This window comes from Miniopterus schreibersii (genome assembly GCF_964146895.1).
Source record: "Miniopterus schreibersii genome assembly, chromosome: X".
In the NCBI taxonomy this organism is placed as follows: domain Eukaryota; kingdom Metazoa; phylum Chordata; class Mammalia; order Chiroptera; family Miniopteridae; genus Miniopterus; species Miniopterus schreibersii.
Genome location: NC_138104.1, coordinates 10,400,618 through 10,526,422, shown reverse-complemented (window position 1 = coordinate 10,526,422; position 125,805 = coordinate 10,400,618). Strand labels below are relative to the sequence as shown.

The window sequence follows — 125,805 nt, the reverse complement described above, 5'->3', positions numbered from 1 at the left end:
ATCTGCTGCCGCGCTCCCAGCGGCCTCTAGCCCAAGGCGCCTCTTCCCGGGAAGCAGTGAGGTCACACTGAGCCCGATTCGCTGACTCATGAGAATTCCCCACCCCCTCCCCCGCACACACCATGAAACTGCCCCTCAATCCCTTTTTTCCTGTCCCTGCCTGCCCCCCTCCCCGCCCCCTTCCTCCTGTCCCCGCGGGGCTGCTCCCAGCTCCCGGGGAACCGCCTATTTCCAGCTCTGAGCGAAACTCCCACTAAGGTATCCTTTTGCAACTATCCATCTCCCACAGGGAACACCTGCTGGCCTAGGGCGTGGGGGTTTCCTTCCCTCCTCTGGGCTTCGGAACTGACTGAGAAGGTCACTTGGAAGGTGAGCTCTCTTCTTCGGAATGTACTGTTCCCATGAACAAGGCAGCATACAGGACTTGTGTCACCCTGGGGACAAGTAGAGAGTGCCCTGAGCCTTGAGCTGTCCTGGAACCTTGCATTAAATCAAACTGGTCACCAGATAGGTCACTGTGGCCCTTCCTCCTAGGATTTGGTACTGGCTGGGTGCAGGTTGAGGTGGGGGTGACTTTGAAGCCAAGGATTCTCTCTTTTCACACACCCCCTATCCTATTGTGTCCCTAGTTTAAGGACTTCCACTGGAGTGGAAGACCAGAATCCCACACTGGTTGCTTGGGATATTAGTCTCAACAAGGTGGCTAAATGCCTCAGGCCAGGGCCAGGGAAGGCTTCAAGCTGAAGGATCTCTACTGGTCTCTGAAACACCAGACGCTCCCTTTTCCCTCCAGAGGGTGGTGATCCTTGAGCAACTTTTCCCACCCAGCAAATCCTGGTATTGGATGAAGTGTCCTTTTGTCTCCACCGTAAGAGCCAAGAGCCTGATGCTGCCGAAGCTTGCAAGCTTCCTGGCTCACTTGTCACTGCACTTCCAGGCAGGGCTCTGTCAAGGCCATGGCCAGTGTCGAAGTGGCTATGGGCTAAGAGCAAAGGGAGTGAACAGGCTGATCTTGGGGCTTTTATGGCATGAGGGGGGAGGGGTTCTGAGCTCCTCTTTTGGCATGAAGTTGAGAGCTGCCCTGGGTTATGGTGGCTGTCCAGCCAGCAGCTCTGCAGGGTGTGTTTGTCAGGGATTGGAGCCATTAAATGGTTGGGTAGGATTATGCCTGAGAATAATCCCACCATCAAGCCTTCCTGGGGAAATTCCGGGCTTGAAGCCAACTTTTTTAGGGGCTAAAGGATGTCACCTTTCAGGGAGCCAGTTCTGAGGCTGCCATACTCTCCTTGGAGGACAAATAAGGCAGCGGTGTGGCTTCTAGGGGTCCTAGGTCTACATGTAACTTGCTAAAGAAGCATCATAAGCTACGAACAAACACACACGAAACTGAACCTGTAGATCTAGTTGAGCCAAAGGGACAGCAGAGATCTTTGCCAGGGGCTTTGGGTCCCATTAGCATCTGCTCTCGGCCTTAGAGATCAAAGGCAGCTGAGTCCATGGGAAGACGAAGAAAGTCCTATGCAAGCACCCAAGAGATTTGCCATATACAGGAGGTTAGAGCTGAGTGTGGAGAGATGATCTAGTATGTTCCCCTCATTTTACAGATGAGGCTGCTGGGATTTAGGAAAGTGGCTGCCCTGTTTCTCCAGCAGTGAATGGTAGAGCCGAGACTCAGATCCAGATTTCCTCTTTGGGGAAAAAACACATGGGCAGGGAGCACTTACTGGAACCTGAAGAAAAAACACAGGAAGAAAGTAAACAGGGAGGGGGACCGACAGAGATTCCGAGAGGGGGCGGAGAAAATGAAGGCACTGGGGAAAAGTGAAGAGAAAGAGGCAGAATCTCTGAATGTCACCTCCATCCTCTGTATTAAGCACATTACACATTCATGTAAGCATAGCGAACATGTCCATGTTCTGTTCCTAGGGATGAAAGAGAAGACACCAACGTTAGAATGGAGGGAGAACCATAATGGGATCGGTGAAAGAAAAGCCTAGACGCCCTGGCCGGGTGGCTCAGTGGGTTAGAGCGTAGTCCCGTGCACCAAAAGGTTGTGGGTTCCCGCCTAGGGCACATACCTAGGTTGAAGTCTTGATCCCCGGTCAGGGGTGTACAAGAGGCAACCAATTGATGTTTCTTTTCTCACATCGGTGTTTCTCTCTCCCTCCCTCTCTCAAATCAATGAAAAGATATCCTTGGGTAAGGATTTAAAAAAAGAAGAAAAGCCTAGACTAGGTAGAAGCAGAACTATAAAGCAATCTGGAGTAAAGAAGTACCAATCTGAACTCACACACCACACTCCCAGCACTTACATTGCACTGATAGTTCTTCTTGACCTGTCTGTGTCCACTACTAGGTTAAGTTACAAAGCCACTGAGAGCAGGGACTACATTACACATCTTCTTATCTCCAGTGACTCTTGTACCATGGCACTCAGCAGCTGTGCAGTAAATGTTTGCTAGCTGACCAACAAATACCCTTATTAGTGTATGTATGTATTCATGAATTCAAAACCCACATTAGATGCTCCTCCAGAGGCATCTCTGTGTTGTGCTGCAAATGACAAGACATCATAGGTGGGAACCTGCCTGGGAAGCCAGCACCTCTGTTCCAGACATGACTCGGGCTTTCCCCAACTAAGACATGGACCTTGGAGGCTCTACTGGGATGAGGCAAGATCTTCAGGAAGGTACAAAACTAGCCAAAATTCACAGGGGTCTCTGCCTGGTAGTGGGCCTATGGAAGATATTTTGGCTCTTTGTCCCCAAAGCTGTCAACACCTACTAGCCAGAGACCACCAGGACACTCATGGTTGAACAAGTTGGGTTCATGCTCACTGAAGTGAGGGGGAACTCTGGGGTGTCTCAGGAAGAGGGTGCTAGAAAGGACTTGATAGGATTTGGGCTGGCCTGGATGATTTGGGGAGGGTTTAAAGAAGCTGAGCTTTGCTCTGGATTGGATGCTGTCAGGAAGCAGGGAAATTCAATGATTGGGCATTTTATTAAATAAATCATACCCACTAGGAGGGCATACTAGAGCGAAGCCAATGCTGTAGGTGGTAAGGAAGCAGCAGTCACTCAGATTAGCCAGGAAAGGGGAGTGTTTTTGATCATCTCTGTGGTTTGGGCAATGTTAATGTTTTTGTCTGTGTTTACACAGGATTATGGAGTAGTCTTGTTTTTGTCTAGGTCCACCATGGTCAGAGCAGCCTGTACCATGCTAATGCCACAAATCTGTTTATGTTCAACAGAACACACAGGCCTAGTGGTGAGCGCCAGGCCAGTTTGTAGCAACACCAAGGCCTAGCTGACAGTCCCAGGTCAGCTTCTGGATGTCAGGGGCTGCGTTTCTTTTCCAAAATGTTCTTTTTGAGATGATCCCTGTTTTCCTACCATGGCTTGGCAGTTCAGTATCTAAATATTTAGACCTTCCCTGTACTCTGACCTAGTCACACCCATCTGTAGAACCAGCCAGGCAGGGGAACGTCATCACTGGCTGGGCTGTGTGTCTCTGTGTGTGTTTTTTTGTACATGTGTCTGTGCCCGCCAGAAGTTCCCTGATAAGATGGGAAAGAGGCCAGGGGCAGTCCTGCTTCACCTCTGGCCCCAGCAGGACTTCCCCTCTGCTCAGAGAGCAGGGCCCTGGGATTGAGTCCCAACGATCTCTAGGGCAACGGGTGCACAGCTTTAGGTGGAGTCAGGGAAGGACAGAGGGGCTATTGCCACAGCCAAACTTTAGAGGAGCGGGAAAGGGAAGGGGTAGCGGTGGGAGGGAGGGGAGGGTTCCTTTGTATAAATGGGTCTCTAGAGGAGCTGATTTTCCTTCAAGGAAGCAGCCTGCAGTAGGTCACTGTGAACTCCCCACCCCTATCCTTTTCTGCTTTAAGTCTCTTGTCTCCAAAACAGGCCCTGTTAATGGAAGCAACAACAACAAAGTCACATATGTGGACCTCATGCTCCACTAAGAGGCATACTCTGACCTCTTTCCAGTCATACTTCCTTCCCTTGGGTCTATCTCTCCAGCTAAAGTGTGAGGACATCTCCTGCTGTGCCTCACAGGTGGCCGGGCAAAGGCTAGTACCATCATGAAGAGGTGCTGATGTGCCACCTGATAGCATTTGTAAAACGGCAAAGAAAAGCGAGGTTGAAATCAAGTGGGTGGGTTCCAAATGCTCGATATTTTGGCAGAGCCCCAACTCTTCTTTGCAGGGTGTGACTAGCTCTGTTCTGCACTGTGCTGTGGCCCAGCTAATTACAGGCCAGCTATCGAGGGCCAAACCTCAACTGGCACTGCTCATCTGTACAGTCAGAAATCGTTCCCTGTGATACTTGGGTTAAGTGGCAAGCCATAGCAGTGGGTGAAGTGATGGGGGTCTGATAACTTGGATTACAAGAACAGAGGCTACAAGGCAGAGACTCATTTTTATTTTTTACTGATTTTTAGAGAGAGAGGAAGAGAGAGGGAAAGGGGAACATCGATGTGAGAGTGAAACATCTATCTGCTGCTGGGGATCGAGCCACAACCCAGGTATGTGCCCTGACCAGGAATGGAACCAGTAACCTTTTGGTCCATGGGACAACACCCAACCAACTGAGCCACACCGGCCAGGGCAGAGGTTCATTTTTACAGTAAGTCCTGTTATCTAGCATCATCCAACCAAGCAACCAAGCACTTGCTCAGCATTTTGCCAGTGTTTTTTTTTTTTTTTTGGGGGGGGGGGAGCACATTGTCCCTGTCCTGAGAAAAAAGTCTCTGCTCTGAGATAGCTTACAATCAATTTAGGCAGTGAACACTAATAATGCAGAAAACGACTTAAAGGACAATCAAGTTCAGCCCTAGCCGGTTTTGCTCAGTGGTTAGAGTGCTGGCCCATGGCCTGAAGGGCCTCAGGTTCGATTCCAGCCAAGGGCACATGCCTTGGTTGCAGGCTCAACCCTGGTTGGGGTGCATGTGGGAGGCAACCAATCGATGTATCTCTCTCACATCAATGTTTCTCTCTCTTTCCCCCTTCCACTGTCTCTGAAAAAGCAATGGAAAAAATATCCTCAGGTGAGGATTAAAAAAAACAACTATCAAGTTCAAAGACAATAAGTGCAATTGGAGTTTGGAGATGAAGTCATTCACGGACACTAGTTCAACTAGTAGCATGACACCAAAGTAGGATTTGATTTCGTTTGGGCCTTGAACGATGAGCAGGACTTGGATAGGTAAAAGGGAATAGGGATGGTGTTCCAGATGTGAAGAGCATGAACAAAAGTTTAAAGGTGGCAATAAGCCAGATGTTTGTGTGTGCATGCACACGTGTGTATGAAGTCATGGGAAAGGAGACTGGGCAGGGCAAAGTGGGCTGAAATCAGGAGCACTAGGGAAGACTCTGGACTTTTCGTGCTTGGTGACGGGGAGTCACTGCATGTTCTTCAGCAAGGGGGGTGGGGCTGGGTTGGGAGGGGGGCATGGATTGACTAATGCTTTAGGAAGTGATGTAGCAGCAGTGGTCGACTAAGGATGGATGCTCTGGTTGATCTCCATTTTTGGTGTGTCCACAGTGCTTTGTGTGTCTTTCTATGGACACATCTCACTATACTATACTTCTGCATTCATGTTTGCCTTCCTTACTGCCATCAAGAGTTCCTCAAATGGTCATATTTTGTCTTCCTCTTCTGACATCCACCTATCTCATACATTCACCTCACTCAATGAACACTGATTAGATGGACAATCACTTCATTTTCTTTTAATCCTTACCCAAGGATAATTTTTTCCACTGCTTTTTAGATAAGAGTGGGAGAGAGAGACACATCGATTGGTTGCCTCCTTCTCGAACCTGCAACTGAGGTACGTGCCCTTGACTGTAATCGAGCCCTTCAGTCCATGGGCCAGCTGATGCTCTAACCACTGAGCAAAACCGGCCAGGGCTAGATAATTTCATTTTAATGAACTGAATTACAATGACATTCCATATAAGGAACACGACTGTCAAAGAATTAAACTAAATTACACATAATGCTAAAACAAGATAAATCACAATTTGATCTTTTTATGAAATGATTTGTGAAACACTTCAGGATCTTAGAGTGTCTTACCACCATCTTTGTAAGCAACAATTATTACTGTATAATGAGTCCTATCTCACAGGGTACTAGATGAGTTTTCTACCTCTAGGATTTGGATGTCATGTGTCAGATTATATTTCACCAAGCCTGTATGTATGTATGTATGTGTACATATATATATATGTGGTAAAAAGTGTTCTAGTGCAGCTCATTTGTAAAGTGAACATTGGTCCATTCTAGTGTTCAAAGCGGATTTCATGGTACCTGCAACTCCCCTTAAACAAACCCAATATTTAAAAAAAATCCGGACTGGTCATAATTTTCTCTTTACAAAAAGATTCACAACTGGACTCTTGAAAGTAGTAAAAATTTCCTCTTAATTGAAATAAGATTTGATTTTTTTAAAGTAAATTGAAATGCAAAACATGAGTTGACTTACGAAACTCTGACTTCTATTCCCAGGATATTGTCTATACAGTGAGGAATGCCTATAAGCCTATTTAGATAAAAGGGGTTAGGAGAGGGCAGATTTCTAGTTTGGGGGACAGTGGGTGGAGGAGTCAAGAGATCATGATCCCTCAAGGAGTTAGTCTCCAGGTTTAGCCATGAAGTACCAGGTCTGTGCTTGTAGTAAATGTCCTTTCTGCCTCTCCCCTCGTTCCCCCACAGGACCAATTCAGTTCTGGGATGGGGAATGGGGGTGGTACATACAGGTGGTATTCTGGGTAAAGCAGTCTATTCCACGTTTATGTGTTCACTCCTTCAATAATGATTTACTAAGTACCTACTGTGAGCCAGACCCTGTGCTAAGATCTGGAGATAGAACCAAGATCAAGATAGTAAAGCCATGAATTTGTCTTCCAGGAAGCCACAGACCAGCAGGGAGACATAAGCAAGGAACAGGCTTGGAAGGGTCAGGAAAGTCTTCATAGAGACCAGGACCTCCCCTGGAGGGGAAAGGGGTCAAAAGCTGTGGGCAGAGGCCACAGCAGGTGCACACAGAGAGGTCTGGAGGGGCAAGACAGAAGTTTGGGGGAACTCAAAGGAGTTTAGAGTGTGGAGGAGGGAATACAAGGCTGAGAAAAATCATGCACTTCGTAGTAGCTCCGATATGCATAGCTTTCCTCCCTCACCTACCCGCTACATTTCAAAGAAAGCAGAATGTAATTTAGAAGAATCAGGTTTTATTTAGTGGTGCGAACATTAAGAACTTGCCTATATCATTGAAATATTCACAAAGGACATGATCATTCACGCTCATACACACAGAGGAAGTCTGCTGAATAAAAAATGTTCCTTTAGCCATCCAAACTGCTTGCTGTCAGGGACAGCAAAGTGCTTGCCTATTCCACTGGGGGGTTTCAGTCTTCATGAATGTTGAAAAGTTTAGCTACTTCATTTAGATCTTCATGTTGCTCACCGTCCTTAATGATCTGAGGGAGAGAGGAACAGTGGGTCACTAACACCCCATGTGCACTCTAGCCGGGCTGCACAATGGGGCAGCCTGGGCCAGTCCCCAATCACAGTGGGAGGGAGTTGTGGGAATAGTTTTCTACCAACCCCAAATGAGCATGTGCCAACGCCCGGCCCACCCAGCCAGATCCTGAGAGAAAAAGAAATATGCCTGCACCAAGGCTGTATCTTTGTTCTGCTCAAGTAAAATTTGAGCTGGGTGCCTAGTCAAATTGTACCTGACCAGGGCCCCTGATGAAGTCACAGGAGCGTTTCTGGCCCGCACTTCCCATCTTCCTAAGAGCTCTGACAGGCACTTACCTTCCTTGCTATGGGCATTCGGTTGAAGATGTTCCACAGCACTATCCCCACCACCACTTTGTCTCTGAGGTAGAAGATGACACCTTTCCCATAGTCCTCCCCTTCAGTGGGGGCCTGGGGAACCGCAGAGTTGCTGGGAAGAGCAGGGATTTCTGAGGCCTCTGATTCTGTCTCACTCTCTGATCGGATACCAGTGCCTGTGGCCAACCCCCCAAAACAAACAAGTCAAAGCAAAACAAAGTCAGTTATTATGAGCTTGGAAAATTCTAGAAGGAAAGTATCTTTTGACCTGCTTCAAGCTGCTCTATATGACTTGTTTTCCTCTGCCCTCTCAGTAAACACTGGCCTTCTTCAGCCTCTCCACTGATAAAGGCAATGAAAGCTCTTCCTTGAACTGCATCAGCCTAACCCAAAACTGCCCTCCCTTACTATCTCACTTTACATTTATGCTATGGATATTTCCTGGTATCTGGATTTCTTCAAATTGCAAAAGACTTGCTCTTGTCCTGTGAGAAACATTCTAGAGTTGCATGGTCCAGTACAGTAGCAGCTAGCCACACACAGCTTTTTTAATTAAAATTAAGTTTGAGAATATCTTTAATTATATAAGATGTAAAATTCAGTCCCTCATTTGCACTAGCCACATTTCAAGTGCTAAATAGGCACACGTGGCTAGTAGCTAGTGTATTGGACAGAGACAGAACAATACTATCAGAGCAGAAAGGTCTATTGAATAGCGCTGCTAGAGAGACTCTAGCCAAAGTAGGAGAAGGTATTTCCATATGGAAAAACCACAGCTGAGGTGTTTCCTACTGGCAGGGGTGGGGCAGGTGAAGGGCAGGGGGTGGCATAGGGAGGATAACCAGGTTCCAAATAATACTGCCCAGTGGACAGAGTAGGGATCTAGAGTTGTTAAGTCCCAGGTCCCTCTCCTGGATCCACTTCGCAAGAGGTAAGAATTAAGGAGTGGGTGTATGTGATCAACTTGTATTACACAGAAAAAGAACTACATGTCCATATAATGTCTTGTTTTCCCCTTCTTAAAGGGCAACTTGTCCTTGAAACACCTCTGACAAGAGGACACGCAGGTTAAATAACTTCAGCCAAGGTCATGGAAGGGAGAGAGAATAGGCCTAGGAGTTAATGAAAGATGTGTGGGGGAGAGAAATTCATTCTGAGAGGTGCCTCCCATCTAAAGAAAACCTGGCATTAAGATCTGATAAATGGAATTAAAGGCAGCTCAAGAATTACTCAGCCCAGTTCTTCACTGCCCAGGGCTCATGGAGGATAGCAGGCCCTAAACAACAACAACAACAAACAAACAAAAATGAAACAAAAAGCATCGAACAAGTTGAGGTTTCCTTTATCACGCAGGTCTTCCTATTCCCTAGAGACAAACTAAACAAGAGTAGTTGAGCTAGCCATTGTCCAGAGTCTAGATGGAGACCCACAATACCTATGCCCATGCTTTCATCAGGATACCTGACTTTGCCAGCTCTCAGACCACTAGAGTGAGGACTTTGGGTTTGGTTTACTTTAAAGCACACGTGAAGAGAGACTCTCACTGACAGGCCCCCCTGGCCAATACAGAAACACCTTGTTCAGGAGAATTTGGACCACCGTTTCTCAATACTCTTCCAAGAGAAGTGGTTGGCCTTCCTTACCTGACTGCTCTGTGGCAGATTTTGGGTTATCTTGCGCAGATGCTTTCGCAAAAACCCCAACTGTGGGCAAACTACTGTCCACAAGACCAATAGCTTCATAGCCAACATCAGGGCCCAAATCACTCCTAAGGAAGGAGAGAGAAGAGATTGTTCTGTCATTAGACTGTGAAGAATGACACAATAGGATATTTTCTCTAAGACACCACACTTTTATGCCAACCAAAGAACTTGGTATGTGAGACAACAACAGAAATGCTAAATTGATCTGTCTCCTGCTAGGGCACTTGGGAACAATTGTGAGAAGGCATGATTCTCCCAAGCAACTTTTATTTTCCTTAAGAAGCCATTATCCATATCACATATCCATACAATATCCTACACTTTCTTCAATTTAGTCATACTTTTATCCCATAGCACATTTGGGGAATGATGGGTTCCCCACATTTACTATTCACTACCTTCTTTCAACTCATCCTAAAACTGCCTTTTATAAGCTTTAAAGAGTGATCCATATTTATAGAAGTCAGAATCTGAGATATTTTATAGTTTTATTAAGTGACAGTATTTGCTCTTAGCCCTTGTTTTTCAAGGCCAGAATGCTTTCTATAAAGAGGCACCTTCACCCACTTGGTCATTTTATTTTAACTGTTCTTGGGAAGTTTCGTTTCCCTATCATCATGCTGTTCTTAATATGCCAGGAACTTCACAGAATATTTGCAGCACAGACACACCATGGTTTTGTGACCATCTAGGCTACTCGAGCTGTTTAGTTTCTGGTACTCTCCATTTTGTTTCTTCTTGGCCACAGAAGCCCACTGGAATGGTGTCTTCAGGGAATAGGCTACAATGACTTCTCGATTTCTATCCCTGGGACCTAGATAATAACTGCACAGCTATGGACTTTTTCCTAACTGCATTATCTTTTATGTATTGACCCTGAAATCCACCTGTTATGTTTTTGCTGCCCACTCATAAACCTGTGTGATCATCCTAAAATGTATTCTCATCACCTGAGAATTCCTCTGCCTAGAGGTTTCTGAAACCTTGAAGTTTCTTATGTACCCCACTTTCAGATCAACAAGATGAGAGTGCACCAAACAGACCCTGCCCCAGTACTCAGGAATGTCCATTGGTAACTTTCTGCTATCCAGACAACTGTCTATATATGACTGACTTTGAACTCTTGATCTTAAGGGTTACAATGAGTCAGCTGCCTTTTTTGTCAGCATGTTAGGCTCATTAGGATTAGCAGCAAAGAACAAATGAAAATATACTGCTGTCTATATCTAAAGGGTACACTTTTGTACCGCCTACTATAGTTTGAACTCTGAGCTACTTTAACAGAAGTGCTGATGCCCTCTCCATGCATTCACCTAGTCTGTTATGCCAAATGGGAACCCTTTACCAGAAGGCTGCTCCGGGGTAGAATGTGTAGACATGAGATGGAATTCCCCCCACCGGCCCCACAGAAAGCTAACCGACCCACAAGGAAACCAAACCATAACTCTGGTTCCATTAATTCTGTGTTCTAACTGGTTGAGTCCTCAAGGCGCAAAACTATTACCAGAACATTGACTGATGCCAGTATGGCTTAGCAGCTCCAGTCATATTTTCTCCAGCCAATCTTCCGCTCACAACAGCATGATCATGGTGCTCTACCCGCCTCCTACCCAACTTTATATCATAGAAGCACGCAGCATCTCCTGCCTTTGGAGACAAATACATTACATGAGCACATGATGGAAAAAAAGCAAGTTAAAGACAGAACATAAACTTTTTGGGCTCAACAATGCTTATGATGTCAACTAATTACTGTTTTCCATCTATAAGTCAGAATCATATATACAACATCAAAAATAGCTGCGATTCCATTTTAAAAAAACTATTCTATGCTTCCACAAAGCTAACCTGAATCTTCTATGCTCTAGCTCATACCTATTTCTTCTCATTCTGCCCTTAACAGAGACAGAATATTTACTAACCACGATCTGCAGAATATTCTTTCCTATGTGTGGAAACTAGTTTTTAGGTGTGGCTGCCTCTTACCTAGAAATCTTTTTGAAGATAGTATATTTTTTGGTTATTAAGTATTCATTCATTTATACATTCAACAAATATTTGTGGAGTATTAATCTGTGCAAAGCATTATACTGCCTGGGTTGCTGAGACAAACCTGGCACAGACCTTGCCCACAAGGAGTGTATAACTTAGCTGAGGAAGGTGCAGCACTGCTCCTCCTTACAGTGTAATGCAAACAAGAAACGTGCCAGGCGAGAGGCAGGAATTAAGTGAGCTCAGTGTTTCAGTGAGAGAGCTCTCCCTCAGCCGGAGGTAAACGAGGCCAGCTCCATAAACAGGGTGGTATGTGAGCTCTCTAACCCTTTGCTCACCTTTGTGGCTATTCAGATTCCTCCAAAGACTTCCCTAAAAATCCAACACGTGATCAATAGTGCAATAAACTATGAAATCCACTTAATGGAAGATTACAGTCACTAAACTGTTTACAAAATCTGAAGCAAAGTGGAAAACACACTATAATGTTGTGAAAAAGAATACAAATGTTCATACACAGTATGCTCACCATGACTGTCTACAACAAAGGGAAAAAAACCCCTATGTACAAGGAAATGAAGGGAAGGAAACACACACACACACACACACACACACACACACACACACACACACACGCACGTGTGCGCGCACAAAAGAAAACCAGTGGTTGCTGCGGTGACTTCCCCCTTTCTCCTTGTCTATCTTCCATACTAAACATGTTTTTCTTTTATAACAAGTTAAAAAGAAACCAGTACACTTTATCTTAAAAAAAAAAAAAGCAAAAAAGCTTTAAGGGAAAACACTCTTCAAAGTTCCTACGTCCTTGGCTGTGGCATCCATAATCAAACACAATACACTTGTAATGATCTAACAATGGGGAAATTACCTCATGGTTGCTACATACTATAGTCTTGTTTGTGCCACAACAGATTTTTAAAAACAGCTAAAAATAGCTCTCAAGGAAAATGAAAACGGAGTAATTTTCCTTTCGAGAGAATGTCGTAAAATTGTCCCATCCTCCATCCCCTGGGCTCATGCTCAGGCCAGGGGGGCAGCAGATCGGTCCGAAGGCCCTGCGCGTGTCCGCCCGCCAGGGTGCTGCCGGCGGCGCTGCCAGCAGCAGCTCTGGAAACGCTCCAGTTCTGCAGGCACGCACGCCGTTCATTCCCTTCGCCGCTGGTTTGCAGACGAGACCAACCCTGATCTTGTAAAGCAGGCAGCAACTAAGTATCTGTTCTCTACCCTGGGCCTCCAAACACTCAGACCCTACTGTGGTAAGCTACTAATAAGCTTCAGCACCCCACCGTGCAGACGTGCTCCTAGGCTGGGGACAAGGAACTGAGCCTGGCCTTGCCGTAGCATACTTACCACCCAGATGTTAGAGCGTGCCTGGAGCTCTGCATTTACCCGGAAGCCACCAAAATCTGAGTCTATCTCTAGTCCGCCAGTCTTGGCCAACTCAACATTGGGTTCCAGGCCCACAGCTGCCACTATGTGGTCAGTTTCTACCTGAGGAAAGAAATAAATAATTCGGTCAATAACCACAGTTTCCATGTATGCCTATGGACATAGCAACTGCACGTGATGCCGTGAAGAATTGGAGCTTTACCAAAAAAAAAAAATCATTAGTAACCGCTGGTAAACAGATTTTTCTGTTTCATAACCCCCCACACACACATACCCCATATCACCTGAAGAGAAATCTGCCACCCTAGTCAGGTCCCAAAAATCTGTGATAAAATAGGAAAGGGCAACGGGAAAGTGGGTCACAGGTGACTACTCTGGCTCTCATCACTCTTATTTTAATGCAGGGACAGTTCATTCAGAAAATCTTGACAGGTTAGTGGTGGCTGCCAAGAAAACTAATCTAATGGTATCAAATGAAGGAGTAAGAATGGGGGGAGGGGAGGGGAGGGCTGGAAGGTCTTCTGGCAGCCTGTCTCCCAGTCCTTACCTTCCGGCCGTCTTTCAGCTTGATGAGTAACCGGCCACCGCTGACTCCAACTGATTGCACAATAGCATTGGGCAGCACCTTCACCCCCTCTGTGAAGGCAAACAAGACCTGAGGCTGAGCCTGTGGCTGACTAGAGGCACCATGTCTTAAACCAGTAATCATCGGCATGCAGGAAGCCCTGGAGAGCCGCAGGAATCTAGCCCGCAGTTCATTTCCAGCACTACCGGCAACTTGGTGCATCAGATTTAGAACATACATGGCCGTGGCTGACAGGAGAATGGGGGAAACTTTTCGTCTGCCGGGTGATATGGCTTATGCCAAGGGGGTTCCCAAAGCAGCGAACACTGCATCAGGCCTAACTCAAAGGAAAGAGTGGCAGGCAGCACACGCAAAGAGTCTCTATACCTCGCCTGACTTTTTCCATGGTCCAGTTGCTGAGGTATTCGGGAAGGACCTTCCCCATGTTTCCTTTCTCAGGGAAGAGTTGAATCACTTCGGTGCCCAAGGCTTGAGCTGGAAAGAAGAAAAAGAATAGGTCTAGCTGGAGGCAAAAGCCAGTCCTAAGACAGGAAGAGAAGTAAAGCAGCAGCAGGCAGGCAGCCATTCAGCACGGAAAGGACAATGTTCTGACTCAGGCTAGAGCTCCCATTTGTGGGGCACTGGGGCACGAGGGCATTCACAAAGCAAATACAACAGGTGCCAGAACTGTTGTCGCTGGATTTGACTACATACTCTGAACTCAGTGCCCTTGCACCCAGGCCTCACCTCAGGCTCACAGGCTCACACGTGTGCCTCAGGACCTCTGAATAGCAAGCGTCCTCCTGAGAAGATGCTCTGACTTCGCAGCTTAAGAAAAATGGTTGCCATGAAATATCCAAACCAGAACTCACAGATACATCATGCTGGGAACCATCATGTGTCTGAAGGAAGTTTCTGACTATTATAGGGAGCAGCAATTCAAAGATACATATACTTCTGTAGTTTGTACTGCTCTTACCATCTTAATAACTCACTTTGCTTAACTGATTTCTAAGGAATCTTGGCCTGGAGGCTAGAGGAGAGGAAAGAAAGCATAGCTGCTCCGTTGCTCAGATGGCAGCTTTGTGGTCACTAAAGGATCTCTCATCAGAATTAGTCTCAGGACTAGCTTTTCATCACATAAACCTTAGTCAAATGCTTTCTACTGATCCTGGCAAATGCATCTCTGGAATTTGTGAAAGGCCACAAAAGCATGCGATATCAGACCAGAGAAAGAAAATCGAGGTCCCTCCCCAATACTCACCTTTTCTGCCAAGAGCACAGGCCAGTTCACTACCAAGGAAGCCCCCACCGATGATTGTAATCGATTTGACTTCCCGGGAAATCTTCTCTAAGGTTCTAAAGTCGCCAATCTGCAGGATCACACCAGTTTAGTTCACTGATTTCCCAAAGGGGCATACGATGATAATACCAGGAAATATTTCCTGCTAAATCTTTGACAACAGTAATTTGCACAGAAAATCTCCTTGTATAAAGCGGCTCAATTATAGCCCATGTGTTATTTTTTAGCATTAAAGTAGTCTTTTTATTGTAATACCTTTAACATCAAAGAATTACACAGCTTATGGGGGGCACTGGCTTCTCATGTAAGTAAAGCCTGGAACATTACTTCCAGAGAATAGGTTTTGTAGCTGAAGTTCCTGAGTCTGAAATCTAACTTAGCCATTTATTGCCCAAGTCATCTCACCAAGCCACTTACCCTTTTATGCTTGTTACATCTACTATAAAATGAAAATAACTACAACAGCTGATTTTGTAAGGAGAATAGATGATATATACATAAAACACTTCTTAACACAAAACTGTGTCCATAGAAAATGCTTGATAGATGATACTTCTATTATTGAATTATTGGTTCTTTATCTGAATGATCAGAAAAGGGAACCCCAAAGAGGATAGGTGACATTCTCCAGGTCACACAGCTTGTTAGTGTTCTTTAACTATATACATCACATTTTAGGACAGCCCATGTTACTGATATATATTTCTTTCTACTGTCACACTCCTAGCAAAAGTGGTTCTCAACTAGGGGGCAGTTTTGCTCCTTCACCCCAGGAGACATTTGACAATGTCCAGAGACATTTATGGCTGTCACAACTGGTGGTGGGGAGGTGCTGCTTGCAGCTAGAGGGTAGAGTCCAGGGACATCGCTAAACATGCTACAATGCACAGGACAGCCCCTCACAGCAATTATCCAGCCCGAAGTGTCAGTAGTGCAGAGGATGACGAACCTTGTTCTGTCAAGAACTTAAAGGATAGTACAAATCTGTTCAAACTGTCAGCAGTTTTCATAAGCAAAGTACAGTGATAACAAGCAATCCCCCTTCCTTCTTTACTTAGGTACTCTTTTCTCTCCAAAGTCTCCGTAATAGTACTTGCAATGAAAAATGCCAAGAGGCTATAAGGAGTTCCAATGACTCAAATGCTTCAGGAAAAACCAACCAAGGGAGGACAAGCAATAAAAACACGAAATGTATTTTTCTCCCAGGAGCTTAAAACCCTTGAGTGAGGTGTTTGAGGTGCAGAGAGAGGAAGTGACTTGCTGAAGGTGGAACAACCAGTCTGTAGAAGAGTCATAAAATAGAACTAGACTCTCCCAATTCCTGGGTGGGTACTTGGGGACCACAAGATGATGCCACCTCTTGAAAATCAACAAAATGAAAGTGCTAAAGCAGACAATTACCTTTCTGAAAAGTGTTGTTCTACTCTTCACCTCTGCTCCAGCCCTATCAATGGCCGACAGAGTCCTTGGAGTGCCTCCTGGAAATAAAGAGGAAAACCCTTTAGCGAAACAAGCAGGAGCTAGCCCAAACCATCCTCCCCCCCCACACACACAGGGGTGGTGTGTGGTGTGTGTGCTCCCGCTGGTGTCACAGCAGCGGCAAGGGGATAGAGGCTTTGTTTTCCTGGAACCCTGCTCACAGCCGGCTTTTATTAATTTCTTTTGGAGAGTGTCTCTTCTAAGGGCCCGCCCTGCTCACAGATGGTCACAAGGCCTCATTTTTTGTTTCCCTCTCTCTTCCACTAGTTTCTCACCAGATAGCACAGCTACCCTTGTTTAAGCAACTGCTTTGGTCTCCTCTCTTGATTTCTGATTAGAATGGGCAATGAAGCCACAAGGCTCTATCACTTTCAGGGCACAGGGCAGAGTGCAGGTGCTAAGCAGGGAGAGAAAACAAGGCAATTCTCTTTAATACCCATCCATGCCTTTTTAGGAAGGAACAGCAAGGGTAACCTAGAAGGGCTGTTGATGGGACACCAACAGCTGGCTGGGCTTTGTACCAAGATAAAGACACCCACTTCAGAGAGTCTGGGTTTTGGTTTTCTTAAGATTAAGTCACACCTTCTATACTAAAACTTGAATGGGCTAAGTATCAGGGAAGAAAGTCATCTCCAGAAATACCTGTTGCAATCAAGCACTTTTCATAGGTTATTTGAGAGCCATCATTAAGTTTCACCATGTTGCCTCTCACATCCAGATGTACTACCTGGTACAGTCACATAGACACACAAAAAGATATAAAGATAAGTTAGCTTTAAAACATTTGTATTGAGATAGAATTCACTCAACAGAAAATTTACCATTTTAAAGTGTACCATTCAGGGGTTTTCAGTATATTCACAAGGTTGTGCAGCCATCACCACTATAATTCTCGATCATTTCCATCGCCCCAAAAAGGAGCCCTGTACCTATTGGCGATCAGCCCAATGGGAAGAATTAGTTCTTGACCTAAGTGGATCAATCCTCAAGAAACTATTTCTGGTTAAGCACTGGCACCACAGTTTCTGGTACTCAGTTTCTTCAGGTGGCCCTTGTTCCCTAAGCAGCCAACATTAGAGCAAGTCTCTCCAGTCCCAAAGTTCCCGCTCAGTTTGTGGAAATGAAGAACAGGGACAGCTTTTTCTGTTTGGCACTTTGGAACCCTGACTTGCCTGTTAGCAACTCTCCTACACTGTTACCATTTTTATAGGATGCCCTGTCCAACTTCTAGCCCTCACTAAAACTTAGCTGCTTCCCAAGACTGCTCATTTCCCCCCGCACTCCTCCCCGTCGCAAGGCCAGGAGAGGGTGTTGGCTGCTGCTGCTTACAGATCCCTGTACCCTCCTCCCCCTCGGAGGAACAACTACCTATATCCCTACAAATCAGTTATCCAGACCCCTCCTAGCGACTCCTCCTCGTTCACTGAAGACCTGTGACCCTGGCTTATACTTTTCCTCTGAGTCACATCCAGAAACTTCTCTCTTAACCTCTCACCTGGATTATTGCAATGGTCTTCAAAATGGTCTCTCTCTAGTCTTTTCCCCCTGAAATCCACCCTAATCACAGCCAATGGAGTGATTACTTAAAATTCAATCCAACTGTATTATATCCTTGTCTAAAACTCCCCAGCTCTCCAGTGCCGATGGGATAAAGCACAATTTCTTTTACAGACAGAGTTCTCTGGGATCAGGACCTTGCAAGACTTCTCAGTTCATCTCCCGCCCACTCTTAATTTGTACTTTCTGCTCTGTCAGGACCTAGCTGCTTATGTTTCCCTGCATCAAACAGCTTTTTCATTCCCTTGTGCCTTTCCTTATGCTGTTCCTTTTTATTTGAATGCTCTTCACTTCACTCTAATCTTGTGAGTGCCTCTTCATTCCACAAGATTTTCCATTTTATAAGACTTCCTCCTCCAGGAAGCCTTCCCTGAAGCCATCACTATGCTGGGCACGCTTCCCAGTAATACCCACAATATATTGTGCATACCTTTCTTTCTTTTTTTATTCCTCACCCAAGGATATGTTCCTACTGATTGACTGAGATTGAGAGATAGAGAGATAGAGAGATAGAGAGATAGAGAGATAGATAGATAGATAGATAGAGAGAGAGAGAGAGAGAGAGAAACATAGCCCCATATTCTCCCTGACTGGGGATTGAACTCACAACCTAGGTATGTACCCTGACCAGGAATTGATCCCACAACCTTTTGGTGTACGGGACAATGCTCCAACTGAGCCAGCAGGCCAGAGATACTGTGCATATCTTTCTTATTTCACACCTATTTGTTATGATTATCTGTGCATATTTCTAATACTGTTAGCCCCTAATGGGCAATGGCAGCCTGGGTATTATTTACACATAGGGGACACTTAATATATAATGTCTCATTACCAGCTTATCCACAAACATACACCCATCTTCTCTGCCGAATGTCCCTTTATAGAAGCGGGCCTGTCCCTACCACAGGTCAATGCCTCCACTTGTGCTCTGGATCTCATCTACTCTGGGCTTTACTCCTGATAACCATTCCCTTTCTATTTGAGCACTGCTATTAGCTTACAAATACACTCTGGTACCTCCCATTAACAAGAGTGAAACGTAACACAGCAAAACCCTCCCTACACCCCACAGATACCCTCTAATAACTGCTCCCATCACTCAGGTGCTTACCTTTGCAAAGTGTGACAGCACTCTCCATGCTGACGTTATGCCTGAATTATTTTACTATCCTAAATACACATTTGTCATTTTCTCATCATCAATAATTCCAAAGAGATGTCAGTGTGGAGAAATAGGAAGAAGAAGGAAGAACGGAGGAGCAAATCAGGAGAGGGAACAGCTTCAGGGTCATGGTCCCCAATGATGTGAACTCCCTGGGAAAGGTCAGTGGGCATGCTACTCTAGGTTCTGAGGTGCTTTCCCCAAGAAGACACACTAAACACTGTAGACTGGCTATATTAATCCTAACATGACTCAACCCTTCTTTGATAAACCACAATGGCAGGACAGGCGTAAATGGTACTGGGAATACAAATCACCATGCTCACTGCCCACACGGGCACATATGGGAAGCCTGACAAAGGACGCGGCCATTAGCTCACCTTCTTCCCAGTGAGGACAGCAACACCACCATTCTCAATGTGAGGCAGGTCCTGAGCAGAGACATAGAAAGAAGGGGGCTGGAAATATATGCTGTACAGAGAAGAGGGAGAAAATGTTATAAGCACCTGGAACTGCTATCAACTTCCCCCATAAATTTAGTAAAATTGTCTCCATCATGAAAAACTTTAGGAACATTTTCCCAAGGAAGTCTTCAAGGCCACTAAATCTTGGTCATGACTTACATATACAGAGGTATTTCAGGTCAGAGGTTCTCAAGTGGGGCCAATTATGTCCCTCCCCTGGGGCATTTGGTAATGTCTGGCGACATTTTTGGCTATTAACAGCTTGAGGGGAGGAATGCTACTAGTATCTAGTGGGTAGAGGCCAGGGATGCTGCTGAACACCTGACACTCCACACACCACTCCCACAACAAAGACTTATTCAGCCCCAAGTGTCAATAGTACCGAGGCTGAGAAACACTGCTCTGGACTTGGGTTCATTTCAAAATTAGAACAAGAGGAGTACTCCAGGAACTGGTAGTCACACATTCACCCAAAAGTTCTCCAGAATGGCACTGGTTGATGAACAACTAGGTCCAACTCCTGATATGACTTTGCCTCAAACATTAGACGATAACTATGAGATATTAATTAAGGGGGGCTAAGAGAATTGGAAGTATGCATTCTGGAGAAAGGATGATAGTGGGGGTGAGGGAGGAGGGCAGATTTATAAAATTTAGTCCAATATCAAAGGGATCACTAATGAGAAAAAAATTGGGACCCAAAATGTACATGGTACTTGAACCAAGAGAATTCAAGCCGTCCTTTAAAAGGAAAAGGCTTAGACCTGCATTTCTAAGTCTCTCCTGTAAACATTTTAATAAAGAGGTTCTTCTTTATAATGTGCCTCCTCTACCGCTGCAATGTGGAATGCGTGCTAGGGTGTCAAAGAAAGTGCCATAGAACAGTGTCTTTTCTTTCGCATTTATGGGGCATGCCTAGGCAAGTGTAAGGAAGTAACAACACAGGCCAAGCTGACCATTGGAAAAGTTGAACGTAAAAGTCCTAGAAATAGGAGCATCACTACTTAAGAGGCCAACATTACACCTTCAATTGTTGGTAGCTCTGGTAACAGAACACAGGACTCCTGCCACTGCAACCTGTTGTCCCTAAGCTATTCCAGGTGAGTACCAAAGCGGACTCCAGTGTGCAGCCATGCCACCCATCCTATGCACTGCACGCGGTTTATACAAAATCCCGACCTACTCTGTTTTTAGTTGAAGTTGCCAGTCAGGCCCATTTTACATAAGTGAACACACCTTCTCTCTTTTCCATTCCACTGTCTGAATCGCAGTGTCTTTGTGACATTTGGGTCATCTGAAAACCACAGTTCTTTTGAAAGAGGAGGTCTCATGTATGGCAGCTCAGGATCTTCAGATACAATCAGTACCTTTAGACACAAAATAATGATACTTATCAGAACCAAGTTCTTTAGAGGCAGATGTCAGAGTGTTCACATTGGCTAAGTGCTTGCACGTTGTACTCTCTGTGACAAGCAAGACAGTCTGTGCCTTACCCTGGCCCCAGGATCCCGAGCCCGGATGGATCTGGCTGCAGCAAAGGCAGCAGTGCCTCCGCCAATGAGCAGGAATGGAACATGAGTTGGTACCCTGACTTGAGCACCTGGTTCTCCTTCTTGAACTGTAAGCAACAGACCAGACAGGGTGAATTTTCTTAAAGTCTCAGATGATTCTCTTACCACTTAAAAAAAAAAAAAAATCACCTTGCGCTTGTCTCAATCCTTTACATAAAGCTAGCAAAACACTGGATCTACGTTTATCTTAACAAATTTCTCAGCATCCTGTTGGGACAGGAAAAGCAATTGCTCCATTTCGTAAGTGGAAAATACCCAAAAAAGAAGTGAATGATTTGGCCAATGTCACTCACTCTTTAAGTCTGTCAGAACTAGAACCTATCTTAAATGTTTAGCTATTTCTAAAATCTATTAGAAAGTATATACTAGAAGGCCTCTGCCCTTTGCATTAATTTCCTATTGACCAACAGGAAAATATCAAGTTCAGTTTCACCTTTTGTTAGCAATAAAGGGGGAAATCTCAGCAGGTCAATTGGGGATTATTATACAATGTGAAGAATGAGGAGGTGTAATTTACAAAAGCAATGTAGGGCTGGGGGGCTTATTAAAGGATTAAAACATTTCTCCCTGAAAACTCAAGCCAGTCGTGTGTGATATAAGTGCCAGCTGGGGCTATATCCTTTAGAGAAACAACTCAAAACTCCCAAAACTCAAAAGAGTAACAAAACAGAACCAAAAGAATATCCTCATTAAAAAAAGGCCTTCGTCTCTTTTCCAATAATTTTCCTCTCTAAGCTTGGCTTTAAAAAGAAAAAAAGTGTTTTTTTGGTTTGAGAGAGGGGGAGGGAGAGGGAAAGAGAGACAGTAACATCAATGATGAAAGACAATCATCGATCAGCTGCCTCCTGCATGCCCCCTACTGAGGATCAAGCCCGCAACCCGGGCATGGGCCCTGACCAGGAATTGAACCGTGACCTTCTGGTTCCTGGGTCAGCACTCAACCACTTAGCCACACCGGCCAGGCTCTTTCTGATATAAAGCTTGCCTTTTAAGAGTCTAATACAAAGAAAAACAACCAATCATGGTCATCACTAATTTTACTCTCAAGCATAAATTCCAGTCAAATATGTCAACAAATTGGTACTAGGTGTGGGGTAATACCAAAGTTTCTGGACGCTTGCAATCTCTCAGCATCATCATGTCTACAAGATAACTGCAGAGCATAGTACTAATACTGTTTAAAACTTTCCTTTCATATATTGAGCCTCGAATCATACTTACCAGATGATGTGGCCCTCTTCTGTTTCTCTTCTGGTGTCAGCCCTAATCCTGAAATTCTTTCATTGTATCTTTTTTGGTCATCTTTTATAAACTTGTAGGCCTGTAGATACAAACACGGAGAAAATTTATTTCATAACAGAGCTAGCTCATACCATCAGTATTATCATTACCTTCCAATTAAATGAGAAGCTTTTGTCTACATGAGGTAAGTTCTTCTATGTGAAAATCACTAAGGCAAAATTATTTTCTTAAGAAATAAAAAATATTGAGTGTCTACAAACTTGGTGTGGAAAGAATACAGGTTAAGCAGATGAAATGTTTCAAGTTCCAAATCTCCTTAGGGTCTATGTGAAGAATTTTCCTCATACTGTATTTAATTCTGAAGGTACAGATAAAGAAATAAGGAAAACATTTTATACTAGAAGAATACAGTGTTAGGAAGGACTGAATTTTATAAAAGGGATTTTGGACACTGCTGGATACTCGCTGTGAAACCAATCTGCATGGTCCACGGTAGGAAGCCAGGACATACGTTTCTCTGGCAGGTATCCTGAGTTTTGTTCCTGAAACATGACCTATATCCTAGTCTGACAGAGTAATCTTCCCTTTAGTGGTCTATCCTTTCATAACACTCAGATATTCATTAAGGGTCAAACACCTTGCTTAAATACTGATGGTATTTCAAATATATTATTTTCTCTATCCTTTCAAATTGAAGAAGGGTACTTTAGCATTATGACTAGCTGCTTTTTACAATACAGCATCAGAATTTATTGGAAAAAAATTTTTTTAAAGCAGTAGGCAAGGATGACTTGTTTTTAATTACAATACTTCGTGCTCTTTTTTTTACCCCACAGGGTCAACAAGACAGGAATTTAAGTGGACCTATGTCAATTGGAATCCCAGGTTATTAATTAATTGAAAGTACAGAATATCAGAGGAAGTATAATAAAACATGCTTTAAGAATATTTCTAAGAGCCCCATTACAGAGCAGCCTATTAGGCAAAGCTCTGCAATAAACAACCTGACCCCTGAGACCTCAACTTAATGTTTACCAGCCTGGAAACTTTCAATATATGATATGTATGGATTAAAAAATTAAGTACTGTATGTTAAAAGACAGTTGCTCTTCCTTGACTCTACCACTAAATTCATCAAATAGATTGAATTCAGTTAAAATTAAGAAAGTTTTTTTTAGTCTTGGCATCAGATACTATATATATGACTCCAGTATTTACCCATACTCTGTATATGTGTGTGTTCTCTTAAAAGAGGGACTTTTACCTAAAAAGATGGCTTAAGCTAGTCAACATGAGTGAACAGAGAAATAAAATGGGGCCATGTTCACATTGAGAGGGATACCCACAAAGAGGGTAGGCCTCTCATACCCCCCTAATGCCACACATGAGAAGGACAGGTTAAGAAGTATCTTGAGGTTTAGTGGGGAAAGGACAAGAATGAGGTTTACCATATATTTATAATCACATATACATTTATATATTTAGTTTTAAGTAAATGTTCTTTTTTTAAATGTGTTTTTTAAATCAATTTCAGAGAGAGGAAGGGATAGGGGGAGAGAGAGAAACATCTACCAGCTGCTTCCTGCATGCATCCCAACGGGACCAAACCCACAATCTGGGCATGTGCCCTGACCAGGAAATGAATTGGCGACCTTTTGGTGGATGGGACGACACTCAACCAACTGAGCCACACTGGCTGGGCCGGGCTTTAAGTAAATGTTCTGATATAAAAACAAGTTCACAGACATACTAAATAAAAATTAACCTTTCCCCCAAGTGTTGCTGAATTCTCAGTTTGAACAGATTTCTAATCAGTGATATGATACATGTAAGGTTAAGAAAAACTACAAATTTATGAAAAATATTAAATATTCTGAAGGCCACTTGGCTCTGCTCACTGACAAACAACAGGACTGAGGTTAGAGGATGTGCCTGTGGTCCTAGAGAATGTCACTAGCAAGAGAAGGAGGGACGCTCACATACACACCAATCAGGAGTTCCTGTTTGCTATCTAAGTTGGAGTGTTGTTCAAATCTGTGTTTTTCAAACTGAGATTGCAGCCCATTAATGGGCTATAAAATCAACTTAGTAGGTTATGACCAGCATGAAAAAAAAAAAACAACAAACAGAAGAGAACAGAAACTACTGGAGTATATTACTGCTAGTAAGTATTATTTTGAAATTTTCAGTTTTACATATTTATAGTTATATAACTATTGCAAGATAAAATTTATTTCTTGTTGTGGACTGTGGTAAAAAATTTAAAAAGCCATTGGTTTAAATTATAGACCCCTGGCAAACATTTCAGAAAAATCGTCCTCTTTCTTAGTGCTGCTCCCTTATTTTGGGAGGGTGGAATGGGGCGGGAAGGTAAAGAGCTCCCAAATCAGGAATTACTAAAGTACAGTAGTATTTTCACTTAAATTAGGAACATGTCATCATATGAGAGACAAAAGTTATGAACACTGTTGTGGACTGAATGCTTGTCTCCTTCTCGAATTCATGTGTTGAAGCCCTAAATCCCCATGTGATGGTATTTGGAGATGAGACTTTTGGGAAGTGATAAAGGTTAAAGGAGGTCATAAGGGTGGGGCCCTACTCCCACAGGGCTGGTGAAAGGGAAGAGAGTGCTCACATTCTCTCTTCCCCATGTGATGACACAGAAGGTGGCCCTCTGCAAGCCAGGAGAGCACTCTGGTCAGAACCTGACCTTGCTGGCATGCTGATCTTGGACATTCAGCATCCAGATTGTGAGAGAATAGGTTTCTGTTGTTTAAGCTACCTAGTCTGTAGTATTTTGTTATGGCAGCCAGCACCAACTAATACAAACACTGAACAACTTATAGCCATATCTCATCAAATCTTAACTCTGATTTTAAGTTAACAATTCTCTTTAAACTAATACCAATTTCAAAGAAAAAAATCTAAGCCACCTCAGACCACATTTTAAATTATTTAAAACCTAATATAAAACTCTATGAAATGGATAACTGCTGTAGGTAGACAAAAGCTTATCATTTAACCAGAAACCATTATAATATGGTAGCTTTATTATTACCAGTGTTGGATAAACACAGAGGGCAATGAGGCATTTAACTGAATGGCTTGAGAGGCACTAGTGCTTTGTAGATATTTCTAAGACAAGAGAAAGCAACAGTGACTGGCCCGGTCTTGTGGCCTGGGATCAAGAGATTTGCCTGGCCAGCTCTGTGGAGGCCATCCAACTCTGGTACAGCAACATAAACCAGAGGTTTAATAAGCTTAAATTTTATAAACATATCAAATGCAAACACTTTAAATCTATTTTTGGATGAATGGGATGGAACGGATGGGAAAAAGTTGAGAGGACTGTGGAATGGGAAAGTTCCAGACTCAGAGGGTGGTATCTGAATTATAAATGAGAGGCATTTAAGAAAGCAATCTACAGAAATAGGTTAGTTTGTACCACTTCAGCCACTAGTTTGACCAAATTAGAGATTATAAAAGGGACACTGCCAAATGAATTTACTTTGAAATAGAAGTTGAGGGTGAGTGGGGAGGATTTCTATGGCTTTTTGTACCTCCTCAGAAGCATTCAATAAAATGCCTTTTATCAATAAAAGTAGGTTGATTGTTTCCCAAAAAACACATCATTTTACCTAAAGTGATTCAACATGGATGGTGTTCAAGTTATCTTTACTTGCTGAGTCAATGTTTACTCTTTGAGACTGTCTTGGTGAGGTATGCAGCACTAAAGCACAATATAATTTAGCATCATAAAAAATAATTATGAAATTGACAAAAACGGTAAAGAAAGGGTTGATGATGAGTATTTATAATACTCATTAAATGTATGGCTTTAGATATATCTGGTAGGACTTCAACACTTTGAAGAATGAGATTTGGGGGCTCCCTAGTGACTGACAATGTCCCTTTAATAAATACCTAGAAAGCACATGCTGTGAATACTTCATCGTATTCTAATGGATAAAGTTTTCATTAGTGCCATGGTCTCACCCACCATTCCCCCAAATATATTTTAGTGTAAGCATCTTACATAATAAACTCCTGCCCCAGTGACTGTTGCTCCTACAATTAAGAAGTATACTAGTTTGCTGTCATCTTTCCCAGAAGCACCTGAAGACGCTAGTGATCTAGAAGGGGATCTTAGGTGATGACACTGCACAACTGTAGGTAAAGACAAGGCCAAGAAAGAAACAAAAGGAAATAGAGAAAGAACTAAGTATTAATGAAGAAACACTCAACACACAGGCAGGGTGGCATTTTTGGTTACCCTGTGCTAAAAAAGAAACAAATGCTGCTCCGGGATTGGAGGAGAATGCGCATTTCCTCGAAGTCTGCTACCTGACCGAGCTCACCTCCTTCTTACTCTAACCTGACTCACAACTGGCAAGAGCTGTCTCTCTTCTCATGCATTTGGAAGTCAGGTCGGGAATGACGGGCTAGATAACGTCAAATACTTGAGCTAGATAACGTCAAATACTTTTCACGGCTCTTTTTTTAACCTAGCGATCAAGCAGCAAGATAAGTTCACTGTCTCACCAGCCTAGAAAGAAGTATAACTGTAATGGCGTCCAACCATTTGCTCTCAGTAAGTAAAACAAACAGCTTTCTTCAATCAAGGGTGTTACTAGGTGTTATCTAAGTTGGTTCCCTCAACCTTAGATGATCCAACTAGACTGATCTGCTTAGTCACAGTAAACCCTGCCAAGTTAAAAAAAAAAAAAATGTACACCATAATTCCTCTGTGACCAACTAAGCTGATCAGAGTTCATTTAAGGAGATATAATTGTGCCATAGCTACGCAGCAGTTACAACCGTATTTCTCACCTCACACGAACTCCATTCTAAGATTGGAGATACTAGGACTACTCCTATAATTTAGTCTTTGGTGAAATTCAGGAACAGTTTTCCTAGTAGAAACAATATTTGAATTGAAGACTGTTGTTTTTCTTTTTAATGCCTATCCCAAGCTGAGGAAAAATAAAATAGTTGACAAATGGGTCAAAATCAAATATTGTGCTAAGGAGCTGCAATGAATTTTGTCATTCACAGGCTAGTGTGTCACATCCAAGAGAAAAGGTACGCTTTTTTGGGTACTTGGTCAAACCTAAGAAAACACAGTGGCTTTCAAGTAAAGAATAAAAAGACAAGTGAAAAGAGCAAAGATAATCCACATGAGATTAAATTTCAGTCATTCCCAAATTGGCCCTCATAGGATGTTGGACAGCAGGCATGTTAAAGGAGGCTTACTGGAATTTTTTTTCAGAAGGAGAAAGGGCAATTAGCTGCAAAAGTTTTAAAGCAGAGTACTATTGAGTCTATTAATGGGAACTGTTTGGCAGCTTCTTTACACAAGCTGCTTTTCTACTTACATATACACCAGCACCTATTGTTGATAAGCCCATAAAAAGGACTAATACAGAATTATCGATTTTGCCCCCTGATGCACCAGAGCTAGCCATTTGTCTTGTCATCTGGAGTTCTAGAGGAACATGCCATCGCTGGAACAAGTTGCCTAAGGAAAACAATTTATTAAGACACACACACATATAAAAATAAAATAGTTAATACATGTTTATGACTAAACGTCAATTGCACTGTACAAGTGAGGACTTACTGCCCACTGGCTGCGTGACGTTGACTGGTAAATGACCAGGAAACCCCATCAAAATTGTATACATAATATGACAGATATCAGAATGTACACTTTCAACATGGTTAGAGTTTTTAAGAATGCTACCTGGGGAGGAAATTTACAGCTTCCAAAAAAGATAATGAAAAACCTATGGGGAGTTCATCAAATACTTCCCTCTTTACTTCTTCAACGATAAATGAAGTAAACATGGAGAGATGACTGAATAGATATAAGAAGTTAACTACAGGCTATCTGGGACATTATAACAACCACTTAAGGAGAAATCTACACAGCTGGCTCAAACCAAGCACAAAATAAAAGCCTAGCACACAATCTAACCAAGACACAGTTCAGTCTTACGTGAAAGGTAATATGTCTTGGAAGCCAGAAATGTGAAAGCTCAGAAGAAAATCAGAAAAAAAATTAAGTGAATTTCTCTCCCTCAAAGAACTGAAGAATCTGGGACTATGAGGTATTTTTTAGAATGACAAAATTTAAAATATTCACCAAATACTTGGTTCTTAGTCCTCCAAAATATGAAGTTTATGTTGATGTAAAATTCTGTGTAGCTATGCAATGACCTGGTGATGGTAACAACTCTCACACACGGAAATGTAAGTCTCATACATTTCTTCCTCCAGGAGGATGGTGGCATTTTCAAATGAAGGAGGTCTCAGAACCTTCTATGCTTATGATATTCCTTGTGTTAACGTGACCTAGCACAGGGGTTCACACACTTTCTCTGTAAAGGGCCAGACAGACAATACTTTCAGCTTTGTGGGTCATATGGTCTCTGCTGCAACTGCTCAATTCTGCCATGTTGAGCAAAAGCAGCCAGACAACATATAAATGGATGGGTGTGACTGTGTTCCAAGAAAAGTTAAGTTATGGACACTAAAATGTGAATTTTAAATCATTTTCACGTGTGCCCAAATAGTTTAAATTTTTCTTCAGCCATTTAAAAAAACGTAAAAACCATCTTAGGTCAAGGGGTTGTACAAAAGCATTCGTGTTTGGCCTGTGGGCTGTAGTTTGCCATCCTGATCTAGAAGAGTGATTCTGAAACTTGCATCAGAATCCTGTGGAGGGTTTGTTAAAACACAGACGGATAGACCCACCCTCTGAGTTCCTGCGTCAGGAGATCTGGGATGGGGCTCAGGAATTTGCACTTCTCACAAGTTCCCAGGTAATGATGCAGGTCTGCACTTTAAGAGCACTGGGCTAGAGGCAGGTAGATACGTTCCTGGTTTGATCAGGCTTTAAAAGCAAACAGAATGGGTACTGGTAGCAGCATTCCAGATGTCCTTGTAGAGATCAGAAATAGGGAGCTTTCCCCCTTGCTTTCACAATGTCAGGGCACAGGGGAAGTAAAAACACATCCAGTGTAGGTCTGCAGTCTCTTACCTGAAATTCTTGAGAACATGTGCACTCCAGAACTTAGAACTGTTTGGTCTTAAGTATGTAGTGCATATAGCATATAGTAAGTAACAGCCATTCACACCACAGTCACACACATTCATGCTTCTACGACCAATCACACTGAGTGGGATAAACAAAAGGTTCCAAGTAGACTCTCATACCAGGTTTTACTGGCAAATGAGTTACAAAAACTTCATTTTTAGTCTATTTTGATTTCTGAATTATAGATAAGAGACTATGGACCTTTACTCTTAGGACTAAAAACATATTTTTCTTTACTGTTTTTATTTCTTACCTGCTTTAGTCTCCTTCATCGCCACATGAAATAAAATAGTTTATATTCGGAAATAACAATCATGTGTGAGGGTAGAGAAGCTTATCTCAGTCTGGGTAAGTTTTTGATTTTCAGAAGGCCATAAAAAGGATGAAACATGAGAAGTAGAAACTGACAACTCCCGGAGCTTAGCCAATGAAACTGGAGAGAAAGTTTCACGTGGTTAAGTTTAATTCAATGAATTAAAGTTTAGTTCAATTTCAATGAGTTTTGTCCTTCACCCCACCCCAAGTGTGTTTACTGAAAATGTATTTTTTTATGTTCCATTCATTCCTCTAGAAGATCCTAAATTCAGAAATTATAACTTTATTTTAATATAATAGTAATGTGTTTATTCTGTTTTTGTCTGTTTTTCACAAACTGATAAAACTAAGAGTGTAGATTTGGGAAAGTTCAGCAGTTTTTGCCTCAATATGCCCCCAAAAAGGACATTTAAAAGTAAACTAATTTTTTTAAAACTAAATTGGTTAATATTTAAACTACTGCTTGAAAAGAAATGTAATACAACACTATTATCATTAACAAACCAACTTTTTACATACCTACAATGTGACTTTACTTTTGTAAAAGGTAGTAAGTATTGTATGGATGTTGGTATTTCCCACCAATTTTCTTTTACCCACAAAATTACTCCTACACTTCTCCCCACCCCCGGAGCTTCAAAATTTTACATCATGATTGAAACATGCCTTTTCACTTGTCTTACTGATGTGGGAAAGCCAACTTACTCCTTGATTTCTCATTATTGCATCAGTCTACTTGTTTTAGATTTTCTTCAGTCAGACAACAAATACAGAGGTAGCACTTTGTTCCTCACACGTATGATTCAATTCTTTTTTTACTTGACAGATTTATATATTATAATGTGTTTGCCAGTGTAATGATAGATAATACCTCTATCATGTCACATTATATTTCTTTTTAGTGGTTGGAATAATTAAGATCTACTCTCTTAGCTAGTCTGATAATAATAATATGATACTGTCATCTACATTCACTATATTGGGCAAAGATTCAATTCTTGAATAAATGTTACACAGAGCAACAGTTCCTAACAGACAGTAGGTGTTTGCTCAATAAATACTTGCTGAATTAATGAAGGAAGGAACTAGAAATTCTTCCCAATTCTAGTGATAAGGAATAAACATTTTGAAGAATTCTTTGCAAAAAAGTTTTAGCCAGATCCCATTTATTTCAGGTTGCTTAACAGTAAATCAGTAACCTCAAATACCACTGGCTAGCATTAGAATAGTACCTAAATCATCACTGAGTTCATTTCTGTAGGTTTCATAATCTCCTATTTTTCCATATTCCTGGAAGACCTTTTCCAGAAAAATAGTCACACAACTGAGGCACCTAGGAATCCCAAATAGAAAGGTCTATATGCTCTTGGGTCTTATCTTTGAATGTCAAACTGATTTCTCTGACATGGATAAAACACAGGACAGGACAAGTCTAGATGATCTGTTCATTGTAGCTAGGCACCTCTTTATAAGGAATCCAACGACTATTTACCTTTATCAGCCTCTTTTTTTAAAGCATCAACACTTGTTGGAATTTTAGAAGAATCAGAATGGTAATAACTAGAGTGTGAACCACTTTGAAGAAAGGCACCGGAGGAAAAATGATTCAGATGACCAAAAAAAAAAAAAAAAAAGGAAAAAAAGAAAGAATTTTAACTGTTCTGCAAAGTTAAGTCCTTTACAGTACTAGGGTTCAATCACTGAGAATTTACCACATGCCAGAGACTGTACAAAATGCTGAGGACACAAAAATAAATAGGACACAATCCCTGTCCTCAGGCAGTACATAGTTTAGGAGGGGAGAAGAGCTGCCACTATTCTGAATATCAGAAAATGGGCTCAATCGGTTGCCTCCCATATGCGCCCCCACCAGGGATCAAACCCGCAACCTGGGTATGTGCACTGACCAGGAATGGAACTGGTGACCCTTTGGTACATAGGACTATGCTCAACCAACTGAGCAAGGCCGGTCACGGCCCAATTTTAAGGAGGTGAGAGGGATTCTGAGTAAAAGAAAATGTTCAAACATTTGACCCTCCGGTCAGGGATCGGGGATCAGTTTGATCACATGGGCAGCACAATGTTTGTTGACCAAATAAAATACTACAGAACAGAAAATATCTATTACCTAACCTATCTGCTCCTCAGTGCTGAATGCAGACATAAAGTGGTGACTATTAATTATCTTCAATCATTTCTGGAAAGAGGCAGAACACCCAAATAAAGTGAATCAATAGTACCAATTATGGTTTTAAGGAAAAATGCAACATAAAATGGAAATGAACCTGACAATGGTGACAGATGTGGATGAGATCGTTTTAAGGTAGGTAGGTTTAAAGTTTGCTAACATCCTGGCAAAGAATTGAGGGGGATAAAGGCAAAAAGGAGGACGAAAACGGCAGATGTGACTACGTGAAAAAGACATCAGATTAAAAGCAATTTATAATCATGCCACAAAACAGGGTAAATTCGTAAAATGACAGAGCATTTCTTTTTGAAATTGTAACCTCAGCCCCACTCATTTCTAAAGGCATATGATGTTATATTCTGGTGCTTGGCCAAAAGAAAAAGAGTAAGTGTATACAAAGAGATGGATGGATATGTCAAGAAGTCAGAATATATTCTACAGCAGACTACCTTCATACAAAGTTATGCAATGGGAAAAAAAACCATTTTGAGTCTGTAATTTTTCAGTACTAGTTCTAATATCACCAACCACCTTCATTTAAATGTCTAATAAATCAACATAACTTTGGAAATCCATATTTAATTGCTGAGAACTTTTGGTCAGACGTCAGAATGCTGGTAAGAGTTTGAGTTTTAAGCAAAATAAGTACACAAAGTTTGAAAGTCCAGTGTTGATGAAAATCTTCAGCTTACTGAAATTCCTGTGTAAATTTCTGTGCAACTTGCATAGAGCACCCTCATTTCATTGCACAAACCCATGCACACAGATGACATCATAGACAGGCTATTAATTTGAAGCCAAGGCAGAGCTTTTTAAGTTCCAAGAGCAGTATGTCTTAGGACATTCCTCAGATACACACCCATCAGGAAACATTTTCTTGAGGCATAGCAACTGGAAAAACTTTTCAAATGCACATTTCCAAAGAACAATATAAGGGACGTATTTTCCACTTTTTATTTTTAAATCACCCAGAAGGTGGTTCCATGTTGGAAAGGTCTCAAGGATAATTTCTGACATTACAAATGTGAATGTTCTCCGATGGTCATTCAAAGATTATTGACTTAAACAAATAAACCCGCACCTCCTACCGGTGGGTAATTCCTTACCCCCATGAAATTGTGCTGCTTGAAAATGAGCAGGCACAAGCCATGCTCAGATAAATTCAGAGACATCTGATGCACAATGGGCTAAAGAGCAGTGTGGAGCTGAGGCAAGGGGATTAGGGGCACAGACACCGGTAAATTATCCTTTCCTACACCTATTAATTAAGTACATGACCTTGGGAAAGAAAATTTCACCTCTCCGTTTCTCGGTTTATTATCTATAAAATGAGTGGGTTGAACTTGACCACAGAATCCCTTCTAGCTGTAAAATCTGATGAAACAACTTCATGGACGGCAAATACAATGCGTTCTGCAAACTCTTTCTTTGAAGTATTAATAAAGACCACGAAGAATTACACTAACCGGACACGTCAAATTAATTCTGGGTCAACTCTCCTGGTGTCTGGCGCTCAACTCACTCACTCCTTACTTGCAATGCACTGCTTCTGTTTCACAGGGCACTCAAATCTCCGGATCTCATCTGGGATTGGGAAGGTGGAGCAGGTAACACCCTCATTTACAGAAGGAACTAAGGCTTGGGGCTTCACTGTTCTGTTTAAAGTCTCACAATCCGTAAATGACAAAGTCTACTTGACCTCACTGCTCTAAAAAAGCTGACGAGGGGTGGCCGGGAGGTGGCATTGGACAATAGATATCCAACTATTCTGTTATCCCTGAACAGCAAACCCTCCCAGGAACAGGCCTCAAGCCAACTACTGGATTCAATTCCCTTGAAGGTCAGGTCGGCACAGCTTGCAGAACTCCTGGTTTGGATCCCGCGACTGTGAGCCCATTAAGTTTCTGCCAGGGGTTGGGGTGGGAGGCGGGGGGAGCTGCGAGGCACCCGGCGCCTGAGCAGCCCAGGCCCGCGGTTTAGCTAGGTGGGGGTGGCCCGGGATGGGTCAGTCACCTGGAAGCCGGTTCCTCTGCCGCGGGCCTCGGACGCATACTGTCCGCACCAAGGGCGCCAGCTTCTGCTTCAGAGCACCCGCTGCCAGGCTTCCACACCGGAACATCTCGGCCACCGCTACTCCGCGCCTCCTCCTTCCTTTCTTCTCACGCACCGCCGGGTCAAACGCCGTGGGCCCCGGCCCACTCCCCGTCTCCGCTCCCGGCACACGCACTCCACGCAGGCTCCTCCTCCGGGCTCCGAGTGGGCATTGGCCGGTTCACCAGCCCGGCAAGAGCGGGCTGGGGGGGGGGGGGGGGGGGTGCGACGCGAGGCCTACTGCGCAGGCGCAGCACTCGGCGCCGCATTGTGATTGGCTCACACGTGAGATGATTTGCGCACGCGCCTAGGTGCCCACGCGCTTGCCAAGTCCCGGCTGCCCGACTCGCTTGGACGTTTGGCGGGTTGGTGGTGGTGCGGTCAGCAGAGCGGGATCAGAAGGGTGTCCGGGGTGGGACCCGTGGGGCCGCTTTGCCTGGCTGTCGTGCCTGGTGCTGCCGCCGTGTTGATAGAGGGAAGTGGTAACAGCACGTCACAAAGCGTGGCCCCAGCACTGAGTTTTCTTCTTTTGTTTTAGACCACGAGCCACTAGTTCGGAAACCTTCCGGACTCTCTGGCCTGACTCCACTTCCAGTCCTACCGTAGGTCCGAGCTGGGGCTCCCGGCTTCCCAGTTTCAGAGTGATCTTTTACAAATTGCTGGCACTTTCCCACCCAACCCCCGTTTCCGGGGCAGGTATTCATTCCGCTCACTCTCCCCCCGTATCGCTTTTGTTTTGTGCAATTCTGATTCCTAGATACCGTATCGGGAGCTGCGGATAGCCTCCTGCTGTTAATCTTTGGTGCTTGAGAGCAGGATGCTGGCAAAAAGCGTTGGTGCTTCACAGGCACTCCGGGAGAGATTTCCTAAACGGGACTTTTAGAGTTGGGGGAGGGGGAGAGTCCGGTGTGAGGCCTGAGTATAAATAGGTGTTTTGACCCTACCAAATGTAAGCTGAATTGGAAATACAATTTTGGCTGTATGCAAAACATACCATATGCCTTTTTCAGAGTTTGGGGTTACATATTCATTCAACAAGTACTTATTGAGCACTTGCCACTTGGCCTATACTATGCAGGGGGCTCTAGCGGTTTATGAAAAGTATAGGAAGTGGTCACTGTCTAGTTGGGGAGATGACATAAACTGGTCATTTAAAAAAATTAAAATGTGGTGTAGTGCCCGAGCAAGAGAAGAGAGTATGTGATGGGATAGCTAAGGAAGGACTTCATGCAAGAAGTGTTACTTGAGCCTGTCTTGAAGGGTGAGTAGTAAAATTCAAATAGTGGAAGAGGAGGAATGATATTTCAGGTGGTGAATACATTGGGACCAAAGGTAATATTTTTAGTGGCTGCACATTGTTAACTCTGGATGCAGTCTGCCCCAGGGTAAATCCTGGCTCTGCCACTTGGGCATGTCACTTAACTATGCCTCACTTTCCTCATCTTCCAATCTCACAGGGTTGATATGAAGAGTAAATGAGCTAATATTTCTAACGTATCTTAGAGAAAGCACCATGCTATTTAAACGAAAAGGCTTGGAGGTATAATAGAAACAAAACCCAGCACATTTTCAGGAGACAATGGCAGAGAGTACATACTAGGAAGTAAATAAGGACAGGTTAATAAGGTGGGGCCAGATTTGAACAAGCCAAAGAGTTTGTCCCTGATCTTTTTGTTGTTTTTTTTAATCACCGGAGGATATTTTTTCTGTTGCTTTTTGGAGAGAGAGAGTGGAAGGGAGAGAAAGAGAGTTAAAAACATCGATGTGTAAGAGACACACATGGATATCGAGCCTGCAAGCCAGGCACGTGCCCTTGGGGGGAATTGAACCCGGGACCCTTCAGTCATGGGGCCGACGCTCTAACCACTGAGCAAAACCAGCTAGGGCTTGTCCCTGATCTTGTAGGTGATGACATTATCATTGTCTTTTTAGTAAAATAGGGATAGAGGGTGAAATTACAAAGGCATTGTTTTAGGAAGTTTGACTCAGGAAACAGTCTTTACTGGGTAAAAACGATCCAGTTCCCTTACTCATTAAGAATAATGTTCAGGAGGGGCAGGGGTGGGGACATCGAGAAGAGATCAACCAAAGAATGTATATGCATATATGCATAGCTTGTTGACACAGACAATAAAGTGGTGAAGGCCTTGGGGGCCTGGGCAGGGTGGAAGGAGGCAAAGGTGGGGAAAATGGGTGGCATCTGTAATAGAGTCAACAATAAAAATAAAGTTAAATTTAAAAAAATAGAATAATGGGTGTTCAGAAGTACAGGAATGAGTGACTTTTTAAAATAGATTTTTTTATTGATTTTTAGGGGCAGGAAGGGAGAGGGGAGAGAGAAAGAAACATCAATGCAAGAGGAAACATCTATCAATATCCATAGGCTGCCTCCCCTCCACACCCCACCGGGGATGAGCCAGCAGCCCAGGCACGTGTCCTGACCCAGAATCAAACTGGCAACCCCTCTGTACACGGGATGACGCCCAACCAACCCAGCCACACCAGCCAGGGCTGCTTTGGGGGATAAATATTGAAAATATAAACTACAGTGAGGTAAAAATTATTTCTATATTTTTTAATATTTTAAAGGCCTTACAGATATTGATATTTATTTCTAAAAGCCTGTAGTAAATATGGATTGACTAAATAAAAAGATAATCATATCTGTTTGTGAAAGAGGCTTTGGAAAATACTGTCAAAATCGTGATGATAAGGTACCTATGGAAACAACCAGGTATCTTTGAAAGACAATTATTTAATGATGCGCAATTAACAAAGAAAAGGCATAGTAGAGCACTTTTTTGTTATTTTGTTTATCCTCACCTGAGGATATTTTTTCCATTGATGTTTTTAGAGAGAGTGGAATGGAGGGAGGGAAGGGAAGGAAGGGGGGGAGAGAGAGAAAGAGAAACCAGGATGTGAGAGAGACTCATTGATTGGTTGCCTCCTGCATGTGTCCTGACTGGGCCCGAAGCAAACCTGCAACCCAGGTGCATGCCCTTGACTAGAAATCAAACCTGAGACCCTTTGGTGCTCTAGAGCTGACTCTAAACACTGAGCCACACTGGCCAGGGCAATTGTAGAGCACTTTTAATTTGTGCAATGAGGTAGCTTTCTTGTCCTTTTAATTTAAAATTATATTTCATCACTTTTTTTTGCAAAAGTAACATACACACATCAAACTAACTCCAGAAATATAATTGGAAATTCACCAATATCACCCCACAGAGGTAACAAACACTTTTTATTAGAGTTTCTACCTTACAAATATAATGTGAACTCTCAGACTCAGTTACAAGTTTTTGCTGGAAGCATACATCTAAATAATCTTATTATGTGGATTTAATTTTTTATATCTCTCAGGAAGTTAGCATTACTTCTGGCTATGAATTGGCAAAGCTTCTTTCCACTCTACCTATTGGATATGCCTAATTAATAGTTACCTCTCCCCATAATAATCATTAGATTTAGTTTCAAATACAGAGAAGAATAATGCAGAAAACTATTACCGAGACATCAGCCAATCAAAAAACAAAACAAAACAAAATGATGATTGCTATTCACACTACAAAATGGGAATTGGTATTCATAATGATGACCTTGGTTTCACCAACTAAGATTAAATCCTCGAGATGGTTTTAATATTGAATAGCATAATCTAGGGGTTTAGAAATGGGTGACCCACACATATGCTAAGAGTTAGTTATAAATATATCTGCTAACTCAGCTACAAAGCTTATTAACTAGAAGGCCCCGTCTTCCCAGACATTTTCTGTAACCTGGATTTGGCCAAGCAATTGCATTTCGACTTGCTCACAGACCTATCACTGATGCACTCAATTGTTTTTCTCATATTGGGTGGATTCAGTCACGTTTGTCTCATCTGCAACTCAGCTTTACATACAAATAAGATGGCAACTCACGTGTGTTGCTGGAATCCCTGACCTTGATGACATTAGCAAATAGCTCACCTCGGTGCCACTGGCATATGTCAATATTACTCCCGTGAACTATGTGGGAGGATGGATAGAGTCTTAACAGCAAATGCGAAAGGGGTGCACTTTATGTAAATTGTACCTCAGTGAAGTTATTTCAGACAAATTCTGAACCTGAAATCCCTTTCAGGAGAGGGAATACTGGTCTTGACCAAGATGTGTGATGCGTAGTAAGCTTTGGGAAGCTGCCCCCTAATACCGTAAGAAAGTTCTGTTCATTTATCATCTTCCAAGCATAATCTAGGCTTCCGGCAAATTAGACCCAACCACTTTCTTCTACATTCAATTGCAGAGGGGTGAACCCGCCTAGGGGTTTCAATCTCTCCTGAAACTCCACCATTTGGGAAGGACTTTTGATCACATAGAGGCGCTCGGGAATGCGGGACACGGTGAGGCTTATGCCTAGTCCCAGGATCCCTCCACCTGGGCCAGGAATGGTTAGCCCCGGAAACAAAGTCCCCTTTTGCTGGAGCAGCCACCGCTAGGTCCCCCCTTCCCCTACCCGCTCTTGGCCCTCTCCCACGGCGGGCCTTCCCCATTGGCCGGCCAAACACAACCGACTGCGGCAGCCAATGGGAGCCGCTCTCCTGAACATTCAGGGGATGGGTGCTCGTGGTGTGATGAGGGGAGGTTGGCGCCTGGCACGCGCCCCCCTACATCTGGCAGGCCCGTGACAGCAACAGTAACTCCCCCTTCACGCGCGCACCGGCGGCCCCCGGCTGCCTCCTCTCAGCTGCGCGGGCCTCCACTGCCCGTGGCGCGTCCTGTGTCTCGGCAGCGCCCTCCCAGGCTCCTCTTCGCGGCTCCCGAGTGCACCTGCTTCCCCAATAAGACAGAGCATCCCTCTAGCCCGAGGCTCGGGAGGGGGCGGCGGAGGCGCGGCTCTGCTCGCCGAGCCCCGGAGGTGAAAGAGGTGTCTCCGCCCCGCAGGCCACCCCCCCGCCCCGCCCAGTGGAGTAATGTCGCTCCGAGGCCAAAGAGCTCCGGAGGTGCCTTAGGGTGCAGCTCTTTGTCTTCCCTAGCTGCGCTCCTGGCCCGCTGACCCCCGCACGCTCCAAGAAAGGGGGGCGCGGGGAGCATGAGACCTATAAAATAAATGGGGGCAAGGAGAAAGGAAGACCGTCCCGCTGGTGTGTGCCGCTCTCCCCTCCCCCTTTCCTCCGCAGGCTTCCTCCCCGCGGAGTGTCCCTGGGGATCGGGCAGGGGAGGGTCTCTGGCCCAGGCGCAGCCGCGCTCGGGGCGCGCGGTGGGGTCGCAGCCCAAGAGTCCGGGCCTAGGGCACAGGCAGGAGGAGAAGGAGGGAGAAGGCTCGTGGCTGCTCCCTCTTCCATCTCTCCCTTCCCTGCCTGGCTTTTGTGTTGGTGCCTCGGAGCCGCCGCGAGGAGGGTGAGCTGGAGGGGAGGGGGGGGCGCTGGGGTGAGAGGCACCCCCTGCGCGCGCGCACACGGTGCGGGCGCACGCACACACGCGCGCGGACACACATTCACGGACACGCACACACACACACACACACTCACACACACGCACAAAGCTTGCTCGCCTCGAGCGCACTAACGGGCCGTTTTCTTTGTGTGGAGCCCTCGAGGGGGGTTGGGGCCCCGGTCTGGTCCCGTCCTGGGGAGATGGCACAGCCCATCCTGGGCCATGGGAGCCTGCAACCCGCTTCGCCCGCTGGCCTGGCGTCCCTGGAGCTTGACTCGTCGCTGGACCAGTACGTGCAGATTCGCATCTTCAAGATCATCGTGATTGGGGACTCCAACGTGGGCAAGACCTGCTTGACCTTCCGCTTCTGCGGCGGGACCTTCCCGGACAAGACTGAGGCCACCATCGGCGTGGACTTCAGGGAGAAGACGGTGGAAATCGAGGGCGAGAAGATCAAGGTGATCCGGATGGGCTCTGGGAGGGGTCCTCGCCCGAGGCATGGCTCTAGCGGTTGTGAAGCCTCAGGTGCATGGCTGTGTCCCTGCTTGCTGAGCCCAAGACACTTGGCACCTCCTCACCCCCTTTTGCGTCTCTCAGCGCCCTGCTCCAACCTCACCCTTTGTAGGGCAGGCGGGAGTGGGTGCACTCATGCCCTCTGCCCCTGCCTGCCAGCTCCCACCAGGACAGCATGTGTAATCCCATCCTTGACCCTGAGTCAGGAGCAGGGCACCTGTGGGCAGAGGGTGGTAGGAGGGAACCTGCCCTGGTCTGTGGGATGGATCCCAAAGCACTTTACATATCTTGAGGTCTCCTCTACCTCTTGGGTTCCAATAGGCTGCAAAACCCCACTTTGGTTAAGGCATGAGGGGGGAGGAAAGGATGGAAGTCCATAGAAAATTACAGTTGATGGTTAACGGTGGGGCTGAAATGGAATAGAGGTGGAGTGGGGGGTTCTGGCACAAAGTCATGACCCCTTTTAAAGAAACTGAGACAGGGTCACCCGCCAGCCCTTCACAATAGACAAAACTTGTTCTTTTGGAACAGCCCTTCTCAAATGACAGCTTCTTTATTCGCCGTTGCTCATTCTGTTGGTATTGTCTTCAGCAGGCCTTTGTAAAGATGCCAAGCAACTTACCAGGGCCAAGGGAAGTGCCCGGGTCCTCCCTTCTCGTTAGTTTATGAAGTGGGCTAAGTACAGACATTCTTGTCTGACCGTTTGTACTCACGTTTGGTTCAGAAAAGGTGGAAACTCGGTAGGACAACAATATCTCAATGTCAGAGGCTAGAGGGAGAGAGGACATGGCAAGGGCAGCTTCGTGTGTCAGGGGAGCATAGAGGGGCAGGGTTATGGGTAGGAAAGTCACCTCAAAGGACACTGTGCACTGAAGACCAACTCCACTAGACCCACAGCTGGCCTTTCCTGGAGCTTATGGTCGGACCCCGTCAGGTAAAGGTAAATCTTCCTCCTGCTGGTCCTAGAGCCCAAATGACCACACAAGGCCCATCTTCAGAGTGATGTGGGGAGAAGGGCTTAGTAACTGGGGGAAATGATGAAAAACACTGTAAACTCTGCAAGACTCTTAACTCCTTGGTTATTAAAATGAAAGTGGTTTAAAATGGCTTCAGAAACCGGGCCAAGACGCTAGATGTGTCAGGAAGATGGGCAGCTCAGGGCTGGTAAGGAAGAGCTCTCAAAAACAACTGAGCCGGGGGTCAGAAAGATGGGGCACTGTTTTGCAATAGTGACCTTTTTCACCTCTTGCATTTTGGGGGGAATTGCTACATTTCCTTTTTAAAGCCAAAGTAGGTATCTGTCTTTCTCCATTCCCAGGGCTTCATGTTGACGGTTGTGTGGTTAGGACTTGCTCTAGGGTGTCTAGCTTCTTTAATGTAAAGTTGTAAGATCCTGGAATTTCTAAAGCATGCCTTAATAATCCAAAGTAGGAAAATGCTTATAGATGTGCTCTTAAACCCTCAAGACCCTTAAAATATAATGCTACTGCCTGTTTAAAATCAAGTGTCACATTGAGCCAAACAGCTCTCTGGATTTAAGAGAGGGGAAATTAGTCTGCCTGCAATTTACATGGGGGAAAAAGGAAGTGTTTGGGAGCCTGGGGGAGAAGGGAGGAGGAAACTAGAAAGTGGAAAGTGGGAGGTGCAAACGACTGGAAGAGGGTCGCCACCCAGTGCCCTTGGGGAAATTTTTTAAAGATTCCTTCCCTTACAACAGCCCAGTACTTAGCCAAGCTGGATTTTACAGCCTCTGCCAAAGATTCTGGACTTTTTCCCAGGGGGCAGAGCCTGTGACAGTGTGACTCACTAGAAACAGAGCTGAGCAGGACACCACGTGAGAAGTGTTCAATACGGGCTTTTTAGGGGAAGATGATACTTCAAGAGGGCAAAATCTTGTGACACTTATGACATGAAGGAGCTCTCTGAGGGCAGATTCTGAAGGATCTCAGGGTGGGGTATGGGAATGGCGAGATGGCAACCCTGCCTCTTGTAAAGCTGCTGCAACCTCAGGGCCAAAGCCGGCAGGCGAAGCCCAGCATGTCCGTGGGAAGATGGCAGATCATGGCAGCGAGCACACGATCTCCATAGATTTGGCCCCACACTCTGGCTGGCCCGGAGTTTCTCAAGGAACAAGTATCAAAACCACACCAGGAGGTGACTGCCAAAGGCTTCTCCCTTTGGGGGAGAGAGAAAAGTCTGTGGGCCTGGCTGAGGTGGCCCTAGACCACAGCCAGCAATAGAAAGCTGTCAGGCTATCAAATGACAACTCTCACAGGAGAGTGGGAAAGAGGGCTCAGTGAGCCCTTCTCTCAGTCCAAGAGTAGGGTGTGGCCTCTACTGGGCTGTCTCCCTGTACCCCAGGGCAGCATATATGTCAACCCCTGTAGGGGGATGACTGATTCAGTACATTTGAGACTACCCTCTTAATGACCAGGGCCATCCCTAGGGCTTTGAAACCCAATTTGGTGTCCCCAGTCAATGTGTCTTCACTTCCTCCCCATCACATTTATTTATTTATTTATTTATTTATTTATTTATTTATCTATCTATTTATTTATTTAAAATATATCTCTATTGATTTCAGAGAGAGGAAGGGAGAAAGGAAGGGAAGCATCAATGATGAGAGAGAGTCACTGACTGGCTGCCTCCTGCATGCCCCCCACTGGGGATCAAGCCCTGCAACCTGGGCATGTGCCCTGACCAGGAATCCAACTGCGATCTCCTGGTTCATAGGTTATGCTCAACCGCTGAACCATGCCGGCCGGGCCCCATCATAACATTTATAATCCAGTGTTCCCTAGTTAACATGAGCATCAAAAAAACCTCCAGTGAGTAGATGATGATGATGATGATGATGATGATAATAAACTCCTGCTTTTTGAATAAACAAAGAGCCCATACTGGACACTGTACATACACTGCCTCATTTGATCTTCACTGCAACCCGATGAAATTAGGACTATTATCATCATTCCCATATATAGATAAGGAGATCAAAGTTAGAGAGACTAAATAACTCACCCAAAGGTATATGGATCTGAGCTTCAGTCTTTGACCCTTGAGCCTAACTAAGCACTTCCCCATTTCATTATCTTGCTTTCCCTGTGACAGGGTCAGTATTTCAACCTAGATTCAGAGCCCATGCTCTCTACCGCTGCACTCTACTCTAGGGGGCAATATCTGGCCCAGGGGGAGTGTGCACAGGGGGAGGTGGTGTACCAGGCAGCCAGCCTGGCGGTCACTTCTAGGCCAGGGGTCCAGGGTTGTAGCACTAAGTCCCAGGGTCCTTCAAGTTGTCTCCTTCAGCTGCACCCCAGATGCTGAGCTGAGTACCTGGGTTTTACTTTTTGTACCTTGACTGTCTCACCTTAGCTGTGAGAATCAGAAAATATTCAGAGATGGAAGGGACCTTAGAGAATCTCTAATCCAACATCCAAATTTTACAGATAGGAAACTGAGGCTCAGAGAGGGAAAGTGACATGCCTAAGATCACAGAGGACCAGGCCTACAACTCAGGTCTCCTAATTTCCCTTTCGGTGCTCTTTCCATATAAATGCCTGCTCTGGGCTTGTCCCATGGTCCATGCAACTCATGTAGGTACCTGTGACAGGGACACAGAGACACATCATATGGAAATGCTGACAGTCCTTTCTGACATCAGGCTTGGTGGAGGCATGCCCCAAACCCCAAAGAAAGGGTGGAGCTTCCCGTGATGATCATTATGGGTCTGTCTCCTATAGGTCCAGCTAAATCATACTGAGCCTGTCTCAGACTAAAAGCCTGGAAAATGCCAATTAGGAGTGTGTGAGGGCTGGGATGAAGGAGGTATTAGAGGGGAGACTCAGAACTACTTTTGGAGCCATTCTTTGTAAATTCTCATGGAAGCACCCCCTCCTGCCTAGTTTGGTTCCCCCTCAAGCACTAGCCCTCCTGACCAGGCAAACTACAGGTCAGCCGTGGCTATGGGGCAGGAACCAACCAGGACTGTGGATATCTCTTCCTCTGCTGATCACTTGGAAAAACTCCTTTCTGTGTTACATTACCGAGTGGACAAAGGCTGAGCTAAGTGTTCCTTCAGAAGCTGCCTGCAGTCAGAATGACATCATGTCTTCCTTAGGCCTCCTGAGCTTCCATCTTCTGCCAGTTAGCTTAATGGTTAATTACCTATCTGTGTGTCTCCCTGTCTGCCTTGCTTCCTCGCTTGCTGTGCGTTAGTTTCTCTTTGTCTCTGTCCCCTTTTGCCAATCTCTGGGTCAGCCTTGCGTGTGGATCTTAGACGCAGATGGGACAGTCCAGCTAGTTAAAAAAAAGATTGGTTTAAAACTTTTCCCGTCATCCACTCGGGCACCCTCCAAAGGTTACAGATGTATTTTTCTCCCCTTTTCCACTTCTACTCTCCCCCGCTGGCCTCCAACAAAGGACATTCATGCCTCATCTATAGAAAGAGGCCAGATATGTTCCCTAAGGAAAAGAAATAGCCATGTCAGCTCTGAGCATGTGCAGGGAGTGGGGGACTGGCTGAAGCTTGCTCAGGCAGCGGCAGCCCCAAGAAAATAGTTAAAAAGGCTAGATTTATCTTTGCTAGCTCCCCACCCTGTGCCTTCCTGTTACTTTGGGCCTGCCCCCAGCCACCCGAGGCAGGTTGCTGGCATTCCTGTCCCCTCCCCCTCCCCAATGACTGCCTTTGCCTTGGCTCTATCTCCTGGTCTAGAAGCCAAGCTTCCTGCACTTTCCAGGATGACAACCAGCCTGTCCAAGGAGCAGTGCTACCAGGGCAGGGCTGATGGGCCTTCCGAGACAGTGGCAACAACAGACATTCGCAGAGCACTTTATGTTTTGCAAAAGCTCTTTCTCGTGTGTTCTTTCATCTGCCTAGTCATTCGAATAGCTACTAAGCGAAGGAGCTAGAAGCCAGGCCTCCCCATGCCAAAGCTGCTACTGTGTTTCAGCAGTGCTTGCTCAGTTACTTGTCGGGCCAGACGGATGGGGGAGGTTTCGGGTCAGGGAGGAAGGGAGAGTGTATGAGGCACTGCGCCAGGTACTTACAAGGAATGCTAATCCTCACGGCATCGCGACAAGATTGCTGCGGTCATCCTGTTTCCAGGGGAGGACGCTGAAGGTAGAGTAGGCTACTTGCCTGGGATGCCCAGCTAGTAGTCCGTGATTAGGCTGAGCTTTGCACGCAAGTTGGTTTGACTCCATTACTCCCCACTGGCCCTTAGAGAAAAGAGGATCTGAGGAGCATGTACATGGCTAAGGGGCAGGTGTCAGCCCCAGGCCACCACGTGGATGCAGTGCCCCCAGGAAATGAAGGACGGATGAGAGGAGTGCCAGCTGCAAAAGGGGAAGGAGGTGCTTTCACTGCCGGGCCTGGGCCAGGTGCTATAAGTGTGCTGGGAAGAAGAGAGATGTCCCACCTCCAAACAAAAATGAGGTGGCTGTGAGTCCAGGGAGCCTGACTGCTGTGCTCTCCCTTTGCGATGGTTCTTCCGATTTTCTGCTGTGAGCAGCCTGCTTCTTGGCTCACTTCTCACCACAGAGGCCCGAAGAATTTGGAATGGGGTTTCTAATGAGCTAGAATGGAAGCAGTGCCTCCAGTTTAAATTCCGAGCCTCCAAAGAAAAGCTTCAAGGCTCCCCGCGTCATTGGAGGCAAAGTCGGTCCCCAGCAGAGAGGGCCCTCCCTGCAGTTCCGGCAGCTTGGGTGGTACACACAATTTTGAAGCCAAAAAAAAAAAAAAAAAAGCCAAACGGCCAACCTACTCAGCCCCAAACACCTCACACACTCCCACCCGCGTTCCTGCTAGTGGCAGGTATTTTTAGAGTCCTGGGCTCATGGTGTTAAAGCATCTGCCACATGCCTGAGGGCTGGTAGGGATTCAGCCTTACTCAGAGGCAAGAGTTAGGGCTATGGGGGGGCGGGGAGTTGGGGATCAGGATATTCTTGTGCTGTATCTTCTCTCTTCCCACTGACCTCCATTCCTCTCCTGGCCTGCTTTCTCCTGCTTCCTGCTCGGAGCACCAGAGTGGTGGAAGAAATGAAAATCTCTCCTGGCTCTGCTTGCCAAAGCCAATCAGGCTTCGAGGACTTAAGTTTTTGTGCATTACCAAAGTTGAATATTCCCTCTGAAATCGCCCTGGCAGATATCTAGGATGCCAGGCTACTTGTAGTTTCTGTAGCTCAGGCCAATACTGCTCTTTGATAATGATGACAATATTGATGACAACTGTAATGACGAGTGATCTGATGCACAAAAAGACGGTTGCAGTTTAGCTGGAGAGATGCCAAAGGCATCTAGAAAACAAACTAGAGAACAAACAAATATATTCTAAATGGTGTGGTATGAACTCAAAGTGCAGTAGAAACACCTAAGAAAAGAGAATTGAAGAGACGTTAGGGAAGGTTTTAGGAAGATGGTGGAGGCCTGAGCCAAGCCTTGAAGAATGGGTGAGATCTGAGTAGGGTCCTGAGGGGGAAACCGATTCTGTAGGGCACGGGTGAACTAGCAGGACCAACGGTACAGAGGAGGGAATGAACCAGGTGTAGCTGAGCAGTTTAAAATGAGGTTGGGTGAGGTCGAATTATGGCCAACAAAATTTTCCATTTGATGCAGAAGAAGGCTAACATGATTTCCTGATGAGATGGATGACATGCTGATAAAAGCAGGGATTTAGGAAGGCAAGTTTGAAAGCAGTATGCAGGATACACAGGAGTAGAGACATCTAGAATCCAAAAACTTCACTGTAGTCCAGAAGTGAGGAGAGGAGAGTCTGGCCTAGGGACATGAAAATCGAGATACAAGAATGGGTGAATCTGCCTGGCTGGTGTGGCTCAGTGGTTGAGCGTCAGCCCATGAACCAGGAGATCGGGGTTTGATTCCTGGTCAGGGCACATGCCCGGGTTGTGGGCTCGATTCCCCAGTCAGGGGCATACAGGAGGCAGCCGATCGATAATTCTCTCTCATCATTGATGTTTCTCTCTCTCTCCCTTTCCCTTCCTCTCCCTGAAATCAATAAAAACATATTTAAAAAAAAAAGAATGGATGAATCTGAAGGTCGTGTGAAAGGCATGTGGTGGCCATGTCCATACAGGGAATGAAGGGGAGCTTGGACAATGAAAATTGATGTTTAGAATGATGACTCTGGGGCCCTTTTAAGATCTTCACTCAGCAAGGAGATTCAATTATATTTACTAGATTATACGGACTGACTGATAACTCCAAAGAAAGGCTATACTTAGTTTTAAGAGCCATAGTAGTCAATTAGTGGCCATAATAAAATTATCTTTGATAACTGAGAATTGTATAGGGCCTTGGGACCATTATTCTGAGTATGAATTTTTCTTGTCCAAGACTTTGGATGTATAAAGGGAAATAGATTGGGCTGAATGTATATCGAATCCAGAGTGTCCCTTGGGAGTTGTGTCTTTGTATATGTTACTTATATCAGCATTTTTCCTTCATAATTTGGCCTTTGTCCCAAAAGGTAAGATGCAGAAGAAAAATCCAGTGAGCTAAATTACCTTTTACATAACAAAGAAGTGAACTTAAACTGAGCTACAAGCTGAGATTTAAATACTTTGTTTTCTTTAAAAAGTCATCCAAAAAAAAAAAAAAAAAACCCAGCAAAATGAAAACAAAATCCCAAAACAAAGTGATGAATGCTTATAGTAGAAAATTTGGAAAATACAACAACAACAAAAAGACCTAAATAAATGCCACCTATAGTCCTACTGCCCTTAAATAATTATTAATGTTCTGGTGTATACACTTCCAGTCTTTCCTATGAATATGACTATGTTTAATGTATATATTTTTAATCCTGACCCAAGGATATTTTTTTCCCATTGCTTTTCAGAGAGAGTGGAAGGGAGAGAGAGAGAGAGAGAGAAACATTGATGTGCGAGAGACACATCGATTGGTTGCCTGTCACACTCACCCCGACCAGGGCTGGGGCTGGAGCCTGCAACCGAGGTCCGTGCCCTTGGCTGAAACAGAACCCACGACCCTTCAGTCCAAAGGCCGATGCTCTAACCACTGAGCCAAGCAGGCTAGGGCAGTTTAATATTTTTTATAATTGGGACAAAAGCATATGAAAATGTTCATATTCTGCTTTCACTTATATTTTGTGCACACTTCCTCTACCATTTATTCTTTGAAAATATTTTAATGGCTGCATAATAACCCACTGTATAGATATATACATAAACTTTAGCTATTCCTCTCCTACTGAGCACTTAGGTTGTTTCTTGTTTTTTAAAACTATAAATAACATGGTGATTAAGGCCTTTGTACAAAATTTTGACCACATATTTGCTGTTGCTTTCGTATAGACTTTCGGAAGTGAGATTATAAGCTCAAAGAGTTTTGAACATTGTTAAGGTTCTTGATAATACTGCCAGGTTGCCCTCCGAAAAGTTGATCAATGTACATCCCAGTTTTTCAACAAAAAAACCTTAAGAAAAACTTTGTAAACCCTGCAAGAAGCATCTCTCTATACGTTCATAAGTCCATTCTGCCAATCTGTCAAAGAACCACTTCCTGTGTCAGGGTTTGTCACCTCCATTTTATAATGCCACAGCACCAGCTTTTCTCTTCTCGCTTCATGTTTCCTTTCCTGACTCCAAACACGGGTTTTTGTATCTTTCAGGTTCAGGTGTGGGACACAGCGGGCCAGGAACGCTTCCGCAAAAGCATGGTCGAGCATTACTACCGCAACGTGCATGCAGTGGTCTTTGTCTATGACGTCACCAAGATGACATCCTTCACCAACCTCAAAATGTGGATCCAAGAATGCAACGGCCATGCCGTGCCCCCGCTAGTACCGAAAGTGCTTGTGGGCAACAAGTGTGACTTGACGGAACAGATCCAGGTGCCCTCCAACTTAGCCCTGAAATTTGCCGATGCCCACAACATGCTCTTGTTCGAGACATCGGCCAAGGACCCCAAAGAGAGCCAGAACGTGGAGTCGATTTTCATGTGCCTGGCTTGCCGATTGAAGGCGCAGAAATCCCTGCTCTATCGTGATGCTGAGAGGCAGCAGGGGAAGGTGCAGAAACTGGAGTTCCCACAGGAAGCTAACAGTAAAACTTCCTGTCCCTGTTGAAACCAAATGGTGTAAATACAAGATCAGTTATCACTAGGGTTTTTTTTCTTTCCCTTTTTTTTTCCCGTGCCTGCATAACGCTGACACCTGCTTGTTTCCATACAAATTGATTTAAAATAAAATTTGTATAGATTACCGCATGCCTTCATGTCTTGCTTTCCTCTGGGAAGACGTTTCTGACTTTCATGAGTAGAAGAGGCAGCTTGCCCTCCTAGGATACGTCTGTGCCAAGGCACATTCCCTATCAGCCTTCTATGTCACCTGAAGAGCTCATTGAGTCACTTCTTCAGGACGAATTCATTGTCTGACTCAGGGTCATCAGGGGGCAGAAACACCCGCAGGGGTGGGATACAGGCCAGATATGGTTTCTAGAGTGCCAATAAGATAGGGAAGACTCGAAAGATGTTGACTCATCAGTATTTCCTAGGTTCCCTAGAGGAGACTACTCTCTCCTTATTTCCCAAAGTTTAAAAAGGAAAAGTATATGTTGCCCAACGGGCCCAGTTGCTTCCAAATGGTTAGCTCCTTCTTCCCATATTCCACTAAGCAGTGTCTGACACCAAAAGTGTTTCTGTCCCCCTTTCTTAGAGAGGTTAGGGCTCAAGCTAACAAATATCTGTTATGCCCCTGGATCTTTGCTGTGTGCCATGGAGCAATCCTAACAAGAAGAGGATTCATCCCCTGTGTTCAAAGGTCCTTTGGTCTAGTTGTGGGACTATCACACACACTGAAACTACTTGGGAACGAAAATGAGGCAACTGTATCACCAAGTGCGTGGTTGTGCTATGGGAATTGAGAGCGGTATGTACTCCACATTAAGGAGGGGTCACTGAAAAAGAATTGGACTTATTTTGTATGTTGAATAAAGTGTAACGTTTGGATTGTTAAAGAGGTGAGGATTGGCAAAGTCAGGAGGCAGGAACGACCTTGAGGGCTGAATAGGACAACTAGGAGTCTGGCTTACTGACAGCTGAGCAACCTTAGTGGGAGAGCCCAGCGTGGGGAGGTCTGCACACCAGGCAGGACAGTTTGTTGCCTTTTGAGCTAAATGGGAGTTTTGGTGGCTCTCCAGTAAGAACCCTGTAGGTATTTTTTAAAATATATTTTATTGATTTCAGAGAGAAGAAGAGAGGGAGAGAGAGAGATAGAAACATCAATGATGAGAGAGTCATGGATTGGCTACCTCCTGCATGCCCTCAACTGAGGATCGAGCCCGAAACCTGGAAATGTGCCCTGACCGGGAACTGAGCCGCGATCTCCTGGATCTTAGGTCGATGCTCAACCGCTGAGCCACGCCTGGCCGGGACCTGTAGGTATTTTTTATGTGGCTGGTCCTAGGTATGTGAAAGTCCCTTGTCCAAAGGTTAAAGTAACTAAATGGCTATAAGGGCATATCTACAATAGCCCCAGGTAGATAGATCTCTTTACTTGGGGATGCTTTTTAAGGTGCTTTTGTTGCCAGAGGTCTGTGGGGAGATGGTCTTAGGCAGACAGCCCCTTAGAACATTTCTCTGGTAGGTGAATGCAGGTCTGCCCCCTGCCCCCTGCCAGCAAAGAGTAATCCATCCCAGATGCACTTCACACCCAAACAAATAGCCTGTTTGGTCCTTCCAGGTTGTCCCTGCAACCCTCTTCTTCCCACACTGGCTAATCCCCCGCCTCACCCCCACCCAGCCTCAGTGTCAGCCTAGCCCCCAGGCTGGTTCGCATTACTTGGCTTGTGACTGTATCCCAGTCTTTGGGGTCTGCCTAGTATCACAGTGCCATTTTCTGCCTAGTTGTCCCCTCCCTGTCCAGCTCCTGAATCTCACTAAAGGGGCTGAGAGCCAGCCTGTGGTCTGTTGGTGAACTGCCTGCTGAAACCCCTGCAGCTATGCTTCTCCCCGTGGCGCGCACAAGGGGCTTGTCTCAGGCTTCATATGCTGGCTCCTTGCCTAGGACATGAACTGCTGTTGTGGTGTCATTTGGCCCTTGTGACCTGGGTCACCTCTCAGTGGCTGAACGTATACTTGTCCGTTCTTTTTTTTAAAAAATATCTTTATTGATTTCAGAGAGAGGAAAGGAGAGAGAGAGAGACAGACAGACAGACAGAAACATCAATGATGAGAGAGTCATTGGGGATCGAGCCCACAACCAGGGCATGTGCCCTGACCGGGAATTGAACCCCGATCGCCTGGATCCTAGGTCGATGCTCAACCGCTGAGCCATGCCCGGCAGGGCTACTTGTCCATTCTAATGGGTGCATTTCAGTCTGGGTCCTGACCTGTCTTGGACAGGGCCCCTTTGTGCTGTAACAAGGTCAAGATGACATTCCAAGTCCTCTAAGCAGGATTGCCTCTGACGCCTTTCAGCAAACCTTTACTGAGCACCTACTACGTGCCACTGTTCTAAGCCCTAGGGATACTTAGGTGAGCAAAATAAAATCCTGCTCTCGTAAAGGAGACAGACACTGAACCAGAAATGAGACACATAAATGAGATCATTTGAGAGAGTAATAAGGATTCTAAGGGCCAGAGAACAGGGTAAATGAATAGAGAATGAGGGAGGTGGGGGGAGGGCAACATATTCATTAGAGTGGTCACAAAAGGCATCTCTGAAGAGATAACATGTAAACTGAGACCTGAATGGAGACAAGCAACCAACTGTGAAGTCAGGGAGAAGAGAACTCCACGCAAAGGAAACAGCAGATGCCAAGGTCCTGAGGCAGAAGTGAGGTTGGTGTGGCTGAGGAACAGAAAGAAAACTAGTGTGGCTGAGCGAGAAAAGGAGAGAATGTGGAAGATGAGGCCAGGAAGCAGGTAAGGCCAGGTCTGGTGGGCAGGGGTTTTATTTAAATGCAGTGGGAAGCCAGTGCAAGGTCAGCATCATCTAGACTCAGTTACCTTTGGAGAGACTCAGCAGGCCTGCTGATCCGCAAGACGGGAAAGCCTCCCCTTTTCACAGCACCTCTGAGAGGAATAGACTCCCCTTCCTGGGTGATTCCTGAATGTGGGCCGCGGGGCTGCAGCTTCCGTTCCCCACCTTAAAAACTAGACTGAGAACTTCTCCTGGATTTTCACCTTGGGTCCTGCTGAGGCTCTGGTCGTTTTGCTGTGAAAACCAGGCACCCACCAATCCTGCCTGCCTCTATTCTCTGTGCCCCACCTGCTTGAATCTGTCCTTTCCTGCACCATGACATTACTCTTCCTCAGGTGCCGGGGGACAGCCAAGAAGTCCCCGGGCTCCCCATTGAGGCCCAGGAATCCTGACAATCTCTGAGCTCCACCCACTCTCCCAGCCCCAGAACTTCCTGCTGGCACCAGATGGTTGGCACGATGGCGCTCAGGCCTCCCTCAGATTGAGCAAGAGGACTTGGGAACGGGCTGTAGCCAGGGCGCACCCACAGGAAGGGGACTCCTGAGGCCAGAGAACCATGACACCCTGGATGAGGGTGGCGAGGGACAGGGGCATTCAAGGGAAGCAGGGCTCTTCCAGGTTCCTCATTCAGCCTCGCTATGTCTCTGGAATGATGAATGATCCTTGATGGCCAAAAGCTCTCCTCTATGGCTCCTCTTCACTTTCCAGACCTGTACCCTTGAGTCTTCACCAGTGCTACAGAGACAGGACCTGGGTAAATAACTACGAACACTTGAATGCCTATTATGCGCCAGGCCTGGTGCTAACCCATGTGACACTCTTTCACTAGCTCATGCAATGCTTCTTCACCCCTATTAGGTAGGGACGGTGATTTCCATTTTACAGGTAAGAACATGGATACACTGAAAGAGTGAGTGGTTTGTGCAGGGTAGTAAGTGGTGAAGCAAGATCTGACTACAAGTCTAGGTTCTTTGTTTGATATCAACCTGTCTTTCCAGCTAGTTCCAAGCTGCAGGTTGACTCCAGCCAGTGCCCCTGACCCATGGGATTTGGTGAGCAGGCCATTCAATATCCAGGACTGACATTCCTCCTTGAATGGGATGGCCCTGACCAGATACCTGCAAGAAGCCCAGGTGACTGAGAGAAGTGCCAGCTCTGGGCTAGAAGAGTCCCTAAAATGTCGTTGCCTTGGACAATAGCTGGGAACCACACAGCCAGCCAGACTCTGCTGCTCAGCCTTAGGGGCTACAGGATCTTGTCACTCCCCCCTCCACCACAGCTGCCTCTTCTGCAATATCTGTGCATTTGCTCAGGCCCCCAGATTCAGACTGAGGGCTTGCTCTGGCCAAGCTGACGACTATCTTAGCAGGATCCTTCAGTCAACGAGCCCAAGGCCAGATGCTGTGCTGAGCACCACCAGCTAGAGCAGTGCCCAGGAGGGATACCCAGCCCAGAACAGCTGGAGAAGCCCACCCCCCAGTGAAGCTGACTGCAGCCCATCCTGGGAGTGTGCGGTGAGGATGGGGGATGTGAAGGCACGCTGAGAGCCCCCTGGACAGCAAGGCCCAGTTTCTTCTTTTTGAGCAATTTTGAGTGACAGATGCAAAAAGGGACCAGTTATTCTCCTGTGACACCTGAGGGCACAGAGTTGCCGCCTTCCCTTATTGAGACTTCCCTCTACCCACCATCCCTCTGTCCTCATTGGGAAGGGCCTTGCTCTCTCTGGAAGGAATGGCCACTGGTTTCAAACCATGTTCTGAACCCAAGTCTCCTTGATTGTCAACGCCCCTAAGGGCTGACGCTGGGGCAGCAAGACTGAGACGGGGTCCCAGAGATTCCCCTAGATAAGTGGTTCCCAAATGCTGCTTCACAGCCAACAGCATGAAACCAGTTGGCAACATTTTAAAAATTTGTCCATAGTTGATTCTAATGTGCCCCCAGGTCTGCCCCTGTCCCTCCCTCCCTCCCTCCCTCCCTCCCTCCCTCCCTCCCTCCCTCCCTCCCTCCCTCCCTCCTTCCCTCCCTCCCTCCCTTTTTCTCTCAAGCCAATAAATTTTAAAAAAAGAAAAGAAAAGAAACTACCTTTCCTGAGCCACAACTTGAAAACTAGTGGTCTGAGTGACTATGAAAGCCCAGCCTGGTGAGGCAGATCCTTTCTTAGAGAAATAAAACTATTCCTTCCAGTCATACCAAATGTCCTAGGCTGTTCGTCTGAAACTAGTAGGCAAGAGCCTCTTAACCATGAGAGACAAGTGAAGAGCTAATGCGGAATATAAACTCCTCTACACTGTGAGCACCACTCTGGACACAAGGCACAAGACAATTCAGTGGAGATTGCATGTCTGCGGTATGCCCTCTGCTGGTAAAATTAGTGAAGTTTGGAAGGTGTTCACCAGTAGGAGTTTCTCTGACTTGTACTGACCATTTCCTGGGATGGAAGGGCGTACAGGAGGAGCTAATCATCCTGTCCCAGTTTGGGCACTCAGACACCTAGAATTAGTAAGGTTACAAATTTTAAAACACAGTTTTATTGAGGTACAATTGATACATAAAAAGCGAACGTATTTAATTTATACAATTTGATGTTTGCACATATGCATGTACTGATGAAACCATCACCACAGTCAGGGTAATAAACATATCCATCGCTTCCAAAACTTTCTTTGTACCACCCCCTTTTTAAAAAAGATTTTTTATTGATATTTAGAGAGAGAAGGAGGGAGAGGGAGAGAGAGAGAAACATCAATGATGAGAGTCATTGATCGGCTGCCTCCTGCACGCCCCATGTGGGGATCAAGCCTGCAACCTGGGCATGTGCCCTGACCAGGAATCAAACCGGTGACCCTTCAGTACATGGGACAATGACCAACCAACTGAGCCACACCGGCCAGGGTCACCCCCTTTTTTTATGGTACGAACGTTTAAAATGTGTTGAGAGTAGATCTCATGTTAAAGGTTGCTCTTCTAAGCAAGCTCCCTGCACCCAACCACTGGGGCTTTACTCTCCCAAGGGAAATCTGTGAATATGGCAGCAGGGAGGGAGGGGGGACACTGAGAAGCACCTCACCTGCCCAGGGAGGGACACAGACTTTGAAGCTGGGTAGGTAAGTAACCCTGGAGTCTTAAGAGAGACCACCGGGGGTAAAAGGAAGATTCCCCTAAGCCAGGATGCAGTTGAAATAAACTGAGAAAAGGACCTCATGGCCTGAAGTGACTGTGGTTGGTACTTAACCCCTTTCCCAGTGATAAAATGTCTTGGGACCCACTGCATTTACTCTTGAAGTACTGGAGGAAGTGTCAGGTGAAGGTAGGGATGAGGACCTGGATTGCTTGACGCTTACCCTCCGGTCCCAGGTGGAAACCCCAATGCTTCAGATAAAGGGGGGGGTACCACAGGTATTTTGATCCTGCTTATCTTTCCAGAGAGATCATTAGATAGGGCAGATGGTATCAGACCTAGCCTAGTTTCCAACCTCAGACCTCCAACTGAAATAATGACAGTGATCCGTGGCAGCTCACATTGTTTACTATGCTCTGCTATGTCCTCTGTCATGTGCTTAACATGGTCTATCATGCTTAATCCTCGTAATAGCCCCTGAGGCACAGAGTGACCACAGCAGCTTGCCCAGCGTCATCCCGCTGGCCAACGTCAGAGCAGGGATGACCCCAGTCTGTCTCACTGCAGAGCTAGGACCACAACGCTAACTTCTCTATTGCTCTCAAGCCTGAGAGGAAGATGTGCTCCTGGGCTTGAGACTGAGGGCTCTCCCTCTGCCGCGCTCAGGACTGAGCAGATTTGCTGGCAGCTGACGCCAGATGCCAGGGCTTAAGCTAATAAAATCACTATTTGCTCAGGTGCAGGCTGAACCTGGGGGTAGGCCCCTGGGGAGCAAAGTGTACTCCTAGGAGGAGAGGCCAAGGCAAGGGGGTGAGAAGTCTAGGAATGGACCAGCTTGAACAATTGGAACCTTTAAAAAAGAGGTATTTTACAAAGGCTTCTTGCACTACATGAGAGATGGGAAGAAATGACCTCTAAGATCCTTTCCAGTTCTCTGTTCCCATGAACAACAAAAATAGTGTGATCATGCACTAGCTCTGCTTGATGGCCCTACGTATTTTAAGCCAGCTATGAAGTTTTAGGCCTCTGGACAAGGATTGCTTACTTGTCTACAGATCAGAAGTCAGCTTTGAAATGGCAAATCTTCCATTTAAGAAAATGCTCAGGTTTGACTGAAACTAGGACAGGGAGGACAATGTTTCCCTAAGGTAAACAAGTCAGTACTTCCTGATACCATTGTGTTTTCAGAATTACAAGTGACCTCAGTTTGCTCATCTGTAAAATGGGATTGCAAATCATCTTTACGTGATTTTTAAAAAGATTTAAAATAAGAAATGTTGTGCATATGAAATCGTTTATTGTTCACAGAAACATTTGTATATTATACTTCATTCAATGATCCTGATGTAAAGGACACTAGGAAGAAAGGAATATGGAAGACCATTCAGGTTTTTCCTGATCATTCAGTTTTAAAAATAAAGCTGTGCTGAATACACTCTTCTCTTAAATTATTCAGAACTGAGGTCATTTGACCATAAAGCCACTTGAAAGTCACTAAGACAACTAAATCAACTTTTAAAAATCACTTCAAGTTGTGGTCTTGAGGACATTTGATTCAATCGATAGACAACTGGCTAAATAGCCTAGTTTTCTCAGCTTGAGATACTGATTTACTCAAGGATTCTTATGCTCTGAGACTCTGAAGATTTGCTAGATAGAAATATGCCATTCTAGTCTCAATATTTTCTCAAGAAAAGGAAATGTGTACAACTTAAAACATTCCTTCTATTCTAATGTCATAAAGTCCTGCATAAAGTCCTGGATTCTGTACTTAAAAAAATTTTTATCCTTACCTGAGGATATTTTTCCCATTGCTTTTCAGAGAGAGTGGAAGAGAGAGAGAAACATCGATGTGAGAGAGACACATGGATTGGTTGCCTCCTGCACAGGCGCCGACCGTGGCCGGGGATCTAGCCTGCAACCAAGGTACGTGCCCTTGGCTGGCATCAAACCAGGGACCCTTCAGTCCACAGGCCAACGCTCTAACCACTGAGCCAAACCGGCCAGGGTGGATTCTGTACTAGTTTTCAACAGGCAGCGTCGTTTCATAGTCTTTACGCAGAAAAAGCCAGAACGAGGCTCATTTCCAACTTTAGAGAATTATACCCCATGTAACTGGAACACTGTGATAAAATGCTATCTACCCAGAAGTCTGGAGGAACGTACTGCAAGACCTGGGAACTAGAGGCCAAAGTTCCGGATAACCCCGGTGCTGATGGATTGCCACTGAAACTGTCAATGAGAAGATTCCACTGCTGTGTCCTTTCCAGGGTCTCCTCTCAGCAGTAGGAACAGAAACAGCAGTGACAGCACTAACAGTGGAGGCAGCAGCAGAAATAGCACCAGCATTAGCGGGAGTAGTGTAAGCGGCAGCACTGGAGCGTCTACTTGTCAGGCCAGTACCAACATTTATCTATGTGCCTATCAATCAATCATCTATCTATCTAACACATTATCTGTGGTCCTTCTATCTGTATTGCATTATCTGTGGGGCTTATCATTACATACCTTTCACTGATAAGGAGGCCGAGGCCTGACAAGTGTAGGTGATTTACTTGAGGCTAGATACAAAACCAGGATTTAAACCTTGGTTTGTTTTTCCGGCGGTTTAAACCCCTATCATCTCCCACCTGGATGAACACGATAGTCTCCTAGCAGATCTCCTCCATTCGGCCCTTGGTTCCCTGAAGCTTATTTTCAAGATAGCAGCTACACGGATTCTGTTAAGACAACATTTAAAGATTTTTGTTTTTCATTGAGGTGTAAACACACATCTATTCAAAATCCACTAATGGCTTGCTATCCCAGGATAAAAGTCAAGTCCTTACAATGGCTTTTAAGGCCCTGTATTACGTGGTCCAATTGCCCCTCAGGCCCCATACTGTGATATTCTCTCCTATCCCCCCACCCCAACCCATGTTCTTTTGTAGCCCCGTCAGTCTTGTTGCTATTCCTTGGGTCGGGCATGATCCTCCTTCAAAGTCCTCCCCCTTTTTCCTTCCTCCTCCTGTTAGCTGTAGATTATTAGGTTAGGTTAAGGAGGTTGTTTTCATGTTACTAGTTTGCTTAGTTTTTAAAATTGATTTTAGAGAGGGAGAAAGAGGGAGGGACACACACACAGACATCGTTTTGTTGTTCCACTTATTTATGCATTCATTAGTTTTTAAATTTATCTTTATTGTTGAAAGTATTACAGATGTCCCCTTTCCCCCCCTATGATTACTTCATTCTTGTATGTGTCCCAACCGGGGTCGAACCTGCAACTTTGGTGTAGCGGGACACTAACCAACTGGGCTACCTGGCCAGGGCCTGCTAAGTTTTTTTGGTACAAGATTCACATACCATAAAATTAACCATTTCAGCGTTGTGGAATTGTGCACCTTGAAACCTGTATAATTTTGTTAACCTGTGTTACCCCAATAAATTCAATATAAAGGAAAAAATACCATCTTAAAACGAACAATTCAGTGGCATTTCGTACATTCACAATGGAGTGTAACCACCAGCTCTATCTAGCTCCTAAACATTTTCATCACTGGCAAAAGACCCCGTACCCATTAAGCAGTCACTCCCCACTCCTCCCTCCCCAGTCCCTTGCAACCACCAATCTACTTTCTGTCTCTATGGATTTGCCTCTTTGGGATATTACATATAAATGAAATCATACAATATGTAACCTATTTTTTTCATTTAGCACCGTTTTTGAGGTCCATCCATATTGTAGCATGTATCACTACTTGTTTTTTATGGCTAAGTAATGTTCCATTGTATGGATATATTACAATTTATTTCTCCATCTGTTGATGACATTCAGGCTGTTTCCATCTTTGGGCTATCGTGAATGCTGCTGCTCTGAACATGTACAAATATCTGAGCCCCTCCTTTCAATCCTTTTGGATGTATACCTAGAAGTGGAATTGCTGGGTCATGTGGCAATTCTGTGTTTAATTTTTGAGGAACTGCCAACCCATTTCCCACAGTGGCTGAACCATTTTACATTCCCACCAGCAATGTATGAGGGCTCCAATTCCCCCTTCAAGGCTTTCGCATTTGCTACCCTCCCCCCGGAAGGCTCTTCTGATAGATTCCCAAGTAGCTCACTTCCTCATCTCCTTCAGATATTTACTCAGTTGTCATCTTCTCATGGAGGCCTACCCTGACCATCAAATTTAAAATGGCAGCCTCTCAACCCCCAGCCCCTCACTCACTATCCCCATTTAATTTTTCCTCCATGATATTGTCATCTAATACACTGTATAATTTTCTATTGTCTTCCACCACTGAAATGTAAGCTCCATGAGGGCAGAGATTTCAGTCTATTTTCCAGCACCCGGAACAGTGTCAGACACATAACTGCTCACTTAATATTTGCTGAGCAAATAAATGGGGCCCAAAGAAGTGTTTTGGCAAAGTGTGACAATAAAAGAGCAAGAAACGAAGTCTCCTGTTATTTTTCTAGTAATGGTGATGGGCTGAAATTGAGTCAGTCACATCTTTTATTCAGCTGTAACCAAAAAGCACACATGGCTATTTCTGAATCAGGTGAAGCATTACTGTTAGAATAGCCTAAAGGTAAAGGGATTGACCTGTCAAACGAAAACTTATTAGCACCAATTAAAACTCAACTAACCACCTGTAAATAAGTAAGCTTAGTACTGACTGTCTAAAATGTTTTAAACAAGTAAACATTATGCTACAGAAAACAGAACTTTAGGAGTATTATACTTAAAGAAAATGAAGTTAACATGTGCCATAAGAAATAGAATCTTATGGAAGAACACAAAGCTGTACCCCTACCTAAAATATTGCCATAGCAAGAATGTATATTTTTGAACTATGACAGAAGCAGAGAAAATATTTATATAAAAAGAGATCCTATGTTAAAACCACAAATAAGTTATTTCTGGGCAAAAGTTTAAAACTTGGTGTAATTAATAATTAATGTAGCTGAACTGTTTACTTTAAAATGGTTAAAATGGCAATTTTTTTTTTCCTAATATGTATTTTTATTGATTTCAGAGAAAGGGAGAGGGAGAGGGAGAGACAGAAACATCAATGATGAGTCATTGATCGGCTGCCTCCTGCATGCCCCCCACTGGGGATTAAGTCCACAACCGGGGCATGTGCCCTGACCGGGAATCGAACCTCCTGGATCATAGGTAGATGCTCAACCACTGAGCCACACCGGCTGGCAGCAAAGTTTTTTAAATGACAAATTTTATGTTATATATTTTTACCACTTTTGTAAAACAAAAAAAAAGGGTAGAAAGATGGTAGATGAAAAACCATCCTAGAGACAGATAAGAAAATAACATTGAGCTCACTAGCAAAAAGAATGTACTTCTGAAGATTTTGGAAAATCATTTACAGCAGAGATCAGTTATGGAAAATTAAAACTAATAGATTCAACTCTTCTGATTATGAATTACAAAGATTAGACTATTTAACAAATGGTCATTAAAACTGGCCTTCAATATGTTTGTTATAGGCTGAATATTTGTGTCCCCCTCCCCCCATTCATACATTGAAGCCTAACCCCCAATGTAATGGTATCTGGAGATGGGGCCTTTGGGAGGTGATTAGGTCATGAGGGAGGAGCCCTCATGAAAGGGATTAGTGCCCTTATAATATAGACCCCAGAAAACTTTCTTGCTCTTCCCGCCATGTGAGGACACAGCAAGAAGATGACAGTCTATGAATCAGAAAGAGGTTCTCACTAGATACTAAGTCTACCAGTACCTTGATCATGGACGTCCCAGCCTCCAGAACTGTGAGGCAAAAAAATTTCTATTGTTTATAAGCCGCCCAAATGGCCTACGACAGTTTCAAAGTATAGTTCAAGGGCTCTGATGTTAAGAGGTGAAAAACCCCTAATGATTGAATCAAACAACTTCAGAGCCTGCCCACCTTCATGGTTATTAAGATCACAAAGGAACTCTTGTCAGCCTTTAAAGTTCAAGAAATTAGTAAAGTATAAATAGTGAGCTTTTAACTGTGCTGGAGGAAAAACAGTAACACATTCAGTAGAGAAAGCCCTCAGTCTGTAGGCTAAGTAATCAGGCTCCCATGCAAGAAGCAAAGCAATGCTCCTAGTTGTATGAGAAAATCTATAGCTTTTAATATGATGTTATTTGTTAAAAAATAACTCCTGAGGCACTTTGACAATACAAATTTTATTAAAAAAATAAGTGATAACATCAAAACTGTTCAGAAAATCTATAATAAATGTAACCAAAATAAACAAACACCAACTTAAAAAAAATATACATCTATATATATATTTATATATGGGCAAGAAACAAGTGCGTTTTTTGGTCCCAATATTTTTGAATATATTATCTTTATCCAAAGGAATTACATTAATGGCTAAGATGATATTATGTATTAGATGTATAGAATGTAACTTTAAAATTTGTTTTAAGGTCTACAGGAAATGTGGTTTGCCAACTCATTGTCTTTGAACTTATAATCACTAAAATGATGTTAATAATAGTCCCTTAGGACAGAGGATGTAATAACATCTAATGGTCTGAACAATTACCAAATTAAGAAGCTACCAATAGGTAGCTACGTGAAATCTGTAGAGAATTCTAAAGAATTTCTTGGAATTCTTAACAAAACAAAACAAACACAAAAGTTTTAAAGAAAAGAGATAAAAGTGGACATAAAAGACATCAATAAATTTGTTGAAGAACAACATAAAACCAAGATAAAATTTTAAACTTTAAAATTTTTAAAGTATTAGTACTGTTGAAAACTCCTAGGGTTAATACTGGATAAAACTTTAAGTGACAGTACAAATAACTGTAACTTTGGAACTGTAATCTTGGAAAACTTTTTTTCCAAAAGCATGAAAATAACCTTGATTCCCTATACAGCCAGTTTTTGTATTCCTTGGACTGCATGCATGCTAGAAGACTAAAGAGCAGCAGCCAAAATGATTTAACTTCAACTTGGGTGATAAAACATTGATTTGATGGGCTTTTCTTGGTCAGAATCGACCATAGCTTAAGATCAAGAACCAAAGCCCCGAGTAGGAAGTTGTGCTCAATTTGGTGGGCCATGAGGTCACCTCTGGCCAAATTAGCATCAGCCAGTCATGAAGGAAGGGACTCTCCCCAAGATCTGATTTCCTAAGGCCCCAACCTAGAGGAGGTCTCACAGTTAAACAATTCACATTCCTTGGAAAGAGACAACAGGCATCGGCTGTGTCCAACGAAGGGGGACACTGACCAGGAGTACCCTGGACATTTTTTGAAATTTCTGTGTTGCTTCTGCATCTGAAAAATATGAAAAATAGAACAATGACAGACAAAGAACGAGAAGAAAGACAGCTATCTGACCTAAAAATGTAAGATTTATAAGAAATTAACTAAGAAATCAGACAAACAGACAAAAAAAGATGAATAGCCATATCATTTGGAATGCAATATTCTGAAGGCAAGTACAGCAGAGAGAAACACAAATTATTTAAGCAAAGCAAAGAAAGACCATAGCAAACAAAAGTTATTTTTGGAGAGAGCCAACTGGAGAAAAAAGAGCATGTTAAGATATGTTAACCTGACACAAAGATAAGGTGGAATAAGAATCTAGTGCCATCTGAAAGCTGAAAAGAGTTGAATAATGAGAGCTAGTGTCATGAACTTGGGTGTTTAACCATTTTTATGTGAGAAAACACTTCAGAACTTTGAACTTAGGAAACTGGCTCTGTGTAAGAAAACACTTCAGAACTTTGAACTTAGGAAATTCCAACTTGTCTTGCACCAGGTTGCACGAGCTCCATAGAGCAGGAATCTATTTCAACAAGCAGCTTTAAAAACAAAAACAAAAATAAAATACTTTAATATTTTTCATTTCTATTAATGATACATTAAAAATTTGCAACAGTGCTAAAATCCATCAAAAAAAAAAAAAAAAGGCACTGAATGAAAATAAACTTACTCAGAAGTGGGTTCAGAAGTTGAGGTACTTTTGGGAACTGAAATTAGAAGAAGAGTTTTATATTTAAAATTGCGTTATATGATGAGTGAGACTATCAGTTTAATAAAATTAAGACCCCATATTGTGGCTGATCAAAAGTACAGGAATATCAGAAATTCAAACATACCATACCATATATATACATACCATTCTCTATTACAACTTGGCAAGTATGAGTTTTACGTTGACTTAAGTGTTTAGCCATACGATCTAAACCATGAGAATCAGTCAGAAAATCACATTTAAGGCACACTAGAGTAATGCCCCTATGAAAAAAAGAAGACAGAAAGAAAAGGTTTTTGTTTTTTATGAAAATCCACATATAGGTTCAATAATTATTTTTCTATGTAATACCTCTTGATTTGCTTTTTATGCATCATGACCATCACTTTTCAATCTTGTTATACAAGCCTGATATATCTGAAGTGGTGCTTTAGAAAATGGCATAGCCATGTCTAAGTTATGCTAACATTTCATGCTTTAGAAACGGTTCCCTCTCGTATTAGTTGCTAAAAGATAGGAGTCAAGAGACCTGAAGCCCAGTTGTGGCTCCACTAACAACTTGTATAACATGTGCAAGGTACAAACTTTCTGTACCTTTGCCCATCTGCAAAGCAAGAATATACATATGCTGAGGACTTTCTTTATACACTCTGTGGAGCCTACAATCTAAGATCCTAAGTGACAAAATCAGAAAAAAATGGAAAGGCTTTAAAAATAAATCATTAAAAATAATGTAATTATTATCAGCTTATTAACAAAGCATAGACTTTTACAGTTCATTTTAAATTTAAATCCTTTCAGTATTTCATCTGTATAGAAATAAAAACTAGTAGACTGACTTCTCCCCTGCAGCTCTAGTCTTAATAGTTTGTTGTGTATTTACATCTGGCTGTCATGTTGGCACATCAAAAATGATCTTCCTAAAACTGAAGCCATGTGCTTTCCTCCCCACCCCTGAGAATCACTCTTTCTGAATGGTCTCTCTTATGACGTCATGTCCCCAACACAAAGGCTCAAAACTGTAGTTATCTCTGACTCCCTTTTTCCTTAAAACTGTCAATATTTCAAACACTTTATAATATTAACAATTTATTGAGCACTTCCTGTGTCAGGCTGAAGGTTTTAGACATATCTCATCTAAATCTTATAGAAACCCAAAGAAGTAGGTGTTGTAATTATAACTTTTTTTTTATAGAGGACAGGGTCAGGTTTGGTAACTTACCAAGGCCAGGACCAGGTTTGAAACTCAGCACTTTGATTCCAGAGCCCATGTTCTTAAACAGGATGTAATATCACATCGCTACCTTAACCCAGGTTCTTAGTAAATCAGTCTTAACTACCACAATAGTCTTGACCAGTCTATGTGCCTTATACAGCTATAGCTCACCTTTTATACCCCTCCAAACTGATCTTTCTTCAGTGCTCTTGATTCTGCACAAAACACCCATGGTTTCCCCAATGTCCTCAAATTAAAATTAAGTCCAATTTCCCTAACCTTTTTCAAGGATTCCACAATCTGGATCTAAACTAAAAACTATTCCCCCAGACTTTGATCTCAACACTACAGGATGTCTAAAAAAATGTATACACACTTTAATGGCTGATAGCTCAATTTTGAAAATGAAATGTATTTTAATAAACATTACCTTTATAATTATTCAAAGTGTGTATATACATTTTTTGGGATACCCTATATTTATGCGAACTTCATGCTCTGTCCAAACTGTATACGACTTCTGCTTTTTTCCTTCCTGCATTTTTATTCCTGCTACTTCTTCTAACCAGAATGCCCTTGTGCCTCTTTGTATAAGTAGAAACCTCTCCTCTCTTTGAAATCTTCAACTCTCATAGCGCTCATTACAAACCTCCTTGTATTACTGTAGCTATTCAATGGATTTGAAGCTAAGTGCATGTGTGGCATAACCAAAGCTAAAATTATCAGTACCTTTAGTTATGCTCATCGACAATCCCTTCTGCACAGTAAATAAGTTGCACACTTTTTTTTTATTTCAAAAAGTAAAAACCTTATGACTTATGAAGCTATATATTGATCAAAATAAAAAAAAGCATTAGTTACTTTACTAGGTATCTTAAATGTCTTTAATATTCAAATATTGTTGGAGAGCCTGATTTTTATTTTTTAATGCAAAGTTTCGTCTTAATGACTAACACCACTGAAACAAAGTTTAGACAAAGAATATATCCCCTCTTTGATCTAAGGCTATAATAGAACTCTGTTATGTTCAGTAGCAATCATTTCATTTTCCAAACTAGGCACTCCAGCATCAGATTAGAAAAAGTTACTATAATTTTTCAAAAGAGAAAATGGAAAAAGATCAACTAGTTACCTGAGAGTTCCACAATGCTTATGAAAAAGAGGAGACTGTTTACTTGGATGGCTGCTATGAGCGCTGGAGAGGTAAGAGACAAACGAGATTTTATTATACAATAAATCATATTAATTTTATGACTATATTTCAAGTCTATGTTTAGTTTATTAATCTTGGATAAAAGATCCTGGTCTAAATTATAAAACTGTATTAGTCATCTGTTTACTTCAAAATTTTTATTTTACATTTCACTTCACCTGTGCATTTTCTAACAATACATTTCCCTGAGAATATTCTTCAATGATCAGTACCTCAACATTATATATAAAATATCTCAGAGTTGCCCTGGCCAGTGTGGCTCAGTCATCCTGTACACCAAAAGGTTGCAAGTTTGATTCCCGGTCAGGGCACATACCCAGGTTGCAGGTGCCCGGTCAGGGTGTGTACAGGAGGCAACTGATCGATGTTTCTCTCTCTCTCCCTTCCTCTCTCTCTAAAGTAAATAAAAACATATCCTTGGGTGAGGATTAAAAAAAAAAAAAATCTCAGACTTAAAAATGCAAAGAACATCAAATTAAAATTTCCAACTATTAAGAGTTGAAAACAATGTAAAAGGTATTTGCTAATAGTGTATTTTGCTGCAATACAAACAGTTATGAATAATAATCATCACTCTCTAATCTTAAAATATTTAGAGAGTAGGGACAATCTGAATGACCCTCAAAGTAAATGCTACCTGGGCTAAATGACATCACTTACCATCAGTCAAGTAAAACATTTAAAGAATCTTTTGCAATTACTAGGAGAGCTTTTAAGGAAAGTGAATGAAAGGAAACAGATCTCAGGAGTTAAAACAATAACTCCTCTGCACACAAAACAGAAAACCACAGATCAAATTTTGCAGCCAATGGTAATGGCTTTTGTGCCCCCCTTTAAGCTGATAAGGAGAGCTTTCCTGTATTAGTAAGCCAGGCAGGATTAGCCAGCATTAGCATAGCGCAGAATTACGCAAAGTGTGGTCCACATACCAGCAGTGTTTCCATCACCTAGGACCTTAAAGAAATACAGTCTCAGGTTCCACTCCAGACCTACTGAATGAATCTCCGGCAGTAGGGCCCAGAAATGAGTTTCAGTAAGTTTTTCAGGTGATTATTATGCAAGATAAATTTCGAGAAGCACCAGCCCTAGTTTGCACTGACAGACCCAAGCCAGCCAATGCACCAGGCCATCGATTACCCTTAGACACAAGGTAACTATCACCAGCACATCAACTATGCACGAGTAAAGAAAGATTCTGGCTGAATACAATCCCCAAAAATGTACCCAGAGTAGGTACCACGGTGAGTACAAAGAACTGTTCTCTCAAGTAGATAAGACAGACATATTTTACATGAGGTAGAATGGCTGAACGGTACAGAACCCAAAGAAAGGAATGATTCCTGTGAGTGGCTGTGGCAATCAGACACTTCATGGAAAAAGGTAAACTGAGAGGGGAGGAGAGGGGCATTCCAAGGAGTAACAAAAAATAAGGAAAAGGCACTTTAAATGTTCAATATGAGACAAACTACACATTGGGGAAGTTGGACCTGACTTATGGTTAGAGTTACTATGCACTGGGAATAAAGGTACTCAACCTCTGAGGAAATAAAGCTTCTGGTTGTACAGAGTTCGAATGTATGACAAAATCCACACTGGGTTGGAGGGAGGGGGCACCATTCAGGGGAGGGTACCTGAGGCAACACGGGAAGCAAGGTGCCACAGAAAGAGGGGAAATGCAGAGGCCTACAGGGTCCTTAGAAAAGAAGTTAGTTATATATGGGGCTAAAGACGAGTAGGCGCTCAGTGTGTGATGACAATGCAGTGCAGGGCTGGGGCTCACTGGAAATTAGGAAAAGGTTACGAAGGAAGCCTGGGGCCAACTGGGAATATCTGGGGATGGAATGGGGCTGGAGAACCTAGAAGACAGTTGAGGAGCCTATGGAAATGGGAGAGGAGAGCACAGAATGACCCATCGTTTTAAGAAAAGCCAAAAATATTTTTCAATTTCATCTTCTATAAACTAGGGGCAGAATTAAAGCCTTGTTGGGGCAGCCATTGTTTGGTACAGAGTAAGAGGCCAGCATGTTCCGAGCAATATAATGAGAGAAAGTCTGGCTGGGGCCTGGTTTAGGGCAACCGAGGTATGGGTACAGAACCACTGCAGTAGTTGGCAGGCAGAGGGGTGAACTGCAGAAGGCGGACTGCTAGGCAGACATGATGAATGGTGGCAGACCCAGAGAACTTTACAGACTTCAGAAATTTAAAGTGCATCATTTCTCGCTGATGCTCCATGTTTCTGCAAGTGATGCCATAAGACAGACTGAACCTAAAGGGTATTGGGCAGTAATAGTTTGGATCCTGGATAGACAACAATGTTTTCAACTTATCTGTGTTCTTTGTAGATGCCAGTGAGTCAAAGCTGAAAATACTTCTCAAATAAAGACGAAGAGCTAGAGCTTAGGAAAACTCAGCCCTGGAATGGGAGGATTTGCAGTTGAAAGGGAAGATAAAAATCTGAGAGTGGTTTAGTACCAAGAAAGGAAACGGAGAGGCCAAAAGAGCTGAAGGGAAAAAGGTAATGAAACAGCATAGCCAAAAGGGAAGTAAAACAAATGGTGGTAACAGTTGACGAGAAGTTGAGGAGAGTTTCACAAGTGAGTGATCCAATACTTTAAAGAAGTGAGATTAATGTCTGGAAGAAGGGGAAGACTTGAGGTAGAAAAGTTAATCTTGGGAAAACAGGAAAAGGGTGACCTCTGAGCAATCAGAAAAGGGTAACAACTGAGAGACTAGAATAAAATCTTGAGAGTATTTAAAAGGATTTAAACAGATCTTGTAGGTAAAAACAAAGGTATTTTTAAAAAGGGAGACCAAATTAAAGTGGAAAATGAATTAAGGGCTGACTGAATCAAGCACAGCTTTGTAGTCTATAACTGAGCATAGAGACTGATCAAAAAGGATAAAAGATTCAAGGATAGCAAGGTTAAACAGGACTAAAGGTGCACCCGGCCGGTGTGGCTCAGCGGCTGAGCATCGACCCATGAACCTGGAGGTCACAGTTTGATTCCTGGTCAGGGCACATGCCTGGGTTGCAGGCTCGATCCCCAGTAGGGAACGTGCAGGGGGCAGCTTATGGATGACTCTCTCTCATCATTGATGCTTCTATCACTCTCTCCCTCTCCCTTCCTCTCTGAAATCAATAAAAGAACATACTTAAGATGTAAAGGATTCATAGGACAAAAACAAAGCAATATTCAAACAGATGACCCTGAGGCTGAGGTTGACTATAAAGTTGGACTGGTGCTGCTGGACTAAAAAGAGGGGTCAAAACTCTGAAAGTCATGGAGTAATGAGAATTTAAAGCGAATGTTGTATATGATGTGGTAAAATGGGATGGTGGTAAGAAGGGGGTACAACATGTGAAGTGCTGGCTTTAAAGAAGTCAAGGTACCATGAGGTCAGGCTCATCATCAAGGGAGAACAAACCTTGCAAGCCATAAAAAGTATGGGCAAATCCTAGGAAGTGAAAGCTAACTACGACCAGAAAGTAACACAGAGGTCTTGTTATGATTTAAGAGAAAACCACTTTCATTGGTTATATTTTATTTCTGACTAAAAATAAATGGAACTATCTTAATTTGAATAATCAACTTAGCATAATTATATCAAAAAAATTTTTGTCTATTAAAAATAATCCACCCTGAAGGAAGCACATACAAATGAGATTGAAATGAAAAATAATGTGGGCTCCGAAGTCTTTTTCTAGCATAAAGTATATGGTACATGCTCAAATAAATATAAATTGAATTGATGTATGAAAAGAAATTCCAACAGTAGAATCATGACTGGAATATCCCTATAGTCTCTCATTTCACATTTCAATGAATGAATGCAAAGATAGATGGCTTGAAAGACAAATGGACAGAGGGATGGATGAGAGAGACAAAGGGGTGGATGGACAGAGAGAGGGAGTGCACATATGTGAAGGCCAATAATGGCCATAGCATCTTTGACAAATCTAGTGTCTCTCACAGTGACTGCTCATGTGGTTATAAATATTTATTCAATAAGTATTTTGAAAACATTTAAAATGTTATGTTTGGAAATAACCACTTTTTGAAAGACAAAGAAAAACAAATTTCCCTAACAAACTTACTTTAATTTCATTAGTCTAACTTCTTGAAAATTTTGTGCCACTAATTTCATGAATTATTACGCTAGAAAATAGTACTGGGTAATAGCCTAGGAGTTCGCTATTGTTAGATCACTTTAGCTCCTTGATGTGACGAACTGGCCTCTAATAGGGCAAAATTGTTTGGGAAAAAACAAACATTTTAAATGGCAGTTTTGATTGACAGTGTACATATTTAACTCACCTCACCATATGATTTATAAAGGCTTTGTTACAGTTAGTGTTGTATTTGCAAAAATTACAGTGGATATATATTGAAAAGTGGCTTGCAAAATCTTTTATTTTGGAATGACACTCAATGCACTTGTGAACTCCTCGATAACACCTTATGGAGACAGAAAAAAATGATAAAATTTATATTGTAAAACAAAAATAATACGGTAAAGCCTTATTAATTTTTTTAAACATTTTATTAATTGAAGCTAAGATATTTAAGTTAACATCTTTAAACAGAGATTATAACTTGAAAATTTTCTTTGAAATAAGCTAGAATAAGTGTAAAAAATCTAATAGCAGTTAACCTTTCCCTGGAATAAAAAAGATCATATTAACCAATTCAACTACCACAAGATATAAACACAAAGTATATGATTAGTATAAAAGATGACAATTAATAAACATAGTAATTCAAGTTCTGCCCAAGAGTTGTCAAAAGCACCCTTTTACTGCTTGGCCTTTATGCCAGATAAGCAATCATTATGTAAATGTGCAAGGGAGTTTTGTGGTATGGTAAATTATAAAATAAATTCTTTAATATTAAATTGACATTGCAAATCAGGAATAAAAGACATTACCTTAAGTTCTTCAAAGCTATGCTGATTTTGTTCTTTCTGTTGCGTTGTTTCTTTTGCTTGCAAGAGGCTTTTGCTTTGCATTTAGATGTACCTCTACCTTGCTTACTTGCATTGGCTACTTTACTTGTAGTGGATGTAGTTGAACGAGCCTTACGTATCTTAGATTTACTTGCATTTGATTTTGTGGAATTTTTAGCAGTTGTATTTTTAGACTTTGGAGGTGAGACCTGAAGAGAAGAAGTGCTTGGAGTATTACTGGAAGATGGAGTTGATGGCTTTGAATGAACAGATCCAAATGAAGCTCGAATAGTAACCTATAAATATGAAGGCAATGTATATTTTTTATAAAATTAATCATCACAATAATATTAAAAAGGTCACTGTAAGCAGTCACAGTATGGTCAATTGGTTTTTGACAAGGGTGCCAAAACAACTCACTGAGGGAAACAATAGTCTTATTAACAAATGGTGCTGGGACAAATGGATATCTACATGCAAATGAACTTGGATCCCTACTAGATATAAAAATTAACTCGAAATGTATCAAGAGACCAAATTGTAAGAGCTAATACTATAAAACTCTTAGAAGAAAACATAATAAATCTTTGTGACTTTGGGTTAGACAAGAATTTCTTAAATATGACACCAAAAGCACAAGCAACCAAAACAAAAATAGATACACTGGACTTCATAAAAATGTGAAACTTTTGTGCCTCAAAGGACACCATTAAGAAAGTGAAAAGTTAACCCACAGAATGAGAGAAAATACTTGCAAAACACATATCTAAGAAGGGGCTTATATATAGATTATATAAAGAGCTCTTACAACTCAATATAAAGACAATCTGGGGTGGTGAACCCACAATACAGTGTACAGATGGTGTGTTGTGGAATTGTGTACCTGAAACCTGTATAATTTTGTTCAGTGTCACTCCAATAAATTCAGTGAAAAGGAAAAAAAGACAAATAACCCAATTTAAAAATGGGCAACTATATTGTGATACTTAGGTATGGTGCCAGGTGGGTACTGGAAATATCAGGGGGAACATTTTGTGAAGTATATAACTGTCTAACCATTATGCTGTACACCCAAAGCTAAAATAAAATAATACTGAATGTAAACTATAATTGAAAAAAATTTAGAAAAATGGGCAAGTGATCTGAATAGGCATTTCTTCAAAGAAGATATACAAATGGCCAATAAGCACATGAAAATAGGCTCAACATCACTAGTCATCAAGAAATATAAGTCAAAACTCCAATGAGATATCACTTCAGACCAAGTAGAATTGCTATAATGAAAAAGGCAGATAACAAGTGTTGCCAAGCACATGGAGAAATTGCAACTCTCACATGTTGCTGGTGAGAATGTACAATGGTGCAGTAGCTTTGGAAAACAGTTTGGCAATTCCTCAAAATGTTAAACATAAGAGTTGTCACATAACCCAGCAGTATGACTCCTAGCAATACCATCCAAGAGAAATAAAAAACTATGTTCACATAAAAACTTGTATATTAATTTTCATAGAAGTATTATTCATATAGCCAAAACCTGGAAACAACCCAAATGCCCATCAGTTGATGAATGGATAAGTAAAATATGATATATCCCTACAATGGAATAATATTCAGCCATAAAAAAAGAATGAAGTACTAATACATAAGTACTGATACAGCCATAAGAAGGAATGAAATACAGATACAAGCTGCAATATGTATGAATCTCAGAAACATTATGCTAAATGAAATGTCAATCATAAAAATCACTTATTGTATGATTCCATTTATTGGAAATGTCCAGAATAGGAAAATCCACAGGGACAGAAAATAGATTCAAGTTTGCCTGGAGTTGGTGGAGGGGAAACAGGAAGTGACTGCCAGTGGGTATGGGGTTTCTTTTGGGAGTGATGAAAATGTTCTAAAATGGATTATAGTGATGTTTGCACAACTCTGAATGTGCTAAATAACAGATTTGTACACTTTAGATAGGCCAACAGTATGGTATATGAATTATATTTCAATAAAACTGTTTCAAAAAACACTGCAATATAAAAAGTTAAAAATCATTACTTTGAAAATGGCAAGTGTAAACTACAATCAGTTAAATCTTCCATTTATTCTAAATGGTCATACCAATTAAATGAAATTTACCCCAATATTTATTTACTGTTATAATATTACAGTTTTGTATTGATAATATTTATATGCTCACATGGATATGAATAGATAAGTGGGAGTTAGTGCTAATTATATGAATATCAAAAGAGCATATGCCATGGCTATTTTATACTCTGATATAACTAAATAGCTTTCACAAATTTAGAGGTCAAAATTTAATCTCAAAGGCCGGAAATAATAACTCTGGGAAGGCCTGCATTACTTTTTGGTAACTATAAAACAGATCTCTAGCAAATGTGACCTGCTGTCTCTGGGAGCTCACTAGGCCAAATTAATGGTTCCAAAGGTTACTGTGCAGGTTACATCAATTCATATGATATCGTGGTGTGTTTCATAACATTCAGAATTTCCTTTAAGGGACCTAAAATTTATCATTTAGTACTGAGAAAAAAAATGTTTGATTATACCTGTTGGTTAATAACGAAAAACACAGCTGCCTATTTACATTCTTTAATCATCTGACTATGCCACCCCCATGTACTTGAGGAACAGCCAATGAAGAAGTCGTATGTAATACATGAGGTTTGGTATCATACAAAAAACACTGAACTAGGAGTTGAAAGACCCAAGGTTAAATCTCAGTACTACCTCTTTCTAGCCATGTGAACTTGAGTAAGTACTTATCCTCTCTAAGCCTCCTCATTTATAATATGGGAATAACACCTGCCTTGTCCACCTCACTGAATTACTACATGGATTAAATAATAGAATGTATGAAAGAGCATGCTGAAAGCTTAATTGTAAAGTACTACAAGACATTTAGGACCAATCACTGTGATTAATATAATGATATTATAATGCAATATACTAATTATTACTATAATTAATAAGGGAAGATATGAGGGAGGACTGCACTGCTCACATCAGTATTCTGCATGTCTAGTCTCAGCATGGAATGAATAGATTGCAGTGAAGGATACTGGAAAGCTTCTCTACATCTTCAGAGCACTGCTTTACATTATTTTAGTTAATTCAAACAGCAGACATATCCACACTCAAAGGTAAGTACTTAAAGCCAAATAGAAATGTTGGGAAATTTTTTTTACTTTGGATTATGCATCCCTCCACTGGAGCATAGCCAAGAGCTGACTTTACATAAAAAAGTCAGAGAAAATGTACGTAAGGCCAACAGGGAAAAAGAAATTTGCAGTCAGATGTGTTTGTGCTCCTAAAACAGCAATGCTATTCAGAAGCAGAAGCAGAACTTGCTTTTCTGAGAATAGACTCAGTAATACCAACTTCAACAAACTATGGCACTTGAGGGACTATGACAAATGCCAGACACAAAGATAAATTAAACATAATTCCTGACCTTATAGTCTAGTGGCTGAAGCAGGCATATATGCTGTCGACTGGAGTAGCTCAGAAAGAGCTTACAGAATATTGAAACAACCCACTGATTCAAACTACAGTTAATCTACTTGCACTCAGTACAAAGGAATATACTCCAATACAGCACATATCAACGCAGAAAAGAATGAAAAAAGTTTTTCTTTTCAAATATAAGATGAAACCTAAAATTAAAATGTTAATGACAATCAGAAGTCAATTTTTATTATATTCAATAGATAAAACTTGGCAGGAGTTTATTTCTATTATCACACAAAATGTTAAAATACAATATATTTAAAACTCACTTTTGAACCAGGAGGCAAGCCTTCTAGCTCTTTGGGCTTTATAAATGTCCGATGCTGGGTCTTGTGATCCAATTTCTCCTTGCTGGTCAAAAACTGTAGCCTGCATTTTGTACAACGATGAACTCCTTTTTTCTGTTTACAAATAACATTAGAAATAATGATTTCTACTATCACAAATTCCATGAAATTGTTCTTAATTCGAACAGCTAAATAAAAAAATCAGTATTTTACAATATTCCATCATAAATAACACCAAAATATCATTTCATTTTTTAAAAGCACTTTTTGCATTACTATTTGGGTTTCAAAAGTATTTGCTACTATATAAGCAACCAACATGAAAATTACATCAATTAGGTTCCAACAGGACAAAGTTCTATACCATTTGTAAGGTGAAAGTTTTTTTAAATTTAAACTTGAAGTAGAAACTTTTCAAGCACACGATAATATGAAAATGAGCTAAACTATATTTTTATTCTTGAAAACAGCAAATTCTTTTAAAATTATTGTTATTTCCATTTGTTTCACAAGTTAGTAAAATATACTGAACTTTCTAACACTAAACAAATTTAACCAGACTCTCCACAAAAAAGTTATGTTGTTATATAAATGGTTGTATAAAGCAGTGCTGCCCAATAGGACTTTCTAGATTGATGATAATGTTCTACAGGTGCACTGTCCAATATGGTATCCACTAGCCACATCTGGTTATTGACCATTTGAAATGTGGCAAGTCCAACAGAGGAAATGATTAAACCTCTTGACTGCGTCCCTTCTCAAACCCAGTCCTATTATTATTTTACCAATGGGAAATAGGACCCAAGAGATAGGTAAGTCATTTGCTCATAGCCAGTATTCTTTCTACTATATATTATATATTATCAATAACAATCTTTATGTATATACTTTCATTAATTAAAATTATATTTTTATTTCTACGTAAATTTAAAACAACATACAGATACAAAAGAATGTTTTCTCTAAAGTTGTACTTCTTTAGGCCCACAACTACTTCCATTTAAAACACAAATAATCATTTAGGAAAACCAAATGAGGTAACATATATGAAAGTACCTAACAGTTTCTGGTGCACAACTGGCATTGATAAAAGTTCTTTACAAATTTCAAAGCAACATATAAGTATAATGTGTTTGTATTACTATTTTAGTTTCATTTTAAGACTGTTTTAGAAGTATGGTGCATTGGATCATATTATAGGTACAGGCAATGTAAACCGATTCACCTACATGTGCTCAAGAGAGGGAAAAAGGGTAAAAAAAAAAAAAATCTCAGTCAAAAAACAGATAGCAAGATATGCCCTGGCTGATGTGGCTCAGTTGGCTGAGCAATGTCCCATGCACCAAAAGGTTGCTGGTTCAATTCCTGGTGAGGGGACATGCCTGGGTTGCAGGCTGGATCCCCAGTAGGGGTTGTGCAGGAGGCAGCCGATCCATGCTTCTCTCTCACATCAATGATTCTCTCCCCCCCACAAAGTAAATAAAAACATATTGAAAAAACAGATAGCAAGATAAAAGGAAAGACAGAAAGTTTCCCAGAATATAGTTCTCAGAAATCTTTTTTCTCTATCTATATCTATGCCTATCCTCATCTGGTTTCATGATTTAAAATAGCATCCAACTGACTATTCATCATTACTTGATATCTAATAGACATTTCAAATTAACACAAACAAAACTGAACTCTAAATTTCCAATTTACCCTACAAAAAAAAATCTGTTCCTTTCCTAGTCTTTCCAATATCTCAGCATATGAGAACGCCATGCTTATAGCTGCTCGGGAACAAAGAAGCTGGTTGGTCACTCTTCTCTCCCAGAAGAAAAGCAAGTGTTCACCATAATCATATTTTTTGCACAAATGATCTAGGTAAGCTGGTACAACATGGTTCAAGGTTCCAAGCATGTAAAACACTTGTCAGTTAATAACAAAGGTTAATAAGTTTCTAGGAGTTAGCCAAGGCCAATTTTGAAAGTAGACCCTTCTGAAAATGTGCATGATTTGAGCAACTCAGACCTGCTGGGTTAACTCTTTCCTACACACATGGCAAGTTGAGAAATACAACTTAGGGTATGAAGAGTGGCCACTGATTATGTAAACCACTTAAGAGACACAGTCCTCATGGCAGGCCCAGCTTTCTCTTTCTTACCTTTCTAAGCATTTATTACTCCCTCCACATCTATATTTCACCCTGGGGCTTAGTAAAGCATGGGAAAAAGAATTATGTTAACAGCTTTCTAATGGAATAGTCAGAGCTTTGTATCTTCTACTTTCTTTCAAAATCAAAGGTCAAAAGATGAAATATAGAGCACCAAGACCAGTGGTTCCCAAATCCTGTTCCTCAAGAAATGTTAATAGGTATTGAGCAAATAAAGGGTTCAACGGTCAAATAAGTTTTGCAAACAATACATACAATATCCCTTGCTTAGAGATTTATGATGTTTTTTTAAGCATATTAAAAGCTCTGAAAGATTTTAAAAAATAAACAGAAAGCTATTAATTTAATTTTTTAAATCTACCATTCACTGAATTTCTTTTTTCTAGGAACAGTTTTAGAGCAGAACATCTATTAACATCTGTTGGAAACTTGGTGGAGAAACCTTAGAACAGAAAGATTTTGCCACAGGTTCTTAAGGGTGAGGTGGCACACCAGGAAAAAAAAAAAATAAGCATGTTGGTACCATCCCAGTCACAACCTAAGTGATCCTCAATGTATGTGGATATGCTACTTTTCTGATTTTTTTCTGATGAACTACAAGTTAATTTCACGATTATCTAATGATTGGAACTAAAAACAATGTTAGCAGTGACGCTAAATAAATTGGCCATGGCAATGCAATCAATTGTAAGAAAATATAATGAGCTGATCATGAGGAGATAAAACCTGATTACATAATCAGATTCAGGGAATTCACTGACTTCTTCTGATTTTGGCAAAGGTACCACTGCTCTTTCAAACACTCAAGAATAGGTTTACATCAAAGGGGGCCAAATATACGGTGATGGGAGATGATTTGACTGTGGGTGGTAGGCACACAATGCAATATTCAGATCATGTATCATAGAAATGTACACTTAAAACCCACATGATCTTATTAACCAATGTTAGCTCAATAAATTTAATAAAAAAAGTTTCAGCCCAAATGAAGGATGGTCAAATTGTGTCAGGAAAAAAAGAAGAAAGAATAAAATGAGGCTTCAAAGGCAAGATGAAAGCACTAATAATGGTATCTGAGAAATCACACAGCAGAGTTGGCAAGTCATCCAGGAAACAAGCTATAAACTAAATATAATTCTCTGGCATAGTTCACGTATCTAGAAATGAGTCTCATTGCTGTTTCCTCTGTCACTGACTGTTACAAAAGACTGTTCCAGGTGACTGAGGAGAACCACATGTCTTCTCATAATAAAAAATGGGTTAGAAATTGGAAATAAAGTTTGAAGAGAAAAAGTAAAAAAGATTATGAGTCCTCAATCACATCTCTCTCAGTTCATACTTACCTTTTCCCTGCTCCTGATTAACTACCTTCAAAATCATTCCCATTCTCAATACTCATAAGAGCCCCGAAATATCCAACCTAAATATTCCACTGATATTCCCTCTTCCCCTCCACTCTAGGGTTCCCACCTGTACCTATGTTTCAGAATTTTTGCTATTCATGAGCCTCATCATCACCAGGAAGCAGACAAGTAAAAGAAGTGAAAGTTTCACAATTCCACTTCAATTCCAAAGTAATTCAGCATAAATTATAAATTGTGTCATTTGGGACTTTGCTTTCCTTCTAGAACATATCTAAGTTTCATATATATACCTTATGGCTAAGACAAACAAATTAGAACTGCTAAATCTTACCTGATGTTTCATGTAATGATTCATGTAGGGGGTTGCCATTCTACTAACTTTGAGGCAAAATGGACATAGCAAGTTCTTTGTGTTTTCATGGGATGCTCTAAAATGAGTTTCTACGTCAGAAAATGTTGATGATCTAAACTGGCAAACCTATAAATATAAAGGTTTAGTTTAACTTGATTATTTATAACTGATATGCAATTACATCAAAGTAGCAATGATAAATCATTTGTTCAGAGGAACATTATGTACTACTATTTCAGCTCTGCTGCCTACACAATCAAAACCCTATTACTGCAAATAACGATAATCTTTGAAAAAGTTATCATTCAAAGTTTAAGGATATATTCCTAAACATGACTAAATTCCTTTCTTTTCAGATCTACCACCCCCCATCTTGACTTGAATTTTCAAACTCTGACACCTCTTGTCCTATAAAGTTAATTTTGCTATATAAGATGGGAATATTCTCTTCTTTGGATTTTAAATAGCATCCAGGATATGACAGCGGCAATTTATCTTTATCTTGCTATCTTATTGGGAACCAGTTCAAATTCTGGAAAAATAGTGGCCACAAAGCATTTAGTTGAGTTCCCTATAACTAACAGCATTTACAATTTCTTTGGCAAGTCTATATTCGTCCCTACTTAGTAAGAAAGTCCACATGTTTGTCTTTTTCCAGCAGGGTATTTTGTTTTTCTAGTACAGGGGTCAGCAAACTATGACCCACAGGTCAAATCCAACCCACCACCCACACATATGTGAGTTAAACCAAGGGAGTTTCCATGATTGAAGAGGGTCTTCAATTTTACTAACTTGTTTTATTTAAATGGTTAGAAACATTAAAAAAACCCACAATACTATTTTGTGACACATGATAATTAAACGAATACCTAAGTACACAATAAAACGTGTGTGTACCTGGCAAATATATGGCATTTCACCGGGTTTATGAGTGTCCTTCATATGTTGTAAAAGAATATGTTCTGTTTCAAATGATAATTCACAGATTTTACATATCGCTGAAATTGGAAAAAAACAATTACACCATTTTAAGGATGTATATAAATAAAAGGCTCATTCTGTACATCTATAACAGCAGCAACAACAATAATAGTAATAGTGATGGTGGTTTCAACAATTCTAGTTGTTAACTCTGTTAATGCTGTTCTAAGGACTTTACTTATATTAGCTTACTTAATTAATTCCCATTCCATCATTGAGAGAGGTACTGTTAGTTTTATGCACATTTTTCAGATGAGGAACCTGAAGCACAGAAAGTTGAATTAACTTGCTTGAGATCTCGCAGTTGTATTGAGGCAGAGCTAGAATTTGGATTCAAGCTGTCTAACTCCACACTCTGTGAGTTTAACTTTCATAGCAGTTACTTTTCTTATTAGAGTATAAATCAAGACCATTGATTTCATATTTGCAAACCAGGGACTCTGGTTTTCTAACTCACCCCTTATACACAATCAGGAGATAGGCCCTATTTATAAGGACTTCAACTTAATTAATTTTATTGAAAAGTTTCTACAAGTTAAAATTTATTTTTCAACTTTGCCCTCAAACTAAAAAATCTATTTCTTATTCTTATTTTTCTGTCAGGGTTCTTCAGAATTCCTCATAGTTTAGATGATCAAAATCATTGATGTTCAGGACCTCAGTGAGATTGTGACTTACTAGAAAACTCATGAGGTGTGTGTGTACTCTCAATGTGACACTGCAGCTGGAATGGTGTGGGATACTGACGGTAACAATGCTGGCAGGTGGTGTGGCTTTCCCAGCTCTCACTGTTCTGTTTCTCAAGTTCCAAATGGTGTTTCATGTGGTTCATAAACCTATAAATAATTGTCAAAAGGTGCAAATATTCAGATTTATGACCAAACCGCCCCCTCACAAATAAGTATCTGAACCTAAATGTTAAAAAGACAGTTGTATTACTCAGAATAATACCTCTAAGCCTTAAAGTCCTCTAGAAAAGTGTGCACTTCAAGTAATCACTTTCATTAAGTGGTTCAGTAAATCTATTTGTATAAAATAATCTCTTTGGTTTAAAAAAAACCCATTAATAGTTAATATAAAATACCACGTATTTGCTATAACTATTCATCATTATTTTAGATTAATTTTTTTTTTAATAAAGAAAAACAGCTGGCTTCTTTTCCATATATGAAGTACTATTTATATTTAAAATAAAATACTTAAGGAAAGGAAACCCTAATATCAAAAGCAGTTATAGAGTCATGAGAGAAATTTTACGAAGGCCTTAAAGATTTAAAATAGGCTTCAGCTGCTTAAAGGAAAAATCAGTATTTTTCTAGAGAGCAATCACCATGGAATAAAGTTTTACCATTTATCTTTTCACACTTCCAAAACACTATTCATTTTAGAGATGCTTACAGTATACTTTGAAATGTCTTTCCCCCCTCATTTTAACAGCATCTCTATTCAAATCTATTTTAAAAATCCTAGTCTTGCCTATTTACACATAAAGGTCATGAGCCAATAAACTTTCAGTTCTTTTTTTAGTTCGTAACGTTAAGATAAAATCTATTTGTATAAAATAATATCTTAATCAACTAGCTATCTTTCAATTATTATACTGCCCCCATCAGCAGCTCACACTACTCAAGCCCCTAAGACGGCTATTCTCATAATAAAATAGCCCCACGCTGGTTATACTCAATGTAGAACAAAAATCCAACAATACGTTGATAGGGCAGAGAATAGAAATCTATTAGCTTCTACCATTCTCTAAAACTAACAATTTGCCATCCTAGATTTTACTATTAAGGTAAAATGTTATTTAACACATATGACAGTATTTACTGTTCAGGTTTCATTTACTCACTAATATGTAAAAAATGCTACAAAACTCCTAGATATTATAAAATATGGTTAGCTTAAAATTTCTAGATGGTCTTTTGCTAAAAATAAAAGAACTTGTAATGTCATATGCATAACATTTAAGTATAATAAGGAATTTAATCAGTGAGGCACTTCCTATGAATTTTACCAAAATTTCTAATATTTTCTGATGTATTTTACGTAAAAATGGTAAAAAAAAAATGAAAGGAGGTCACAGTGTTTCAGTGTTACATTTCAAAGTATAATTTTTCTTCTGTTAAGCTACTGAGACCATTAGCAATTGATGGCTGTTAGGACTTGATAAAGAGGAGGAACAGAAGTGTGAAAACTCATATGAAAAATATTTGAAAGATCTTTGAAAATCATAACGCACTATCCTAAATGGAGTATTCATAATTTAGTTTATGCTTATATTATAGTGTATTTCAGTATTTTCCTATGTACTTCTTTCTAACCTCAAAATTTGCCATAAAATAAAATAAATTCTGGGCTTAGAAATGACCTATAGGATGCTAAGATTGTTAGTTACAAATGATGGTTATCAAGGGTAAATATTTTTAAAAGTTTACATATATATGTGTGTCACAATACAGGTATATGTACACATACACATATATGTATCTCATATAAGGGAAATGCACTGATGTCTGCAATTTACTCTGAAAAGTATAAAAAAATCAGATGGGTCTATGAATGAAAGCATAAATATGTAGCAATACAAGTGTAGTAACATGTTAATGGTAGAAATGAGGTGGGCAAATATATATAGATGTTCTCTCTAAAAATTTTCAACTTTGCTGAATATTTAAAATTTTTTGTAATAAAATATTGAAAAAACAATGTCATGCTATATGGTATAAACAATGAAAACTACCAATGTCTTATTACTGTCTCACTTAGGATGATAGATATGTGATATACCATATAACTCAAAGACTGCAAAGTACAAGTTCCTAACATTTAAATCATATATGTATAAACCCTCAAAATTCCACTGAGAATTAAATCTCTGCTTTTAAAATGTGCTAAACTATAAAGTCAAAACAGACATGTTTCAAAGAACTGGTACTCCTCTAAAGATCACCAAAAAAAGGATCACTTTCTCTGCAAGGCAAGTGTGCTAGAAGTTACAAATATGAATTGAAAACCTAGAGCATTAAATAAGACTAGCATGAAGGAGGTCAAACTGGATAAAGTGGCTCTTCCTGCGATAGGAAAAGTGAGATTCAAAAGCAGCTAAAAAATAATAATGTCCCATGAAAACTCCTAGTTCAATGATAAATATAAAAAAGAAGCAATTTTTCCCTAGGTTAAAATAAATTCTGTCCTTAAGTTCTCTGAAAGAAATACAACTAAGTGGACCCAAGTGTCAAACTCCTAAAATAAGAAAGGACAAAAGCTTTTCGACATGATAATCTGTCTTTGCTCTTGGTGGTAAGAGAAAATTGCTTACCTAAGATGGCACAGAAAAATAAAGATACAATAGTTACATCTGTAGCATCCCAATTTTCAAACAGAAACAGAGATATTTACATACCTAATATTATTTTTAAGAACTTTTGAGCAACTGAAGCATTTAAAAGTTGTGTAAGTCTTCTGTTCATTGTCAACATCTCCTTCATGTTTTCCGTAGTAAAAGTCACTAACTAACATGATCATTTTTTCTTTCTCTGCACCAGTCTTATTTTTATTTTCAGTACTTGAAATTTCTACTTTAATCATTTCCAAAAATTTATTTACCATATCTGGACAACAACGCTGAAAGAGAAAAAATATATATAAGCCTTACTATATCTCTTTAAATAATTAGGTAACAAAAAAATGATTCTGTTTATATTAACTAGGGCCAGCTCATGTAAAACTGTGATTGGCTCTATACCTGGAAAGATATTCACCAAAATGTTGGCTTCTTTCTTCACTTTTAAAATTCTGGTTAATTCTTACCTGAGGATATTTTTCCCTTTGAATTTTAGATAGAGTGGCAAGGAGGGAGGGAGAGTGGGGGGGAGGGGGGAGGGAGGGAGAGAGAGGGAGAGGGGGAGAGAGAGAGAGAGAGAGAGAGAGAGAGAGAGAGAGAGAGGGAGGGAGGGAGGGAGGGAGAGAGAAAGAGAGATCGATGAGAGAGAAACACATGGATTGATTGCCTCCCGCACACTACCCCGATTGGGACCGGGGATGGAACCTGCAACCCAGGTATGTGCCCTTGACTGGCGAATTGAACCTGTGACCCTTTGGTGCACGGGTCGACGCTCTAAGGCTTCTTTATATAGTCTAAAAATTCAAACAACAGCCTGGCCAGGCATGGCTCAGTGGTTGAGCATTGACCTAGGATCCAGAAGATTGAGGTTCAATTCCCAGTTAGGGCACATGCCTGGGTTGCGGGCTCGATCCCCAGTTCGGGGTGTGCAGGAGGCAGCCGATCAATGAGAAGACAACTCTCATTGTTGATGTTTCTACCTCTCTCTCTCTCCCTTCCTCTCTCTGAAATCAATAGATATATTAAAAAAAAATTCAAACAATAAACACATTTTATCTTAATAAAGAAATAACTTAAAAACAAATTGAGACTCTTAAGATTAGGGATGGCTATATATCAACCTTTTTCCTTGCAATTAAACTTTTTTGATGTAAATATCTAATAATAATTTGCTACTTGGCCAAAAATCAGACATTTCATATCTGTGTCAAAATATAGTTTAACAAAGTAGTATTTCAGTAAAGCCTGGTTGGAACTGGACTTTGAGCATACATAAAATGCCATTCCCTAGACTCAAGGTGCCTAGAAAATGTGTGGGATGCAAAGAAAGAAGCATCAGTTACATCTTGAAAACCTCAACACATTCTATCTAGAATGCTGAAATATCTTGGAAATCTACCTCACGAATAACATTGAGACTGCATGGTCTGGCTGGGGTGGCTCAGTGGTTGAGTGTAGACCTATGAACCAGGAGATCACCAGGTTGGATTCCAGGTCAAGGCACATGCCGGGTTGTGGGCTCGATCCCCAGCAGGGGGCGTGCAGGAGGCAGCCGATCAATGACTCTCTCTCATCACTGATGTTTCTCTCTCTTTCTCCCTCTCCCTTCCTCTCTCTGAAATCAATAAAAACATATTTAAAAAAAAATCAAAACTGCATATAAACTGACCCTAATGGGTAATACTTTCATACAGGAGCTTTTTATTTCCAATGAGATAAAACTAATTCATTTATTAAATATATTTTTATTGCTTTTTAGAGAGAGGGAGAGGGAAGAGAGAGAGAAAAATCTACGTGCAAGAGAAACATTGATCAGCTGCCTCACATACACCCTCTGACTAGGAATCAAACTGGCAAGCTTTCTGTGCATGGGACGATGCTCAACCAACTGAGCCACACCGGCCAGGGCTAATTCAATTATTCTACACAATTTTCAGTTGTAGAATTTCTGTAGGGAGAATTCTTTAAGGGTAACTGGAGAGCAAAAGTATAAACTTTTCTAAAAAGACAAACTACATACACACAATGCAATTGAGAAGTGAAAGTCTTTAAAAAATAAAGCAAGCACAAGAAAAATTGTGACAGAATCATGAACAATTAAACCTGTCAGACCAATGAAATCTATCCTATCAATGAATACAAATGTTTAACTCAACTATTACAGAAAAAGAAATTTCATGTAGGATCACAAAAGAAAAAACAACTCTGGTGAAAGCAAGAAACATAACAAAAAACAACTGATTTTGAAGGGTTGAAAATAAAAAGAAAGAATATAACAGGCAAATGAACATAATAAGAAAGCAAAAGTTGTGAGCCTGATATCAAACAAAACAGAATCGAGGCCAAAAAAGGGACAGTTTATAGAAACGCTAAAGAGTACATTCATAATGAAGTTAAAAGAGAGAGATTCTCCTATATCCTAAATGGCAACAACTATAAAACAGAATTGGAAGATACCAAAGAAAATAGTGGCAATAATGTGAGACTTTGAGATCCTCAAAGGATGACAGAACAAGTAGACGAATATAAGTGAAGATACAGAAACCTAAATAACATACCAGTACATTAGATCTGATTGATAACTATCAAATTCCATACCCTAAAAACAAATACTACCCCTTATTTCAAGTTTCCAAATAACACTCAAGAAAATACCCCATACAATTTTCAAAATGAGGAGAAAAGTGTTTGTGAGAACCTGGGCTTTGCTATTAAAGAGACTTAAGTTTGATGTAGTCCCATTTGTTTATTTTTTCCTTTGTTTCTCTTGCCCTAGGTTAGGGTTAGGGTTATCCCTTCTCTCCTGCACATAATCTACGTTGTCTTTTTTCTTGCCTCCTTTCCCCCTTCCTGCCATTTACATTGGGAATGCAAGAAGAATACAGACTTTCTACAGACACACAGAACACTGTAATATCCACTAAAATCTTTTAAGAGAAGTTATACCTAAACTTCATACTTCATCAGTACTTTGAAAATTACTAAAACTTAACTTCGAGAGCTTTCTACACCAATATAAAGCTAGAATTAATTTATAACTACACAAACTACATTCTAGATTGAGTTAAAATTATCATTTAATATGAAATTATCTACCATTAGGAGGTTATGTCTGAATGTTGAAAATTAAAATGCAAGAGTAAGATTTTTCATTGAGTAATGTGACAAACATATGTCACTATGGATAAAAAATAAGGTAAAAGGGGAATTTTAAAATTACATGTAAGATTAAGCACCTAATAAAATGTTCTGATTAATACATTATTTTCATTAAAAGTTAAAATATAATATGCATATACTGTAGTGTATTTAAACTTAATTTTTAAAATCTGATGCTTGAGAAGGATTTTAAAATCTTGTATAATCATTATGAATATCAATTTTTACTAAAGTTACATGAAAATACCAATGAGGAGATTTCTTATCTAAGTGTCTGGAGAAACTAGCATTTACTATATAACAATATTTAAAATTTTCAGAGATTTGTGAATATTTCTAAAAATAAAATTTTAAAAAAGTTTTTACCTTCATGTGATATTTCAAAGCATCCAAAACATTGAACTGAACATTGCACTTTGGACAAGATCTTTGAAAAGGCCTTCCAGTTTTATGTTCAGTTGATGAGGTATCTAAAATAAATTAAGGATTTTTGTGACTCAAATTTTTCTTTTTTTAAACCTTAACCAAACAGTAATAATAGTTCTAAAATTTATCACAATTTCTAAAATTTACATATAAGTATAATTTCTTTTTTATATGCCATATTCATATTTACCTTTTGATGTCATAACTGAGGAGGATGTCACTGAAGGAGAGCTGTCTAAAGATAACGAAGTACAAGAATCTATTTCAGAAACATCTTCACTGGTCTTTGGCTTTTTTGGATTAACTCTGTTTGTTATAATAGCAGAACGTTTCATTATAGGCAGAGTTTCATCCAGAGCTACAATTTAAATAGTGGAAAAAAAATTGTAAATGCTTTAGTATAGAACATTGCTCACAAATGCTATTAAAATGGTCTTACCTTTAAAACTAAGTAAAAATACTTCAGAGCTAAACTGAAGGTAATACAACTGAATCACCATATCATACAAATGACAATAAAGAATGATCAAAATTTATATAATAGGTAGAAGAAATTGCACAAACAGCTACTATGGAGTACACATATTTAAACTCATGAAATAAACTTTAATGTAAAAAATGCTAAAGATGCTACTTATAAAGAAATATATAAGTAAGTAGCATGAAAAAAGTCAGACCAATACAACTCCCAGAAAAAAAATTAAACCTCAGAGAATACTCTAAGCTTAGTTCCAAACATGAATTTATTTTTAGATGCGTCAATACATTCGAGCTTGTAAACAAAGACAATTTCTATTTTAAAAATTAGAGAAACCCTTTAAGATACTTAAAAAAGTTAAGATGTCTAATGGAAAACTCAAGTTGGTTCTTTTTCCATTTAACAACCTGATATGTAGTTTAAATCTGTTTACTCTCCTGAGTCTAATGGTTCTGTCTTAGGGAATACACTGGGCATGTTAGATAAAGAAGCTCCCCTTTTACCTTTTTAAAAAAAATTAGACCTTTAAATAAAATTTTGTTTAAATAGAGGTTTCATTGCTAAAAAGTTTTGGGTTTGAAAACCATCACCATACAGGCTGAAGGATTATGTACTTCACAGCATCTGCAAGAGAGGTGGGTTATTTAGGCTATAACCAGATCCAGTAAAAGTCCTTTTGAAAATAACACACAATTGTACTTTGTAATAAAAATTCTAAAACTTTTCATATTTTAATGTTCCCAATTGTACACTAATAGGAGAAGCAGTAGGATAGACATAGGCCAGAAAAATAACAGTATTACATTAGTGGGCTCCTCTGTCAAATCTGTTTCATTCTTTGAGATAACATAGAAATGATTTTTTCCATCTTCAAGCACATGACTACTGACAGGTATACTGCAGGCACTTGGGACTAATTTTTGTGTAAGCACGCTAACATTCTTCTCAGATGCTTAGGTTACTTGAACCACCAATGAGTGCTGGTATTTTGGACTAGGTAACTAGCAGGCTGTATAGTAAAAATAGACTTTTATATATAATTTTTTAAAGTATGAGTAAATCAAGTTAAATAAAAATCACTCTGAGCACCATAGTTTTAAATTCTGACTCTGACTTATTTATATCTGTTGCCTCACTACCCTCATTCTGCAAAATCAAGTTCAAATCCAACCTTCTCCAAGAACCTTCCATAATCATTCTAGACAGAAGTCCATTAATCATTCTTCTGAACACATAGCACATATAAGCATTCATAATTATCATGTTAACAACTGTTTATTGTCAAGTCCTTTGAGACTTTAATGTATTTCTTGATTCTCACTTATCTCACTTGAGCCTCAAAAAAGCTTTGAGATAAGTAGAGCAAGAATTAAAATTGTATCTACAAATGACTGATTTCAGGTCTGAAGAATGAATGCATTATGTACAAAAAATAAAAGCATATTTATTTTTAAATATTTAATATTTTTAATATTTAATATTTTAAACGTTTTTATTGATTTCATATAGAGGAAAGGAGAGGGAGAGAGAAACATCAATGATGAGAGAGTCATTGATCGGCTGCCTCCTGCACACCCCTGACTGGGGATTGAGCTTGCAACCTGGGCATGTGCCCTGACTGGGAATCGAACCGTAACCTCCTGGTTCATAAGTCAACGCTCAACCACTGAGCCAGGCTGGCTGGGCAGCATCTATTTTTATAGTATGAGAAAAATAGTTGGAAAGAGGTTAGTTATAAAGGCCACAAAAATCTTTAGGATAGAGGCTGAAACCTACATCTTCCTAGTCAACTATAACCCTATTTACCATTAGGGCAATGTTCCAATCCTCATAGTACAACTTACATAGAAAGAGTAACTTATAGAGAGAGAGGAGTCACTGTCTTTACTCCCTAGAAGCTCAAGAATTCAAGCTTTTTCTATGAATAAAAGACTATGTACTTTATAAAGTCAGATTTCAGACAAGTACTTTTTCTCCTTATTTACTTTGGATCTTGCCTATTCTAACTATATAAGTGACACCTAGATAGGTGACTATCAAGGCAAGTATTTTCAGAATGGGAAAATATTTTTTTGTATGCATAGTACTATAAATTTCCTACTATCTTGGTTTGGTAAATGCATACTAATTTATTAAGTAAACAATTTAAACATGCAAAAAAATTCCTGTGTACCTCTTTCCATTTAGTGAAACATATCAAATTTGCTAATATAGAAATAGTAATTGCTTTGATTATAAGGAATTTTCAACTCAACAAAATCCCTTCAAGGCATACTATTTAACAGTAATGAAGAACTTTGTTATGGTATACAATCAAAGAATGGTAATTCTTCTTCAATGGGAAGTTTTCATTATTCCTTCAATGGATATTTACTGAGTACTTACTATGTGCAAATCAATGTTCCTTTAGTACTGTCATTTTATAATACTACTCTATAATAATACTTAACTATCACATCCACATCATTTATTTGGATAGAAAGGCACTAACTAGTCTATGAAGAAATCAACTACAAACATGGAATTTTTCTCATATTAATGACCTACCAAATAATACTTAAAAAAACCCAACCACCATAGTAATTAGGGCACCAAGGGACTTCCCTGACTCACATGAATTAAGATTTTTTCAGCTTATGACTGGTTCCAAGTGAGAATGAGCTGAAAGAATGCATGTTAGTCAACTTAATAGAAATAAAATATTCTATTATTAAATAGAATTTTACATAAAATCACCCAAGAAAAGCAATCAGAAACTACTAGCTTCCATCTTACAATACATGAAAAACTTAATATGAAGGCATGGCTTCAAAATAGAAATTCATTCCATATGTACATTCATCAGTTCTCTTTTTATTGTATTTATAAAAAGTGCTAAACCAAACCTTCTATACAAACTGTTGATTCATCTTGGGATGGTGGTATTGTGTCTTGGGTCAGGTCAAAGAGTAAATCTGAAGAATCATCCGATTCAACTTGTGATGAATTCCTCGTAAATGCCTGTAAAAAGTTGTAATTATTTTGTTTCATAAACTTGTATAAAGGTAATTTTAACTGTATGTCACTACTATAAAGATAATCTTAATGATTCAATTACTAATAAGTTATAAAACACAAAGGTAATTATTACTGTCTGCCAAATTAGCATCTACTGGGTAAGGAGTATATGGTAACTCTGGATTATTATAATTTTTCTGGAAATCTAAAGTTAGTTTGAAATAAAAAGTTGAAATTAAAGCAATCATATTATTGGCAAAGTAAAGGTTATGTTTTGGTAAACTTTTCTGCAAGGGCTTTAAAAAGTTCATATCCTTGATCCAATTATTTGAAATATTCTGCTTCCAACAATATATAAGGAAATGAAAATATTTAATGGAAAATTATTTCTTATAGCAAAAAATGAAAACCTGTATGTCCAAAAATGAAGGAATGGTTAAACAAATTAAATGACAGAATATCATGCAACATCATGTTTTTGAGAAATAGTTAATGACAAAGAAAAATGTTTCCAATATAAATTTCGGTGATAAAAGAACAGATATCTATGTATAAAATATAATCCTGATTGATAATATATTCTATATACCACAATAACCATTTGCAGAAACAACAGCAAAATACAGTTTGCATTTTCTTCTGTTTCTTTTTTACCTCCCATATATATTACCTTTAAAATGGATTTCTTAAGAAGTTATGGAGACAGATATTGAAGTGACCCATTACATTCCTAGAATTTGAGGCATAGCAGGCAGATTTCTGTATTTGAGCCTTAATGTATATTATATAAAATCAATAATGGCTTTATGACTTACATGTAACCAAGCACAATCTTACTGCAAGGTAGATATTTTCCCCCAATATTTGCCCTTAAAAAATGGAACATATTCACTAGTGATGTCCAAAATAGTTCAACAGAAGTTCCTCCAAATAAAGCTAATACTTTAAACCCTTTGCTAGGTCATAACTCTGGCCAAATAAGTACCACCATTTCAGAGAGCAGACACATTATTCAACAAATAACATGTTAAAATAATTCTCCAAGTGGGAATTACTGGGATTTAGAAGACCTTTCCATTTATTTAACTATGAAACCTTGGGCAAGTCACTTCTAAGGTTCAAGTTATTCAACTTTCCAACTGAAATAAGAGCCACTAATTATTGTCTATTTACTTATTTTTTTAATCCTACCTGAGGATATTTTTTTTTCCATTGCTTTTCAGAGAGAGTAGAGGAGGGAGAGAGAGAGAGAATGAGAAAAACATTGATGTGAGAGAGACACATCGACTGGTTGCCTCCTGCAAGCATCCCAACCAGAGCTGGGGGTCGAACCTGCAACTGAGGTATGTGCCCTTAGCCAGAATCAAACCTGGGACCCTTCAGTCCATGGGCAGCCTCTCTAAACACTGAGCAAACCGGCTAGGGCAACTGTCTATTTAAAATGTACTTGCCTCTTTCACAGTACATGTATTCTATCAAGTAGTTGTCATAACAGTACTAATAAAGACCTAATATTATAAATTTTATAAATAGGTAAACTTAAGTATGGTTAAGTAAAATTCCCAGTACAGCTCAGCTTTTTCTTGATGATAAACCTGGAAATAGAACCTAGGTTGTCCTGATCACAAAGCCTGTGCCCTTATAGCTCTATCACACTGACTTTAAAAAGGATAAGAAGGCCCAGCAGGGCGTGGCTCAGTGGTTAAGCGTCGACCTAGGATCCAGGCGATCAGGGTTCGATTCCCGGTCAGGGCACAGGCCCGGGTTGTGGGCTGCAGCCAGTCAATGACTCTCTCATCATTGATGTTTCTGTCTCTCTTTCTCCCTCTCCTTTCCTCTCTCTGAAATCAATAAAGATATATTTAAAAAAAAAAAAAAAGGATAAGAAGTATCTCCCTGCTTGCTCAAAAGGTGTTGGGCTAAAGCAAATGAAAAAGTTTTAAAATTTCAGAGAAAATACCCTTACATAAGATTCTCAATTCATTCAAGAATATATATGAGTCCTCAACCCTGGCTGCAGATTAGAGTCACCTAGAGGTTTTTTTTAAAAAAGTATCATACCCAGGCCTCACCTCACCTCACACCAACTGATGAAAATCTGTTTTTTAAAAAGCTCTATTTTGTTTTTAAAAAAAAATCTTCATTGATTTCAGAGAGAGGAAGAGAGAGAAACATCAATGATGAGTCACTGATCGGCTGCCTCCTGCACGGCCTCCACAGGATGCAGCCCACAACCCCGGCAAGTGCCCTGACCAGGAATTGAACTGTGATCTCCTGGATCATAGGTTGATGCTCAACTGCTGAGCCACACCAGCCTAGCAAAAGCTCTATTTTCTAAAAGCAGGACTGGGGACCTGACTGAGGAGCTTTGATTAAACAACCATGCCCACAGAAACAAAAATTCTGAGTCTGAATGAGCTCTAGTTTCTAACTTTTCTAACATGAAAGATACCATCCCCCTACCCTTTGTTATTTTTTTCTTTCTGGGTCCAATGTAGGAATAATTTTCAATTATCTGCATTTAAATAATGATGCATCCTCTCCCCCCACCCCAAGTGCGAAACAACTTAGGATAGTATGAGAAAACCACTAAGCTAATAAGATTCCAGCTAAAATAAAATTATTTTTTGCATTTCTAGTAGCCTGCCATCTTCAGGTAACAACTATTAAGTATTTTTTTAAAAAACAGCCCATGGATGCTTAGAGGATCCAAGTTTGAGAGTCGGTAGTCTGGGTAAAGATTCTGATTTTAGAAAGTGAGGCCAAGAGGGGTTGTGACAATGGTCTAGTTAGGATCAAAGACTAAACCGGCACTCAAGCCTCTCATTTTCAATTCAGGTTTCTTTAACTACTGGCCCACGGTGTGTATTATTACTGGTTAAGTGTTACAGAATGCAGATGCAAGTTATCCAAAATTCTAATTTTTGCTTCAATGTTCAGAATTTATAATTGGCAAGAATACTATCAGTGTTTTTCTGTGAAAGGCACACTTGGTACATTGTTGAGGACCGAAAACCTGTGTTGGCAGACAGTCCCTGAAAGTGGCCCCCATGACTCCCTACTGATATTTACACCCTGTGCAATCTCCACTTGAGTATGTGTAGGACCCGTGATTGCATCTAACCAATAGACTATGGCAAAAGTGACGAGATGTACATGACTGTTACAAAGTCCATCTTGCCGAGGACTCTCTTTTCCTTGCTGGTTTTGAGGAAGAAACTAGTCATGATAGGAAAGCCTATATAGCAAGGAACTGAGGGCAGTTTCTGGCTGACAAGAAGCAAGAAACTGACGCTCTCAGTCTGACAACCCACAAAGAATTGGATACAGCCAACAAGCAAGTGAGCTTGGAAGCAGTCTTAAATGATACTGCAGCTCTGGCAAACACCATGATTGCAGCCTCATGAGATGGTGAAGCAGAGGACCCAGTTAAGCCATGCTCAGACTCCTGACTCACATAAACCATGAGATAAGTGTATATTGCTTTAAGCTTCTAAGTTTGTGGTACTATTATTATACAGCAATAAATAATTCATACATGGTGCTTTATAAGTCATTCCTTCAAGTAAAAATAGCTAGCACTCCATTAAAAAAAAAAAAAAAGACGGCCAGTTCAGCTTGCAGTTAAATCACACAAGTGCTTTTTCTCAAGAAAACCTTATACTGCAGATACAGAAATGCTTTTTGCACCCCACCCATTTCATCACACAGAATATTTAAAAAGAAAAAAAGAAGTGTATTCAAAGGTTGAGAGATAATAAAATTAGTAAAAATTTATTGCTTCTTCAAGGATATTCTTAAATGAAACATATTCTTAAAAGAAAATTTTCTACTGTGGGTGCATGTCAGTCACCAAATACAAAAACTATTAGTATAGTTTGGTTCCATGGCCTTGATTCATATTAAGGTAGCAGCAGTTTTACCCTCCACTGCTTTTGCATCACCAGTGCAAATGTTGACAAGTGAAAAGAACAAATACTATGACAACAGTTTTAACCTCACAGAACCCTGAAAGAGTCTCAGGGAATCTCAATAGTTTGTGGTTTATACTGTTGCCCTAAGGCAATGCTTCTATTTTTAAAAGTATATACCTAAATGTATGGATAGATGTGTATGTGCATAGTTTAAAAACTCTGGGTCAACCTGGATTGAAATCTCAGCCCATCATTTACCAGCTGTGTGGCCTTGAGTGAATTATCTAGTGTTTCTGATCCTCAGTTTCCTCAACTATAAAATGGGGATAACTACTGTGCCTACTTCATAGAGAAGTCATAAGATGATTTCACTCACATGTGGGATATAAAACCAAAACTCGTGGACACAAACAGCAGTGTGGTGGTTGCCAGAGGGAAGGGGGTGGGGGGTAAAGGGGTCTTTATATATAGTGACAGAAGAAGATATGACTTTGGGTGGTGGGCACACAGAGCAACATACAGATTTTGTAACATAGAAACCCACACCTGAAACCTGTACGTTCATATTAACCATTGTCACCCCAATAAATTCAATAAAAAATAAAAAAGAGAAGTCATAAGAATTAAATGAGATTAATTTATATGTAGCATTTAGAACAAAGATCAATATTAACAGATTAACAAATATTAAGTATTACCATTATCTATTATTTCTGTTAAAAATTTAAAAACTAAACCATGAAGATATGTTTTCAGAATAAACAGCAACAATGACTTTAGGACAATCTTCCAATTAAGAACACCTGGTTTAAGGTACCATCTTAAGAATTTTGCCATTATGCAATATTCACTGCTAAATCACACTTTTTAGATAGCACAGTTTTCAATATTATACCTATTTAAATTAAGCTAAATATAATTCCCTGGTTTATTAACAGGGTGGATTGTTAGTTCCTACAGTTACTATTTAGAGTATTGTTTGAGCTATCATAAAGATGGTGATATTTTCTAATAGTGATTACGCTTCTACCAAAATGGTGACTAGCTATGATAGCCCACGATTCTAACTGGGAATTAGTATCCAATGTGTCCCTGAGCTAACGGTGCAGTTTTAGAAACACTTACAGGCTTAGACACGTTCTGAAGACCAGAGCCATGTGAAGGTTTAGAGTGAGGATGATATCTAGGCAAGGTGGCCACTGGATTTGATGTTGGGTCTTCATAGTGCTGACTTGTAGGTGTGAACGCATCAGCAACACCTGCATTTTAAAATTACACAACACATTAAATATTTTTCTCTACAACCAATTTTGTCAAAATATTTCACTTTAAAATTAATATAGTACAGTAATACTATACCTTGACTGAGTAGCTCACTCTTTATTCCCTTTGAAGATGAGCTGGAGTTACCTCTGTTCAAAATATCTATAAAAATTACAGTTATTTTAAACAAACAAACAAACAAACAAACAATTAAAATGGACCCAGAGACACGGAGAATGGATTAGTGGTTGTCAGAGGGGAGGAGGGCTGGAGGACTGGGTGAAAGAGGTAAAGGGATTGAGAAGTACAGATTGACAGTTAAAAAGTAGTCATGGGGATGTAAAGTACAGCGTAGGGAATATAGCCAATAGTATTCTTTTTCTTTTTAAATCCTCACCCGAGGATGTATTTTTTAACTGATTTTTAAAGAGAGAGGGAGAGAGAGAGAAAGAGAGAGAAACATCAATGTGAGACAGAAACATTGATCAGATGCCTCTGATATGGGTCCCAACTGGGGATTAAACCCATAACTTTGCTATGTGACCTGACTGGGAATCAAACTTGCAACTTCTTTGGTGTATGGGATGATGCTCCAACCACCTGAGCCACCCAGCCAGGGCGAAAACATTCTAATAACTATGTATGGTGTGAGGTGGGTAATGGAAATATTGGGAGAACACTTTATAAAGTATATGATTCTCTAACCACTATGCATCTACCTGAAACTAACAAAATAATAGTGAATTTGAAAAATATATACACTTTTGATTAAATGAAAAAAATCCCATAAAACCTCAAAAAATTTCCTGTGTTTCCTCCTAGTAGAAAAGAACCAGAGCTCATAAAATAATTTATAAAGCAAAGGGTCACACAAAAATTGGGTTGTTTTATGTTAACAGAAATGCAGTGTTCTATGACTAAGCACTACAGAAGTCATCTAGGAGAAAAAATCTACTTGATATTGTTTTCACTCAGAAATTCATGCTATTTAAAAAGCTATTAAAGACCATTAAAGAGTTGTTCCTATAGTACTTTTTGGTGACAGTAGTCTATCAAATAAAAAGTTTTTAACTCCTCCCCCATGGTGGTTCTATTTAGCTCATGTTCCCTATGCTAAATACATTTTATGGCTCACACATAAAAAAATCAATAAAATCATTTAAATTGAGCTAAATTTAGAAATTTCATTGGCGTCAACTTTCTTTTTGATAGAATCACTTAAAACTAATACGGTTTATTCTAGTTAAGTACTGTTAACAGTCACTAACAATTGATATAAATCCAACTTGAACTGTTATGCCTTCAATAAGATAATTTGAGTAATTTTGAAATATGGTAATATTTCAGTATAAAAATAATCACAGTGCCCAGCCAGTGTGGCTCAGTGGTGGAATATCCACCTAGGATCCAGGAGATGGTGGTTTGATTCCCAGTCAGGGAACATGCCTGAGATGCAGGCTGGATCCCCAGCAGGGGGTGTGCAGGAGGCAGCTCATCAATGACTCTCTCATCATTGATGTTTCTCTCTCTCTCCCTCTTCCTTCCTCTCTCTGAAATCAATAAATAAAACATTAAAAAAAATTAATAATCACAGTGATTAGGAAACAATAAGAGAATATAATATTCTGTTCCATTTTCATAAACAAACATGCTAACAGGCCTAGTTTAATTTTTTTGTTGTTAATCCTCACCGAGGATGTTTTTCCCGTTGATTTTTAGAGAGAGCAGAAGGGAGGGAGAGAGGGCCGGGGGGGTGGGGGGGAGGAAAGAGAGGGAGACATTGATATGAGAGACACACATTGACTGGCTGCCTCCTGAGCATGTTCCTACAGGGGTCAGGGAGCAAACCTGCAACCCAGGTATGTCCCCTTGACCAGGAATTGAACCCGCTCTAACCACTGAACTACTGGTACCTTTCAATTTGCCACAAGAAATGATTTTGAGAATTAAATTAAAATAAATTATTCTACCTCTGATGAAACTGAATAGAAGTACTATTTCAAGTTTAGAGTCAAGAGAATCAAGAACTAGGCTTCTAGAAAAATAAAAACTTGTCTCTCAACCATACTATTATGCACTGCCATGGTAAGTAAGAAAACACTAGTATGTTGGCCACATTCTTTTGTAAATTCTCCTGGCTTAAAAAAGTAACTGTAATGGGAAAAAGTCTGTTTCCTCTTTCTCCCTTGATATTCAGTATGTTGTTCTTCTGCACGTTACACAGTTTTTGTTGGACATTTAAAGAAATATCACCAATATCTTCACTTTAACATTATAACAATGATAAGTCTAATTACTGTGAATGAAATCTAATGATCCACAAAGGTACTGGTCATGCTCTGCTAGAAAGCCACGAGGATTAAGTGTGCTGACTGCCTGTACCGTCCAAATACATGGGCTGAAGACCATGCTCTCCTTCATGAATGTAATCGGCAGTTGCTAGAAGGTGGCTGTGGTCAGAAGCTACAGCCCATGCTGGTACAGAGACCAGAGTCTGTATAATCATGGCGTGTCTGTCCATTTTGTAGCCAGGAATCAAGATGACACTGTGATGTCAGAACCCCCTCAGACACTAACATAAACTTATTTAGTATTCTGGTATTTTAAGCAAAGCATTCCGAACACTTCCTTTTCTAGGTACATTTGGGCTTAGGGAGAAAAAGAAAATTAACAAATGAACAGGTAAATAGACTACTTTGTTCCACTAAAAATTATGATTTCCAATTTCAGAAGGCCTACAATGCCGTCAGGTGAAAGTCCCAACTGCATTCTCCCTCTGATTCTCACAAATTCTTTTTTTTTTAAATTTATCTTAATTTTTGAAAGTATTATAAATGTTCCCCTGCCTTTTTCCCCACTGATCCTCTCTCCCCTGCACCCCTCCCCCCAGGCCTTCACCACACTATTGTCTGTGTCCGTAGGTTATGCATATATGCATATAAGTTCTTAGGTTAATCTCTCCCCACCCACCCCTGCCTATCCTCTGAGATCCCTCAGTCTGTTCTGTGTGTCATGTCTCTGGCTCTATTTTGTACATTGGTTTATTTTATTCATTAGATTTCACATATGAGTGAGATCATGTGATACTTGTCTTTCTCTGCCTGGCTTACTTAGCTCAGCATAATACTCTCCAGGTCCCTCCATGCTGTCTAAAGCGTAAGGGATCCTTCGTTTTTACAGCTGCACAGTGTTCCATGGCGTAAATGTCCATGATTCTCACAAATTCTTAATAACCTCTATGCTCCTCACCTTACAGAACAAGGACATATAAGACGACACACAGGTTTTTCCATCAGAAACATCTTATAAAACTTGACTGAAAGCAAATGCTTACTTGAAATGGCTGGTTTTGAACTTGATATCTCTCCAACGAAGATCAGCTCGTCATCATCCTCATCCTGATTTTCTTCTACTTTCTTCTGCCATGGCTCCAGTTCTTCTTCTTCGCATTCCATAAAGAGCTCTGCCATTTTTGAATTATCTGATTTTCAAAAGGAGAGAAGATCTTATTTTTAAAATACTTTTTGTAACACATAGTATGATATTTAACATGTACTTTACTGGATTGATATTTGTAGTCAATAAATGGTAGCAAAATTAAGAAACTCAAAATTCTACCTCTATTATCTGAACTAGTAAAATTAAGTAGCTAGATAATGATGGATGGCAATAGTTACTTACAGGGGCCAATAAATTTTAGGAACAACCAAATCCAATCAGGCTGAGCTTTAGTTTTATAATTAGAATGCAATTCTATCGATGAAAAGGACTGTACCTATTACTGAAATAAATCCCCACAAACCTCTACATTAACAAAAGGGAGATAAACTAAGACTAAGAGGCAACAGGTGGGAGACATAAGAGAAAAACTAAACCAGGTTGAGGGATACCAGGCACAGGGCAAAGCAGGAATGTGGTGCTATGACGAAAATAGGGAACACTGAGTGAGGCTCATTCCATCTCAGGACAGATCTAGGCATTTCTCACATGAAGAAACTAAGTGAAGAACATATTGTGAATACCACTAAGCTCCAAGTGCTGACCAAGCACACACAGCTCCTCATTATCATTCTGGTGCCTCATTCTTAAATATGGAAGCACAACTAATGAGCATCAGAAATATGACTGAAGCTTCCAATGTGAAAGACAAAAGCAATAAAACAAAACAAATATCTTAGAGGAAACAAAGAATATAGAGGGCAGGAGAAAATATTAGAGAGAATATAATTAATATTTTGAGAGAGCGAAGATATGAAACCTATAAAAAGTAACATTCAGAAAACAAAAAGATTATAATAATATAGCCAAAATTCAGTAAAAAATCCAATGCCAAAATTGAGTAAATGTCCCATAAGTGGAACTAAAATATATATACAGGGGTGAGCAAAAGTAGGTTTACAGTTGTTTGTACAGGAAAATAACATAATAAATAAATAATAATACAAGAATAAACTCTGGTGTACTCACAACTGTAAACCTATTTGCTCACCCTGTATGTATGTGTATGTGTGTGTGCATGCGCACATATACATACTAAACAGAGAAGACAAGATTGTTGGAAAATCAATTTCAAAGTTACAACTCACCTAATAAAACTTCCAGAAAAAGAATAAAGGAAAAGGAGAGAGGATGCAATCAAAGGAAAAAATACAAGAAAAATTCCCAGTTCTTAAGGATATAAATCTCCAGATAGAAAGGGCTTACCAGCACAACAATAATTAAGAAAAGAAGTCTACAGTAGAGGGACATATTGTGGAATTTCAGAATGCTGTAGATAAGAATTTTGTAACATCTGAGAGCGTAACAGTTGAGAGAGAGAAGTTATAATACTGCTTACACAAGTCTTAGTAAAAATAAATTTCAATTTAGGATTGTATACCCAGCGAAGATTTTTGTTAAGCATAAGGTACATAATTCTTTCATCAAGAATAAATGCCAGAGCCCAGCGGGTGTGGCTCAGCAGCTGAGCATCGACCTAGGATCCAGGAGATCACGGTTCGATTCCCAATCAGGGCACATGGGTGGGTTGCGGGCCCGATCCCCAGCAGGGGGCGTGCAGGAGGCAGCCGATCAATGACTCTCTCATCACTGATGCTTCTCTCTCTCCCTCTTCCTTCCTCTCTCTGAAATCAACAAAGACATATAAAAAAAAAAAGAATAAAGACCATTACATTAACATCAGACAAAATTTACCTCCCATTCATCCGTTCTTTTTTAGAAAGAATCCACCAAAATATGACACTTAAGAAGGAAGAGCCCTGGTCAGGTGGCTCAGTTGGTTGTGGGTTCAATTCCCAGTCAGGGCGAGTACAGGAGGCAACTGACCGATGATGTTTCTCTCTCACATCAATGTTTCTCTTTCTCTCTCTCCCTTTCTCTAAAATAAACATATCTTTGGGTGAGGATTTTTTTTAAAAAAGGAGGAAGACCCAGGATGCAGAAAACATGACATTTAACACAATATAAAGACAAACGAAAGTCCCAGGACAATAGTTGTTCAACAGGTCTAGACAGCAACCAGGCAAAGTAGAGCAGGAGAACATTAGTCCTGCGAGGAATGTCTTCAGAAGAAAACACACACACACACACACACACACACACAGATTAAAAATTAAATTGTTAGACATTTTACCATGCAGAAAATTGAGTTAAGAGGCTACAGAAGGGTGTGAGATGACTTGGCTATAGACCCTAACTAAATTAAAAAAATGAAAAACTTAAATTACTGGATATATTTTTAAAAAGAGAAAGAAGTAAACGTATCCATAACATACGAATACCATAGTACTCTATGCTCATCAGGGAACACTATTATGGTCCTCATAATAAAAACATGAAATATGATTTAGCCAAAAATTGAAATATAACTATGCTGGGAGATGCTTGGAGGGAGGGGTAAGTGTAAGAAAACCCAAATCTTCATATTACTTAATAGGAAAATCATTAGATAATGGCAAAAACTTATGATTCAACAGACAGCATTATGTATATGTGTGTTTTAAAATTTTATAAATATGGAAGCGATGATTAGAAAAACAGCTAAACTAATAATAGTGGCTGCCTTGAAAAACCGCGGGAGCATATAGTCCCAAACACATTCATACCCATGTGCACACCCCTCCTTCTTGCTCTTTCACACCCTTCAAGAAACGGTGGTTACGCAACTTAAAACTTTCTGATATTTGTCTTTTTAAAACTATGCGTGTATTGTTCTGGTGAAAAAAGTATGGAGGGAAAACTTAATATAATGGCAATAGGGATGGATAGAAATGGTGCTAATATATGTAATGAGACATGGCTAGGAAACAACAACAAAAATAAAAACAAAACAATTCCAGGGTTCTGGCTTAGACAATAACATATTTTTAAGACAAAGATATATTTAATTTATCTTTAAATGTAGTAATTTCTAAAGGTAATTTTACTAGGTTAAAATAATATTATCATTTCTACTTTTAACTCAATATTTAAAGGTGCTTGCCCTAGCCAGTTTGGCTCAATGGTTAGAGCATCGTCCCCCTTCTTCCACTCTCTAAAAATCGAAAAAATATCCTCCCATGAGGATTAACAACAACAACAAAAAGATACTATGCAAATACAATGATTTCAGGAGTGCATACAAAAGAAATACCTTAACAAATTGGTTTTATTTAAAAAAAAAGCACGTAATTTCTCCTTCTATACAGGTATGCCAAAATCATTTCTTGGCATAAAGTTGCTTAATGTTTAGTAGTTCACCTATCATAAAAGAAAACAAAAAACCTTCCCACTTTCCCAAATGTAACCAATTTTATGAACTATAAACTATACTTTCTAAACTATACTTCATAAACACACAGCCCATGGACACAGACAACAGACAGGGGAAGGACTGGGGATGGGTGGGAGACAGGGGGAGGGGGTAAAGGGGAGAAAGTAGGCAACATCTGTAATACTTTCAACATAAAATAAATTTCAAAAAATATCCTAAAGATAACAAACAGTAAAGAACTCATAAGGCTGAAAAAAGTAAAATATAAACATTTAAAAAAATACATGCACACACAGAATATTAAGTAAAATTAAAAAGTAATTCCTAGTTTAGCATTTGCACATTCTGAATACTTCAGAGCGCCATCCTCATTTTGTCCCCTGAAGCCCTCTGTTGTACTGCTTCTTCCGCCTGTAGTGTCCTTCCTCCTTACCTTAGACTGTCCACATTATTTAAGTACAGTAGAAAGAGCATGAACTTGACATCAAATTGAACAGTTCAATTCTTCATTGCACCACTTCTAATCATATGACTGGAGAAACTGCTTGGCTCTGTCTCCTCACTTCTAATATTGGTATAATATCAACCTAATTGAAGTGGTAAGGTAAATTCATGAAAACGTCATACAAAGTACCTAACTTCACGCAGATATTCAACAAAATATTAATTCCCTGCCCCTTCCCAACTCTTGGTTCGATGATAACTTCCTCAATAAACCTTGTTTTTCTTGCACCTTACTACATTGACATGCAATTCACAATTCACCATACATGATCTCACCATTAGCTGCTCACCATTAGTGTGCCTGACCTGTACGCACCTAACTCCAAAGCAAGCTCCCTGACAGTGAAGAAGGTATTTCCTTCTTCCTTTGTATTTCCTCTTACACACAGTAGTCTACTGGATATGCACTTAACATATGATAGTTTACAGGCTAAGAAACTAGGCAAAGCCAGGCAATGCTATCTTTTAAAAAAAATGAGGAAGACCCATGTATAATGATAATAAAAAAATAATTTACATCTATTTCATAGGTTTTCCTCATTTTTTTTAACTAGGTACTGCCACTGTAAATATATTTCAAGGTAGATTGTTAAATAAGAATTATTTAAAGGCATATAACAGTATTTATAGCATGATTTTATTTAGAAATAATTTAGTTTGTCTATACATAAAAAGTTTGATTAGGTATACAAAACCAATATTGGTAATTATCTGTGGAGATGAAGAAACATTTCATTTCCAGTTTACTAACATTTTTATTGTATACTGTTCTTTTTTATGATGAATATGTATTACTTTAATAAATGTGTTTTTTTTTAATGTGCCTACCTCTACCTTTCTCACCTTCTCTCATGAAGCAGTGTTATAAGTAACAAAGTCACCCATACGAGTATCACTTGCAGCACCAATACTTACTTTTTGGTTGAAAAGGTTTATTGTCATCCATCAAGTTGCAGAGTCACCTAAGCACCAACATATGACATCAATCAATTTTATGAGTCACTTTAACACCAAATATTGAAACATGAAACTTGGGATTCAGAAATCTTTGGGTCTGATTTCAATCTCCAGCAAACTCACCATGTGACTCCAGACAAGGTAGCAAGTTAGGTCTTAGTTTTCTGATCTATAAAATAAACATACCTACTATTAGGGTGGATTTGTAAATTAAATGTACACACATTTAATACTTTTCTCCTACGGAAAGCTTAGCTTTTGAGTTTGATGTGTTGATATACACACATGCTCCTCACTTTCCATAACTGGTTCATATCTGAATAAATGCAAATTTAGTAAATCAAATGCTGAATGTATAAAGCATTTATTACTTGAAGAAATCTAATGAATTATTAAATTACAAATAACCTATGAAAGGCATCGTTTTGTAAAAATGAGTAATCACTCTTCAATGTTTTATTAAATGTGAATTTTGAAATGCTAAATGACATTAATCTTTTAACTGTTATTTTATATATATATATATATATAGTCTTTATTGATTTCAGAAAGAGGAAGGGAGAAGGGGAGAGAGAGAGAAACATCAATGATGAGAGAGTCATTAATCGGCTGCCTCCTGCATGCTCCCGACTGGGGATCGAGCCCACAACCCGGGCATGTGCCCTGACCAGGAATCGAACCATGACCTTCTGGTTCATAGGTCGATGCTCCACCGCTGAGCCATGCCGGCCGGGCTACTTATTCTTCATATCAGAAATAAACAGTTATAATATGAAAATATGTTCAAAGAAATTTTTAGTTTATGTTTGTTTGTTTCTTACAAATGCTAACTAAAAGGAATAGAAAAGTAACTGGATAAATTTCATCACAGATGAACTGATTAAAAAATAATTACTCATTGCCTTCTGTGCTCAAGGTAATGTGCTCAGTTCTAGGGAAAAAATTTAAATGAATAAATCATAGCCTTGCCTTTGAAAGTTTACAAACTTATATGTCTATGAGTCTTTGGGCTTTTAAAAAAGGTGGTACATTAAACATTATCAAAAATGTTGCTTTCTTTAAAAAAGAAATGTGTGTTCTGAATTCTCATGCACGCAACATATTTTTAAGTATGAAATAGACATACTTAAAAACGATTTGTTATAAAACAAAAAAGTAAAAAAATCAGACATAAGAAATATAAAATATTAGGATAAACAGCTAATTGAGTCTTCACATTTGTTTTTATCCTCAGACTGCAAAAGCGAGCTTTCCTGGTTTTTCCAATTCCAAATTTTTTAGACTAAATTAGACCAAAGGGGAAACAAACTACTTTCACTTCAAAAGAAATTACTGCTGTAAATGTTTGAATTACTAGTACAACAATCTCTAGAATCTACTTATGCCCAATATAAGTAAATTTCCGTAGTTCTGAGATTTGACTATTTAAATGTCTTTAACTCAATTATTTGAATAGTTATCACTTGTCCTGCAACTAGAATTAAGGTAATGCACACGTCAAGTAGATAAATACATGACAATTCTTGCTCAGCATTAAGGACCTACTGCTAATACAAAGAATACAGAATATTTTTTAACAGTCACAACTGCACAGCCCATGAGACTCATAAAGAACTGTTATTAAATGATCATATAAAATATCTATTGACAGAAATACCTTAACATTAGTACTAAATGTACAAATAGTATATATAAACATGTCCTATCTACTGCCTATGACTATGGAGATGGCTTTTGGGGCCCATAGCAGCCACTGAGGAGCTTCAATGAATACATTCACAAACACTCTAAAAAGTGAGAAATTCTCAGATGCCATTTAGAACTACAACTTCAGTCTAAAGCGGTGCTATCCAGTAAGGTAGCTGAGCCCTCCAAAACTATCACCACAAAAAATCTAAGTCATCACCACTTCAGAGTTTTGGTTCCAGGGCAAAGGATTCTGTGGGAGCTTAAATAATCTGTTGGAGAAATATTCAGCAACATATGCAGTTAGAATCTTGGTGCTCCTATAGTAGCAACCCCAAAGGGTCTCTAGGTTATGCAACTCAGAGTTGGCATCAAAATAGGCTGAAGAGTAACGAACTCTCCATTCCAGCTGTTGACTCAGAAGAGATACTATGCCCATGTTTAATATACTGGTCCTATGGCGGAAAAATGAATCCCAAGTAACTGACTTCCAAGTAACTGACAAACACCTCCTGGAACACACCCATTCAGTTTTTGGAGATTGTCTATACAAACAATTATAATTACTATTTAGATAGTTTTTGTTTTCAGATTTATATATTTAAAATTCAACACTCTTTTAGTTCATTCTACAAAAAAAATTAAAAACATTAATGGATTAAAATAGTTCAAATGGTAAATTGTGTATTATGTGTATTTTATCACAAGGAAAAATATTTAAAAAATTAATGGATACCATTTCACACCCAGTAGGATGGCTATAATAAAAAAGACAGATAATAACAAGCATTGGCAAGGATATGGAGAAAAGGGACACCTCCAACACTGCTGGTGGGAATATGAAATTGTGCAGACACTGTGGAAAAACACTTTGGCAGTTCCTCACAAAGTTAAACATAAAGTTACCATATGACTCAGCAATTCCACTCTTGGTGAGAGAATTGAAAACATATGTCCCATAAAAACTTGTACACAAATGTTCATAGCAGTATTATTGATAACCAAAAAGTGGAAACAATCCAAATGCCTGATTGATGAATAGATAAACAAAATGTGATATACCTAAACAATGAAATAATATTCAGCCATAAAAAGGAATGAAGTACTGATACATACTATGATATGGAAGGATCTTGAGAACATTATACTAAGTGAAAGAAGCCAGTAAAAAGGACTACATATTATATGATTTCACTTATAAGAAATGTCCAGGAATAGCCAATTCATAAAGACAGAAAGTAGAATAGTGGTTTTTTGGGGCTGGGGGTAGATGGGGAGTGACTCCAAATGAGTATGGGATTTCTTTTGGGGGTGATGATTGTGGTGATGTTTGCTCAACACTGTGGATATACTAAAACCAATGAACTGTATACACTTCAAATGGGTAAACTGTATATGAATGATCTCAATAAAGCTGTTAAAAATTAATAAGCTGGCATATATATGTGTGTGTGTGTGTATCTCACATCTTCTCTATTCATCTGCCCCTCGATGTTTAGGTTGTTTCCATGCCTTGCCTATTGTAAATAATGCTGCAATAAACATGGGTGGTGCAGATATCTTTACAAGTTAGTGTTTTTGTTTCTTTCGGATAAACACCCAGAAGTGGAATTGCTGGATCCTATCAGTACTCATGCTTTTGTCTGTATTTACTACTGCATTGTCATCAAGCGCTAGAACATTTACTGCTGCTGGCTAATAAAAGATCAGAGGGAGAGGATATCTAAACGACACATCTGCACTAAATTGAAGAGCAAGTGACAATATGGTTTAATATTAGCTATAGAAATGAAGGTATAGAAAAGGTTCAAATAGAAAAATCTTGCTATTGTTTAGATAGATATGAATTATAGGTATGAAAAAATTAGGCAGTGATTTTGTTTCACTCAATGGATTAGCATCGATTCAGACATCATTGATTTTGAAGTTTTATTTGTTTTGGGTTTGTTTTTTTTGGAATATGAAAATTTATTACTACTGTGTTTTCACATCAAAACTTAAGATCTTGTTTTTTTTCCTTTTTGCCTTTGTGTAAAGTCAAAAGAGAGACAGTGGCTACTTTGACAACCTTAAAGTGGACTACAGAAATATAATGAACAGCATGACCTTTGTGACCAAATCCAGCAAACAGAACTTCATCATTTTCCTCAATAAAATTCAAACAATCATCATTGGGTACAAGGGCTGTGATTTTTCCCCCCCCCATTTTTGATCAGCTGGACCCTGACACACATCTTATAGAGGTGTATTTTATCCAGTAGGGAAAATGTTGAGCAAAAAACTGTAGTACAATGATGAGAACACTGGACATGGGCTGAAAAAATGAGTGTGAATTTGGAGTCTAAGACTTTCTGGCCATCAAACCTACAGGATGCTTAATCAACGTCTTTGAGCTTAGGTCTTCTATCTGCAAAATGAAAACAGTAATACTGGCTGAGAAGATAAAATAAAGCACATGAAAAATTATTGTGCAGGACTTTGCACTTAAAAGAAAAGAGCCCTAGCTGGTTTGGCTCAGTGGTTAGAGCGTCGGCCCGAGGACTAAAGGGTCTTGGGTTCAATTCTGGTTAAGGACATGTACCTCGATCCCCAGCCCCTACCAGTGAGGGAGGCTACCAATGGATGTCTCTCTTTCACATCAATGTTTCTCTCTCTCCCTTTCACTCTCTCTGAAAGGCAATGGGAAAAATACCCTCGTGTGAGGATTAAAATAAGTAAATAAATAAACAAACAAACAAATTCTAGTTCATGTAAAAGAACTGTTAAAATGTCACAAATAAAGAACACCAGGTCAGTAGTTCTCAAAATTTTTGGTCTCGTCACCTCTTTTCATTCTTAAAACTTATTAAGGACCTCAATGAGCTTTTTGTTTATGTGGATTATATCTAAAGAAACTTACCATATTAGAAATTGAAACTTAAAAAATATGTATTAATTTATTTAAAGGAACACTAAGCTCAGTACATATCCATATAAAAGTTTTAATGAAAGTAACTATTTTCTAAAACAAAAAAATTAATGAGAAGGGCAGCACTGATTTACACTTTTGCATCTGTCTTCAATATCTGTCTTAATAAAAGAGTTGGAATCACATATCAGCTTCTGAAACATATCTTCTGTTTTTCTAAGTGTATACAAAGAAGCACGCCATGTCTAAAATTTTATTAAATATCTAATAAAATTTATTTCATTCTTTTTTTTAAAAACGTTTTTTATTGATTTTAGAGAGAGAAGAAGGGAGAGAGAGAGGGAGACAGAAAGAGAAACATTAATGCGAGAAACATCAATTGGCTGGCTGCCTCCTACTGGGGTCCAGCCCAACCTAGGCATGTGCACTGACCAGGAACTGAACCCGAGACCTCCTGGTGTGTGGAATGATGCTCAACCAACTGAGCCACACCGGCCAGGGCTCAGTATTCTTTATTTTTATGTAAGTTATTTGTAAAATGACTTAAAATATAAAAAATAAAATGAAATGGTCCATTGGACCCAGATGGTACATAGAGATGACTACTTTTCCTGACATACTTGGAGGGAATAAAATCAACTCCTGAAAACTGTTTTGCATAAAATGAATCAAAAGTCTAGACACACTTTTTGTTTGTTTGTTTTTGTTAATCCTCACCCAAGGATATTTTTTCCATTGAGTTTTAGAGAGAATGGAAGGGAGGGAGGGAGGGAGAGAGAGAAACATCGATGTGAGAGAGAGATATCACACATCAATTGGATTGGTTGCCTCCTGCAGGAACCCCAACCAGGCCGGCGACTGAACCTGCAACCCAGGTACATGCCCTTGACCAGAAATTCAACCTGAGACCCTTTGGGTCTGGGGCTGACCCTCCAACCACTGAGCCACACCAGCCAGGGCTAGACATACATTTTTGATACAAATTACTGAGTAAACCAAGTCTTTCTGAGTCATCATTTAAAACAAACTGACTGAAAACCAAATATTTTAAGTCCTTCTTGATGTAGGAAGACAGAAAAAATATTCAGTTATATATTTAATTAGTGAACAGGTCATAAATATTTCTGACCTTTCAAGTTACTTTTGAAGTAAAAATATTTTAAATATAAATTTCCAATATCCTGTCACTAAAACTATGGATTACTTTTTATTTACAAAAATTGTTATTCACTTAGGTATTTCCCCTTTCCTATTATAACAACAGCAACAAAAATATTTTTGTATGGTTCTAAATGTCCTCTTGAATAAAGAGAACAAATGGGAGAGGAGGTACAGAATTATATATCCCTTTCCTCTTACTCATCTCTTCAACTAAAAAAAGCTGATGCTGAATAGTAAAACTCTGGGCTGGAGAAAATGGATTGGACTAGAAAACTTAACTGAGGTAAATAGGCTGAAGAGGGGAAGCTGAAATCTGGAGCCTTTCAACATCAGAACTTTTTTCAGTGGGCTATTCTCCAACTTTTCAACATGCTTGGAAATAATATTATTATTTAAATACTAAAATGTTGAAAAAAGATGAAGTATTAAAAATTTAAAAGGGGAATTGAAAAATATTTCTTCTGTTTCTTTGGGTTAGCCTCCTTGTTTATTCTCTTTAACCACCGTATTGCAATGCAAAGTGAGGCATGATACAGTAAATTGAACAATGGCTGAAGAGTTAGAAGACCTAGGTTTAAGAACCAGTTCTATCAATTCCTACCCATTATGACTTCCGTCAAGTCTTCTCCTTGAGGCTGTTTCCTTACCTTCCAAATAGTTGTATCAGCACCCCACAGCCCACTTCAAAATGGGTAATAGTCCATGAAATATGCAAATGCAAAATACAATTATAGTGGAATTTGAATCAATGTTAAAACATCAAGGGTCTACAGTCCTAACTTAATTTAATAGCAAACCGGTGCTTTCATAGGTTTGGTAAAATTTATCCTTAAGGAGACAGTTTGAGTTTTCCCAGTAACCCCCATAGCGGGACAGCTCACAAATGCTAAGAGGAGACTTTTGAGGTTTAAAGCTCTATTTCTTGGTTTCAATTTTATTGAATGGCACTAAAAGACATTAAAACTCACAGACCAAAACTGAAAAGGCCAAATTTATGTCCACATATTAAAAAACAACAACTAAAAAATTCTTTGCAAACAAAGAGAATCCCGTGATGATCTCCCATGCTCGCAGAGGCTGGTACACTTGACATTTTATTCTTCTTTCTCCTTAATAAAAGCATTAAAACTTGAGGTCAGTTCAGAGGAACTCCCTCCGTGTCTAGAGAAGGATAAAACCTCAGAATGAGATAATTTTTTCCATTAAGTAAAACCTGCAGAGCTCATTGTTTAAAAATTGTGGATGTAGGTCCACGTTTCTTCTCCGCTAGACAATAACGGAATGGAGCACGATTTCTAGGACGGAGGAGCGAAGTCCCTTTGGCAAGAACAAGGGTGCGAGCAGTCTCCGACCAGAAATCTGGGTGGGGGAAACCTAGACACGCACGATGGGCCCAGGGGCCTCTGAAGCCTGAGCGTTCGGAACCTTCGCTGGTGTCTTTTAGAGACTTCGGGGGTAGGCGGGTCTCGCTAAACATTGGCACGAAATGTACAAAAGACCAAAGGGAGCTGCCTCCCGAAAGCAAAGGCAGAACCTGACTGGGGACAGACAAACGCAAGGCCCCAGGAGATGAGGCGGTGGCGGCAGCCCGCGCGACCACGGCCTGAGCTGCCCGCCAAACCCTGCCGCCGAGCAGCCACCTCCCCGAGAGCCCTCCCCCGCCAGGGATGGCGCAAGATGGTGGCCCACCCGGCACCGCGCCACCGCGCCACCGCGCCGTCCCCTCCTCCGCGCCCTCGGCGACCCCGCAACTCCCGCCCGCACCCAGCCCCTCTACCTGCCTTTCTCCCTGCCAGGCCGCCGATGCCGCCCTCCCAGCCGGACGCTGGCGGTCACAGCCTCGAGCGACAGCCTCCGCCCGTTTCCCCCGAGGCGCAGGCGGGGGTGGGGATGGGGGTGGGGGCTACTTACCGCGCGCAGAACAGGTCGGCCAGAACGGGACTCTAAGGAGGAGGAGAAGAACGAGGAGGAGGAAAAAGGACGAGCGCGAAGACACTAGGCGGCGGCCGCGGCAGCGGCAACGGCTGCTGCCCAACGACTCGGCGCCGAATGAGCGCCGCAGCTCGCGGCGGCAGACTATAAGCGCGCGCTGCCTCATGGGTAGACGCCAGCTCCTCGCCTCCCACCCCCGCACATCCGGGTTTCTCTGTGAGTTTGCCGAACGACGGCGGAGGGAGGGCGCGTGCATGTGCAGGGCCTTACACGGTCTCGAAGGCCGCGGCGCTCAAGCCCCGCGCCGTGGGCCCGGCGCCGATGCCGGCTCCCCCGCATCCCTGCCGTGCAACCCGGGTGCAAGTCCCAAATTCAGGCTGCCCACGGGATCTGAGCACACGAGAACGCAAATTTTAGATCCTCTCTCTGTGTAAGGGATAGAGGCACCACTTTATAAAAAAATTCTATAACTGAGAGGTGAAAGTCTAAACCTGAGGAATAAAAGGAATGAAAATCATGTTATTGAAATTATTGGTTAATTTCCCTCCATTTGTTTAAACGTGGTTCGCTTCCATGCTATTCCCGGCATACAGATATCCATACTAGTCATTCAAATGTGAAGGAAGACATACGTGTACGAGAAAAACATTTGCCAAGATACTGCTTGCACAGACATTTTCTAAGCATTGTGTTTTGAACGGTAAAGAAAGTTTCCTCTCCCAATTTACCTTACAAGTTCTGTGGCAACAGTGGTCGTTCTCCCAAGAGCTACCCAGACCTAAAACCTTGCCATCACACTTCCTTAACACATAGCAAGTTCAGTCACTCAACAAATCCTACCAATTCTATTTGGAGCTGGTTTCTTCTTTCTTATCTGTACTTTCTTCTGCTACTGGCCCTGAAAATAACCTTTACAAGAAAAGAGCAAATAATCAAAATAACAAACATAGATAGTTAAAAGTTGCACAATCTTGGAGCATTTATGGATTGGTGCCCCCGCACACACACACACTTCTAGGCAGGCTGATAAGAAAGCCCAAAGTTTTCTCCTTTGTGACTGGGAAACTGCAAATCCAAAGCCCATGATGGGGAGCTTTACCTCAGTCCCATCCTCTAGACTCTACAGTCCAGAGGCTATAAAGTCCCAACGCACTCCCTCTTCCTCCCAAGCAAGTCCAGATCTGTTTAGATTCCCTTCTTTCCTAGGGGCCCTTGAGTAATAAAATTTACCTCAGATTCTCTGGGCGTATGGAGTGTCAAGTGCCTCCACATAGGAACTAAAATTGGGAGGGTGGAGTATCAAATATGCCTCAGTGGGATGACCAGAAAACATTTATAAACCAAACCAAAATTCCAATTCAATTTATTCTTTTTTTTTCTTGAAAAATATAATGGCCAGGAAGACCCAAAAACTCCAGTCAGCAAATGTTCTCTCAGAAGGAAACATACCCCAGCCCTGGCCTATGGGGCTCAGCGGTTAGAGCCTCGGCCCTTGCACCAAAGGGTCACAGGTTCCATTCTCCGTCAAGGGTTCGTATCTGGGTTGCAGGTTCAATCCCTGTCCTGGTCAGGGCTCATGCAGGAAGCAACCAATCAATGTGTCTCTCTTACATTGATGTTTCTCTTTCTCTCTCCCTCTCTCTCTTCCACTCTCTCTAAAAATCAATGGAAAAATATCCTCAGGTGCAGATTAACAAAAACAAACAAACAAAAAAAGGAAATGTACATGAGAAGCCAAATTATAATAAAAGGGATGCCTTGTGAGAATGCAATCCACAGACAGGAAATTGGATGATTTTTGACTACTTTATCCTTAAAACTCTTCCCCAAGCTTCCCCTGTTCTGTTTCTCACCCCATCAAAAACAAAGATGTCAAGTAGTACATCTGATAGAGTAACCAAAGTTCCTGGAAATGTATGTTTATTCTGAGCGGGCATTCTAGAGGAATTGCCCCCATGGAACACTTTTGTGAATGGAATAAACTGAATACAGGAAAGACAGGAGAGGTAGCTCTAGATACTTGGTATGTAGCAATGACAATCGTGGCTAAAAAATTATATAGCACTCATTGTGTGCTAAACACTGTTCTCAGTACTTTATAAATATTTATTATTTCACACTTTTTCAGGAAAGTATTGCTTTTATCACCCCCATCTACACATAACACAGAGATAGCAATATTTGTTTGCAGTCACACAAAACAAGTGATAAAGTCAGGATTTGATCCTGGCATTCTGGTTCTGGTGTCGGGAATCTTAGCCATTTATACTCTCCTATCTCTTTAGATTTTAGATCTAAATCATATGTTAAACAAATGAATAAGTGTATAGATACAATGAGAGACTGGGGTAAAAGATTCTTGGGGACATATCAAATAACAGGGGATATTAAACAATGCTGCCTTTATGTAGAATAAATGCAACTGGGTAAATACTTGGTAGAATGAATCTCCCGTTAAGAAAAAGTCACTCCTGTCATAAATTTTGGTGGAAGTAACACGTTTAGTCACCTATGTCTCTAAGGCCTTTCTATGGCCCTCACATTTGTGATTAAACTGCTTTAGCAGTAGAGGGCTCTTGAATAAATCTCAAGCATGATACATCCACATTGTAATTTCTAGGAAAAGAGAGTTTTCACATTCTTCCGGTAACTGCAGGCAGAGACTGACAGCCTTTCGGAGTTGAAAGTTTTAAATTTTTGTAATCAGTACTTTGCATTATGCTATATTTTGGAGGTGGGCACAAAGAAATACATAGCATAGGCCCTTCTCTTATGGCATTAACATCTGATTGGCAAGCTAGGCTCAACACCCCAGAAATGATTAGTGAGTAATGCAAGAACATGTGTAATCAAGTATACTAGCTTTGTGTGGTTCAGACTGTCAAGTGCAGTGAGAATGCAGAATAACAGGAAATTAGAGCAGATGGAAGTATATATGGAAGGCCTGGTCTTAAGGTGAATTTAGACTAAGCAGCGTCTTGAAGAATGAATAACATTCAGTAAGGCAAAAAGGCATTTTAGGTAAGAGCGGAGACATGAAGGAAAGTAAGGAGACATAATGAGAATAATGCTTTTCTGAGACTATAGAGGGACCATTTTGATTAGAGATGTTGTAAATTAGGGACATTGAGTCTGGGTATTATTTATTCATTCATTTACTCATTCATGCATGCAGCAAATGCTTATTGGACACAATGTCAGGTGTTGGGAATACTGAGATAAATGGGACCCAATCCTTGCCTTCAAGCTGCTTTCATTCAAGGGGTAGAAACAGGTTCCTAAATGTCTAAATACTATGATAGAGGTATGCTTCAAGTGGGTTCCTGACTCAGCTTGGGTGTGTCAGAGGAGGCTTCATGACGGAAGTGATAGCTGAGCTTAAATTACCGGTGGCAGACAACCAGTGAAAAGTGGTAGCTAGAACAGCATGAGGAAATTCTATGGGGGTAGAAGCATGTAGCAGCTATGGCAATACCCCACCCAGACCTTTCTATGAGAGAACCTGCTGCAGAGGTCATTGGTGACTGATAGACTCTAGCCATAGAACCTTTGAGTCTATTGCAGTGTTCCTGCCAGGCCATGCTTCCCCCTGGGGAACTCTCAGGCAATGATTAGGCATGGCAGGGTTACTAGTACCAGACTATTCTTGCCTGTTGTGGGATTCTTCTAATGGGAAACTTGTGCTTGGGCACTTCCCATCAGCCTTGTCCAGGACTTTCTCAGAACTGCACTGCATGATGAGGCTCTTCCTACTCAATCCTTCTTTCACAAGTGTCAGACCAGCATCATGGTTTCAAAGTTCTTCCCACCTATTTCTGCTCCTCTCCCACTTTATCCTTTACTAGTGGTTCTCCCAATAAATATTTTGCATGTCTAATCCCATCTTAACATCTGCTTCTCCAATGAACTATACTGAGACAAAGCAGCAAAATATATGCAGGAAAACAAGAAACTGCAATATTACCTGTGGGTAAGGGCCAGTGGAGGGAAATGAGATGGAGAGGTAGATGGGGGTGGGCTGAGGATACTGAATACCTTTCCCAGGAACTTGGATTTTAAGCCTGTGGACACAGGAGACATTAAAGGTTTTTAAAAATGCTCATTCGAGGATATGTTTATTGATTTTAGAGAGAGGAAGGGAGAGAGAGAGAAACATCTGTATAGAGAGAAACATCAATGTGAAAGAGAAACACTGATTGGCTGCCTCCACTAACCACCTCAACTGGGGACTGAACTCACAACCTAGGCATGTGCCCTGACCAGGAAACGAACCCGCAACCTTTTTGGTGTATGGGATGATGCTCCAACCAACTGAGCCACTGGCTGGGGTGCCGTTGAAGATTTTGATGGAAAAATGAAGTGCATATTTTGTGATTTAGTTTAATCTCTCCAGACTCAAAATGGAAGAGAGTCTTAGGAGTAAATACTAGATGCAGGGAGACCAATTAGGATGCCTCTTTGGTAGTTTAGAAAGAAATAACAAGAACAGTGACAATAGGAATGGAGAAGAGAAGATGGCTTTAATTAATATTTAGACAAAAAAATGGGGGGGGTGTTGGTGATTGCTTCACTGTGGGGATTAAATGTGAAAGTGGTACCTAGGATGAGGCTCAGTTCTCTAGTGTGGGTTTCTGCGTAGAGAATATGGGAAGAATAGTTTTTAGTTATATTTAGAACATGTTCGGGTTGTTTGCCCTATGGGTCATCTATGAGATGTTGAGAGGTGTAGCAGAATGATCAAGGGATGATTCTGAGTTGAAGACAAAAATTTGGGGATAGGTTAGTGTGTGTGTATAAACTCACGTGAAGGAATGTGTCACCTGAGAAGAGGAATAAGCTGAAGAGAAATATAGAAGTGGTACCACTGTATAAAAATGTGTTACACAATACTCCTTGAAATATATCCAATGGAATTTGAATTCAGTAGGGGTTTGGTATTTACCACCATCCATTAAAAAATACCAGGAGATCCAGCCATTCCATTTCTAGACATCTAAGAGCAATGAGTATACACATCGACCATGTGATATGTTCAAGAATATTCATAGGAATTTTTTCATAATGAAAAAAACCTAGAGAAAAAGTAAATGTCCCATCAGCTGTAGAATGGATAAGTAAATAATGGTACATACATTGCAATGGTTCTCAGAACCTTTTTACATCCTTAAAACTTTTTGAGACCCAAAGTAATCTACAGATTCAGTGCAATTCCTATCAAAATACCAATGGCATTTTTCACAGAACTAGAAAAAAATAATCCAAAAATTTGTATGGAAACACAAAAGACCCCAGGCAGCAACAGTAATCTTGAAAAAGAAGAGCAAAGTGGAAAGTATCACACTACCTGATGTCAAACTATACTACAAGGTTATAGGAATAAAAAAGCATGGTACTGGCATAAAAACAGATGCATAGATCAATGGAAACAAATAAAAAAATGCCTATATAGTCAATTAATCTATACCAAAGGAAGCAAGAATATACAATGGAGTAAAGACAGTCTATTCAATAAATGGTATTGGGGAAATTAGGCAGATACATGCAAACCAATGAAACTAGACCACCTTCTTATACCATATAAAAGAATAAACTCAAAATGGATTGAATACTTAAATATAAGACCTGAAACCATAAAACTCCTAGAAAAACATAGGCAGTAAATTCTCTAAAACTTCTTTTAGCAATATTTTTTCTGACATAACTCCCCGGCAAAGAAAAAATAAAACAAATGGGACTACATCAAACTTAAAAGGTTTTGCAAAGCAAGGGAAACCATCAACAAAATGAAAAGATAACCTACTGAATAGGTGAAGATATTCACCAATGATATATTCAATAAGGGATTAATATCCAAAATTTATAAAGAACTCAGAGAACTCAACACCAGAAAAGCAAACAACCCAATTAAAAACTGGGCCCGAAAAGACACTTCTCTAAAGAGAATATACTGATGGACAACAGACATATGAAAAGATGCTCAACATCATTAATCATCAGAGAAACGTAAAGCAAAACCACGAGATACCACCCCACACCTGTCAGAAAAGCTATCATTAATAAATAAACGAACAAAAAGTGTTGGCAAAGATGTGGAGAAAAGGGAACCCTAGTGCACTGTTGGCAGGAATGCAGATTGGTGTAACTACTATGGAAAACAGTGTGGAAGTTCCTCAAAAAGTTAAAAATAAAACTGCCTTATGATACAGAAATTCCACTTTTGGGTATATAGTTGAAGAAACCCAAAACACTTATTAGGAAGAATATATTCACCCCCATGTTCACTGCAGCATTATTTACAATAGCCAAGATATGGAAGCAGCCCAAATGTCCCTCAACAGATAAGTAGATAAAAAAGTAGATGGAGGGGGAGAGAGCAACCAAAGAATTTTTGTGCATATACACAACCCAAGGACACGGACAATGGTGGGGAGAGTGACTGGGGAGGGGGAAGGAACGGGGGGTAATGGGTCATTGGGGAGAAAAAGGGACATCTGTAATACTTTAAACAAAAATAAAAATTATAAAAAGTTAAAAAAAAAAAGTAGTGTTACATATATACAATGGAATATTATGTGACCATAAAAAAGAATGGAGTGTTACCTTTTGTGACAGCATGGATGGACCTAGAGGGTATTTAGTTAAGTGAAATAAGCCAGACAGAGAAAGACAAATACCATATAATACCACTTATTTGTGGGATCTAAAGAGTAATATAAACTAACAAACAAAATAGAAACTTATAGATACAGAGAACAAACTGATGGAGGTGAGAGAAGAGGGGTGTTTGGGGACTAAGTGAAAAATGGTGATGGGATTAAGAAGTACTAATTGGTAGTTACAAAATAGGCATGAAGATATAAGATAAAGCATAGGGAATATAGTCAACAGTATTGTAATAACTGTCTATGGTGCCAGGTGGGCACATGAATTATCAGAGGAAACACTTTGTAACCTATATGAATGTCTATCTGTTGTGCTGTACACCTGAAACTAAAACAAAAAAGTTTTGAGTGCAAACTGTAATTGAAAAAAAATTTTTTAAAAAACTTACTGAGGATAATAGAGTTTTAATTTATTATTTAAAATATTTGTCATATTAAAATTAATACTGAGAATTTTCAAAATATTTATATATCAACTTATTTTAGTAATAAACTATTAAATGTTAACATACATAAAATAATTTATTCTAGTACTTATCATAATTGTGGCTGACGGTTGTTACCAAATATCCTATAGGCTTTATTATTATTATTATTATTATTATTTTAAATATATCTATTGATTTCAGAGAGAGGAAAGGGGAGAGATAGAAACATCAATGATGAGAGAGTCATTGATCAGCTGCTTCCTGCATGCCCCCTACCGGGGATCGAGCCTGCAACAGGGCATATACCCTGACTGGGAATCGAACCTCGATCTCTTGGACCAGAAGTCGATGCTCAACCGCTGAGCCACGTCGGCTGGGCTAAAAAAGCAGTTTTGCATTTCCATACAGTGTGTGGAACTTATTTTTAATCCTCACCTGAGGATATGTTTTGATTTGGGAGAAAGAGGGAGAAAGAGACAGAAAGACATGATGTGAGATCCACGTGAGAGACAAACATTGATCGGTTGCCTCTGGTATGCGCCCTGCCTGGGATGGAACCTGCAACCTAGGTATGTGCCCTGACCAACAATCGAACCCACAACCATTTTGGTGCACAGGAGGATGTTCCAACCAACTGAGCCACCAGGCTAGGGCTAGCACTTTTTTGTTGTTGTTGTTAATCCTCACCAGAGGATATTTTTTCCACTGATTTAAAAAAAAAATTATCTTTATTGTTGAAAGTATTACAGATGTTCCCCCTTTTCCCCCCACTGACCCCCTCCACCTGGCTCCTGCCCCCTCTCTAGGCCTTCACTGCCCTACTGTCTGTTCACGGGTTATGCATATATGCATATAAGTTCTTTGGTTAATCTCTTCCTACCCACCCACCCACCCCTGCCTTCCCTCTGAGATTCATCAGTCTGTTTCATGCTTCTGTTTCTCTGGATCTATTTTGTTCATCAGTTTATTTTGTTTTTTAGATTACACATATGAGTGAGATCAAGGGATCACAATACCAGATATCAAGTTATACTACAAAGCCAGTGTAACCAAAACAGCCTGTTACTGGCACAAGAACAGGCATCTAGATCAATGGAACAGAATAGACATCCCAGAAATTGAGCCAAGCCACTATGCTCAACTAATATTTGACAATGGGGGCAGAGCATACAATGGAGTAAAGACAGTCTCTTCAATAAATGGTGCTGGGAAAATGGGACATGTACATGCAAAAAAATGAAACCTGACCACCAACTTACACCACACATAAGAATAAACTCAAAATGGATAAAAGACTTAAATGTAAGTCATGAAACCATAAAAATCCTAGAAGGAAACTTAGGCAACAGAGTTTGTGTCCTTTAGGTTTAATTTGCCATTTGCTTTCTAGTTTCTTAAGGTAAAAGTTGAGATCATTATTTCAAGATCCTTAATATAGGCATTTAGTGCTATAAACCTTTTAGCCATGTCTTTAGCTGTATCCCACAAATTTTTCTGTTTTCATTTTAATTTAGTTCAAAACGCTTTTTAAGTTTCCTTTTGATTTCTTCCTGGCCCCATGTGTGAGTTAGCATTGTGTTATTCAGGTTTCAAATATTTGGGGACTTTCTAGAAATATTTCTTTTGTTCATCCAATCTAATAAAATCTAATTTAATTTTATTGTGTTCAGAGAATATACTTTGTATAATTTTAATACTTTTAAATGTGTCGTGAACCACCCACCCTGCCCAAGTGTTCCAGGGCTTGAGGACAGAACCAGCAGACTGGAAACCATCTGCACTGAAGACATGATGCTGAGGGGGCCAGAGCCCTTTCCCTCTTTCTCTGTATGTTATGGGGACCAGGACCACAGGGCCTGACCCCAACCAAGAAGAAGAGGGTTGTGAATTGTTTTATGACCCAGAATATGGTCTAATTTGGTAAATGTTTAATGGCCATATAAAAAGAATATATATTCTGTTGTTGGTTGGAGTGTTTTATAAATGTCAATTAGGTCAAGTTGATAGTGTTAAATCTTCTATAGTCTTATTAATTTTCCATCTACTTTCACTATCAATTATTGAGACATGTGTTAAAACCTTTAAGTGTGTATTTATTTATTTTTCAATTCTATCAGTTTTTATGCCTTAGATGGCACTAACAAGAAAGTGAAAATCAACCCACAGAATGGGAGAAAATGTTTACAAATCATATATCTTATAATAATATCTAGGCTATATAAAGAACTCTCATGATTTAAAAAATAGATAAACAATCCAATTAAAAAGTATTACCAGAGACAGAGGGACATCATGTGATTATAAAAGGGGGATACAATTTGCGAGAACATACAATTCTAAATATTTATACACCTAATAACAGAGCTTCAAAATACATGAAACAAAAACTGATAGAACTGAAAAATAAATACACACTTAAAGGTTTCAACACATCTCTCAATAATGGATAGTGAAAGTAGATGGAAAATTAATAAGGATATATAAGATTTAACACTATCAACTTGACCTAAATGACATTTATAAAACACTCCAACCAACAACAGATTTTAAATCTTAATGTAGTTCAATTAATCAAAATTTTCTTTGTTATTTTTTGTTCATAACATTCACTTATTGTTTTTGCTTGTCTGGAGGATATACGGTGATATACCCTCTTTCATTTCCAATTTTGGTAATTTGTGTCTCCTTTTTTATCTGATTAGTCTGGATACAAGTTTATAAATTTTATTGATTTTTTCCAAAGAACCAGCTTTTGGTTTCATTGATTTTCTCTGTTTTTTCCTGTTCTCTATTCAATTGATTTCTGTCCTTACCTTTATTATTTCCCTTCTTCTGCTTACTTTTGAGTTTAATTTGTTCTTATTTTTCTAGTTCCCTAAGATCAAAGCTGGGGTCACTGACTTGAGGCTTTTCTTTTCTTTTTTTTAATCCTCCCCCGAGGCTATTTTTTCCATTGCTTTTTCAGAGAAGGTGGAAGGGAGAGAGAGAAACATGATGTGAGAGAGAAACATTGACTGATTGCCTCCTGACTGGGGCTGGGGATGGAGCTTGCAACCAAGGTACGTGCCCTTGGGTGGAATCGAACCCAGGACCCTTCAGTCTGCAGGCCAGCACTCTAATCAGTGAGCCAAACCGGCTAGGGCTCTTATTTTCTTACATAGGGATTTAGTACTGCAAATTCTCCTTTCAGTACTGCTTGAGCTATATCCCACAGCTTTTATGTTGTGTTTTCATTTAGTTCGAAATGCTTTCTAATTTCCCTTTCGAGATCTTGTAGCAGTGAACTCCAGGGACACGTGTGGAATATCTATGCCCAGTAAAGCTTCTTTTGAGTCTCAAGAGTCAGAGGCACAGATGGGAGAGTTGGTCACATGTGCACATGTTGTTAACAACTGGCCATGACCAGTGCTAGATCCCATAACTAGCACAATGCCTGGCACACAATAGGTGCTCAGCAGGTGCCTACCCAGTGAATGAATGAATGAAGGAATCATGTATAGATATAGACACCGAGTGGAGGGGGATGGAAGGTATTTGGAAGACAATAAGATTCCCTATTCTCAGCTCCAGGCTATAGAGGAAATGCTCAACTAAACTCTTTTTAAAATTAAAAAAAATTTTTTAGCCCTCACCTGAAGATATTGTTTCCATTGCTTTTCAGAGAGTGGAAGGGGGGGGGAGAGAGGGAGAGAGAGAGAGAGACAGAGAGACAGAGAGAGACAGAGAGAGACAGAGAGAGAGACAGAGGGAGAGACAGAGGGAGAGGGAGAGGGAGAGGGAGAGGGAGAGGGAGAGGGAGAGGGAGAGAAACATGAATGTGAGAGAGACACATCAATTGGTTGCCTCCTGCTCCCAAACCGACTGGTGCTGGGGATTGAGCCTGCAACTGAGGTACGTGCCCTTGGTTGGAATCAAAACCAGGACCCTTCAGTCCGAGGCAGATGCTCCAACCACTGAGCCAAACTGGCTAGGGCTCAACTAAACTCTTAACTTCTCTCTCAAGACTTAAGTATGCAAATATTATATTTTTAATATAAAATTTCTTTTATGAAGATAATTTTGCTTCCCTTTAGAGGCTAATCCTGTTTAAAAGATTTTTCCTAATTTTCCTTTTTTTCCTGATTAGAAGTAACACTTTTGTGAACGAAAATGCAAACAATGCAGAAAGGACAAAAGCAGAAAGGAAGGTCCTCTGGACTGGAGGTTAGGGAGCGAGGGAGAGTGGGGGAGGGGGATCATGCTCATTGTGACGAGGACAGCTGAAACACAGTGGCTGCATCAGAGCGTCTGTGTCAATTGACTCATCAGAATGTCCCCATGGATAAATCGGCCACATCAGACTGTTTTGCTTTGTTGTTTATAGCCTTTGCCTAGTTTTCTAGGAAAGTACCTTTAAGTGTTTACATTTTTTAAAATTTGTAAAGCTCCTAATCTAAAGAGCTTTATGTCTGTCACAATAGTTATATCCCTTCCCCTCCCCACAATTATTGCTTGTGTTCTTTTTGGTGTTTCCTGCCATTCAAAAATTATTTTTATTGTGTAGTTAGTTCTAACAATCCTTTGCTTTTATTGTCTCTGCCTTTGATAGCATGTTTAGAAGGTTTTCCCCACCTCAGGATTATGTGTTCACCAGCATTTTCTTCTAGTACTATCATGGTTTGATTTTATTTTTTATGTTTAAATTTTGAGAATTTATTTGATGACAAGCTATTTCTTGAGTGCTTATGGTATGCTAAGCTCTGTTCCAAACACCTTACCTGGATCATCTCATTTGGATGCTCAGTAACTACAGAGGTAGGTGTTAGTAGGTTCTTTGTTTTCACAAACAAGGAAACTTAGGGACAGGGAGGTTGGGTACGTATCTAAGACCACACAGCTGGCACAACCTGGCCCATCCAATGGTAAAGTCTACACAGGGTTGTTGTAAGGATTAGAGTTGGCATACATAAATTTTCTGGAATACAGTAGGCAGTCAATAGAAGGTAGAGTTTATTATTATTATCATTGCATATTCTCATAAACATAATTTCTGATGACTGCGTATTATTTGAAAGATGGTATATTTTTAAGGCAAGTACATTTCTGAAATATTATTCCTTCAAGAGTATTTTTCAAATTCCATGGTAACAAACAAAACCTTTATTTTAAGAAACAATTATCATAAAAAGAAATCCTGGAAGAACATGTGAAAAGTTACATTGGATAACGGGATTATAGGTTTTTTAAAAAGTCTTCTTTGTCTCTATATTCCAGTTTTCTTAAAAGAGTATGGTTTAAATTTTTTTCTGATCAGAAAAATAGCCACAATAACTGACAGATTTTTTAAAAGGCTATGACAAAATGGCACAGCTGCTGTGGAAACAGTTTGGCAGTTCCCTAAAAAGTTAAATATAGAATTACCATATGATTTAGCAAGTCCATTCTTAGGGGTATGCCCAGAAGAATGGAAAGCAAGGACTCAAACAGGCTCTTGCACACCCATGTTCCCAGCAGTAGTGTTCACAATAGCTAAAGGTGGAACCACCCAAATGGCCAACACACGAATGGATACACAAAAATGGTGAATACATACAATGGAGTAATTGTAAAAAGGAAGGAAGTTCTGATCCAGGGTACAATGTGGATGGATGTTGAAAACATTATGCTAAGCAAAATAAACTGGACAAAAAAGACAACTATTGTACGATTTCGCTTCTCTGCGGTATCTAGAATAGTCAGATTTATGAGACAGAAAGAACAGTGGTTATCAGGCCTGGAGGGAGAGGAGAGGGGGAAGTGATTGTTTAATGGGCTTCTGTTTGGGATGGTGAAAAGTTCTGGAAATAGCCCAGCCGGCTGTGGCTCAGCCGTTGAGCATCGACCTAGGATCTAGGAGATTGCAGTTGGATTCCCGGTCAGGGCACATGCCCGGGTTGTGGGCTCGATCCCCAATGACTCTCTCATCATTGATGTTTCTGTCTCTCTCTCTCCTTTCCTCTCTCTGAAATCAATAAAGATATATTTATTTAAAAAAAAGAACCTTAAAAAAAAAGTTCTGGAAATAGATAGTGGTGATGCACACCGTGAATGTCCTTGATGCCACTGAATTGTGCACTTAAAATGGTAAAACTTTATTTTATATTTTATCATAAACAACAGCAGCAACAAAAGGAGTAAAAATTAGCCTTTATGTTATAGACTGCTGGGCTTGAAGGAGATAATTCATGTGAAGTACTTATCACAATATTATAGGGAATTATAGTAAATCCTCAACAAAGGGAGGAGAAATGTTTTTTCTTATAATTAGAACCATTTACAAATGGAATGGACTTTCTTGGGGATAGGATATTGAGTTCCTTGCTACTGGAAGTGTTTAATAGAAGGCAAAACAGACTTCTTCAGTTACATATGGGGACAGGTTAAAAATGCAGATTTCACTTTAAGTAAGTCCTGTGTGGGGCCTGGGACTATGCATTTCTAACAAGTCCCAGGTGATGCTGATGCTGATGCTACCAGTTGACCACATTTGAGATGATTCTTGGGGGTGGAGGTATGCTGGAGAAGGTATGTGACAAACCATCAGGTAGCACGATGAGTTAGATCTCTACCGTTGAGTACAGTGGTCAACTCGCCATGTGTGGCTATTGAGCACTTGAAATGTGGCTAGTCTGAACTGAGATGAACAGTGAGTATAAAATACACAAAAATTTAGTGTAAAAACAAAATGTAGCCCGACCGGGCATGGCTCAGAGGTTGAGCATTGACCTAGGATCCAGGAGATCACAGTTCGATTCCCAGTCAGGGCACATGCCGGGGTTGTGGGTTTGATCCCTGGTAGGGGGCGTGTAGGAGGCAGCCAATCAATGACTCTCATCATTGATGTTTCTCTCTCCCTCTCCCTTCCTCTCTCTGAAATCAATAAAGATATATTTAAGAACAACAACAAAAAACAAAATGTAAAGCATGGCATAAATACTTTTATATTGATTACATTCTGAAATGATATTAGTTTGGATCTATTGGGTTAAGTAAAATATTGTTTAAATTTTTTAAAGGGTATGAACGGAAGGTAATTGGGTGGTATCTGGAGGTGACACAGGGTTAGAAGAGGATTTCCCTGTTTTGGTAACCTGGAAAGAACATGAAGCTAATAGGAAGGACAAATGGAAAGAGAGGTTGGCTCTCCAGGATGCTGGAGAGGGAGTGAGGGAGCGTGGTCTGCAAGGAGACAGGAGGTAAGACAAGGCTTAGTCAGCATATATGTAGTTACATGAAAGGCAGAAAGACTGGAAAGACACATAGAGAAATATTAATGGTGATAGTGGCTAATGGGATGATGTTTACATTTTTTACTTCTTTTGTGTTTTTATCTTCTTGTGTCCTTCCCCCCCCCTCATAAAGATGCATAACTTTTAAAACTGGGGAAATTCAGGAGGACCATAAGTTAGAGGTACTGAGGACACTGACTTCAGCACACAAGGCCACCCTGCAGGAGCATGTGACAGGAACATGCACATCATAAGAATGGTAAGTATGTGTGTATGCATTGAGAAAGTACTAGGAAGCCCTCAACACTGTTCAGAGTAGTACTCTTTGAATGTTTGGATTTCAGGTAATTTTTACTTCTTTCCACCATTGTGTATAGTTTAAATGTTTTATAATGACTATGTACTTTTTTATAATCAGAAAAGGAAGCTATCTGTAATTTTGAAAAATATATATAGTTTTTATCACGGAAAATAATAGTCCCACATATTCTGTGCTGATAAAACTATATCTGAGGATCTCTCTTCTGCTAGCCTGGAAAAAACAAGTGGCTATATTGTGAACTGCCTATGAAGAGGGCCATGTCTCAGGAAACTGGGGACAGCCTCAGGAGCTGAGAGTGGCCTCTGGCCAACAGCCAGCAAGAAACTGAAGCCCTTCGTGCTACAGCTGCAAGGAAGTGAATTCTGCAACAACCAGAATGAGCTTGGAAGTGAATTCTTTCCCAGTTAAGTTTCAAGATAAAAACACAGTCTGGCTGACACCTTAATTGCAGCTTTCTGAGATCCAGAGTCCAGGACCTAGTTAAGTCATGCCTGGACTTCTGACCTGCAGAAACTGGAAGGCAGTTAATGTGTGGTGTTTTAAGCTGCTAAATTTGTGGCAATGTTTTCTTTACACAGCAATCGAAAACTAATACACCCTCCCAGTGTATGAGAATTTGAGATGCTTTCTACCCAAACCTTGTCTTGT

General features: G+C 40.4%; 3 protein-coding genes across 8 annotated transcripts; 1 reads left to right on the top strand and 2 right to left on the bottom strand.

Annotated features, from left to right (window-relative positions):
- Positions 1–7,217: 7,217 nt before the first annotated feature.
- AIFM1 (apoptosis inducing factor mitochondria associated 1) lies at positions 7,218–34,149 on the bottom strand. Of its 2 annotated transcripts, none has more exons than XM_081125860.1 (16): positions 33,911–34,149; positions 26,332–26,462; positions 22,275–22,374; positions 20,976–21,100; positions 20,719–20,849; positions 19,399–19,489; positions 16,939–17,023; positions 16,219–16,295; positions 14,779–14,887; positions 13,902–14,009; positions 13,497–13,585; positions 12,911–13,051; positions 11,055–11,197; positions 9,491–9,615; positions 7,827–8,023; positions 7,218–7,486 (listed from the first exon to the last, which is right to left on the bottom strand). In XM_081125860.1, the coding sequence occupies exons 1-16, from the start codon at positions 34,014–34,016 to the stop codon at positions 7,415–7,417; spliced, it is 1,830 nt and encodes a 609-aa protein (XP_080981986.1). In that variant the 5' UTR covers positions 34,017–34,149; the 3' UTR covers positions 7,218–7,414. The 2 variants fall into 2 exon arrangements, with proteins under 2 accessions (XP_080981986.1, XP_080981987.1); XM_081125861.1 differs by lacking the exon at positions 26,332–26,462 and adding an exon at positions 27,671–27,813 and having other exon boundaries at positions 33,911–34,148.
- A 4,817-nt stretch (positions 34,150–38,966) lies between these two features.
- RAB33A (RAB33A, member RAS oncogene family) lies at positions 38,967–49,158 on the top strand. 2 transcript variants are annotated; one of them, XM_081125896.1, is made up of 2 exons: positions 38,967–39,863; positions 48,567–49,158. In XM_081125896.1, exons 1-2 carry the CDS (start codon positions 39,606–39,608, stop codon positions 49,020–49,022), a joined length of 714 nt encoding a protein of 237 aa, XP_080982022.1. In that variant the 5' UTR covers positions 38,967–39,605; the 3' UTR covers positions 49,023–49,158. The 2 variants fall into 2 exon arrangements, with proteins under 2 accessions (XP_080982022.1, XP_080982023.1); XM_081125897.1 differs by having other exon boundaries at positions 39,514–39,863; positions 48,550–49,150.
- An 11,993-nt stretch (positions 49,159–61,151) lies between these two features.
- Positions 61,152–110,636, bottom strand: ZNF280C (zinc finger protein 280C). Of its 4 annotated transcripts, XM_081126158.1 has the most exons (21): positions 110,478–110,636; positions 102,935–102,980; positions 102,770–102,816; positions 101,784–101,937; positions 97,934–98,080; positions 94,696–94,761; positions 94,462–94,595; positions 89,311–89,425; positions 86,138–86,305; positions 85,888–85,991; positions 82,423–82,643; positions 79,698–79,855; positions 78,936–79,036; positions 78,018–78,164; positions 74,150–74,281; positions 70,335–70,648; positions 69,725–69,865; positions 65,328–65,390; positions 63,124–63,242; positions 62,938–62,974; positions 61,152–62,806 (listed from the first exon to the last, which is right to left on the bottom strand). In XM_081126158.1, the coding sequence occupies exons 5-21, from the start codon at positions 98,067–98,069 to the stop codon at positions 62,791–62,793; spliced, it is 2,172 nt and encodes a 723-aa protein (XP_080982284.1). In that variant the 5' UTR covers positions 98,070–98,080; positions 101,784–101,937; positions 102,770–102,816; positions 102,935–102,980; positions 110,478–110,636; the 3' UTR covers positions 61,152–62,790. The 4 variants fall into 4 exon arrangements, with proteins under 4 accessions (XP_080982284.1, XP_080982283.1, XP_080982285.1 ...); XM_081126157.1 differs by lacking the exon at positions 101,784–101,937; XM_081126160.1 differs by lacking the exon at positions 101,784–101,937 and having other exon boundaries at positions 61,157–62,806; positions 79,767–79,855.
- Positions 110,637–125,805: the final 15,169 nt, after the last annotated feature.

What these genes read in the sequence shown, in the direction of transcription:
- AIFM1 (XM_081125861.1), bottom strand. Translation starts at nt 34,016, where the DNA reads ATGTTCCGGTGTGGAAGCCTGGCAGCGGGTGCTCTGAAGCAGAAGCTG. An exon ending in CTGTCCTCACTGGGAAGAAG is followed by an intron (nt 17,024 to 19,398) that starts GTGAGCTAATGG and finishes TGACTGTACCAG; the next exon opens with GTAGTACATCTGGATGTGAG. An exon ending in ATCTGCCACAGAGCAGTCAG is followed by an intron (nt 8,024 to 9,490) that starts GTAAGGAAGGCC and finishes GGTTGGCCACAG; the next exon opens with GCACTGGTATCCGATCAGAG.
- RAB33A (XM_081125896.1), top strand. Translation starts at nt 39,606, where the DNA reads ATGGCACAGCCCATCCTGGGCCATGGGAGCCTGCAACCCGCTTCGCCC. An exon ending in TCGAGGGCGAGAAGATCAAG is followed by an intron (nt 39,864 to 48,566) that starts GTGATCCGGATG and finishes TGTATCTTTCAG; the next exon opens with GTTCAGGTGTGGGACACAGC.
- ZNF280C (XM_081126157.1), bottom strand. Translation starts at nt 102,800, where the DNA reads ATGGATGACAATAAACCTTTTCAACCAAAAA. An exon ending in TTTATAAATCATATGGTGAG is followed by an intron (nt 65,391 to 69,724) that starts GTGAGTTAAATA and finishes TTACCTCTCCAG; the next exon opens with CGCTCATAGCAGCCATCCAA. An exon ending in CCAAGTTGTAATAGAGAATG is followed by an intron (nt 62,975 to 63,123) that starts GTATGTATATAT and finishes TTCTAATTTCAG; the next exon opens with TTCCCAAAAGTACCTCAACT.